Below are 144,179 nucleotides of genomic sequence, written 5' to 3'. Positions count from 1 at the left end.
CAAATTTCTCTAGAAGAATATAGACCTAAGAACTCTCTAAGGCAGGCCAGGGTAGTCTTGGAGTATGACACATCAGCAGCCTCATAAGATAGCTGGAATGCTGGAACAGCCAATGTCACCACAGTGAACCAGGTCCTGCGAAAAGAGAAGCTGCATTCTGCTTCCACTCTTATCACCTCTGAAAAACAGCGAAGGCCAGGACCAGAAAAGGGAGAAAGAAAATGTATATTCCTCTTCAGTTTTAATTTTAACTCATGCTCAGGCACATAAGCCTACTGATGATTACATGTCCTCTTCCTTTGCATCATGGAGGATGCTGTAAGCAGGTGATGAAAGGGCAGCATTCAACATATTATACAATGAAAACTGAAATTGCAATAAAAGCAAAGATGCCTTATTGAACAATGACAAACAGAAGTCCCTGTATCATCCTTTTAGTTTATGGTATGAAGGAAGTGCTACCAACAAGAGACCTCAAGACCGCAAAAGTCACATTCTGTTTGTTCTGGGTTTTTTTCAGACAAGATAGGCATTTATGTACGTGCCAAATTTGTAACTTGACCATGTAACTATAATTGCAATAAACAGATGTTCATCAGCTATATTAAAAAATAAACCTTTAAAATAGATACAATCCTCTAGGAAAAACATTTATTCAACTAATTTACAGAGTAAGCCCATTAAGGCAAAATATATTACTTGGAAATAGGCTTTCACTGGGTACAAATGTGAGCTGTCTTAACAGTATATTGTATATAAAAATGTCCTTTGAAAGCATCTAAGAAAGGTAAAGGCAGAGCAATACAAGCTGAAGAACTGCTTCTTTAAGGCAAACAAAAAATATTTGTTTATTCTTCATTTCTTAAAAAAAGTATTATTACCAAAATATTTTCTTCACAATTGTTTCCATATTTCTAAATAAAGGTTTAAGATTGTGTGAGTATAGATAGAGGGCAGTTATAGCCATGAAAAGAAAATCACATGCCACTGAAGATTCATATGAGAAACAGTGAGCTCACGACATCAAGACTTTTAAGACTTAAAAATGTTTAGAAAATATAGGATAGCAAAGCAAAGGATACACATTTCACCGTTTTCCACATCAAATTGATGACAACCATAACTTGATAGAAGAAATTACATAATTCCATACAAAATACAAAGTTTGGAAGCACTTGAGTAAATTATGTTGTTGAAACTGCTGAGCTAATTTCATGTGCACCTGATCTAAAATCCACTGAAGCAACTTGAAATTTGTCTAGTGTTTTAATTGGACAGAATTTCATTACTGTTACATAAAATGAAAAAAGATGCAGCATGAAAAATGAGATTTCAAAATTATTTAGCAATTACTTCAACTAATGGGGCATGGATTTGTGCTCTTCTTCAGTAGCTCACTGTTATGTGTTTTAAAAACTACTCAGCATCACTCCTGAGAACTTGTACACAAACAATAAACCTATGAGATGTTAAGTACCACCGAAGCACAGCCCCCAAGAAAACATCTAACGCAGAAGGTAGTCTCCCTGTATTGAAATGTATATATAACATACATGTTATGCTGTCAACATGTTTGCATTACTAATATAATAGAGATAGCTAAACAATTATCCCCTTCTTTAAAAAAAGTATACTAACTAAAATATCTCAGCAAATGCCTAGTAAGGTGTCAAATAACAGCATATCCCCCTTTACAAACTGTAATGCTATTTAACCCAGTTATAAATACATGTTTGTGCTGATTTCCTGGTTTGTGAATCATATTGGAAATCATATAGTAGTTAAAATTTGCAATTGCTCATTTCCACTATTGGAAATTACCTTCACTCTTAAAAAGTAAAACGGAATCTAATTACATTACAAATTTGTGTTGTATCCACTGAGAATTAGAATATGTAAGTTTCCACTTCAATTCCAGAATCAAAACCAGTATTCCTTTGTGTCATGGATCAGCCTTCTTTCAAACGGTCCTGGGTAGTAAGTGTTGTTTGTACATTCCTGCTAGGGCCTTTGCTGCACTGTAGATCATCTGTCGACGGGACATGCCAGTGAATGCCACGTGCCAATCAGTCCTGCTGACGTTCAGTATACTCTTCTCAAGCACTTCGCCCACGGTCACCAACAGGCCTGACCATCTCAGATTGTAGTCCTGAGGAGTGAGACTCTTAGCCTGTGTAACATTTTGAAAAGTGATTATTGAAAGAGTTTGAAATGAGTAGTTTTCTTTCTATCTTCACCATTACCAACTTTCATAAGTAAACATTCATATATCAATAGGACTACCTGTCAAATTGAAGGGTATCAGAATCCAAATGTCAGACTGCTCCATAATTTCCCTAGCCAATCATACTTTTTGGATTTGTATGTATCATGATCCAAATGGCATGTGAACAATATAAAACTAAAATAAAATGCTTAAGAGTAAAGACATTCAGACATTACTAGGAAGTAGTCTTCTCTTTAAAAGTAGCCAACAGATGGAATCAATAACTGTACATATTTATACAAAGACTCATCTTTCAAAAGCTTTAAAAATGGTTAAAATGTCCCTCTGAAGCAGAAAAGTAGCCAAATACATGAAGAATGCTGAGCCTGGCAGAAATGGAAGACTAAGCTATTTTAATGAGATCACAGAGGGGGCACATACTGCAATTCCCTGAAGCTGGAAGCAGAGGGAAACAGTGGGGGAAGGATCACAGCATTTATCTGGTCTGATGCTTATCCCAGACAACCCCCTCTGGCCACTCTCACATACGATGAGGGGTAGGAGACTTTTAGCCCCACTAAGACTATTCTTAGTATTACTCAGTTCCTCACAGCATTGCACATTTGGCCGAATTCTTCATACAGATTTTATTTCAGCAAATATTTAAGTCAGTCTGTCTCCAGTGTATGCACAGCATATCAAAGCTCATTCAATGTGTTCCAGCCTTCCTAAAACTACTCTCTTGCAACAGTAACACCATATATAAGTTTGTTAGAATATGCAGTCTGCTCCAATATTGAAATAACTTGTTATTATCATGAGGTACATAAGAGACAGATTTCTTAAGCAAAGGAACACAAAATGCTCCTTATTAGTCAGAACATTAACAGTAAGAAGTAACAGTCCATCTAGCTGCAAGAAGGGACTGAATATCTGACCAGGGTATCTCTGTTATGATCCATAATTGCAAATAACTTCATTAAGTAATTATTTGTATTTTTACTGCTAAAAATCAGTAAACTTCAAATGAAATAAAGAACAAAACAAAAAAACCCAACAAACAACAATATTACAGTAGGTTCCCCATTACAGTTGCAATTTCTGGCTCAGCAAAATAACGAAGATGATATCTGGTCTCCTCATAGAAAAAGGCAGTCAAAACAAGCCCTCAAATCCCCCTTTTACCTCCTCAAATCAAGCAATATTTAGAGTTCTGAACAGCCATGAGTCTCATATTATGTGCTCAGAAAACTCTGTGCCATTGGTAGAGACATTAGCAAGACAGTATGTATTCTGTACAGTTAGTTTTACCACTATTTCCATTACACAGAACAATAAAACACCTAGCTAGCAAGAATTTCATGGAACATAATTGCTTTAACATTGCCTCTCCTAAATCTTTTGTACTGTGAATAAGAAACAACATTGCCTGTCCCATACAAATTTCTTCTCTGTTTTTAGTCTGAAATACAACTATACGATTGCTAGGATTTTTCCTATTGTAATCTAGATTTTTATTAAAGATATTGGACTGGATTTATACAGATGTATGTTTCTCACACTCCCCTGAGAGAAACCCACTCTGATTCTAGAAGAGACATAATGGTAACAGAGGTAACAACTGGTGCATACACACAATCAAGAGCCCAGTGATTCACCACCACACATTATGTGTAAGTTATCTGAAATATATAATAGCACAACTAAGAAAAATTTAACTCTGGAGGTACAAAACAAAGCTATGTTTTGCTGTTGATGTATATACAAGAACAGTTTTATTTAGATAGGAGAGTAGAATTCAATTTAATCCAAGTTTAGAGGCTTACAGTTCCACTGAATCTGTACTATACACTGAGCTATACACTAAATGTGTTGCATAAAAGTTAGAACAAGAACATTTTCTGCTATTAGAAGGTAAACACTACTTTTCAAAGTTGCAAAGTATGTCTACCTAAGATGAAAAAAAAACCCACCACACAAGAAAAAAACCCTCAATAAGTTAAGCTATTAACTATACTTCTTAAATGACAAAATAGAGAATATTCTGTGAAATGGAAATTGAAGATACCTATTGTGCTTTATGTTAAAAAAAATCAGCTCATATCAGTGCTCCACAGAAAATGTGACAATTATTTAGTAACTTCACATTGCTGTGCCTGTTTTCATAGCACCATAGAACGGTTTGGGCTGGAAGGGCCCTTTGAAAATCATCTTTTCAATCTCCTTAATTTTTTTTCCCTGTAGCTTCACATCTTTCTCCACTCATTTTGAAGAGCATTTTGGAAAACGACAGAGAGACTGAGCAATATTTCTCTTTTTGCCACTCATCAGTTTTTCAAAGTTGTAAGAACTCTGAAAAATAAGAAGTAAAACCAATCCCACAAATGTTCACTCTGCTGGAATTGGTACTACCAAAAAAAATCCAAACGTAAATAGCTACTATTTGTTTTCTCAAAACAACTCCCCAAGGAACAAATCCCAAACAGTTGTGTTTTGAAATTCTTTACAGAAACATTTATTTAAAAAGAATTTTCAGACCAGAGTTAACTAATGTACGACTCATATCTGCTGTCAGGCAACATGCAGTGACTGGAATTTGGAGTAATTACCAGTGCGTGCCCAAAGAAATGTAAACAATCTCATTAAAAACTGCTACTGGTGATATTATTTTCAGTGGGATGAACCGTGATATTTCCAAGATTTAAATCTCTCCATTTCAGAAGTTTTACATCCTCATAAGGATGCAAAACAGTCAGAAGTATAAATCAGTCTTGCCTTTTAGGTGAGAGTCTCTGTGTTCCTGGTGGAATTAAATCCAAGCACAGATCTGAAGAAGGGGTACCCTTTATTTATATATTTATTAGGTATGAGTTTTCAGAACACTAACTAGTACAGTATGCTGTCTGTTTGCTGGTAATTAACATAAATACCAAGGATTTATGAGCTTTATTAAAAACGGAGTGGTAAGATCTCAATTTATAAACTTGTGCCTAAATGAAGCATAAGCTACTTCACTGAATTTCTAACATGTACATGTGTGCACACAGACACTTCACTATTACACAGTTTTGTTAGCATCAGATGAAACTCCAGTATGTATGTGAAGTAAGTTAAGGAAAGCAAGCCTTCAGATGGGTAAGACTGCTTACTGCACCTTGGCGCAATTACTTAGTGCATTACTTAAGCTGCAAAGACCTCCTTCCACACCTGAGGAAGAAAGAGTATTATTTTATCTATGTAAGGATTTGTGAGAATTAATTTTGAGCCACTGAACCAGACTGATAAAAATATTCCAATGGTTAAAGTTATATTTCCTTTCTGAGGGAGTATTTTTTGGTGGCTAATTTCTTCTTGGTTAATATTTTGTCTTGGTTAACTTCTTCTTGGAATATTTCTTCTTCATTAATAGAAAAGTAAAGCTAGTTCTTCCAAGTGCCATGTGTTGTAGAATGAGACTCTCAATCAAAAATTGCTTTCCCGCCAATGCCAAACATTTTTAGGTAATCCATAAACATTATTCAAAAATAGTTTTAATCCTCATTTCATAAATTGAAACATTCAAGTGGAGCAACTGTCAGTAAGAAATGACACAATAAATGGAATTAAAAGTTAAGTCTTATGTCTCAACTGTTAATCCAATGTTGGTAAGAAAACTGAACACTCACCTGCTGAACGTATTGCAAAGGCACTGGTGTTGCTTGGGTAAAAGCTTCCAGATGAATTCCATGAATTGGATCCTCGATAATCAGACATCCTATGTCAAACCACCTGCAATGACGTGCAAGTTACTTTACTTTTGAGTACTCAGTATCACTCAATTGAAAAACAACATGTCAGCAGTTGAAATACAACCATTTTATAAACTCTACTACAAATGTAGTAATAATGTAATAATGAGCTTCAAAGTGCTCTAGCATTTTTCAAGCAATTTTTTAATATCATTTATATATATAAAAAATTATAGTGCATGTGTATGCATATAAAATAAATAATGTACATGTGAGCATGTGTGCAGATACATTCTTTTGGCTGTATTTATTATGCTACAATTTTTGCCTAAACTCTGAAAGAATGTTTTTCAGTAAGATAAATTTCCCTAACAATTAAAAAAAAAAAATCTACCAATCATTCATGTTCTATATTCAGAAGATTTTTTTTGGTATGTCTAATCCTAGAACAATCATTTAAATGACTTACTCAGAAAAACACTTCTGCACCTTTCAGAAAAGATGGTGTCTCCTGTAGCAGACATGGTAAAGGCTACCGAAGCAGTACCTGAATGCTTCTCCTATCTAGCTTGCGAAAACATTAAATCATATCTCCCTATCAAAAAACTAACAATACTGACATGATCCAAATAAAACCAAGGGCAATGCTTCATCACTACTTCACTGTATTCAGTTCTTGTAACAGTTTTACAGTTGAGTTTCCATGGGAGAAACATAATCCAGGGAAACCACAAACACGAAAGCAAGGCCAAGAATCGTGAAAGATTTAAAAAGGAAAATATCACTGTAGTTCTTGTTTTATATATATTATATATGTGTTTACATATAAAATGTACTTTATTATTTAAAGCATGGGAAGCAAGGGTGTTGTTATAAAAAGAAGTGCAAGACTCCAACTTTAAGAAACAACTGGTTGGGCCACACAAGCTTCATGTTAAGAGTAAGAGTTTACTGGAGCAAGACAGGCAGAAATACTTCACTTGTGCCATCTTTGAAGCAGGGAACAGAGCACTGGAATGTTCTGTGATAGAGGACTACCTCACTTGCAAATATGAAAGACTGTTGAGAAAGCCTCATGGTTAAAGATAACTTGCTCCCAATTAAAAAATGAGTTAGGAATCTAAAGGGCAAAATACACATAAAAGAGTTTGCGACCTGTTTTGCAAACAGTATTCAGGACATGCATTTGGAAGGGGGAGTAATGCCCTTTGGTTGTTTGACAGACAACTGAGAAGATTAGCTGTGAGCAGTGACTGATCTGGTGCTAGGTGCAGAGCTCTTAGTATTGGTGGATCTCTACTTGGAAACTCATCTCCTTCAGACACAAACAAGTATGGCAAACAATATCAGCAAAACACTGACTGCATGCCCACATTATAAACCACAATGCTCACTTCAAAATAATAATTAATCAGTTATTAGCACCATGACCTATCATTTCTTTGTAGAAAAAAAAAAAAAACCAAGGGCAAAAAATAGTTCAAATGTTTTTTGTAATGCCATGCAAGGAAATTTTCAATGCTGCCTACTGAATAAAAATTAAAGCACACAGTCAGTTATTCTTTGTTTTATTGTAACTAATATTGAAGATCAAGACATTCTTGGAGCCTGTAATGTACAGACAGAAGAGACAGTGTTCCTTGCAATAGCATTGCACTCCTGGGTCAACTCTTTCACATTCAGTACTTTAAGCAACACTTTCAGATGTAGGGATGAGAGTTCAAATGACAAGAACAGCAATTATTTTGAAACAGAGATCTCATTGTCACACTTACTCCTTTGTGGAAATACAATAAAACAGCTAAATCAGACTAGAAGGAAATAAATACTAAACAAAAATTAAAACACTTCCTAGTTTTATTTGGTAAATTCACTATCCATCTTTCACTGAAGATATTAAATGTACATTTAAAAATGGTGCAAGAGCAGAGTATGTATAAAAAAAATAAATCAAAGCCCATTACATGAATAAAAAGGTAAACAATAGAAAAAAATACTTCAAGTTTGCATGAAGAAAAACATGATATTGTCCTTAATGTTTTTGAAATTAATTATAAAGCTGCTTCAAGAACTGTCTCTCAAAAAGCATGTTACGAAATGAAGTTGTATTTGAAAACATTGAAAACATATGTCTGTGCAGCGCAAATTAAAAGTAGTAAGTACATTGTCAGTGGAAGAAAAATGGATAATATATTATCTGATAAAATCATATTACTAAAAATGCCAGAACATCTCCCAATATACTTTCTGAACTGAATACAATTTAAGAGAAAAAAAAAAAAAAGAAAGAGTGCACACGAGAGTGAGCAAACTACTAGCCAAATTCCAACTTTTACAGCTCCTTAATTTTGTCAGTTCAGTACAACTTCATTGTGTTTTTATATTGTGAATTTTGAAAAACCTGACAAGGATTTTGTATATTAAAGTCTCACGATGTCTCAACAAAAAAGCTGAACATCATCACCAAAATCATGTCTGCTCAAGCAACACTGAAGAGAGACTATCTTTTCTGCTCAGAGTGATACCGCCAGCAACTCTTTATAGGCATCTCTGAGTCAACAGAGAATATTACTTTTTTTGTTTGTTTTGTTCCCCTCCCAGGAATATATTTAAAGTTCTCACTTGTCAGGAAGCAATTCCTCAATGAAGTTTTCTACTGATACCACAGGCTGTTTTTCATGTATTACTCCTGTCCGACGCAAGCTGTCTATCCTTTCTTGGGCTCCCTAAGTGGTAACATTAGCTGTTAGACAACATTCTCTTTGAATCACAACATAGTACAATGCTTACAGATGAATGCAAAAAGAACACACTTTTCAATTTAAACAGAAAATACAAGACATTTTGAAAAACTACTCTTTACTTCCATGTTGAGAAAAGAAAAAACAAAACTCATGAAAAGCCATAATGGAATACCAAACAGTAAAAAAAACTAAAACAAAAACAAAACAACAACAAAACTATGATAAAGCTAACTAAAGAATTTTAGTTTGTTATTTTTCCATGAAAAATGCCTAGATTAGCATGCCAAGAAATCCTAACCTCTAACTGTGCTAGGCTTCACTGTTAAAGCATCGGTATATATTTCTGTTACTCACACTGACATTTATGCAGCTTGTTTGGTTTAGATCCTTTAAGAACTTTGTACCAACTTGTAAGACCAAGGGAGAGAATCTCTTTATTGTGGTATCTGTTCAACTAAGATGTATGAATCACTCGCTCCAAACCTGCTATCACTCTGAAGTTTTAATACTACTACACTGCAGTAGTTAAACAGCTAAAGGAACATACACATTGTCCTCCTTTACCTCAATATAAAATTGTATCACCTAAAATATTGCTATTAGGATAGGCTTTACTCAGCTGTGAACACTGAGAAGGCAGTTAGGAGAAAATCTGTCTTTTTTAGAGAGTAAATTATTTTCTTACATTTAAGAAACAGAATACTAAATAGTTGGTTTTAGTTATTGTCAAAGGAGGTGGTTGCATCCACATACACCTGACCAACATGTACATTTTTTAAATCTGGTGAAACAACTTTTGCTAAGCCTTCCTCTGGGCCACCATAGCTGTTTGCATGCTGCACAGTGAATTCTTACTTTTAAAATGTAACATAGATCTGTTCAAGAAGATCCCTAGCAAGTGTTGATCAAACCATCTTTGGTCTACAGAATTAGTGGGGAGACAGCTCAGTCTCAGAGTCTTTTAATTTCTAACATTCCCACCATGGTGTGCTAGTAACAGACCAAGAAGAAATGCCAGATATAATTTGAAACTACACTAGTATCACAATGTGAACTGACTTAACTGTTCTTCATTTGCTGTGAATGTGTTTGCAAAAAATGCAAAAAGTGTTTCAACAAGCACCTTTAAGCTAATCTAACGATCCACGTGGGAAAAAAAAAAAAGGAATGTTTATCTAGCCCACAAACTGACATTCTCTTTACAGAAAATCTGATTCTTCTTGGTAAATGTTTCCACACTCTCTCTTTGCATTGAACGTACTCTACTACTGTTATGTATCAACTTACTTTTAAACCTGCAGCATAGCCCACAGGTTGGGGTGCGATGTTAGACTGTGCAGCCTCTCCAGTAACAACAGCCATTCCAAAGACTTCTTGAAAGGCATCTCGAATTGCTGCGACCTTTACCTCTTTATTAGAAGTAACCACTATGTCCAGTTCTCCCCCTGTTTCTGTAAAATACATATATATATGTGCATGCATTTTTCCTCATTTCTATTATAAGCTAGTTCGAATACATACTACAGCTTAGGAGAATGCTTCAGTTGGTCTTCTCTTTCTCATGCACTGTACAAAAGTTCTTTCATGAAGCAGCAGTAACTAAAGTTAGAAAGTAAAAGTTAGATGAATAGCTAAGTGATTAATGGATGAAAGACAGACAACAGAACTGATGGTTGTTCAGCACCTGAAAAAAAAAGCATACCACTCATTTAAGATGACAATTCATGGATTTAGAAGAATAACTCAGACATCTATTTCTAAGGATATTTTGGTGTTCTGGGAAGTGGTAAGGAATTTTGTTGTGACACAAACTCTTCCTTAGAAAAGGGACCAAGAACACAGATGCAGTTCATAAAATCCACTGAACAGCTGTCAAATTACATAAGCTTTAAAAAGAAAGGCTCGCATTACTTTCTGTTTGTCCTTGGACTGTGAATTTCAGTGTAATTTTATTGCCTGTCTGCCTCCCTACACCTTTATCCTGGTTTTAGATATAAAATATCTATGGAACCAAAATGTAAGTACTTCTGAATTATTTCCATATGGTGGTATCTCCATAAAGAAGAATGAATTTTCACCAAGCTTTTCTAGAATAAAACAAAAACAGTTAATGCATTAAAAGAAATCTAAAACTAGTACAAAAGACTGATGAACTCAATTATACCTCACATCACAGCTGATCATTTTTATTGTCAAACTTAACTTACGCAAAAAAATCTCATAAAACTTGTCCCCGCTGTGACAGGCTTTCCCAAGAAAACCTTAAACATCTTTCAAAAATGGAATATGACAGAGAAAGCTGCATAAGTAAATTGCATCAGCAAGTGCAAAGGACAAAGTCATGGACATGTCCAAAAGCAGGCATAAAACTAATAGGTATGGACATGCCTATTGTCATCTTTAGTCCATTGGCTGTGGATGATGGAAGAGTACAAGGAGAAAGGACTACAGAAGTCACCAGACCTACTGTTATTTACCATACAGCATCTCCTGTTGCTTCTCCTGAAGACAGAATATTGAGCTAGATGAACCACTGGACTGGAGCATTTCCTCTATGAGGAAAGACTGATAGAGCTGGGAGTGTTCAGCCTGGAGAAGAAAAGGCTCAGGGGGATCTTATCGATCTGAAGGGAGGCTGCAAACAAGACTGAGCGAGGTTTTTTCAGTGGTGGCCAGTGACAGGACAAGAGGCAGTTGGCACAAACTGAAACACAGGAGGCTGTATATGAACATCCAGGAAAACTTTTTCACTGTGAGGGTAACTAGTTGAACACCGGCACAGGTTTCCCAGAAAGGTGGTGGAACCTCTATCCTTGGAGACATTCAAAAGCCGTGTGGACGCAGCACTGGCAAGTGTCTATAGGTGGCCCTGCTGAAGGAGGGGGGTGGGACAAGATGACCTCCACGGCTCCCTTCCAACCTAGACCACACTGTGATTCTGCGATGCAGCAGGGCATTTCTTATGACAACAGAAGCAAACTAGTAAAGCCTTTTAACCTGTCATTTCCCAGATCCACTGACTATACAAAAACATGTTAAGCTACCTTTTCAAAGAAAAAGAACAGAGCCCAGTGGTTTTGCTTCTAAACACGAAAACTCCACCTAATTACACATGTTGATCAAGTCTGCAGTATATATCCTGATGTAAGAAAAAATCCTCCATTGATAATGACAAGCCTGAAGCTTAAATTTTAAAGAAAAGGACAATTTATTCTTAGGCTCATATTACTTAGCAGACCTCAGTTATAACAAACATCATATTTTTCTGAAGAATCATCAGAGATATGCCAGACCAGCAGTAAAACATAGTATTTGGTTTTTAAGCTATTTTTAAACTTATTTATTGATTGCCTTACTGAATGGAGTTGGGTGTACATATTGCTGAACTTTGGGTAATTGTTTTGAACACCGGCTAACAACAGGACTAAAGAAATTTTGAGAGTATGTATTTTCATTGATTCCTTCTTGATAGAAATCAAGTTAACATCAGTAAACAAGTACTTAATATTGACTGCACGCTTTTGCTGAAGTTAGCCTTGTTTGACTGCCCAGGGATACAAAAACTGCTAAAGAGGCTTTTGATGTGACTAAAAACTAACCCATAACATACCTATTAAATTACTGCTTTTTAACTTAAGGACAGTAACTGTGCCCCATGTTTGTGTATTGCAAGAGCAGAATTCAGATTATGTTCTTTTGTATTAAGGATCACCATACATCAAAAGCATATCTTTGTTCATCACAGGTACAACAGAAGGGGAACAAAGATATTATATGCATTAAAAGAAACCATTTGTGACAAGATCTGTCACACACTATGGTAATATGGAAATATTAAAACCTAAAACAAAAGAATGAGGTATACACTGGTATATTCAGAGACATAACTGTCACATTAAGTGCTCTGACACTTGAACATGGAATTTCATTGTAACTTGTGTTTTATAAACTGAAATGACAGTTCCACATACAATTTAAGGTGCTTTGTCATCTTTTCTTATAAAAGCATAGCTGCTTATGCTTACAAGGTATTCATTTCCTGTGTAGACAGAAATTTTCTATTCCAGGTGCTTGCCTCAGATGACATCTTCACAATGTGTCACTGAAAACAGTTCAGCTCTTTTGAAGAAAGAGATTACAGAAATATTATTTGCTCACTCTCATGAAAAAAAATTTCAACTACCTCATCCAGAAGCTTTGGTAGTTTCATGCTTTGGCCTGAAATTTATTTGGAATTGCAGCAGTGGAGGGAAAGCAGAGTGAAGTTGGGTCACTTGTTGTTGAGGACATGGCTTTTGTTGATGCCAGAAAACATTTCTAGAAGGAAGTAAATACTAAGTTTACAAATCTCTGCCCTATTTCCACAACCTGCAACTACAAAAAAATTGCAATATATTAACGGCCAAGATGTATAAAGATGCTTTCTCTTCCAACATGACTTTAGAGAACTTTGAGATAACCACTGAATTTGCTTACTCTAACTGAATCTTACAAGCAAAGCATTTTATTAGACTTACTTCCTCCTCTAGGTAATGTTGTTCTGTCCAATGAATACTGTGTCACACTATCCAAACTGTCATTGGATACTGACAGATCCTATCTTAAAAAGGGATAGTCATGACTGCAATAGAATCCACAAATACAGTTTGCCAAATTGTGCATAATCAACATTTGCTTTAGCTTTGCACTGCATCCCACTACTCCTCTCAAATACTTTCTCAGTTACTGGCTGGCCTTCTTGCTGATTTCATATCTCACTATCTCCTCACTAGTCAGTTGCTGGAATAGGTTCCTTTAAAAGTAAGACAAATAACTATTACTCAATAATTAAGTCATCTTCCCATTTTATTCCACATATTGCTCACTGGATTAGTACCATAGTGCAACAATGTGATCAGCTGGATCACTGAACAGGTCCAGGTGAAAAACAGCTCAGAAAAACAAAATGCGAAAACATTTAGTAGTTACTTCTCAGCCTTATTGGTTTCCCAACCACCTTCACCTACATGCAGACAAAGGGCAGTACTGGCACAACTAAGAAAGAGGACTGCTTGCTAGGCTGCTGGAAGAAAAAAACAAACAAACAAAAAACAAAACCAAACCACCACCCTGGACAAATTATGTCTTTTTTCCCCTATTTTAATAAAGTAGAAATCTCAAGGCAGTTACATGTGACATGCAATGTACTGTGGTAAAACAAAAACCAGTGAATACCACAATGTGTCTCCTTCCTATTAATTTTCAAGCTGTAATTGAAATGCTATGCTTTTTCTTCCAGGATCAATGCTCGGCAATACTTCAGACTTCATTATACCATTATAGAATTTTAACGTTCCTACTAACTGATTCAGGAACTACTTAAAGTTTGCTGAATTTCCTAAAAATAGTATAAATACTACTGGCCTAGGAAATTGGAACAGTTGTAAGTCAGAAAAAAGCCTCAAAAGCTATGGAAGTACCTCTGTTCTATGCATACTTTTTGGCTTGTTTTAACTTTCATGTCATCGCTTACACAGCAGTATTTCAGTATGTGATCCAACAGAACACATACAGTGTATTTTAAACTCAACTCTATGAGGCTTAAATACAGACAGTGGGAGAAAACAGTATGCATCTTAGGGATTACAGACATGGTCTCCTCATTTTTTTTTTCTTTATAACTTCCTTGTCTTTCACAATCTGAATTAAAGGGTATGACTACGCCAGCCTCTGAACTACAGTGGAATACAAATTCAAATGAACCTCAAGACACACAGAAGAAGTCAGCCTCCAGAGTGAGAGTTTCACTGGGTGATATACTTGAGAAACCAGTATAGGATTGTGGCTCTGAATTAACACACTAGATATACAAACTTCAAGTGTAAAAGAAGTGTGCTATTACATTAACCTCTCTAACATTTACATGTGTTACTTAATGGTTTGTCACCAATACTTACTGATATATGGAACCATGCCAGGATCCAGCGTTGTGATCATGGTCTCCACCGAATGTTTGGTTTTATCAAGAACAGACTTCACCATGGGATTCTCAGCTACACCCTAAATTTAAGCAAACAGATTTCCATATTATAATTTGTTTTTTTCCCCAAGACACTCAAAATGTTACAGCTAAAAAACATACAAACAAAGAAGTACCTTCAAATATTAAGCTGCTTTGTGTTTTTCTTACCACATTTACGCTTTGTAACACCTATTGTATCTCACTCCTTGGCACCAATGCTACAGGATATGACAGTCAGCACATGACTTTTCAGTTACAACATAAAGTTCAAATATTGTCTTTAACATACTCTCCTGCATTAATGCAGAAACAGGCCCATCAGTGATGGTGGCAACACACTTGATCTAGTCCTATTCTGGGACGGGAAGCCTTAAGCATTTAGCAGAATTGTAGATTCCCAATGCTAACTATAAGTGTTAATATAATCAGGCTAAGTAGCTACATTTAGACTGTGTTAACTCAAGCTGAAGAGTCCTTGGTTTCTAACTTTCTTAAAGACAATAGGATCTATTTTTGAATGGCCCATTACTAACAAATCTTTCTAGAGCAATTGAGCTGAAAGTCCTCAATTTATAAATAGATTCTAAACAATGCTGCAAAAATGTTCTACATTCTCCAGCCGAATCGTAGGTGGAGGTGCTGACAGACATAAAAGTTCATTAAATATAAACACAAACACTGTCTTGTGTCTTGCAAATAGTCTTAGTGAATGTTTGTATCTCATCAAAAGATCACAGGGTGAAAGAAGAAAGACACTAATGCTGAATCATTGAGAGATAAAGCACTGGAAACTACTTTATAGAAACCTTTTATAAAATTTCCTTAGTAAACAGCCTGCTTTCAGTCTAATTTTAAAACTGGGTATACTTGTATCTGTTTCACTAAATGACATGCATTACACAGGACAACACTGTGCACACATTTTTCTCCAGAAAATGCTTGCTTAATACACTTTCCAGTATTTCACAGTACTGCAGAATCAGAGTAGTTTTAATTATCGCAGAATAATTTTAGTCAGTAGAGCTTCTTTCCTATAAAACGTAGAATCGTATAATGGTTTGGGTTGGAAGGGAAATTAAAGATCATGTACTTCCAAGCCCACTGCCATGGGCAGGGACACCTTCCACAGGAACAGGTTGCTCAAAGCCCCATCCAAACTTTGAATGCTTTCTATTTATTTGCAGCAAGCTTAACAAAGGAAAAAAACCAAAACAAAACCATACTTCTACAACTACTGAGATATTGTACAGCTACTAATAATTATTATCTTATCCTATGCTCTAAAGCCAGAGCCCACTGTAACCACTTGTTTCTCATGAATACAACGCAAGACTTTTCTGAATAGTACCATTCACTGAGTAACACAAATATTTGTGACTGCCAACAGGTTGCCACCAAGAACAGGGAAGTTTATATTCCTGCTTCAGCTCTCTCACAATTTGAAGTTTGTTGTTTTAACAAAAACTGAGTGAATGCTATGAGATCCTCAGAAATATTTTAAGTAGGAATTTTCAGTAATGCAAAACCAAGCAGTACTTCTCCAATCAGCAATCTGGCTGCCTAACTAAGTCATTGCACATCTGCAAATAATCAGGTTCCTGGGCAGCAAGAAGCTGCTACTTCTACCTGTGGAAGATGCCTTTATGTTCATCAGCCTACCACAAGCAGGAGAAACAATCCAGTTTTATACCAATGCAAAACATGAAATTATCACGATACTGTGAACCATAACACAGCTAAGTTTGGAATTTCTGCCAAATCAAATCTAAGTCAACATAAACCCTGTCACAGTTTAACCACATCTAGCTATTCGAAACCAGGATAGCTGCTCACTCACTCCCTGCCCTTCACCCCAAATAGGGGGGAGAATCAAAAGGGAAGGGACAAACTTGTGGATCAAGATATGAACAGTTTTATAACTAACATACTATTACTACTAGTAGTAACAATAATCATATACAGAAAATGGAAATAAAATATAAAATTATGCTCAAAGCAATTCCGCATAAACTCTGTCCATGCTGAGCAGCCAGTCCTGGGAAGAGAGCACCCTTGTCCCAGACTGCCAGTCCCAGGGGAAGAGAGAGAAAAAGCCAAATCGGCAGAAAGTCCCAGCGGCCACTGCAAAACAGCACAATGGCAAAAGGCCAAACTAAAGGAGCTCCAAAGGGAACTCAGCTGGAACAGAGCAGAACTGCAATGGGTTTACCCAGCTGGAAAACCCAGCTCTCCTTAAACCTAAAGCATGACGCTAATGGCATGGAATATTCTTTTCGATCAGCCTGGATGTCAGTCAAGCTCTGCCACATCTATGCGCCCCTTCCTCGCTGCTTCACACCTGCAGACAGAGAGCTCAGAAAGACCTTGGGTCCCAGACAACTAAGATAACAGTAAGTTCTTACATTCTCTTTGTTCCAACCCACAGACACGAGAGAGTTACTTGAAAACATTAATTCTATGCTAGGGTGCTCTCTTATTGCTCTCAAACTGAATTCAAACAATGACCATGCTAGTTGCAAAAAAGAAAAGTTTCTAAATGCATGAAGAAAATTAACTCCATTTCAGTCAAACCAGCACAATACAAATTGCTGAAATGGATAAACTTCCATGTTGGCAGAGTGCAAACAATTTTTCTTTTAATTTAGGTCCTGGCTGTCTTCACTGCTCAGTCAAATACGCAAGCTGCCAAGTGCAATGACTGCAATAGTACCAAACTTTGCCTCTGATATATTATATAGAAACCCATCTTGGAACTGCTATGAGACTACTCAGCCATCTTTGACAGACCAAAGGAACTGAAACAGCCTCATTTCATTCTAGAACATTAATTTGCCTATTTTAGATTGTTGTACTCCTGGATATTATCTAGCTTGAAGCAAATCTGGAAGAATGGTGTGTGATTTCTTAAGAACACCATAGGAAAAAGGGTAGTTCAAACTACTTCAAGAACAGAACTAAAGATAACTGCTGCAGCTACTCTGTAAGCTCTTCAACACAGAATCTAGGATGCACTTCTGTAATAATTACAGGTCAGTCTCCCAGATTCTGGGTGATCTTCAGAAAAAATAGTCTCTGATGTGTGCTTACACATATCAAGAACTTGATGGCTTCAGTATAACTAACGATTCCTCATTCTTCCACACAGAAAATTCTCAAAAAGAGGCGACTGAACACACAGAGCACAAAGAATGCTTAACATTTCAAGCAAAATCTAGATTTTATTATTGAAGTAAATGATACAGACCCTCTCCATAAATAGAAACAGGACGCCTTCTGGATCTTACCGGTATAAAGGCAACAGTAATGTGGATGAGACTGGCTTTTCAACTAATTTGCAATTGCAAGCTCTGGTACCTTCAAAAGGGCTACAGAATCACGTTACAAGAAAATGTCATCTTCTGGTACATGACTGTCTATTGCAAATATTAGGATGAATATGATGACTGAGACCAGGACGTTATTATTTAAAGGAAGAAAGATGTATTTTTATGATCACAAGAAGACACCTCTCCCTGAAAAGGGCAGCATGGCAACTCTGCTCTCACTATATTCATGGAGGATTAATCTTGCTCTTTAAGACTGTAAAGATGTGTATTCCTTCAGTAAGGGACAGCTCAGCGTGCCATGTCACACACAACTTTTTCTCCCAGCTTTTCACATTCAAAAGGGCTTGAAAGTCCACTGAAAACTCTGCAGTGCCGTTGGGACGTCAATTTTCTCAATTCTTCTTGCGCATTCAGTACAGTACCGAAAATGGTGTTGCTCTTGAAGATGGTTCAGCATTCATGCACAGTCCTTAGATGTTTTTGCGACAACCTTCATGATGCTACTTACATGTAGCGATTTGTTACAAAAAGGTTACAAGCTAATTAAATTCTACTACTTGATGTTGCTACTCATTTTCTCCGTATGATTAGATCGCACCACAAAGAGTATCTGTTCTGCACTATATGCCACGTGCCTTCTAGCAGAATGGAAAAATCCTACAAAGTATCTTAGACGCTTCTCAGGTAAACTTTTCCTTGATGGAAGAAGTATGTATTTGTCTCCCCTTGAAGAGACTTGTTTGTTACAGAACAGGCAGGATTTCCATCCCGCAGAAATCAAAATCAGTTCATTAGGAAATGATAAAGAAACAGGATATGCAAAGAATTCTGGTGAGGTAAAACAATTGCTGGGAAGTAAAAATTAGCTTTCAGGTCTTAAAGAGGTTCTAAAGTTTCACCTGATTTAAGAACATGTGACAGAACCTGTTAGGTACGCATACTGTCCTGTCGCAAGCACTGAAATTAACCTAGAACACATGCATTTTTGTAGTCCTCCCTCTTCTATAAAAAAAAAAGAGCAAAAGCGTAGTTTCAGCAACTATCACTATTAAAAACAGCCACCCTGCATATGAGGTCACAGAAAAGACAGGATTTACAACAACATGCATTTAAAAAATAAGATATGTCAGTAAAGTCAGTAAAAAATGGTAATTCTTCATGCAGGTAACAGACAAAACCCTATACCTTTATAAACCCCCACAGTCCTCCAGCAGATACTCCGCCTTGGGCAGTGGACACTCTGGGGTCTTCATGCTCCTCAGGAAAAGTGATTGCAGAACCAGTTCCAGGAGCCAAAGGTGATGAGAAAGTTGCTTGTTGAGTAATAGGATCTGCCAAAACACCTAATATGAGGAGAAAATTAAAACACAAGCATTCATTTAGTTTACTGCGTTTAATTTCTTATACTGTAGCAACAGGCAATTGTTTAACAGGAAAATGACCAGGAAGAATAAAGAATACTGGGTTGATTCACTTCATTTGTTGAAGGCTCCAGAACAATTCTGCTTGTTAAAGGTTAGCCAATATAATTACTGTAAAAGAGTTTGACAATATCTGCTAATAGAACCAAGGCTGCCTGTACAACATGTATAAAATCAAATAATAACTTTTTCTTAGCAGGTTAGTTTAAAAGTGGTGCTTTTTATTGTATTCGAATTTTCACAATAAGCCCTCAGTATAGGAGAAAGAGGAATGGGTGTTGCCCTTTGAACAGAGAGATAGTAATGTTCTCACACATAATAAAAGTGAGAGAAAAGGAAATTTTCTAACCCTGAGTGCTGGAAATTAGTAGCAATAGAACAAAGACCAAGTAAACTAATAGCTTACACAGTTTAAACAAAAACAAAATGAACTCAAGCAGTAGAAAAATTAACCATGAGCCTTTGCTCCATTACTCAAGCCTATTTTAACAGACTTTCCAACACTAGCCTTAATCAAGAGTTATTTTTATTTTACACTGCACAATTGATAGGTCTTTTTAGATATTTTCCTAATACAGGCTACTTAAAAGAGGTATCACCAATAATAGTAAAAACCTGGTCCAATTGCAGTTAAACAGCCAAGTTTCCATTCCACTAGCAGAAAATGACATCACTTCAGCAACTACAGCAATTGTTTGCATAGAAGGTATTTATTTTTAGCTATCCTAATGGAATTCAGTAGCTGGAAACAAGAAAATAGAGTTTGTCATATGACAGACAGATTGTTATAGATAGCTTTTCAGAACAAAACTCTGAAGTATGAGATTACAGCCTGAGATATATCACTCAGTGGAAATAAAATGGCTGAAGTTGACTCTCTGATCTACACAAAGATATGTACATATCTTCAGGTGGCTTACCTGGGCAAGTTAACAAAAAACAGAGCTCTCAAAGATTTTTTTCTGTAAGACTGAATGCTAGCACAACTCTGCTAAAGAGGACTCTCTGTCCTAGACCATGACTGTATATTAAAGGCTACTCTCCCTTCTTCAGAGTGCAGCTACATTAATTAAGTGTATCCAGAATAATAAAGAAGCTGAACTTGCAGGACTCTAGCAGACTGGTAGAAAAAGCCACTCAGGACATCCCTCACCCTTTCTCGCAAACATGAAAGCATATAAACAAAAACTTACCTGTGACTGGAGGTGCAGAAAATGATGGCATCAGTGGGCTCTGTGGTGCTCGACCAGCATGACCTCTGGTAATGTCATAGGTTGAAGACATGGAAAATCCTGAAATCGGGGGACCAGTGGGAGGTGCAGTAAGACCAGGGCCAGTAGTAGAGCTTAATGGAGAAGGTACAGAGAACTGGGACATGGAGGTACTAAAAGCTGAAGGAGGAACAGGAGGTGGGACAGGAGTTAGAGGTGGTGCAATAGTAGAAACCGTTGCAGAAGGCACAACTGGAAGAGAAGCCGAAGTCATCACAGGAGAAGGAAGTGGAGACACTCCAGTGGGCAAGGGTGGTGAGTATGCAGGAGAAGATGACACGCTTGGTGTGGCAAGGGGCCTGGACAAAGCTAGGAAAAAAGAGAAAAAAAGGAATTTTAGAAATGCTGAGCCTTAATCACAGAGATTCAGTCATATAGTTGTTCAGATATTTTACAAATAAGTTTTGACCCAGTCTGCTTTTTTTTCTTCAAAGTGAATTTTAGTTCACCTTGAGTCCGCATACAACAGCAATTGAACTCAATTTTTGATGAAAGTATCTTGTAACCTGCATTTCTTTTTCTTATATGACACTATTTGACATAAGCTTAAAAAGATTAGTAAGAATTTGACTACTGAATTTATAGCAGCCAAAGTCTGGCTCAGAAATTTCTAGCTAATACTGTTCTTTCTGACTAACTGCTTAATCAACAGGAATAATGATGATGGAAGAAGTGCCCATCTTTCAGGATAAAATGTACACTCATCATATCTAGAAGGGTGGGAGTTACTTCAGAGGTATGGTTCTATGAGATGGGATGAGCACCAGACAGACCTCTCCTCCCTGGCACCCAGGGTCCCTAATCCATCTGCTTTGTCTGTTTCCTTCTGGCCCTCAGCTGATTCTTAGATAAGCCAATTTTGCTCTCTCGATTTGAAACTCTCCAAGTTTAGCTAGAAAATTAAGTCAGAAAAGCAGAAATGACCATTTTTGATAGCAGCTGCAATAATATAGTGGTCTCCAAACTCTATCATGCATGCCTATCAGTAAAAATTTCTGAGTGTGGACCCCAATGTATGTAAATTTACTTATAAATCATTTACATGTACCACTGTACTAGTATACTGTGTATATCATAAAACATTAACAATAGGGATTTTAAAAGGATGCAATAAAGACAAATGAAAAAAAAAAATTTATTAACAGCACGAAAGATTTTCTGCCTCCATTGAAAATTGTTTTATTAATATACTATTAAGATAATTAAATTGTATGTTAGTAATGGTTAACATACTACATAATACAATTATTAATAATAAATTTTTAGTGTGAGCAATGTGATTGAAAAAGTCACACCTTTAAAAAAAAATCTTGGTTTAATACCTTATGATACAGCAATTTGAAGGTCTGGTTCTACTCTATGTCCAGACTATTTCAATACTTGGCTTTAACAGCTGTCATAGCTGGAAAAGATACCTCACAAAGATACATAGGTCCAAATGGAAGGAGTGCATTGTTGGCTGTACTTACTAAAACATGCTATGTGTTTTTCACTCCTATCCACCAATTACACAAAGGCGTTTCTTGAAATTCAGGTAGTAAGTTTCAACCTTCCCTGATGTCAACCAATTATTCTTGCAAACAAATCAGAAGGTGGTGTACTTTGGCATTTTTATCAAATGGGTTCAAAACCCACTGAAACTCTTTGTTCGGAAGATTTTTACACAGGTCAGGAAATTCTCTTTGCAAGTGTATGTGTACAGATCTGACAGTTTTTATAAGCTACACTTGCATTGTTTTTGGCAACAGGATTGCATAACAATGGAAACATTTCCAAATATCCATTTTCAAAATGCTCTCTCAAAAGCATGACTTTCTTACAAAAAGCAGTTGCTGTATCGCTCCTTGTTAAAATGTCACCTTTATGTTGAAGGGACAAATTAAGAGTGCATATTTTTAAAAAAATATTTAGTAGTTAGCACACTGCTGACAGTCACTTGTCATCACAGCAAATGTCAGAAAATCTGGGAGATTTGTCTTTTTGTAAAAGAACAACGTTCACGTCATCATTAAGTTCAACAACTCTTTTAAACACCTTGCCACATGACAACCAACAAACCTCTGTGCAATAAAAAAAAAAAATTCATGGTCGCTCCTTATCTAATTACAAAGTATTGTTAAAAAAAATCTACTGTTTAAAGATCATTTTCATAAAATTAACCACATTGATGGCAACCTGTAGCACTTCGTGCACTTCTGGCCCCAGTTTCTTTGCTGCAATAGCTTGCCTACAAATGAGGCAATGAATAAATTTCATGTGTGGCAATATCTGTGTAATCTTATTCCAGAATCCATTTTTATCCTAGTCAAAGCAACTGCTCCCCCAGTGGTTACACTTACACAGTTTTAATAAAAACACTGCTTTCATTAAAGAAGTAATGTTGAGGACATATCTTTTCTGGCACATCCCTCCTTTACTGTTTGACAATAAAGTAGTTCTTTGTGTATTTTATTATTGAAACAGAATTTAGCAAAAACCTAGGCTGAGACATGTTAGGAACATCTGTACTTTCAGACAACTGTATAGCAAACCTCCTACGCTGTGTAATTTGTTCTAATACTTGTTTCTTCAAATCTTCAGGAATGTTATCTGTGCATCTTCCAACAGTATTTGCGGATTACTGCATTTTAGTTTGTCACCCTATTGTTTTCTATGTATTATTTCAGGCATTTTTACCATGTCAGGAAGAACATGTGTTTCCCCAGCATACATAGCTTTTTGTCTTCATTATTAGGTAAGAAATCTCAAAAAAGGCTTCTAAAGATTTATCATTAAGTTTACTGAAACTTTTTAAGTACTGGATTGAGTACTGTATGACTTGAAATATTAATAAAACAAATTGTAGAGGTTTGTTTTCATGTTCTGCTTAGTTTTTAGATGTCTTGCTAATCACAGTGGCTTCATACTGTCCTTAGCTAATATCACAAGGCTCGATATACACTTAGGGCAAGGTTCATTGTTAACAACAGGGGATGTAAATTTATATTTCAAATAGTCCTCTTGAAAATTTTGAAATTTTTTTTTGCAATTTTTTTTGTCAGATCCGATTAGATTGTTAGCCATATTATGAAGTAAAAACAGTGGCAAAAGAGCTCATTCTAGAAGTCAGAGAAGTGTCAGCTCTTCCATTTTCTTGTTGTTTGCTTGTGCTCACATTATTAGCAGTATTTTCAATCCGTGGTTTTGCAGAAATCTTTTTAAAGTCACTTGCCCGCTTTATGAGGGTTAGTACAGTTAGAACTAGATCACAATGCACACATCCACTCAAGCAGGCATACAAACTGCAAGGCATTGCAATATGATGAAAGCGAGCAAACAAGTGAGGGTGCCACTGTCAACCACTTTCCATCATGAAACACCCGCTCTTCCCTCACGACATGTGAATGTTCGACATATCGACCGAGTGAGGAGAGCAGTGTCAAGCAGTATACTAAATATTAGTGAAGCTTAATTTATTTCTTATTTTTTAGATTAAAATAAACATTAATGGAAGTTCTAATATTTTCTTTCCACACCTGAATGGATTGCCTTGCACACCGCCTGGTGTAAAAGCACCCTACTTTGGCATCTATTGCACTAGGGTGTCTTGAGATGTGCCGAAAAATTAAATATATCACAGAGTAGATGTATCAGAAAACTAAAGATTTGGTATTCAGAATACACTGTTCAAATTCTTGAAAAATCAGATTAAGTGCTTTGATTACCACTCACAATATTAAAAATCAAGTGATTATCCAGGTTTACCACTATCCCCTACAAGACTATAAATTAATTTGGTTTTTAAACTCCATTCTATACCACTCATCTAACTGCACAGTGTAGTGGAAGGTATTATTTCCCTGGTCCCACACCCTTAAAAAACCACAAATTTCAAGAATAGCATTTAAAATATTCTGCGTGTTAGATGCACGTCAGATAAGAAGCACGCTTCCATGACTAAGAAACAACTTAAATTCTTCAGTCAGTCTGGAGAAGAGCACTGTAATTATGCTGATTGCAACGTTTTTGGATGAACTGCTGTGCTTCAAAAGACAAGAATAAATATGATGAAGTTGCTGAGGAAGTTTCTGTACCTAATGAGACAGGTGTAGCAGTGGCAGCCGCAGCCCCTGTTGTAGTTGGTGGGGGTGTGCCAGGTGGAGTTGTCTCTATTCCACTCTCTTCCATCATTTTCCTTCAGCTATGAAAAGCTGTGTGGAAAAAAATAAAAGGCATACCTTGAGAAACAAGGGAAAAGATTTTAAATTAGAATGTAAAGGCCCCAACACAGTGATTTACATTTCTGAACAGAGCAGGTAAATCAAATACTCCTGAAAATAAGAATAAAACTAACTGACCTCAAGTACATCATTATCAAGTATATCTCATTTCTCCTGTATGTTCCCTTTATTTTTAGCACTGTGATAATACCTCAAACTCCAGGCCTCTTCCTAAAAACTGTATGGGGCACGCCCAGTTACTGCTTCCAATATACACTGGTGGTACTTAGACGAGGAATAATGGAGAAGTAATTACACATCACAAAACCCATATCCTACTGCAAGAAAAACTTAACTACAAGGTAGTGTTTTGCTGCATTATTGACTGCAATAGCTTAAACAAGGAGCTCTTATTTTCAGAGCTGATGCATGAGAGGATGCAAAATGCCACCAGAAGTAAGACCAAGGACCAAACTCGTCCCCTTCTGACAGTGAAAAACCATGACTACCCAGGAAGTTGTAGCCCTCTGGGGCTTAAGCACTTCAGCAGATGCTCCTGAGCATCACAACTGAGCACAAGCACCTTGCTGAACAGTGGCATAGGTGGCAATGGCTCAGGAGTCCGGACTCTGTGACCTAAGCTCTAACCATGACCTTGCAGAAGCATTTCAAGGTCAGCTAAATAATCCTCCAGAAAAGCCAAATGAAAACAGCTGAAATTCACTTCCAACATTAATAAAATTACACTGAAATTAATTTACTCTGAACGAGTTTTCCAAAACTGACAGTTGCTGTAAAAATCTAAATACCATACTGCTCTGGTGACACTATCAGAAGTGAAAGTAATTGAAAACTTCAGCTTCTATTTTGAAGGCCAGATTATGTTGGAAGCATCTTTTAACACCTTTGGGTAAACCTTTAAAATATACTACTATTGAAAAAGTAAAGCTATATGCCTATTTAAAAAGCTTAAATTAATATAAAAGGGTTTAGATGAAAAGAAGGAAAAATATTGAGACTTTCAGGAACACCTGGAGATTTTTCTTCTTCAGTACACAAACAAAACACCCTACTTCCTTCCAAGTCTGGTAAACTAGACCACAATGATTTGTACCACTCCCCAAGGTAACTATTCTTAAGGAAATTTTAATGAAATAAAAATCCTACATAAAGTAATTATATGTATGAAAAATAGACAGACTCAAACATTTTCCACTATATCCATTACATCAGTGGCTATTAAAGACTGCCAGCTTATTCCCTTCAACAACTTACAGAGAAAAAGCCTTAGATAACGTGTTGAGTAGAAATACCCACATGTATATACAAAAACTCCACTTACTAAAATACAGGGGCTTTCCTCTCTTTCATAAAAACAAAACAAAACCTCATTGCCTCATTGCTTTTAATGTCTATACAACTCTTTAAGTTCAACATGGAGGAAAAATTACTGTTATTACCAAATTGAAAAATCCAAGGAGTAGGATGACAATGTTAGTCTTGACAGGCTTACAAAGAGTCCCAGAAACAAATGAAATCATCGAAATCACATAGAAGAAATTAGAGTCCTTCTGACAAACCTGTATCCATTGCATAAGCAATTCAAGACTAAATATTTGAGCCTAGCCTCAGAAAGCAAGTTAAGTGTGGTTTACATGCAGTACTCTTCATGAAAACTCTTACGACAGAGGGATTTTACGTTCTGATTGCCTCTTCATTTCGCTTAAAAGCTTCTCTTCAGGTAGGATGAAAGGGTCAGTAATTGGCTGGTAGGGAACAGACTGTCCTTGCAGAACGACTACATCTCATTCCTTAGAAAGGAACTGCAGTGTCTTCCGTCAAACTTCCATAAGTGGAAGAATTTGTAAGATTTTTTTTTTTTTAATCAAGCTACAGGAGTTTACATTCCCCCTCAAAAAAGTATTTCTAAAGTCGTTCTTCTTCCAATTATACACTGCAAAGCAAGAAAGAATTTTCCATTGTGCAACTAAAGTCATCACTTTGTTTTTTCAAGGTTCTTTTAAACCATTGCTTGATTTAACCTAATGCCATAATTAAAAACTGCTGAGAGGTGCTTACTACTTAAATTAAATACTACAGCCATGTAGAATGACTGAAAAAGTTCCACAAAAACTCCACAGAAGCTTTTTCAAAGCTTCATGGAGCTCTTACAGTTGAGGGTTGGGAGGAGGAACAACCCCACAAAAAGTAACCTGACATCTGGAAACTTAAGAATTAGTAGAAATGTAGCTAACTCTATAGTTGCTTTTCTCTATTACCTTTACAATGAGAAAAGTGAAGCAAGCATTAAACAGAAATGACCATCCCAAATGTGCAAAAATTATGTGTCAGTTGCTGAAATATGGAACTGACTTAAAATTTGAACTGACTTAAAATCTGAACTTAAAAAAAAGCAAAAATCAGTAGTTTCACATTTTCTCCTATCACTTGTAAGACTCTCTGGGAAAGCCAACCATCTGCGAATCCAGCCTGGCCAGGAGATGGAAGCTTGAGAGGGAAATCCTGCCAGTTGTAGGGCTTATTTCCATTCCCTTGGACTATGCAGGTCCAGGTATGCACCCCTACATGATGTGTCCCAGTAAGCTGGATACCCTCAGAGTAACGACCAGTCAGAAACAGAGTGCTACTTGCATTCTGCTTTGGCTTAAATTTTATCCTTTGAACCTCTTTCATACATTGTCCACTATAATCCATTGGGGATTTGCCACTAGCTAGCCATAAGACCTCTCCCAACCTTTTGCTAGAAGAAAAGACAAATTCCTATACTCTCACATAACACATAACCACGATAGCCTGAAGTGTTTTCCTCCCACTCTCAACTTTTTCCTTCACTGTTTTCTCTTTCCATCTACCCACATCCATGCCAATTAGAGAACCCTGAAGCCTAACTGCTCCTATATTATTTTCCTTTCAGCTTACCCATCCCCTCACATAACCATCAATCTTATGGAGAAGTCTTGACCTGGCAGGGACTAACATGAAGCTTGCACAAGTAACAGCCTTCTATACAGCAGTTTCTCAACCTAAGCCAGTTGTAGCTTCCACATGCTGCATAAAAAACAATAATAATAAAAAAATAATAATAAGGTTAAGGAGAAAGATAAGATGTGGGAAGAGGGAATACACAAAAGAAAATAAAAAAGTACAATAGGTGTAATTGGAAGCTAATAGCTCATTGTGTTTAAAGAATCCAGCACTATATATAATTAAAATTGATCCTACAGGATATATGGTTTAACACTTGAGTCTAACTGACCTACCTGAAACCAGTTATATGTGAGAAATTGAGAAGCACTGGAGTGGAACAAGAACATAAGGGGAAAAAACCCAAGCAATTGACAGACTTTAACAGTCTTCAGTCCTCAGCGAAGTTTCTGATGAGGGTTTCCAGCTTCCCTTAGGGGAGTTGCAGGGAAAAAGTTCCCCAGTAAGATCAGATCAGCCTACAAATACCTACTGACTGCTGGCTGTAGAACTGTACTGTCTTTTCAGTGATTAAAAATAAAAATAGTAATAGTAATAATTCTTCATAGTTCAAGCCACAAGCACATAATTTACAGCAAGGACCAACCAAAAATTCAGCCTAACTTCTTAAGGAAGTTACTTTTGTGCCTTCTTGCAAACTAGAACACTTTGTATTACTAAACTGAAGCAACAAAGGAGAAACTCTGAGACAGACAAATTTTAGTGTGTGCGATTAGGTGAAAATAACAGCAGTACTGCCATCTAGTGATTTCTGATCACAAACTGGTTTCACAAATGTGATAATATTGCCACATTTAGCTAGAAGAAAATGTTGGTTTATGCTTATATGAAATTAAAAAATAAGGCATACGAAAAAGAGAAAAAACACACTCCAAATGATCAGTCATGCTTAATATAACACATTTAAGAAGTAGAAGCATGAACTTTGTTAGGCTTCCAACAATTATTTGTTTAAAAAAATAACCCTTGCCAGTAATAAAGACGACAGTATAGGGATGCTGTTAAACCCCCACATTACACAAAGAAAATACACTATACCCACAATGTCCATCCCTATGACTGGTAACTATATTTTACTTATTCTCACCAGCTGAATCTCATCCATTAACCTGAAGCTGAACCTCATTCTCCTAATTCTCAAAAGTAAGGCCTGTATATATTGCAATAAAAATTAGGCTAAAGTTCTAACTAAAATTTTTAGCAGGGCTTGTGTTAAAAGCAGGAATGAAATAATTTGATTTAGAGACTAAAAGGCTGAACTGGCAAATTACTCATCTTTTGACTGAAGTTTAACAGGAAGTAACTAAATTTCCACTAATATTTTGCAATAATCTTAAGGACGTAACCATACTTCAAAAGCATTCTTCAAGTTATTACTCTAAAATGTAGAAATTCACAGTTAATTATAAGATTACCTACAAATGGAGACCGGCAAATTTCACATGGATAAAAACACATTATGTAGAAATCAGTCATACTTCAGAGTTTATAATGAGGGCGTACTTTCAGTCATCCTTAATTAACCACTTCTAGTATTTCAGTAGATGTTCCTGCTAATAAACAAAAAACCACAGTATACTTAAGAATCCTAAGAGGCAACACTGTTCTCTAAGCAAAGCCTAAAATGAAACAAAACCATAGCTGGAATACTAAATTCAAATGCTATTAAACTTCTCATCTTTAATCACAATAGGCATAACTACAAGGTGTTTCAAAAAGATGGACACAGTTTGAAATATCTGTATCTCTGCAAACACAAACTGCCCATGAATGAAACTCTTACAGTCCATACACCAGGTGGAGGGAACACAGAGCATTTATTAGAAGTTTACTAAAACTTGATAGCTTATTAAACTGTTTCTAATTTTTTGTGTAATTGTAATATGTTGGGTCCATCTTTTTGAAACACCCTGTATTTTAATTGTGTGTAACAGTACTGATTACACACATTGTTAATGGCTAAGCACAAGTTGACAACTGTCCAGAATAAGGATCAGTAATTCATTTATTTATTTGAACAAATAAATTGTTTGGAGCCATTCCTAGTGCAACAACATCTACAAATAAAATATTATGTTCTAGGTTGCATTAACTGATAGACAGATTCACAAGCTCATAATTCTAGTCCAGAGGAGATGTCAAATGGAAAAAAAGCCCAAGAACTCATAAAGATGCAAACAAGAGAGATTAAAAAGAGAATTACCAATAAGAAAGTGAGAAAGAAAATGGCAAAAGAAAAACCTTTGGCTATTAAAGATGGCATGCAGCTGACCTCAATCAAAAAGACAACACTTCCAAAAAAAAAAAAAAAAAAAAAAAAAAAGACAAATCCAGAGTTGAACTGTTAGTACATTGAAGTTTTATTTGAAAAATCCCTCACATTGTTTTTTCCATTTTAGAAAGGAAGAGCACAAAGTCAGCAACAGAACTTCCTTCAGACCCTGGTCTGTTAAATGCAGGTAGGTCCCAGAGGACATATAAAGCCTCACCGAAGCCAAAGGAAGGGCACAGAGAGATGATCAGTTTAATCACCTGGCATTAAATGACTTGTTCTATAGTCTAGAGCGCTAAAGAGAGGTAATCAGGGAAGAAAACACAAAAGAGGACAGAACTCTCCTATACCTGTTTTATATTTATAGCATAAATAACGTTAATCATTACATCAGCATCACTTTTTCACTTTTTTTCTTAAACAAGAAAAAAAAAAAAAAGTCTGTTCACTAAGTAGAATCCAGTACACCTCAGACCTAATGCAGTACCAAGATAACTTGAAACATCAGGCATGCCAGAAGGGGTTGGATTCATCTTGACACTACTGTAGACAGTTATTGTAGTCCACAGATACCATAAAAACCAGAAAGATCCACTTTTTTAAAACTTTCCTAATCTCTGAGCATTATTTTATTTCCCTCGTTCTTAGTGCCATTGCCAGCTGTCTGGATTTGGTCCAGACCACACACACACTTACTATCAAATATTTATTTTTAAATATCACAAAGTTCAAAGGCAACTCTCATCTTTGGTGTTACCAGCTCTTGTGATTTATAATAATTTGAAAGCAATCCTCAAGACACTGCTGTTCGAATGTGTGAGATTACAAGTTTTGATCAATTAAAAAATTGAACGATAGAATAGATTGGGTCGGAAGGGATCTTCAAAGGTCATCTAGTCCAACCTCCTGCAATGAGCTGGGACATTTTCAACCAGATCAGGTTGCTCAGAGCCCCGTCCAGCCTGGCCTTGAATGTCTCCAAGGATGGGGCATCTACCACCACCTGTTCCAGTGTTTCACCACCCTCATTGTAAAAAATTTCTTCCTCATGTCCAACCTGAACCTCCCCTCTTCTAGTTTAAAACTATTACCATGGACCACTTAGCTCCAGAATACTGATGATCACGAAGAACTTCTAACCTAGTATACAATGTTACATACAACTACATAAAACCATCGAAGAAACAGCTTAACAAAATCACATATATTCTACCAATTTGCACCAACAGCTACATCATATGATGTGATGTAACAGCTCCAGCATTTTCAGAGAAAGAAATTATGCTTTTTTCATGTGACAATAAAAATAAATCAATCATATAAATCAAGGGCAAATCACTTCAACAATGCCTCCAGAGATATTATAATAAGTAATAAATCTCCTGAAGCATCAGTTCTATCAGATACTAACAGATCCGCATGTGTGACGATTTCCACTGTCAATCACACTAAATTCAAGCTGAAACCACACAGGTTTAGCAAGACCGGCATTTCAATCTCTAGCTGCAGGGCTGGAAGACAAAGCCCCGAGGCCAGGCATCCAATCTCTCTACACGGAGCCTGGAGGAACTCTGGTAGCCAAGAGAGTGACTCACAACATCTGAACAATGTATGTGACCTAGCGAGGTGCTGGGACCAGCCAACTAAAAGCTCTATGGTAGAGTGCTGGTCCATGTGTGCGTTTGCAACGCCACCAGTCGCTGAGGCAGCAAGGAGTCCTGCTGTAAGGACTCCGATCTCCATTCATAGCCCACGACGCTCACCCTTCAAAGCATGTTCCCGTCAGGAGGCAGAACAGGAGCCGCTGCTGCCCCTTAGAAGGACAAGACCGTTGAGAACAACAGGAACAAGCCGGCGTGCCCGTAGCGGGGTCAGGCTCCTGGCCGCTCTCCAGGACCGAGCCCGGTGAGGGGCTGACACCGTGCGGCCCCAGGTGTGCCGCCCAAGGGGGACGAGCGCCCGGGGTCTCGGGACGACTCCCGCAGCTCGGCCCGGGGCCTCCACACGCGCAAACACACGCGGTGGGGCCGGCAGCCCCCGCAGCCCCCGCCGCTGACGGGCCGGCAGGCCGGGCGGACCCCGCCGGCACCTCCCCCGGCGCGGGAAACCCTCCCGCGGGCCCCATCCTGCACGCCACAGCCCCCCACGCCGCCCCTCGCCCCGCCGCCCTGACCTCCGGACCTGTCCCAGCTGCTTATGGCCCCAACGGCACCCAACCGCCGCAGCCAGCACCCGGGATCGCGGGGAAGCCACCGCTCAGGGCCGCGGCCCAGCCCAGCCCTCCAGCCACTCCCTCCCCGCCGCCGGGGACGACGGGTGCCACGGCGTCCCCTCTGCCCGCCACGACAGGCGGCCTCACCGAGCCTCAGAACTCTCCGCCTCGCCACGACGCGGCCTGCCCGGCCGCGCTCGGCTGATGGGGGAGCTGCGCCCCGAGCCCCGCCGCCGATGAAAGGAGGCGCCGACCGGCTGCGCCGCTGACTACAGCTCCCAGCGGCCGTAGCGACGGCGCGCTGCGCCGGCTCCGCCCCGCGCTGCCACGTCCACGGCAGCGGTGGCTGGAGGGGCAGCGTGGGGCGGTGCGCGCTGCCCGTTCCCTGGCGCCAGCGCCGCGCACCTGGCAGCACCCGCGCCCGGGGCGGCGCGTCCTGCGGCCCCGGGCGGGAGGAGCGCGCCTCGCCCGCGTGCCGCTCGCGCAGCTCGCGCGCTGCCTCCAAAATGGCGGCAGCGCTCAGCAGGGCGCCGCGTTGCCACGTTCGCGGGCGGCCGCGGGGACACGCCGCGGTGCGTGGCAGGGTGGAGGGCAGGGCGGGCCCACGGGCTCTGCCCGGCGCGGGGAAGCCACCCCTCCTTCCCATATTACTCAGAGCTGGTGAGGCTGCACCTCGGCTCCTATGTTCAGTTTTGGGCCCCCCACTACAGGAAGGGCATTGGGGTGCTGGAGTGAGTTCGGAGAAGGGCAGCGAGGCTGGTGAGGGGTCTGGAGCACAAGTCTGATGAGGGGCAGCTGAGGGAGCTGGGGCCGTTCAGCCTGGAGAGAAGGAAGCTGAGGGGAGACCTTACCACACTCTACAGCTACCTGGCAGGAGGTTGTAGCATGGAGGGTGTCGGTCTCCCAAGTAGCAAGTGACTGGATGAGAGGAAACGGCCTCAGATTGCACCAGGGAAGGTTCAGATTGGATATTAGGAAAAAAATTGATCATGGGAAGGGTTGTGAAGCAGTGGAACACGCTGCCCAGGGAAATGGTGGAGTCGCCATCACTGGAGGTGTTTAAAAGACGTGTAGATGAGGCTCTTTGGAGCATGGTTTAGTGCCCAAGTTAGGTTATTGTTGGACTCGATCTCATGGGTCTCTTCCACCCAAAATGGTGCCATGATTCTTTATCACAAGCTGACTCCTGTGACGTTACACCTGCCCAACCAATCGTCTTCAGAGATGTCAACAGCCCCCCTGCCTTCTTTCTCTGCCTACTGGGGAGAAGAAGCTGCTGGACTTAACTATCACAGCCTTACCAAGCCATCAGGCACCCTTTCCTAGATTTCTAATAATGGGAATTTAAAGTGTGTTTCGGTTACAATCCCTTGGTTACATCTCTTGGTAATATCAAAACCTGTCACTTGGGGATGTCACCGTCCATCTCTCAGGGACGTCATGATGCCATAGAGAAGAGCACACAATGCTACTTTGGCCTTTCTGGAGCTTTTGAGGGCTGCCGGTTTTGTGCAGGGAATCTTAAGCCTTCCAGCTGTGAACAGGAACTAATATTACTACTAGGCCACCTCTGTAAAATGACTAAGAGCCACGGTGGTTGCTCTGGGGAGAGGTGCCCTCGGAGAGCACAGGTCCAGCCCCATGATGGCCCAGGCAGGGCAAGGAGGCTGTGCAAGAGCAAAGGGAAAAGCCCCATGGCCTCTGCTGAGGGTAACGAGAGGAAACGACGGGCACAGCCCAGGAAAAGGGGGAGGGAGCAGCACGGGTGGGGACAGCAACGCCACCTGAAGTGTTAGTAACACCCAGGTGTCCTCTGCAGTTTTCGGGTCTTTCTTGTCTTTTACTGCCTGACAATCAGGCCTAGAGGGCTGGGAGCCCTTGCTGGCCGGCACAAGCCCCAGCTGCTGGCCCAGCCCTGGTTTTGGCAGAGCCTGGGCCGTTCTAGTGCTGCCGGCGGGGTGGCCTCTTGGTGGCTGGAGAGGAGCCCTGGGGGCTGCCTGCCCCCCTCTTCAGGGCTCGCCATGGCCCCCCAGGGGAGCGTTCCCTGCCCCGGCTGGGAGAAGATGGACGTGGCGCGGCCTCCTCGGGCTCCTCCTGGGGCTCTTGCTGCTCCCCGGGGATGGGAAGGGGGGCAGAGGGAGGGCTGCCGGGACCCCCACGCAGGGCAGCTGCTGAGGTGCTGGGCCGGTCACCCACATTGTCTCCTTCAGGGCTGCTGGAGGGGGCTGGACCAGGCATGGGAGACCGTTCTTGGGGGACAGCGGGGCCGGGGGCAGCCACAGGGCTGCCGTCCCGCTCCCCAGCAGCACGGCCATCCTCCAGGCCCAGCAGACGGGGGGCCTCCCCGCTGCAGCGTTGCATGGCCACATCAATAAGCTGGTGCATAAATGTCGCCACATGGCTTTGGAGGGTGGCCCTCAGCAGCTGGACCAGGATATCTTCATCCAGCCTGAAGAAGACCAGGAGGGGACTGATGACGTCCTCCACTGTGGCTGCCCATGAAGACTGGGTCCCAGATAGCCGTCCCAGCTCCTGACGCACCCAGGTCAGCAGGGGCTGGAGGAGAGCTGGGTGGTCCTGGAAAATGGATGCCCAGGTGATGGGCTGGAGGCCGCCCAGAGGAGCCCTGGGCACCATCCTCACAGGCTGTGGTTGTGCTGCTGCTGGGCTGTGCGCAGCTGGACGGCCAGGAGCTCCTCCTGCCTGGTGGCCAACGACTGGTGATGCCGCAGGTGGAGGGATGACATGCTCCTGAAAGTCGTCGTCTCCTTGCACTGAGTGTAAGATGGAGGTCACCCTCCTCTTGCAGAGTGGGCACTCAGGCTTGCTCTCTGTCCACTGCAGGATACATGCATAACAGAATTGGTGGAGGCATGGCATCACATAGCTGGCCTCCTCCCAGCTGTCTAGGCAGATGGGACAGCGGTTGTCCAGCTCCCAGGCCATGCTTTTCACGTGCTACAGTGGGCTGGGGGGAGCTGGGGATATGGAGCTGCTCCCTTGCACCGGTGCTGCAGTAGCCGGTGTTGTGCTGGAAGAGAGGCCACAGTCACTGGCTGGCCCGGGGAGGGGTGGAAGGAATGCCCAGGTTCCTCCAGAAGGAAACCCTCCCAGGTCCCCAGGGTGAGGTGTCCCTGCCCAGCTCACCTCTGCTGCTGCGAGCTGTCTCCGGTGTGCCCCGGCTGCCTGAACCTGGCAGGGCTGGGGAAAATCCTCCAGTGGCTCTGGGGTTGTGCACTGAGAGCTGCAAGAACAACTGCCCAAGCACAACACCAGCACCAACAACAGCCTCGCTCAACACTCCAAGCCTCGCACACTCGCTCGGCTGGAGTGCGGTCACAAGACGGCTGGGTGAGACTCAACACCCAGATATAAGCAGTGAGGGACACCTGGTCACAGCTGATTGCTCGGGAACATCGTAGTCCATCACTAGGTGACATCAGAACCCATCACCGAGGGACATCACTGTCCATTGCTTGGGGACATCATGACAGGCCGTCCATGCCCACAGCAGTCACCCAGCAGTGCTGAGGCTCCAGCACACGTGTCTGAAGTTGGCACAGAGCCACTGCCCACTCTGTCCTCCCATCTCTTGTCTTGTGCGCAGCATCAGTGTTTCACGCCAGTCACCAAGGCCTTGGCCATGTCTTCCCAGGGCCCCATCAGGTCGCTTTGGTCGGGACAGGCATCTCCAGGCTCATATGGCAAGAGAGTTCACTTGGTCACACCTCGTGCCTCCCTGGAAGGCTGCAGGACAAAGACCCACAGGCTCCCCACAGCCCAGCCCCACTCGGGGATCAGAGGCAGCACTTGACTCACTCTTGCTGGTGTTATTCTATTTTTTCTCATATCCAGAGTGGGGAGAGGTAGGCAGGGTCCCTTTGCTCAGCACCCCTCAGGCCTCATCCAGGCACTACATCATCTTTGCAGTCTCAGACAGGAGATACTATACATTGGCAACACCCATCCACTAGGAGAATCACCTTGTCATAGAAGGAGATCAGGCTGGTCAAGCAAGAACTTCCTTACGTACTCCTATGCTGACTGCACCTGATCATCTGGTTGTCCTGTATGTGCTGCGTGAAGGCACTCAAGATGATCTTTTCCATTATCTTCCCTGGCACCAAGGTCAGACTGACAGGCCTATAGTTCCCCAGATCTTCCTGTGGCCCTTCTTGTAGATGGGCATCACATTTGCTAACCTCCAGTCAACTGGGACCTCCCTGGTTAGCCATGTTTGTTTACGTCCTGTTTGTACTTTGTTTACTGGCTTTTTAATGGTTGATCCAAGGGTACTCCACTTAAAAGGGGAATTGCCTTACTTTTGGCAACTCAGCTCCCCATCTTTCTCAAAGCTTTAAGCATTCAAGAGACAGCCTTGAAAGAATCAACCCATTTACAGAATCACAGTACAGTTTACAGACAGTAATCGCAAAAGTTCAGCAGTTAAAAATCAGCCTTGATTTTCCACGAAGCATCTCATGGACTACTTGCCTTCTGTATGAGGGAAAATAAAGTATTAACACATTACTTGGTGGTCCAGCATGGGCAGGTACAACAGTTTTATATTTCCCATGCTGTTTCAAGATCCATCCTAAGCAAATGAAAAACAAAGGAAAAAATTTCAAAGCATTTCCCATCTTTCATTAGAAACTTTATTACATTAACCTACAAGTATGTGAAGTGAAATAAATGGTAGTGAAGGACAGAGGGATGAATATCAGTCATCTTTGGAAAATAGATATATTTTCACAACAAAACACTTTTTTGTTACAGCTAAGAAAAAAAGCCAGGCATACTTGGAAGGTTTTCTTTAAAAATATATTACAGATCAATCATATCAAAGTGAAGTCCTCTGGGCTAAAAAACTGAAGATAGAAGAGCTAGGTTCAGTGCTCTAGCACTAGTATGAGTGTACCAAATGACAAGATTTTCTGTACAGTAATTAATGAACATGCACTCATTTGTTTTCAGTCATTTAAACTACTATATATACAGTCTTTAATATAAAGCATTTTTGTCAAAATTAGCTCTGTATTCTTCATTCTGGACTTTAGAACTCCAGTATAAGGATTATTATTCAGAAACATATCTAATAAAAAAATTGGAATCACAGTACTTGGAAAATCCAGTATGTTTTAAAAAACATATTCCTCACTTTTGATTTTGTTTTATCCTAACTTCACTTCAATATTAACTTGACTCTGCAGATTGTCTCAGCAGAAAGTATGAGTACACTGAAATATTCTTTCCCATGTAATCTGCATGTGCATCTCCAGTCAAAATTTATGGGAGTTCTCTGGGTATATCAAGATAAGGACAAATTTTATGTGTAACAGTGTGTTGTGATTAAAAATCTTTGATACAGTAAAAAGCCTTGAGGTTCATTATGCTTCTAAATGACCAGAATTAATATGCCTGCATTATTTAAAACCTAAAGTTTATACTCACTATGTCCTTTAAAACCAGGTATTAACTTTGTGCAGCATTTTGCACTTTATTAAACTGATAAGTTGCTAAGGGATAGCTATCTCCATTTCAATGCTATGTTTCTCACTGTTGTAATGTGAATATATAGAGGCAAGGCATCTCTCTCCATTCCTGTCTGTAGTGAACCCAATTCTCTGAGTAGGTGGTGTTTGTTAAAATTATTATATCAACCTGCATATTAAGTTCTCACCACAATATAGTATGCATGTTCAGAAGTAAATTTAAGTTCTCTAAAGAGCATATTGGGATGTAGAAAAAGGGCTATGTGACAGTCATGAGGATTGCTTTGGGGGTCTCTTAAATTGACAGCAGATTGTACTCCAGAGCAAGCCTTCCTAGCAGTACAGGAGACAGCAGGACTGGTAATGGAAGTCCTATGTGCTTTTTTCCTCTGGAATGATACATGGCTGTCATTTAACAAGGATGTATTACCCCTGCATGCAATCTGTTTTCAGAGTGTCTACCAAGGATCATTCACTGAAGTAAATTCACAAGTTGTTTACCTGACCTTTATGTATTGTAAATCTGGCTCAGATGGATGCAGACATTGCTTATGCTGACTACACAGCAGGAGTTTTACCCACATACAGAAAGACAGACTTTGGTAATGTGTATATTTAGAATATGCACAATAGGCAGAATTATCAGAAACTCATCTGTTTTCATGAATATTTGGCTGAATACAACACTTGAGGATATGTGATATACTCAAAATTTTCAAACAAATATAATTTATTCAGCTCTTAATTTTTCCATATAAAGAGAACTGTTTATATTATGAAGATTAATTTATCTAGTGGTCTCCAAATTTTACACAGAGTAAGAAAATAAATTTTTGTGAGCTCACAATTGCTAAATACAGCATTTGCTATTCATGGCTTCAGAGAAGAAAGGTTTTATTTTAAAGTCTCTTTCACACAGTACAAACACATGTATATACCAGTAGCACTACATGTTATCTATATGAACACAAACCCAATCAATACTCTGTCTTACGGAGGGATTAAATGGTACCTGACTTTTGAAATCTTGTAGTTAATTTCTGTACTTGCAAAATCCAAAGCTAATCAAATTATTTATTCCAAGGATATACAAGAAATGCCCAAGGAATTGCAAACAGACAGTGCTCATGGCCAGTAAGGACGAAGAATGTTATGGGGCACTTACACAGGCACATACTTTCTTAGGCTTGAGCACGTCCACAACAACATCTTCAGATGCAGATCTCTCATTTGTCACCACTTAAGTGACAACAAATAAAAGCAAATTTTATTTCCATTTCAGCTCTGGAGTTCCTTTTAAAAAGGCTTCCAGAAGTGTTTTCAGTTTTTCTTCCAGTTGATCCTCTGTCACATTTAGTATTCCAAAGGCAACTGGCTGAGATTTTCTTAGGAATATATCAGTGCTGTCACAGTAGCGGTAATTCTTTGTCTCAGACTGTATTGCAGCCCTGACGTAAAGATAAAAACGGTCTTGGCACTCCCTGTGCTAAGCCAGACAGCAAATATACCAAACTCTCGAGCCATCAACTGCTCTTTGCATCCTTAGAGCATGTCACAGGTCTCATGTGCCAAAATGTGACCCTAACACAGAAAGAAGAGAGGACTAGTGCCTGCCATTACATGCCATGGGATGCAACTGTCTGTATCCTTTCCCCATCAACCAGGGATATACCAAGCCTCAAGGCAATATATTCACAAGGAGCTACAGAGTTTCCACCAGGGCAGGGTGGAAAAGCCTTTTTGGTTTATGTTACAAGCATGTTAGCAGGCAGCATCACTGGCAGCAGCAGCAGCTGGAGGTCAAACTGCCACATCACTTTTACGTTCCTAAAGGTAACTTTCCACTGAAAGAGAATGTCGTGTCTCTATCAACCATTTTATTTTTAGGCTGATGTGTCTGAGGTACAATTTTGCTTCAATGGATGGATACTTTGACAAATTTAATTTCCACTGAAATGTGCAGCTCATAACAGACTGTTTTGGAGGGAGAGAAAGGAGATTTTTGGAAAGATGGACTCCATCCACACAGTCAACAGAATAAGCTACACTTAAAAGAGGGACTGTTTTTTACTTCCGCATTCCTGTTATTATCCTAGACAAAACCACCTTTTTTTTTCACAATTAATTCATTAACTATTATGTATTAGCTAAACACCTCTGATAGACATCAGTATGACACAAATTCTTACTTTAATCCTCTCCCTCTACCCAGAGGTCCCTTTAATCAGACAAAATAAAGGCCAGTTGGCAAAAATGCAAAATAAATGGACACGCCGTAGAATATTTTAGCACTTACAAGCTAGATCTCTAGAAACACAGACACACAGTGTAAAAATGGAGACACAAGTTAATGAAGACTGGGGGGTACATGTGTCACATTATTAGCAATGCAAAAGACCAGCTTAAGCATGTGTTTCCCTATATCAACTATAAAAAAGAAAAGGTGCTTTTTTAGCAAGTATGCACAGAGATTGCTTAGTTATTTCTATGAAAAAAATTCAGAACACTTTACTATTTTTATCCTATATTACAGTCATTATTACTACCTGTTTATAAAATGTAAACCTTTCCTTGCAGTTAAGATTTACAGCAGTCATCACCTTTGTCCACTCCTTATATAATCAGTCCATGGTGTCAAAAATAAACTGATTTAATTTACATATTTTATGAAGTAATTACTGATATGTTATGGATTATTAGTTGTGTATGGCAGAAAGAGTAGTCAGAACTGCAACATATGGAGTTGACTGTAGCGAAAGATTTGTTGAAGGCTGGTGCTGGGTCTGGAGTACCAAGAGATCTTGAGGCATCATATAATATTGATGTATGCAATGCTTTCATCTCCAAAACTATTCAAGCAAGGTACACCCACCACCAGTAATGGACAAAAAAGCCTGATGGTAGATTTCCCAAACAACTGTAGTATTGTGCTTACTTATCCCCATCAGATCTTGTTTCTTAATATGTCTTGACTAAAGATCAGAATAGAAGGTAAAATTTGGCAAAGCAGTTTTTCTTCTACATAACTAGTGAATCAGATTACGTGTATGAAGTGGTATTTGGTAAACTGCACTGTCCTGGGAATATTTCTATTCTGAAACATGACAAACATGAAGTCTATATTTAAAGTCACTGAAATGGGATGTTATCAAAACTGATCTGCTAACTAATATTTTTAAGCCACTATATTACAGTATAAATGTGTTGCATACCTGTTTCTACAAAATTCACTGCCATGAAAAAAAAAGAATGATCAGGATCCCCAGAGTGTGGCATTTGTCCGTCTGTCACTTGTATACACAATACAAACCTCATGTTGAGATTCTGTTTAACGTACAGCAATTGTCTGCTGGACAGATTAGGAGCCAAATATGATGTTAAACCTTAGGGAGGAGCACAACCATGCCACTTTGCCCCTTGAGAGTCCCACTGTGCTACACATCAGCTTTGGGGTCATTCACTGCTGACCTCCTTCGTAGAGGATGTGGGGCTATCTCGAACTGGTAGCAAATCATAATGGCATGGAATATGGCTGTTTTTTGGAAGATCATAAGGATCCTGGCTGAAACGTCCACCGCTGCTGAATGTTCCCTGGACAACACTCACCGTAGGTTCTGTGATAAAAGAGAGCACATACATGGAACACTAGAAGTGGCAAACAGAAGGCAAAGACTGTATTTCATTTCAGTTTGCATTACAAAATATCCTCTCCTTTCTGCTTCAATATAATGATTGAGTCCTGAAACACAGGCATATAAACAAAGGTTGATATTGAGGTGTTTTGGCTTCACACTAAGTTACACCTGCCGGCGTGCATCAGGGCCCTGCCATATCTACTGACAGAAGCAAGTGGACCAGTATCTGTTCATTTTGTGTGGACAAGCTAAAAGAAAGCCCAAATTTGGGGCTTTTAATCAAGATTTTATAAAAATCCGCAGAAACACAATGGAGATATTGATGGATTTCAGAGGAATCTCTAATGGGGGATGGAAAAGGAAAATGGTATCCTATGACATGTGACATACACTTTATTCCAGTCCAGAGACCATTAGGTTAACTACCATTCTACAAGACCTTAAAGTTTTCTGTAACTAGAGCAACTACAGTAATACAGTAAGTAGATGGGGCCCGTATTAGTGAAATAGTATGTCTGTGGGTGAAGATGCTGGTTTTTTCTGGTCAGGAAGAGGAAACACCTCTTCTATCCCTCCCATACACTTACTCCAGCTGCGTTCAGTACTCAACAGCCTAATGTAGAGTTGAATTACATTGCAATCAAATGCTAAGCTTATATTATGCTGTTGTTTAAAGAAAGGCTTACAAATCAGGGAAATTCAGAGGTACCTCTAGGTTACAGAACAGAGGTGAAGGTATTTCACTCTGTTCTTGTGAATTACACCACTTAGCTCAAGAATGAGATTGTTGTTACAGCTTTTGAACAGAAAATAGAATCTGAATGCATCATCATTTTTTTCAGTGATTTTTCATGTGTTTTGATTAAACAGTTCAAAAGATTAAAAAGTCGTGTGTTCTGTGTTCTTAGCCTTCAACATTCAAAGTAGATTTTGTACTTACCGACTTCATAAACATTCTTATTTGCTGAAGTAGAGCCAGCGATCTCAGCATAGGGGGAGTCCCTGCGTGCTGGTGATTTCATTTCAACATATCCACATTCTGAACTTTTTGGTACAAGAGCCGGTGGGTCTTTTATAGTAGCATATGGGTTCTCAGAACTACTTAGTGAGCAATTACTTAAATTGTATTCTGAGTTCTTCACTAGATCTACAGAAAGGAAAACATATTACCCTCTCAAGCATGCTACATCCTATGGACATTGCTACTTAACACAGTATTATTTTCTTTTGGGTTCTAAAAAGTCACTCATAAATGAATATCTAAATGGAAACCAGTCATAACACTTCAAAATCGTTACACAGCAATTAATGAAAGCACCTTTACTGCTATGCTCTTTCGCGTTATTGATGTTACCATCAGAATATTCCTGTTGCAAAGTCTGAGCACCTTCAATTCTGGTTAAAATAGTAGCTAGCATTAAATACAGATAATGTGTAGAATCAGTTTTTAATAGGCACTTCAGAATACTTTCTGCGTTTCCAAGTGCTGAACTCAGGACACTATTAAAATAAGTGATCTAAGCTTGTTCCCAGTGGCAATGTCTAGGCAGGTGGTAAGGTGACTTCTAGGGATGGTCTGGCTGGTACAAGGTCTGAACACGCAGCCACACTAAAAGAGTAACCAACTTTTTACAAGATTCTGTAATGTGCACGTAGGAGAACTGAAAAGGAATCATCACATGGCTTGTCATTTCAGGATTTAACTGAAGGACAAATAACTAAGAGATGTATTTTCTTATGCTGGGAAGAGATTTTATGGTGTCTGCGTTACTTTGTTCTCTGTGGGTGTTTTGGGGTTGGGTTTTTTTGTTTGTTTTTTTTGTTTGTTTTGTTGTTGTCGTTTTTCTTTTTTTGTGATATGTTGTGTTATTTAAGCATTAGAGCTGAGACTTTCTCAGCATGTTCCCAACCCTGAATACCCAGCATGAGACTGACCATGGTAAACCTGTCAGCGGTTAGGCGCTTATAACTTTGTGACTCCTTTGAGATATTTTAAATTGGGCTTCCCCTAAGCCTCTAAAACCAGGTAATGTCAGGTATAATAAATCACTCCTTCATCTTAATTGTTCTGTATTATACGCAAGGTGACAAACCAGCTGCTTTTGTCTACATATTTAACTCATTATTCCTATGGACTTTGCTGGGCATTTTTCATTGTTTGAATACCCAGGCATTCCAGTTACTCTTGGCATACCTTAATACATACCTCATATAACAAAAATAGTGACATGCACCAGTATGGTCCAGTATAAAGTCTGATGAGAAAACTGGATAATTCAAAAGAACAAAATACCACCACTACCCTGAATTTCTGAAGCTTTTAATTCCTCTCTATGTATTAATACTTTGATATCCTTTCCAAAGGCCTGCAGTAAATGTGGTGAAGCACTGCAGGCTTGTAGTCATGCAGTCTTATATTGACCATGCCAGTTGCAAGAGGAATTGACCCTCTTTTAAAGCTTTTCATCAGAGGCAGCATGCATCCTTACCTATCTCACTAGGCTGAATTCAAGGGCCATCCCCCTTGTGCTCTCTAGAACAGAGCCATTTCATAACGCAAGCATTACAGAAACATTTGATGTATGTGCCACACAGGGGAAGTAGAGAGGCTTGTTTTGTTTTGTTTTGTTTATAAACCCTCCCCTCAAAAAAGAAAAACAAACAAATGAACTTCATGCCTTGATTCAGTGTCTAGTAATAATTTAGTCCAAAATTATTTTATATTATCTTCACACAGAAATCAAAGATAATTTAGAAGAATAAACTGAATGTTTACATCATTTCATCTAAATATATCAGAAAATAAACTCACCTTTCAATGACTTTCCCAAATATCCCCTATCAAGTCCAAAAGCACCTGAGAAAAAGGATATAAAAACCAGAGTAGGTTTAAAATCAAAGAAAAGTGATTAGATAACAGCTTCTAAAGCTTTAAAAATTGCTTTGGGACCAATTTCTACCTTAGCAGAATAATTATTTTATAAGCACTGTGAAACTGCCCAGTATAGGATTACAGAAGCATTGTTACTGTTTGCTTGCAGATTTTTCAAACAGTAGTTTCCTGAATAGGGAAGGTGATTAAGGTCATATGGGACCATTGCATTATTTGACCTCACATATGTCACAAGCTGTTATGTTGCCACCAGTTGCTCTAGAATGAGCCTCTTAACTGCTGTTTGATTAAAGTATATTTTTTGTCTGGTTAAACCGTATCTACCAGAAAGTCATCCCATCTTGACCTGAGAATCTCAGGGTATGCAAGGTCACTCCAGTTCTTGGTACTTTGCTTCCAAAGTTCATCACTCCCATTTTGTTGTCCAAGGTCATTCTGTTCCAGTCCCTTGACCTGCAGGAATGGCCTGAACACGTTGTGCCTAAGTCTACGGCTTTGCCATTGTCTGTTAGCAACAGATTTCTCTCAATATATATATCCCAGTATAAACATCAACAATGAACAATGCCTGACAACTGTCTTCAGAGACCTGGTACTTAACCTGGTTATTAATCCATCCAAATAGCTTTGATTGATATTATGGAGTGCTAATTTTTTAATCAGATTGTATTGTGGTACTATGCTAAAAGCCTCACAAAAGCCTAAAATAATTTTATCTATACAATATCTCTATAAATAAACCTCAGAGTTTCCAAGAACGAAATCATGTTATTTGAGGAGACCTAAACCAATTAATTTTATTCCAACCCATCTTTATGTATTAGATCTCATGTCAGCTGTTCTGTTGTTTTTACTAAGACTAATGCCTGGGTCACCAGCCCAGAGTTCCCAAAGTAATCCCATTTGATTTCTAGAAAACCAACATACTGTCATCATTCATCCAGTCCTCTAGAATCACTCTGTTACTCAAGATCTGCGGTGGGTTATCCACAGCCAGTATCTCTTAGGAATCTTAAGTACTAGTACAAATGCTCTAAGAAAACGTAAAGTTGAACATTAAGCATTATGACTGAAACCCTTTTCTAAGAAAAAACAGATCTGAGCCTGAATTGTGGTTAGATAAAGACTGAGGATGAGCAGGAAAAAAAAATAATGCTGCATACTGTTGTTCTGATTCCCAGAATCTGATACTGATAAGGACCAGAAATGAAGGTAATTAACTGATCTAAATTATACTGGCACTGAAAAGTCCCTTTGAAGGGTTTCAATGGTCAGAGATATGGTCAATGCAAACCAGCCTTTTTGGAATGCATGAGATTGGGAAAGGATGAAAAAACAGCAAAAGATGGCATAAAGCACAATACAGCAACTCTCACCACTCCACAGAAATTTTTCTTCTTAAGGACAATGTACTGTCTTTTAGCAAACAGGAGGCTTAGCTGGGAAGATGCTCCTAGAATTTACTTCTGAAGCAGCTCAGATAATGAGAAACTAGATTTTAAAGTATTGATGCCATTTGGTGAGAATTAAAAATAAAACACAAACAAAAAACCCCATAATGTATGCAGCCTCTACTTTATTTAATAAGAATATGTAATTTTGCCAAAGCAGACCCTTATTTTACAATACCCATTGTTTTATGAAGCTAGTCAATAAGCAAATCTTTTTAGAAAAATAATATGGGATTATTTTGCATATCATGCTCTGCACTGGGCATCAGACTGATTCATCATTCCTCACAGAGAGTCACTTTTTTATTTCTAAGGGTACGGCCTTAACGGAAGGTCAAACCCATAACCCCGAACCTCACACACAGTCTGACAAGCCTGGCACTATGCTGACTAGAGAGGCAGGGAAACATCCCTGCTTTCCAGTCCATCCCAAACGCAATGAATAACATTCACATTCTCCTCCTTTTCCCTTACCAAGCTCGTTGAGGTAGCCACCGTGTTTCCAATCTGCAGGCAGTGTTCCTGTGTGGTCCATGACAGTGCCTCGTTTTCCAGGTTCCACATTTTTAAGGTTCACAAACAGCTGATTGTTTTTTGCCTATTTCAAGGAAAGATAGGTAATAAAAACTGAAACTGATGGGAAGTTGCTGAATTCCCAGGCGGTAATCAGGGAAAGCAAAAATAAACCAAATATGAAATACTAGAGGAGAAAGTAAAAGAAACCAGAGACTAATTTACACAGAAACATCCAGATTTTTATGCTTTACCTTTGCCACGGTCAGTCTGTCCAGGTTGTCGACAGGAGGTGGTGTAGTGCATTGAGTTAGAGTATGATAACTAGGGTTAGAGAAATAGTGATTGTTAGCATTTCCACCATTACTGTGAGGGATGGTTTCTGAAAAGAAAAATAAAGGAAAATGAGCAACTAAAACTAACATGGCATTTCTTTCTTAGGATATGTTTTTGACAGTGCTGCACTATTTCAGAATCTGGAGTTTCTTGGAAAAAAATATAAAAATCTTACATTCATTTGAAGAAATTAAAGATACAGAGCAATAACTGACTAGTCATGTCCTCACTTTCAGCGAAGAGCATTCACAAGTGTTACCTGCTAACTTTCTGCTGTGGTCCCTTGCTCTCTTTTACCTCTGTAGTCATAGTGTTGTCCCAATTATAGACACTTTTACCATCAAGTTCAAAGCAATGTTTTCTGGTGCTTCAAGAGAACCACCACTTTTGCTGATACATCTTTCTTGACTCTGACAACTGTTTATTCTGGCTTCTTTACCTGCTGCCTTCCTTAATAGTTGTGTGCAAAAGACAGCACTGCCTGAAGTTTCATGTACCCATTGCACTGCAACTCACGTGCACTTTCATAGGCTGAACAAAACTCCTGTTTTGTTTCAGGAGCATTGCTCCTTCCCTTCATTTGTTTCAAACTCAAGCCACTCTGCTATCTGCCTCTCTACAGAATCTTGCCACAGATAGTGAGAAGTTCTGATTTGCTACATCTATAGCAGTTTTTCTGTATTCAAGCTGTCGGCATTGAATTTAAAGTCTCAGTAGAAATCGTATTTTGCCAAACTTCACAATTCTGTTTAAAAATAGGCACAGAGAAACAGAAATGTCCTTACTTGAACTGTTTAATGCAGAAAAACATTCAAGAGTGCAAAATGTTACACAATAAAGCAAGGTATATCATCACTTGTTCCTTACAATTGACACATTTTACCAGGGTAAGCCACCTTTAGAGTATCAAAAGCAAAGATTAAAAGACTGTGCTGCAAAACAAACTAAGCAGCTGGGCCAGCATCCTTCTGAACTCAGGTGAACTGTCTCTGGTAGATGAAAGGTAAGCAGACAAGTCCACCATCGCATCCCACTGGTCCCATGTGCCAGTTCACCAGCACCACTGCCAGTGTGGTCTCAGGGGCTGCTCTCTTGCCAAAGGCACTTGAGATCAGAGTCTCAGCCTTCCTCTTCCGAGAGGGAAAGCCCCTCCTGCCTCTCTTTTCAGGAAGGCTTCCAAGGCAGATTTGCAGATACCCTTTTTGGAGTTGAACATGTTCCTGCTCATGGCAGCCCTCACTAATGCGAAAAGGTGAAACACGCACATTCAAGCCCTGTTAGGTGCAGATTTGAACCCCTTCAGAGCTCAGCTAAAAAAGTGCAAAGTCAAGAGATGGAGAGAAAAAGATCTGTTCTGTCACTTACCTGAAATGGTGTAATCTGCATTGATGACCCTCATAGCAGGAGTATAGGTCACTGCAGGCATATTTGTTTCTTTTCCTTTCTGCTTGTGTCTGTAAATGATGAACAGCACTAGCAGGAAAAGCACAATCAGGACAAGAATGATGATGCCCGCTATAGCCCCTATCTGGTAAGAATCAGCAGGGATGGCAGCACTGGTACGGCTTAAACTGTTCAAGTTTCCCACTATAATTACACCAGCTGAAATACAAGAAGAAATGAAAATATGTGGCATAAATTCAGAGGCTTATATGTCAGAAGCAGAAGACAGTAGATCACTTCTAAATCTTCCTGCTAATTTAACTGTATGTAATAATGCCAAAATAGAACTATGTCAGAAACCAATGTGAAGACAATCCTAGCCTTAAGGAAGAGCATTCATCTTCTTTATGTAAAGACACATTTTCATGGAGCTGAAAAAGCAATAACATTCTCTAGGCAAAAGCACAGTGCAGGTAAAGCAGATGCTCTGTCAGCAGCTTTGGATGGCACAGCACAGTACTGTAAAACATTTCATGCAATCTATACTTGAGTGTTTTGTTCCAATAAACCACCACTGAGGCATCTAATACTTACAAAATCTACAGAACATTTAATAGATTTAATAGAATGGACTACTTGAACACACATGCCTCATAGCATTCATTTAAGGAATGATATAAAGATGGCATTTAATAGGTTAATCCAAGATCTATAGAAAACAATAACCATAATTTTATTGCATCTAGGCTTCACCTTGATCACACCTGGCCCCTTTCCAGCCTGGGCTGCAGTAACATGTTCCCGTGATGTGGTCGCAGGTTGAGTTGTTCAGACAGTCACATATCTGCCGGCATCCGTACCCATATGTACCTTGAGGGCATTCTGCACAAAAGTGCAAATAAAAATCAGGCATGATCAGTACTTCTTAAACGTTTTCATGTTACAGATCCACAGCACCATAAGCGTTACCATTTGTTTCTAACCCTTTGCATACATGGCCAGCAGATGGCAATGTCTTATTAGTGGCAGACCTCTGTGGAAATGACTTTGCTAAGAGGACTTCTGTGTGTGTGTGTGCATGTGTGCGGGAAAGGAGAAGGAAAAGGAGAAGGAAATTGTGTTCAGAAGTCATTTGCCTTTACCTGTAATGTTGCTGCCACTAAGGTGGTGAAATTAGCAAGGAAAAAAAAAATTTAAAGGGCAGAAGACAGTGAAGAAATGGACAAAATGTAAACAAAGTGCCAGTTCTACACCAGAATGTCAAGCCTCCCAGGTAACTCAGATACCAGTGCTTAAAAAGTCACATAGTCATACGAGTGGAGCCAGACATCTGGCTGGTGTCATGTCATACGACAGATGTGCTGATGTGGAAAAAGAGCAAGAGATGAGGGCGATGAGAATGAGCCTAATATACACCACACATTTATATAAAAATGAAACTGGTCTTAGGCTGCTTATAGCATACTTTGAGACTGTTATGTATACATTGAGAAACTACTTGCAGAAGAAAATGCTAAATTATGAAGAACTAATTGGAAGAGTTTTACATGATTTTTTTCTCTCCCAGAATGATTTGAATACAATAATTAATTACTGATCAAAGTCTATCCTGGATCATGTAATTAGCAGAGTAGAGAATTAGCCTACACTGATAAAAATCATTTCTTTTAAACTGCCACTTCTGTTACTGTGTGGCTTGCTACCTTATTGTACCTCTGACAGTTTGAGGGACCGTCGTATTAGTTCACTCTCTGACACTCGATTTTCTGAACTCTATCAGGAGTTTTGTAACTATATTAATTTTTCTTTATTTTTTTTTAAATAATGTAACTCACAATTGGTGAATAACACAATAGGTACCAGAGAAATGTTCCTGAAGTCTTGATAAATTCAGACTCAAGTGGAATGTCATTCTTACATACCTTCTCCTTCTCTTGGTTACATTCAATAAAACAAGATTCTAACCACTGAAGTCGATGGCTGGGCAAAAACCATCATGCCATAATATATTTTGGCATTTCGATATTCAAATTGGAATGAAGTCAATTTTTAAAACTGACATTCAAATTCAGAAACACCAAAACACTTAATATTGGTAAATCATTACAATCAAATTATAGGATAAAATATAACATCTATAAAACATAATAATAGAGTTAGATTTGCTGAAGTATTCAAAATAATTTTTCACTATTGTGGCATCAAGAGAGGATCTTAAAAAGTTTATCTTTTCCTAAACATTATTGCTCTTTCGAAGTGAAACATTTAAATCATCAGAGTAGAATAAGAAAATTTAATTAGCTAATAATTACATGTTGCCAGCTATTATTTCATTGAAATAAATATATTCCTCTAAATAATTCAGATTTTGCTGTAACTGTATTTTTCTTAGGAAAAAAAAATCCACTACCCAATTTTTAGTGGTTCTACCGTAGATGTCGATTAGCCTTAAAAATATAACTCCCGTTGCAGCTGGGGCTAGACCCACTGCTGAGGGAATGAAGTGTGTCTATAAGGATGTAACCTGCCCTACCTTGTGCAACAGCGCTGCCAAGCATGACACATGCTGTCCTGGCCACTGCACAGCCCTTCAGATCCAGATGCAGCTAAATCAGTCCTGGCTATAGGTAATACATAGTGTCCTCTGCCCATGAAAAGCAAAGCCCTGTACAGGTTCAAACCTTCACAACAGCAGGTTGAACAGATTGCTTTGCACTGCAGTACAACGCATGAAGAGTGGGAGCGCTGCTCCGTAATGTTAACAAAAGCTGGACTAACAGTTCTGTGCTTATGAGCTTGATTATTCTTCTAATGTTGTACAGCGTTACATCACCATTGATTTCAGTAGTGCTATTCTTGACATTTCTGAGTAACGAATCGCAAACATATGAAAACAAAATGCCATCTCTCACGCTTTTGTAATCCAATTGTGTTGTAAAACTGCATTGCGAAGATTAATTTTATCCACTAGGACTGATGTGGTACTTCTTTAGTCTTCTCACTATTAGTTTTCATTGTGGTTTATGCTAATGACAATTACTTGCATTCATTTGTTACTTTTACATGACAGAATTGTTGGGGTTTTTTTAGCATTATGTCCAAAGCAACTAGAATGTAGTACAAATGCCTCTTATATGTAGCTACAAATTGAAAGAAAGAGGCATCACAATCATAATCAGTCTTAATAACTAATTCTGCGGGTTTTTTATCTATTTGGAAAAAGCCTAGATCCAGCTCCCGAAGGTCCTTCCCCATCAAAATTCCCACTGAAGTCAAGAGGCTGTATCACAGCGCTGGCCAAAACAACAGAGAGTCAGCTCAGGGTTTTGTGTTTGTTACTGGGCACAAGCAATTCCTGTTCCTACTCACTCTGCTCGCAGTGCTTCCCCATGAACCCCGTCCGGCAGGTGCACTGCCCACTGATGTGGTCACAGTCCGCTCCGTTCTGACACTGGCATATCGATGCACAGTCCTTCCCATAAAACCCTAGGGGACATCCTGCAAGACAAGGAGCGGGAGGGGAAAAGGAGTGAAACAACCACTCTAGAAATAAAATACAAATATTCTGGTTAAGTATGTTATTGAGAAGTAATTTCTCTGGCCCCGCTACTCAACATGGAATTCTACAAACACAGTAGATCAAGATCTACCTTATTTTAAGTGGTTTAAAATACACATTAGGCAAAAACTACATAAAAATGAGGTTGGGAAACTCTGTGGACAGCAGATGTTCAGAACAAGGCAACAAGAAGGGCTCCTCAAAGAAATGGCTTTAAGAAGATATTTGAAGAAGGAGAAAGAGAGCGGTTTGTGAATCAGAGCAGGGAGTCTGTTCTGTGATGAATGAACCTTTGGACATATTTTCTGCACAGTCAAAGTTGAAGAAGAAAAAAAAAACCAACACACAAAACCAAAACATATTGTATCTCAGCTCCTCTCCTCACAAAGATACCATCTCAGTATGAAGAAGACATATCACTGCAAAGAGGTCATTATTCACCAGCAGGAAGCAAAATAAGCATGATAGCTGACAGCTGAACCAGTATGGCGAATGTCTTCCAGAGCTGCATCCATATGGCCCTATAGTGTATCTGTTATTTCCTGCCACTATGACACTATTCAGTTGAAAAAAGAGAGTTCTGATTTTATGAAAAATTTATTTAAACACTGAATGCAAAACACAGTTAGTAGTCTTCTTTTTCTTGAGTTTAAAGATAATCGTTGTGCACAGGTTACAGATAGTCGGGGTGCCTGGATTGAAAATAAACCAAATTGAAGTTGTAATATGATACAGATAAGAAGGCAACTTGGTCAACATCCATCTCTAACAAATGTTATTTCTTAAACTTTGTGTGAACTCTTACCCAGCATATAATGAGTGCCATATACCTACACCCAGTCACTGCACTGCTTGTATTTTTATTTTAATGAAAGACATAAAGAAAATGAAAAAAAAAATTCAAATATCACAGTCTAGTGAAGTTAAGTTTCTAAGTTCCAAATAAAATAGCTTCTACATCAGTATTTGAAGTACAGGTGCTGAGCTAGAGCTGTTGTTGCAATTGCCCCTGAGTGGTAGCAATTACAGGTATGAGATGTACCATATGATCGCTCTGCTGTAATAACAGAGACTGTGCCTCAGTAGACTACAGCCACAGCTAAGCTTTTCTCATGGCTTCAGTCAGCTCTGTGTTATCTTACAGTCTTGGTTGTTGGGTCCCTGATGCTAGAATGCCTCCTGGGGATGTTTCAGAAAGGGAAGGTATCAGATGGTAAGGTGGGGAATGCCTGCAGAGCTGATACTGTTTATGCTACAGACTGCAGCCAGAACTGCACATCTGCAGTGGCACCATTTAAACGTCAGGGTCATTCATTCTGCATGTTCATACGACAAGCTATTCCAGAAGGATGTCCATCTGCAGCCAAAAGTTGTCTTCTTCTGAAGGAAGGCTAAAGAGGAACCTGAATGTGTTGGCCATCACTCTGCCAGTGCTTATACAGGGGCCTTCCCTGCAACCATATAGGTAATGTGGTTGCATCTTCCTGATCAAAAAACGTTCAGCAGTGTGGGAAGAAATCAATGAATAAAGCGTGAAAACACTGAAGGACAATTCTGTCACTGGTTTGTAGACTAACACAGGATAACAGAAGTCACTCACTTTGCGTACAGTAAAGGCCAGTCCATCCTGGGGTACATTTGCACTCCCCATCGTAGGCACTGCAGTAAGCTCCATTATGGCAGTTGCACGTGTGGATGCAGTTTGGTCCCCAGTGAGAAGGTGGGCAAGCTAAAAGAACCCAGAACAATTAATTAATCTCAAATGTCAAAGATCCTTGATACCTACGAATGGAGCTGCTTACAATCATATGTGAGCACTCATTCATTTGAGGGTTTTTTTTTTTTTAAATACATTTTTGGGCTCCTCCACTCTGAGAAAACAGCCACAGGTTGTTTTTTTTTTTTAACCAAGGAATCATTTTACTCTAGATTAAAAGTGCTGAAAAAGATTAAATGTGTGAAAGAAACCAATGATACATACTTAATACTCAGTAACTAGGACATTCATACCAGCTTTCTCATAGAGAAAGCCATGTATATTTCCTTCCTTAATTTATTTTTCAATCTGCAAGCAGTTCAATTGAGCAAAGACAAGGGGATAAGCCTTTCAAGCCCCAAATGTGAAGAACAAACAGAGAAGGTTGAAACATATCTTATAGCCTAGAGCTTTATACCTAATCCTAAACTTACTTCTTGTATTTCCATTGTTAGAGTCTAAATAATTGCCTAAACATGGTGCATGTAATCAGGACTGTACCTTAATCAAGTTAACTCAGCTGCTTCTGTGGGTCCATTGATCAATATAGCATCTCTAAAAAACAAGTAATCATCTGTACAGTGGAGATTTTTTTCAGTCACAATCATGCTGACACATTTTGAGATAGAATTTTACTGACTGCTGTGAAACTGCCATGGTGAATGAATTTGATACTATGTGCTTCCATTAGAATAGTGAAGTGGTTCCAAAATGCAAATTACTATTCAGACACAGCAAAAGATAATTTTCTTCACATCAGAATATCACTAAGTTCATGGGGTAGGCTAAGAATAGCCCCTTTCTACTGATTAGGATTCACATCTTGAGGTTTTCATTCGTTTCTCTAGTAAAGAGATGCATCATTTAAAAATAGTTTTCTGGCAGTACAACATGAGTATTTCACAGGAGAGAAGAAACAGGTCAGACATGGAAGCCTTAGCTTTACTCCTGTGTAAACTTAAAAAGGCTGATGACTCGTTGTTGTTGTGTATTGATTTAGTTGTTCACAGACCTGTTTGAGAGCAATAAATACTCTTGAATTGCAAAATGACTCGTGTGGGGGCTGTATTTTTACGAAGTGTAGTCTTTGCCCAAATTTCACTTCATTAAGAAATATACAACATTGTATTGAAAAAAAGTACTAAGTTTGGTTTTTTGCTGTTTCCACTTCAGTTGTGCCTTGTAATGATTTTCATTATTGTTTTTTGTTTGAAATTAGTGGTCAACTAAGAAGGAATGTAAATCACACACAGATGAAAGGTTCGAAGTTTCAAAAAGGTCGCTAGTTCCAAAAGAAATTAATGGAATCATTATTTTCCATGTGAACGAAAGGCCTTTATACAAAGCAAATAAACTTCCTCTGTTACGGTCCATGAGCACAGCCTCAATAGACGCTTCCATTCATATTGCTGGCACCATTTTCTTGTTATTGATTCAATGAGTAAGTCCGTCCTCCCCCTCAATACCCCTATTCTGCTACTCTTCCAACTACCTACTTATTTTACCATAAAAACAGGGACCTTTGTTGATACTGGCTTCCACAGGAATAGGCCCAAGATTTATTTTGGTATCATATTGAGTTGTGCATGCTAATCACTTCACAGAATTTAGCCAGCAAAGGTTTTTTTCCAAATTGACCAGCTGTTACATCGCACTGGTACAGAGCCAGTTAACCTGGACCAGTCAAACCATAAATTATATAAACCAATGAGGCATGTTATTAGGAAACAGACATCCCTGGAAACTCCAGCACAATGTCTTTTGCATTTTGATATATCAGGGTCTGGTATAGCTTCTTTTATTAATAAATAAGGGGTTGACTGAAATTTTGGCATGCATATGTTTCAGACTCTGTAGATTTTGGTACTTATGGAACTGGATATGCTTCATGTGAGAATTTTGCCTCAGATTTTTTTTTCCTGTCATTACTAATTTGTATAGACCCAGTAAGGCATCTGGAGAACACCTAATTATTTAATAAAATAACTCTATGAAACATAATACAACTAGGGCCTAGCCCTTCCCCTATTTAAGTCACTAACAAAGTCTTCAATGAGTTTAGCATACCAAGACAGTACTCAACAAGCGAGGTAGAATTACACTAAAAACGCCTATCTGTGAAATGTTTATAAAAGGAAGAAAGCAAAAACTCCTTCAGAAAGTAATACGCACTCAAAAAAAGTCATACTGAAAAATTTCTTAACAAAATGTTCAACAAAAATAAGGATGGTCTTCCAACCAGAGCACTAACTTGTATCAGAAAATCTTGGCTTTGTTCTGAGCCTTGCCAGTAGCCCTCTGTGCAACTGTAGTAAGAGAAAACATCTTGTATTTCAGTGCCTCAGCTTCTTATTTGTAAAATAATAACTCCGTTATTCATAAGACTATCCTGAGGATACAAGCCCTGGGATGTTCACAGCCCTACTGTGATAAGATTAAATAATTACAGGCAAGCAAACAACAGGTCAAGAACTCTCTCTGCAATGCAAGATTCATCAGGTCACAGACCTTTTCATGTTGGATGAGACCTCTAGCATCACCTAGTCCAACATCCTACTCAAAGGATCTTCAAGAACAATAATTTCACAACCTCTTCCAGACTGGGAGACTTCAGAGCCTCTCTGGACAGTTGCTGTTCTTGACCACTTTTCACAGTAAAGATTTTTTCTCTTGTACCTAGCAAAAGTCACCCTTGCTGCAGCCTGTGAGCACAGACTCTTGTCTTTTCACAGTGCACTTCTGAAATAAGTCCAATCCAGCTTCTCTACAACTCTTCTTTGGGCAGTGGAAGACTGAAAATCAATCCCTCCTGTCATATGCTGCAGCCCACTTACTAGAAAAATCATAGTGCAAATGCATTTCTGATAGTGCTGATTAAACACAAAAAAGTTTAGGATCTTTTCACTATATACCATAAACTCCTCATTTCTGACCTAAACTGTGTTTCTTTACCAAAAAGTAGATGATTTAAATAGCCAAATCCTCATTAATTCTTTTAAAAGTAATAAAAAAAGCTGATACTTACGCTGAGAGCAGTCACTACCAATCCAGCCAGGGTAACACTGACAGGACCTATCAATAGGATTACATGTTCCATTATTGGTGCAGGTGCATATTCCAATGCAGTTCTTGCCAAATCTGCCACTGGGACATACTGAGAACAAGTTGTCAGAATTAGAACTCCTTAGTAAACAGAACAAGATTGTATTTTCTTTATTTCAAGAGAAAGCAACTGATATTGGGATCAAGAAATGTATTGCTTAGTATAACGTTAAAGTGAGGCATTATAAATTCTGGTAAGCCCATTTTGCATACTCATTATACAAATAGTACAAATAAGAATACAGTGGGTTTCACACTTAAGGATCAAATGTTCAAACAGTTTAAATCTGCTTAAGATTCCTAATTTATAAGCTGCACATATTGCAACAGAAACTATTTTTGGTTTTATAGTTTCCAAGTGACAGAATAAAAATTATTACAGTGCTTGGTCTCTGCATCCCATAGAGTCTTTATTACAGCTTGTACCTTCATTACAGAGGGCTCCTGTGAATCCAGGTAAGCAGTCACATAAGCCAGTAATATGGTGGCAGGGACCACTGCTGTGTACACACTGGGGACATGTCTGGCTGCAACGGTGTCCATAAAACCCAGGCGAACAAACTGGAATCAGAAAGAACAAAACGTCATTGCTTCCTGCCCTTTCTATACAGCCGTGATCTACTCTTGAGCACACTTGTTCCCGACTTTGAATTAGTTCTGCTTTCTAAATACACAAGAGTTGCAATGGTGGTTGTTATTCTTCATACAGGTCAATGCTTTACACTCATGGAAGGAGATTTGCTCATCTTTATCGAGGGTCTACTATATTCTAGTTAGTAATGACTTAGTTGACATTCTATGACTTGTCAGAGCACATTAGACTTTGGTTTAAAATGCACATATACTTTATATATTATACATATTTGCCTATACATTATACATCCTCTACAATATGAACTTATTTTAAAGCATTTTTGAAGACAAGTAAGTTAAAAAAATAGAGTGGATAGTTCTATCTGTACACGTCTAGGGTCATCTTAAACCTTGACTTCTTAAATGTTTCTAACTTGGAAGACAAACAGCCATTACTACACTGAGAAATGCGTACAAATGTTTTCCAGTCATCCTTTCATTTAGGTACTCACTGTACTCATTACATGGTACAGACAGCTATGCATCACCTAACTTTTAGAGAACCTGAGAGAAGAAATACAGAGTTGTCCACTTCTTATGCTAAAGGCTGGGGGGTGGAAAAGGCCATTGAATAAAATCTCCTTCTTTGTTGCTCTAATCCCATTTGTTGTTTATTTCCTGATAGATTAGAATATTAGGTAATGCATCAAGAGAAACACCTGCTGCACAGCAGCAATTAGTACTGATGAAACCTAACTTGGAATATTTTCAATATTTTAATTTCATTCAAAATTCAGTCTTTCATACACTTGATACAAGTTATGTGGGCAGATCCCTCTAGAGAGATTAACTTTTCCAAGTAGAACAGCACCAAAAGGTCTTCCTGCTTACTGAAAAGGCACTTTCTGACTGGGATCCAAATTATTTGTACGACCTTTGTCTTCCCAGCCTTCAAACCAGCCATCAGAGAGGGGCTCTGAGAGCCACCAGACTGGAAGCCTCTTGTCCAGGTTACAGGCACAGCTCCAAAACACAGGCAACACTTTTACATGTGGCATTACACTTAGTCTGCTTCTGGATTAATTTATTAACTGCAAGGCCTTCAGAGATTAGATAGCGAGAATAATTACTGCAGTTAGTTAGAAATGCTTAGGGAATACTAATGCCACAATAATGTGGGATTTAATAGTGCCACAGGCAATCACATTCTTCAGCTTGAAATCTTGCCATTCCTGGAGTGCTAGGACTTCATCTTCCTCTGGTTCTCCTTCTACCTTCTAGTAATCATTACAAAATTAACATTCATCAACCACATTTGGAAATGCTTGCCTTGAGAATGGAATGCTCTGCTAAATTTGTTTCTTCGAAAGTCACGTGCATGACATCATCACAGCACAGACAGTGAAGAAAAGTTTTACCATAACAAAAAGAGCACTACTAATCAGAAACATTTGTTAATTTTAGATAACACTTATTTCAGTATGTTCATGCATTTTGACAAAATATACAATCAAGGAGTGTTCCACAGTACTTCATACTGCAATTAACAAAGCATTATGGTATTCTATAATAAGTATTACAAGTAGAGGAGGGAGAAACAGAAATTTTAAAGTATTTATTTTGTCCTTACTTCTCTGACAAGTAGTGCCTCGGTATCCTGGCGCACACTCACAGATTCCATCATCCGGAGAGCAGGATGCTCCATTTTTACAGTAACAAGACAACGAGCAATTTGGACCCCACTGTCCCTCTGCACACACACTGTCACAGTGAATACCTGCAACCATAAATGAACAAAACTGTCAGCCTTTGTAAAAAACTCTTATGCATAGTTAGTTTGAACTTTTGCTCCTCAGAGGTCCCATTTTTAAAACACAGATCATAAAACCTGTTTTGAAAATAGCACTAATATCAGGAAAACAGAACAAGGTAAACTTGCATCTCTGCTCCTGCCTTCCCCTGGAACAGTAAATTTCTTTCATATTCCAGTTTTGATGAGATGTAAATAAGGGCTGATCCTGCATTTCTGTAGATTCACATGGAACATAAGAGCTCCATGGGATGATACCTTCAGGCTTCCTGCTCACTAATACTTTAAGATCTACAAAGATAAATGTCAACCTCTCAACAATATAAAGAGTTCCACAATTTTCCAATAACTTTATACACATAAAAATTTAAAATGCTTTTTTATTCCTCTCACTTTCACCACTGGTATCGATAAGGAGATTTTAAAGAGGAAAGTAATTCAAATGCAGCAAAATAATGGGTTTTGCTTCCTCCATAATGGCTGTTCCGAAACAGCAAAAGCTTATTTTCAAATTTTATGTTAGGGAAATGCAGGACAAAAGGTATTGCAGAAACTTTTCCTTCTGAATGTAAAAATTCTTAAGGTCTGACATAATTTTCTGTAATAATGGGGTGCAGGACACAGAATGATTTCTAATTAGCGGTGAGCTGATTACTGCTAAGCCTCATACCAAATGGAAAAATGTAGCGCACACAAAGGGTTTCCAAACACACCATGTGAGCATTCCAAAATGCTTAGCTGCAACAGTGTTAAGGATGCTGGTCAGCCAGTGCTTTGTCTAACCATTTTTGTCACAAAATTTATTACCAAACAGCCACAACCCAAACCTCTATACTTAAACCATAATACAAACCACTAATTATAATCATCCAATCATGGGATAGTTTTTCTCTTTGCAATGCAGCAACATTAAATATAACTTTGCTATTTGTTTTTTCCACTATCTGCTTTTAAAAAGCAGGCTGCATGTTAAATGCCAGCAGGCACCACTGTGGAACTCAGACCATATTGTGTCTACAGTACTTTGCATTAACAATTAAGTATTATTGTAGTGCCCCTACTGAATGAAGCTCTTCGCTAAGGGAAAAGTGGACTGAATGCAGCCACAAGCATGTCTTGCTTTGAAAGTATTTCCAGCAAAATATGCCACAGGCTCACTGGCTGCCAAAGTCCTAAAAACGCAAAACAGTCTCACATGTGACAAGAAAAAAATCTTTTAACTTTGAAGAGCAAAACCTACTGTTCACAACATTACTAAAAAATAATTACACTGTTCACTGATAGACCAGACACAGAGGTGATTCTTCAACACCCACAGCATGCACCTTGTAAAGCTGCATATATCCAAAGACTAACACTCTATTTAGAGGAAAGGTGAAACTCCAGACTCTCAAATTGTTTGTTTCTCTGCAAGACAATCAACAGATTGAATAATCAAATATGTGGTTCAACAGATTGCACAAACTAATGCCAGCAAGAGAAAAAACACTTGCCTTTTAGAATCCAGATGCTAACCAGCAGCAAGACAGTACCCAGGCCACCTAAAAGCCCTAATTGTACAATGATCATTGGTTAATACCGATCTAAACCAAATTTGTTGTCAAAAAATGAAAGACTTCTTGTATGATTACTTTTTCACTTTTTCCTGCATAGGCAATATCATTTTCCTATCTTCATCTACATTTGAGAGACAGAGTAGACTTACTTCTCAGTAGCTAGGGTCACCTTTTTCACTTACTCACTATTTGTAGATAAATAGATAAAAGAGACTGGTTTGATTCTGAGGGATGCTGATGCACACAAGCAGGATGAGATCATGGCATTTTTTTTTTAAACAAGACCACTTATTTCAGATGCATGAGATTGCTCTGCTTGACATTCTCAAATTTGAGAATTCGAGTTTCTAAATCTGTGAAAGCACAGGCAGACACACACAGAGGATTTCAGGATTGAGTCTGGCATTCTGTTCACATGAGTGTTATCTGTCATATCATACAGAGCTTCACTCAGTGAACCCTGCTAGAGAAAAGACATTTTTCACAGAATTGTGATGGGTTTCAGTGGTGTTCAGTGTACAACAGTCACTATTAACAAGTCAGCCGTTGCCAAGAGTTACCATAGTGCATTATCTGAGATTATGTAGACCAGTGACATGCAACAACACTAGGCTCAATTATATCATCTTGATCTGTGCATAGAGGATGCTTTATGACAGCATGGTGTCAACTGGGCACACTGGGATAGAAAAGACAATGAGCCCTATGCTACACAGAGCCACGATACTTGAAAGAGCCCACAACTACCATTAAGAAACAAAAAAGGAAAAAGTTCCTCCAGTACACATCAGAGAAAATTATCCATTAGGGAAACTGAAAAAATTACCTTTTGTTTCCCACTTTCGGCCCTTATAAGGACGTGGTCAGGTAAAGAATTATATCCCTCTACTTAGCAAAGAGTGTATCCCAAATATCACTGAGTAATAATTATGACGGTATAAAATACTGAAAGAGTGCCTAATATTACTCCTGTTTCGCTATAAAAGGAATTTAATTATATTCACTATTGATCATAAGCAAAATTAATTTCACTCCCATGTGAGAATGTCAAGAATGAATGTAGCAAAGGAGAAACACTAATTCATTTAGTGATTTATTGCATCTCTACTTAAAAAAATAGTTTTAAATTTCATTCACCCACTGTTTAGATAAGTTCACAAGGTGCTTAAAATGAGAAACTGAGTTTCACATCTTTTAGCTGTAAGAATCAAATATGTGCATTTTTGAGAAAGAATATGTTAGAAATATTAAAAGGACTAAAAATAGAGAAACAGTTTTCCAGACTCTGATGCTTTATATGAACTTTCAGCAAAGAAAGCCATGCTTTTATAGAAAAGCTAGAAATCAGTGAGGAAAAAAATGTTTTTTACTAGAACTTACAAAGCAAGATTAGACTCAGCTTTTACAACGGTATCAACAGTGTTGTTATGATTGCTCCAATTAATCTCTTATGCAATAAAATTGCTTTTGATAAGTTTTCATGTTGATTTTGATACTGATAAGGATATCTGCAAGGAAATGTTTTTGCCAGAGCTATGGACAAAGAGCTCTTTGATGGCCTTCACAAGTTGCTAGGCAATCACTGAATGGTCATGATAAACTTCAGCTAAGCTGCTCTGAAGAAATGCTCATGCATTTAATGCCTAGTGCTTTATGCTGGGGGCCTCACATCTAAATCAGCGTTCCCCCAGCATTTGTAATTGCATGAATGAAGTAAATAACTCTTTAGAGATACCAGTGTTCCTGCCCATACTAGCAGAGTGTTTACATACTCCCTATACTACATTTTTAAGTTGAGACTCAATGAATCATCCAAGTCTGATGAACGAAGAGCTAATTTGTTTCAGTTCTCAAAGGGGAAAAAATCTAACAATTATTTCTTACAGTCTTCCTGGGCAAATTTATTATTGGACCAAGTGCTACTTTCCAGACTTTTGTGTTTTCATTAGTCTGATAAAAAGTTATCCAAACTTATAAAATAATTTTTTTCTTTTTTTTTTTTTCCACAAAGAACATGTATTTGCTATAAAATTTATCTTCACAACACATGGGACTTCCCAGCATAGTGTCTCAGAATTAAAACCTATTTGTATATAGGTGTACTTCCCATATGTCAGAACTAAATTGAATATGCAACAGCCTAAACAAGAGAAGGATCAAGACCTCAAAACTTGGGGAAATCATGGTGTCATTAAAGCTAATGAAATATTTCCATTATTGTCTAAGACCTCACCTTTCATTTTTGAGAGAAACAAACACTGGACAAGTTCTGTTAAAGGAAGCTGAGACTTCTGACGTGTGAGAATTGCTTCCCTACCTCACTGCCAAATAATGGATGAGCAGCCCAAAGAAAGGGGAGAAACAGGACATGGCAGTGGTGAAAAACTTCACAGGCACTATTTAGAAGGACCTTCATTGTCTTTAAGGGAAGAGAAGCACCTTGCTCCCTAGCTAAAGATAGCCAGAAGACTAAACAAAAGTGTCTCAAATTAAGAAGCTAATGAGAGGATCAAAGATTTTTCTCTAGAAGTTCAGACTGCTGCTTCTTTACTGTGGCAGCAGAAGAGTTTGTGCCCATGAATTTTGGTAGGAAGCCAGCTACAAAAGCTTGTCAACACAGGGCTGTGTGAGAGTTTGAAGGCAAACATATGTATCTGCAAATTTGAGTGGAAGAATCACTTTTGAGATATCCTTGGTGGTTTCTTGAAGACCATACTGTTGCTACATACTATCATCCTTTCCAGTGAAGGTCTTCATGTACCATGGTTTAGGCAACCACAAGAATATACTACTTTTCCTTTTCTTACCTTCTTGATAGGAAGAAAATAAATGTACTTAATCTACTGATTTAAAGTTATTCTTCTAAAAGAGTGGTATTGCTTCCACATAAATACACAGTTAAGTCCAGATGTAGGGTAGGCCAAGTCTTCTACTGAAGAATCTCCCTAAATTTGGAAAGTAAATACACCGTTTATCATGACACAGTGCCCATATATGATTTAATTTTGTGGCACAGTTAATATTAATCACAACGGGACCTTGTGCTTCAGGAGCCCAGGGGAAATCAGCCAAGGTGGAGGGAAACATGTTCTTGCAAAAGGTTCTTGGCTTGGGTGCACCAGGGCACCAGCACCACACCATTCCAGCACCAGATTGCTTCTCTGAGTCTTAAGGTGAGGGAGACCCATGACAGTACTCTTTTATGCCTTTTTTCCTTCTATATCGAAGGGGAAAAAAATGTGTACACATGAAAAGCTAAGAAGCAAGGGAGAGTTCTAGTTTGTGCTTCCCAAGGGACCTGGTTATTTGCCTCATTGAGGCAAGTATCAGATGACAGTCCTCCCTGTTATAATCCAGCAACAAATGTGCCTCTTACAAATAATGTCAGGAGCACATGGAAAGACACAGCACTTCCTCACAGAAACAACACATCTGGTGATGGGCAATCTGACTAACGTCGGCAGGTGTCCAGCACAGCAAAAAGTCACCAACTCCCTGTCTGCCACAGCATATGGTAAATACTATGCATGCTGCTAAAATGTGGGCTGATAGTACTGCGTATGTCGCTTTCATAAACCAACACTACTGTTTTGGTACAGAGAGCAGACCAGTGGTATTTGATAATGTCTGGCACTGCATAACCTTTAAATTGATTTTAAAAATAACAAATGTCAAGTATCAGTACGACATGATATTTCTTCACAAACAGAAAGGTCCAGCAGAACTGCACCCAAGAAAGCACAAAAGTAATAGGTTATCAGTAATAGCCTCATTACTGTCATACTGTAATGAATAAACTGTCTGGAGAAAAATCTTTGCCCTTTTTATGATGCTTTAATGCAAAATCTCAGTTTGCAAGAATATGAACTCTCTGATCTTTTAGGTAATTTGGAAAAACTGTATCTTCACAGCTGTTTGCAGAACGGATAAGATTAATGGATGAAATTAACAGTTACCATGGTGCTTTCTGGATTATGGTCATTGACAGAAGAAGAAAAGGTGGCTCTTTAATGGAAGTTAACTTAAAGTTTTGGTATAAATTTTTAGGATAATTAATTATCATTGCCTATTAGGGGAATACATTTTGTATGTCTTTCTTCTGCTTCCTATTTTAATGGGTCTCACTCTTTTCCACTGTCCAGCTATTTCACTCTCTCCAAATGAAGGAAACTTATTTATAAGATACAGTGAAAATGTCAAGGGACGAGGGCAGACATCATCCTCTGCGTGGGAGGATGTTTCTTGTTTGTGCCATCCTGTCATGTGGCTCCTGGAATGTGATGGAATGGTCAGATTGCCAGGAAAAAAAACATTAGCCTTAACTCTTGCTTTTCTAAATGGAATTAAGCTGCTGTACAGGGAGCACTTGATGTAAACTACAGAGAGGGCAGGATTTCTAACAGGAGTCCTACAAACAAAGTCACTTTTGTCTAGGATGAAGAATCTAGACATGCACCTAGGCAACAGACCTTAAATTTAAAACAGAAATCCTAAATTAAAACAGAACCTAATTAAAACCCATTTTAAGTATTTCTTGAGTTTTATAAAAGCCCATGGCAACACAATAGTTACACTTTCGTTCGTAACTAGGACCTAAGAAGCAAAAGATAACACATTTGGCATGTTCGAAACTGAAGAAAAAACTACTTTAAAAAGTTAAACCATATAGCATCTTACTGTTGAACCAGTGCTCAGCTGCAGCTATATCCTGAGACTAAAATAAAGGGTAGCATGTTAGCTATGCTGCCCTTTGGTACGTGACAACAGTGCTTCTGTCCACACAGCAGCTCCGAGCTCCCTCCTACCGAGGGAGCAGGCACCTTACCAGGCAGTGACCCCCCCGCCCCATGCAGCCTGCTTCCTCTTCCCCAGAGTTACGGTACAACCACGTCAGCCAGCAAGAGAAAAATCTTCCACCTTTCATTTATTTCCGCAAAGCTATATAAACTATTCCCTCTGATGAAATTCCCTGGGGAATTGTGTAGACAACTGCTCTGTTCACACGGCTGAGAAAAATACTACATCTAAAATATATTCTTGGAAGCTTTGTATTATTTTGGTGTCATCAAAATACTTGGGGAAGTCGACCTTGGATTCATCAATTTATTCTTGTTGAAAAAGAAAAAAAATACAAGCTCACATTCTTAAGCTTCTTCAAATGCATTTATTTTCTAGCACTACCCTCCCAATGGTTTTTAGACAACTAAATCCTTCATTTGGGTTAGATAAGACTGATTCAAAATCACTTCCTCTCCCCCTCTTCCTTCGTTTTTTTAGGTAATACTAACCACCAAAAACTAGTAAGTGTGAGAGGTACTTTAACAGATCTAACAGAAAAAAGTCTAAGCTATTCTAATATAATTTGTTGTTATAATTTCACAAATGTATTGCGATTGCATGGCAAGGTTTTGTAGCAGAGAGACTACAGGGGTGGCTTCTGTGAGAAGCTGCTAGAAGCTTTCCACATGTCTGACAGAGTCAACATCAGCTGGCTCCAAGATGGACCCGCTGCTGGCCAAGGTCAAGCCCACTGGCAACGGCCGCACTTCTGTGAAAATATATTTATGGGGAAAAAACTGTTGCACAACAGCAGCTGGGGGAGAGGGTTGAGAATATGTGAAAGAGACAGCTCTGCAGACACCAAGGCCAGTGATGAAGGAGGGCACAAGGTGCTCCAGGCACCAGAGCAGAGATTCCCCTGCTGCCCGTGGTGCAGCCCACGGCCAGGCCGGCTGTCCCCCTGCAGCCCATGGAGGTCCACAGTGCAGCAGAAATCCACCTGCAGCCCAGGGAGGACCCCACGCCAGAGCAGGTGGATGCCCGAAGGAGCCTCTGGAGCTGCAGCAGGCTCCTGGCAGGACCTGTGGCCCCGTGGAGAGAGGAGACCACGCTGGAGCAGGTCTGCTGGCAGGACCCATGACCCTGTGATGGGCCCATGCTGGAGCAATCTGTTCCTGAAGGACTGCACCCCATGGAAGGGACCCACGCTGGAGCAGTTCGTGAAGAACTGCAGCCTGCGGGAAGGATTCACGTCAGAGAAGTTCTTTGAGAACTGTCTCCCATGGGAGGCATCCCATGCTGGAGCAGTACAAGAGTGTGATGATTCCTGCCGCTGAGGAGGAAGGAGCAGCAGAGACAACATGAGATGAACTGGCCACAACCCCCATTCCCTGTCCCCCTGCGCTGCTTGGAGGGAGGATGCAGAGAAAATCAGGAGTAAACTTAAGCCTGGGAAGAAGGGAGGGGGGAGGGGAAGGTGTTTTTAAGATTTGGTTTTATCTCTCATTATCCTACTCTGATTTGACTGGTAATAAATCAAACTAATTTCCCCAAGTCAAGTCTGTTTTGCTTGTGATGGTAATCGCTGAGTGAATGGTGTTTCCCTGTCCTTCCTCAACCCATGATCCTTTCATTATATTTTCTCTTCCCTGTATAGGCGAGGAGCGGCAGTGATAGAACAGTTTTGGTGGGCACCTGGCACCCAGCCAGGGTCAACCCATCACAGTCTGCTTCTCTACCTACTATGCATACACAAATATATACAGCCTCCTTTCTTAATCCTACCATCTAATGATATCTCTGCAATGTAGCAGTACAGTACAGCTATTTGAGAACCTGTTTGTAAAGCATTCTCTCCTTTTTTTAATAATTCTAAATATAAGTACCTACACAAAGACCATATTCCTCATGGATATTGCTCTGACATGTGAAGTGTGGGAGGAGGATTTTTCCAGACACAGAGTATAAAGCAAACTATGCCATTTATGTCATATTGTGTGTCTAGACATCACCAACATGTTGAAACTAGTCTGTTAAACATGTTGTTGTGATGACATCATCCAGAGATGAATACTCAGTTTTATCTATGACCACGCATGAAGTCTCTTTCTAGTGAAATCTTTTTCCTTTCTAAATATGAAGACAAAGTAAGATTTGACTAAAGACAAAAATATTGTCTCCTTTTCAATATCTGAGTTCACGTATAGTCAAAGTTTCTGATATGCTTGAAGCCTTTGTCACATCCCCAGTTATTCATGGCCAGGTAATTTTTATAGCCTGTTATAAAAACTGCTAAATTTTTAGTATGGCCTTTCAACACTACCTATTTTAATCTGACTTCATTCATTAACATATTTTTGGTCTCTGAAGATTTGTCTCAGGTTTAGAAAACTCACAATATGTGTTTTGAGCAGTACATCTGGAACTTGTGAACAGTTCAAATTGCCTACACAATGGTTGCTCAAGATCAACAACTGTTCACATTTTAATGTGGGTATTCTTTGCTTAATACGTTTATTAATTTAAGAAATCATATTTGAGGCAGATCCAAATGTAAGTTTGAGAAAGTATGTCCAAACAGACACATACAATTACCTGAAACTACCTGAAAGTAACAAGAGTCATCTAAGGTCATTAACATCAAAACAAAATAAACACGAAGTAGTGTCTCACAAAATAGTAATAGATGGCATAATACTAATAGTATTTTTCATAATTCTCTCAAATAACTTTTATTATTTTTGAATGCTTGTGGTAGCCATTTCCCAGAGGTATCTGAGTGGCTGATAAGTCACACTGCAGTTTATGGGAAGAGAATAAAACAAACATAGAATAAAACAAATTCCTGGCTCAGTTAGGTAACTGCTCACTCTGGAAGCCTCTGTCACACTGAAAAGGGCAACACTGGGGAGACCCAACAATGAGACAGGCCTTCTCAAAGAACCTGGCAGCAGCTTAACATACAGACAAATTGCACAACTAAGAAATAGATTTGGTCTTTAACAGCAAAGCAGGAGCCCTTCCTGCCCACATGTGTATCCCCTGCAGATTTCCACTTCCTACACTGCCAGCACAACCTTGAATATCTAGTTATTTACCACCTTCGTAAGGAATCATACTCTGGAGGTGCCCAGATTTTAAGATTTCCCCTTCTATTCCCAGTTTTCTGCGGATCCCACACTTGACGAAGTTTCCACACCTGTGATTCACAGAAGTGACACAGCAGCCACAGAACTGTCCCCTTTCTCTTTCCAACCCCACATACTGCTCCTATACCCACAAAACCAAAAGGTGAGACCAAGTCCCACCATAATGGAAACTCTCATTGTTCTTCATGACGGTTTCTTTTGTACCTGACCATCCCGGTAGACAGCGACAGTAACCCGTGGTGGGATGACAACCGTCCGCGTGGCTGCAATCACAGCGTTCTGCACAATCCATACCATATGTGCCATCCTGTAGCAGCAACAACAACAACAAAACAAAAAACCAGAAATGACAACAACTGTGAGTTAGAACAAGTTTTGGTCAGTTCTGCCTCAAAAAGCAACTACAGATCCCTCCCAAATCCATAATCCGCTTTCTTTATATAAAACATCTCTGGCTTTTGGAACATTTTAGCACGCTACATTTTCATTCTTTCATTTAAGAGGGGAAAAAAAAGAATTAATTACATTCTTTTGAAAAATCCCAGACTAACGGACCTGGAGACAGTGATTCAGAACAAGTAATCTACAGTGTCAGAGGCTGCAATGAAAGCTTTCTTGTACTGTCCCTCTAATTTCCCTCATTTGCCTTACAGCTGTGCTCCTGCTCCAGGACCTGGGGTTTCCTCTATGGGAAAGCAATTCAGTTTCTTTTCTGCCTCAGACCCTGAGCTGTCTACATATTGGTCAAAAAGGATACTACATAAAGCCACGGTTTCTTAAAAAAATGTAGCAAAACATTATAGTAAAATGTGTATTCAGTGTGAAGTTTATTGCATAAACAATACAAACTCTCTTCTTTTGATCAAAAATCCTTCTCTCTGAACTACATCGCACTATGTTAAAAAGAGAAGCCCTTTGGTTATGAGAGAGTAGAGAAAACAAAAGCATTTTTTGGCTATGCAACATTTTTTCAACAAACAAGAGAGATTAAAGTTACAAGCTGAACACCACTCTTGGTGTATTCATCTGTGCCAAAAGAGCACAGCTGATTTTCATGGAACTACAGATAAACACATGAACTTGACTTTTCTGCTTCTTCTGTGGCACATACGTTTGTGGTTAATTTTCTGAAAAATCAATCTAAGAAACTGAAAAGAGCAAAATCTTTACAACTGCATTCTGAAAACAAGACAAAGTACAACAGTAAATTTGCCTTACAGAGAAAGTGTCAAAACCAAATTAAAAATCATGAGAAAAAGCCAGTATAATTTAAGGTAATACTTCTGATGTTACCCACAGCAAAGGCAAAAAAGGAAAAAAACATGTCAGGTTTGAAACCAAATCATTTAAATTTGAGGCTAAAAACTGGTCTCAGTCACATTAAAAATCCAAACAAAACTTATATGAAAATTCATCTGCTGTTCTTTGATGTTCATGCCTACATTTCAACCAAGTTCCATAGGATTTAGCTATTCAGTTCCCAGTCTTTCGAGTGTAAAGTAGAACAAAATCTTACATTACTTGGGTATAAGGAGCCTTTTGCTCATCCCAACAACTCCCAAAAAACCTCACTTCTGACTATTCTGAGAGCAGTTCAACAGAAAAAATTTTCATTCAAAAGAAAGGTGTGCTTTTCAGTCTTACATTGTAGGTCAGCTACTCCTACCATGTCATTGCTCAGTGGAGCTAGTCCACACTGACAGAACCTTGAATGTGATATGGGAGGGGAATTCAAAGGGTTTCTGTTTAGTTCAGGTAATTCCCTTATAACTATATTAAACCAACAACTTGCCACGCAGATAGTTTTGCAAAAGAGAAGAAAAGACAGCAGAGAGGAAAAGCAGAGCAGAGAGAACTTTACAACTTTCAAAATTTTGAAACTGTATATTTTTATGGCTTCCCCAAACTACAGATTACAAGGCAGCACAGAACTGGTGAGGACCCTGCCTTTGTCAACACAGCAATTTCTAATTTTGCAGTTCTCAAAGTCTGGGAGACAGTGGAAGTGAGAGCTCCAAGAGAAAGGCAGAGACCTGTCATGAGACTGGGCAGGAAGAGTGCCTTTTTGTGTCTGACTGAGAAGAAATGAAAGTTCTTCTGTCATACTGAAACATAGACGTAAGCTAATTTAATTAAAGTTATGTTGTTTGATGTGGAGTACATTTTTGGTACATTTTTTCTCTCATCATTTTTACTTAGAGTAATTTAACAGAAGCAGTTAGTTCAGACAATTTAATGCTGATAGGGAAAAATTCTAAAGGAATTGTGAAAAGTTTGAGATCCAGCTTCAAAGTGTGAAAGCAGAAAAAGTGTTCATTGGTGCATCTTCATTTTGTGTAGTAATTTTTTGTGTGCTTGGATGTGCGGCACGGCAGAGTTCTTTCAGAAATGCTGGTGTATGTCCCTGATCTTTAACCCAGTTGTATATGGGTTACCAGGTGCAGTGCTCCTTAGGGACTTTTATCCATGAAGTCAGAAGAATGACAAGGAGAATACCCCTGCCCAGTATTATCCTACAGTGCAAAATTCAGTGAAATTATTAAGCTACCTGGCAAGGGAGTTCGCATTTTTCTCCTCTCCAGCCTGGGGCACAGGTACAGGTTCCATCCAGAGCATTGCAAGCCCCTCCATTAAGACACTGGCAAGTTAGGTTACAGCCAAGTCCCCAGGTACCGCTGGGACAATTTATTGAGCAATCAACACCATGCCAACCTGCAACAAATAAGAATTAAAGTGACAAATTAATCAGGTTTTCTCCCATTCCTCTCTGAGGACATGTTGCCTTCCACCTACTGTGTGGCATCTCTCAGAGCTGTGCAATACCGGGGTAACATTAACTACAGGCGAGCATCAGCAGTTTCAGCTGAGGACTTGTCCAGGTTTGAACAATTTGTGCTCAAGGGCACCTTGTAACATCTGTGCACAGCATACATTTGCAGACGGGTGCCAACATACAAAAGTAATTGATGGGAGATCCGAAACAAAAACAGAGACACCTTGAAATTTCTCAGCGTTAAACTATACTGCAAGTTTTAAGGCGCAGCCTGGAAAAGAAAAAAAACCAAAAGACAGAGACTATTTTCCTTAGACTTAAGCTGCTGCTTTAAGGATTCTTTCACTAGTGTTCAACACAGACCGTTTTGCAATATGGTTTTAACAGAAATCTTAGACACAAAAAAAGAGAAAACACAGGAGTAGTGTACAAGTTGGATTTCTCCAAGGAGACATAAAAGACCTTTTAGATTATTTCTGTACTTCTCTTCAAATACAAGTAAGAATGTAATAGAAAATGGTCCTAAAATGCAGCATTCACCACTGATTATGCCTGATATTAATGGTTCACAGACTGCACACTGGATAGACAGAGATGTGAATAGATTTTTTAAAATGTGATCATCCATTGGATACAAGAGAAATGGCGTGAGCCAGTCATACATTATCATCAGCAATGACACAAGCCAAGTTTCTAATTTTGTACCTTGTTTACAGTAAGCAAAGGGAAAATAGTTCTGCACTGAATCTAATCAATAGACTATGCAAAACACACGCATTGAAATGAAGCTGCCTTATGGCCTGGATTGATAGCTTCGAATTTAGGGGTCACTTCAGGAACAATATTACACTATACTAGCTGGAAAACTGAGACACTTTCTATCAAATGTCTTTCCAGGATTTATAAAAAAATGAAGGTTTTAATTTCACCATTTGGTGTCTTTTTTCATTTAGTATGACTAAAACTGCATGATGCACAAGAAGATAGGATTATGTATGGCTCAAGGAATAGTTTTTCTCCTCACAAACTAGCTACTTAGCAGTAGCTACTTGGCTACTTTAAGAGAGTTAAATCAGCTCCACTATTTCTGGCAAGAGTAGGAGCTGGAAACTCCAGATTTGCTACACAACTGATTTAATTGTATCAGTCCCTGACAAATTTAGTGGCTATTTGTCTAGGTAACTCTAACACTTCTCCCCCACACTCAACCTTTTGTGTATTTTCAGGGAAACATTTTTAGATGGGGGTTTTGTCAGGTAACTGCTGAGGAAAGGAGTATTTGAATAGATAAAAATGCCAGTAGATATCAACATCAGAGCTAAACTGGCAGGAGGAAGTCAGTGCCTCTGTGATGCTAAAAGGGGCGAGGGAGGCAGCCAGAGGTGGCGCTCACCCAGGCTGAGGGGAAACGGGGCTACATGGCTGGGAAAGCCAACATCAGATAAATGGCATACGATGGTCTAGCAGACCACAGCACTGCCACAAGAGACAAGTGGTGGCCCATCTCAGGGTAAACACTAGTAATTTACCCAGCCACAGCATCCAGCCCACTGACAACTGAGTTGAATAAACATGAACGCAAGGTACATGCACTCTTCTCTGAGTAGATGTCTTCCTAATTTTTGCCTCACTGAGCAGCAGAAGCATGAAGTATCTAGCGATATGGCTTTTGAGGTGGTCTGCTTTTTATCAAGTTTGTTTCTCCTTCTCTACTTCAAAAACCCATTTCATTTTGTGATTACAGAAAAAGAAAAATAATTCTGAAGAGACACTTACCTGCTTTGCAGGCACAAGAACCATCCACTGGTGAACAGATGGCTTCATTTTTGCAGTTGCACACAGATGAACAGTTTACTCCATACGTCCCCGGAAGACAAGGAGTACCACAAGTCACCCCCTGAATTACACAAAAATAGGTTCAGACAATACAACTACTAAATGACCTAGACGACTCAGGGGCTACAAAAGCCAGAAGATATACAGCCCATGAGTGTCCTAGGCTGTCACTAAGTTATCCTGAATTTAAGGGAGAATCCTTCATGCTTTTCATTCCCACAGTAAGCAGTGGTTTTCCATTAGTTGCTGTGAGAGCTCAGGTCACATAGCTAACAGAACTTTGTTAGAGCAATGGACAGTATTTTCAGTAACAAAGAAGCCCCATATGAAACCTAAACACAGTAAGACAGCAGCTCAGTGGAAAATAATGCGGATATGTAAAATATTTTAAAGAATTATTTTGGCTGAAGTTTTCACAGTTATTATTCTTAAAAGAACAGTCATACTTTAAAATGTTTTCTATGTTATACTAGGATCCAATGCACAGGTAACAGCAAATGTGTAAAAGCCATAGAATAATCTGTCCTGAACTGTAAAAACAATTGTCTTTGTCTAGAGTTTCTCTGGATAGAGTGTGAGGAGTTGGTGAAACAAGATAATGACTGACACCTAGCATTCCTCCCTTTATTTACACATAATTTACACCTTACACCCTCATTCTTATCAATGTCTCATAAAGCAACTAACTTTTCTTTCTTAAAATGGCTTCATTTCAGTACTAAGAACCAATCACAAACTTTGCCTTTTCAGAGTCTTATCTTATAACACACCCAGTGGTACCTAAATATCCTTAACTCTTTTACTGTGGTGGAGAAAGGACATTCTGGCATCTTGAAGAATTTGGCACTTAACAAAGAAAGCAGAGTCAAAAATGGACTGTGAAAGTGAGATTTATTTACCTTAAATCCAGGGGCACAGGTGCATTTTCCAGTCACACTATCGCAGTCAGCACCATTTTGGCAGCTGCAGATCTGCTGACATGACTCGCCATAGAATCCTGGGGAACACGTCTCATTGCAGTAGAGCCCAGACCAGCCGGGCTTGCAGGAGCATTCCCCAGACATAGGGTGACAGCTGCCAGGAGGGTATGAAAGGATAAATAATGCAGGACTAAACGTGTCACCAATATTATTTTTTTTTCCAGAGAACAAAATGCTGTTATAGATAGGTTGCAAAAAGGATCTTGCATGCTATGCATAGATATGGTTTTACTCACCAAACCACAAAGCAAAGGGTGTATATAAATGTATGCCAATTAAGATTAAAAATGTAACAACATACAACATATAGACATTTTGGGAGGACACAGATAGAAAAGCAGAGGTATGGTTTTTCTATAGCTAGCTGAAAAGAAACCTATCTGAAACGCAGTTTTTACCATAAAATATATATCCATGGTTACAAATATCAACGTGATGAAACTATTAAATTCCACAATATGTATTGTTAGGTGTCCACTCCACGTATAATGGGATCATTTTCATAACTCTGCCCAAGCATACTGTTTGAGAAATACGATGCTTCAGTAAAATAGCGTGGCATCCAACACAAAATAATAAAACAGCACCCAATGAGTAGCTCTTTTCTTTAAATCATTGGTTGAAAAGAGGACAACTAGCATCTTTCTGCGAATGATACAAAATCATTTGTGTTGGGCAGAAGTTAGATATACCATCAGAGCAGCGACCTTTTGGAGAGTATACTCCCTGTGTTGGCCATACCTGGTGGCAGACCAGCTGTCCCTACCTGGAACAGCAGTTTCATTGAAGGGCCAGTCAGACAGCTGTTGCCTGATAACAAATGGACTTCATCAGCTGTGCAGAGATATATGTGCTGGAAAAGTGGACACAATGGGGTACTCTGTAGCACTCTGGCAGACAAAGCACTTCACTTAATTCTCACCAAAGGAAAGTCTTAATATCCAAATCCAATATATTTACAATGGGAAGACTGTTTAAAGATATTTGTCTGCCACTGATTGAAGTTCCTTTAAGTGTGCTGGAAAAAAAAAGTGACTTTGCCTAGACGCATTAAATGACCCATGACAAGAGCCTGATTTTGCAAGACTTGCTGACTCCTTGTGCAGGGTGTATTTGCATATTTTTCTGACCATTTGAAAGTTTGAAAAAATACCTACTGCACTTTTAGGTGCTATAACATAAGTAACAACAATATCATTTGAAAAAGTTGCAACATAACAAGGGAATACAATATTAGTTGCAACTGCTCTTGGACTCAAGGACTACTCTTGTCAAACTATAGATTCCCATTGCCAAATATAATACAACCAACTGACAACATACTGCTGATCAAGAAAAGTGTGAATTATACTGTTTGGAATGTCACTATGCGTTCTGCTCTCTATATATTATTGCGTATGATGTGACATCGTAAGAATTCAGGGGACTTAAAGACTCTTTGACAGTATTAAGCTGGTTTCCATGAAGTGAGAGGAAAGGTCTTTTCAACTAAATAAAATATGCAAAAATGGTTCAAAACTTATGGTGTTCATAGTCAACAGTCCTGGTTATCTGTTCAGTTATAAGTATACCTGCCATGAAATAAGTTGAAATGGAACTATTCTGATATCAAATATATGCAAAGTTACGAAAACAAATGATGCAAGATGATCAGATTTGCCCTCTATTCCTAGCTTCCAGTAGGCACTCAGTGGCATTCTGGATCCAATTCCCATGTTTCTTACCAGTGGAAGAAGACAAGCCAGGGAATATGAAAAGATCTTTCAGTCCACAACTGAATAGCCTTTAGGATACGAATTAAAATATTTTTAAAACATGAAATTAGTAGTACTGTCATTTTAAGACATAAATCCCAGCCTTGTTTGTTGGGTTTTTTTTTTCTTTTCGGGACAGGAGAACAGCACACACATGAGCAAGCATTGGTTAGGAAGCAGAGGCATTGATATTCTGTGCCCCCCAGTGAGTGTTACTAAGACATACTTGCATATATATTGATTGACACCAAAATTAGTATTCTGTAATTTGTAATTAGATGCAGGAAGCTGGAGTACTTCTGAAGCTTTTTGATGGGTTCTCATGCAGTTAGCTTAATTGGCAATAAGATGTATATATTAAGATAGAGAAATAAAGAGATGTTGAGAGATACTGCCAGTACATCTGCTTTTATTCCTGGTCTTTTGTTCACACTTTCTGGAAATGCAACCCTACTCTGTACAGAGATAAAAAAATACTCATGGGTAGTTGATAAATATTTGAAGGACTTAGATGAACTTAATGATTTTCATAAAAGTCCAGTAGAAAAATTAAAAACTGCAAGATGCCCTCATCTTGACTTTAAAAATACACACAGACTATATGAACTAAGCATGTATCACATCATAAAATTCCACATAACATATGTATGTATCTCAGAAAAAGCATGAGACAAAAGAAACCCCATTAAAGCCCATGTAATGAATAAACCCTAATTCCAGACCAAACTATATCAAATTAGATGGTGATACAGAATGCCCCCAGCTGTTCTTACCTACAGGTGTGAAACGGTGGTGGAAAATCAACAGTAAGAGCTTACAAGAAAAAAAAAGAAAAAGAAAACCAAAACAAACCAAAAAAATCCCATCACACTACAACAACAAAACAGGGACATCTCAAATTCAGCTTGGAGATCAACCTTAAACCAGTGCATATGCTGTAAGACAGGTGTAACAGATATCCTTTGTAAGCCTTCTAGATAAATATGCAGCTACAGTCTGTCCTTTTTACATTTTCTGAATGATCATCTGGTGTCATTTGAATAAAGGCATGACAAAACTCAGCCTAGGCTAGAAAAACATTCCTGTACAAAACAAAGTGACAACGTGAACAAAGGCAGATCAAGGTCTGTTTTGCTCATTCCTGCAAACTGGATCTTCAGAATGACAAATTTCTGTAAGCCCCACAAACTGTGGATGGAAGTGGGAGGAAGACATGGGGCTGCTCAGACCAGCTCACAGCACTGCTGTTGTATCCCACTGAGGAAGGTTTTCATGTTTTATGTGACCTTAATCTCAGCCTGGTAGTGCTCACTCCCTATGTTTTTTTTTCTTGCCTATTGAGTAAAAAAGGAAAAATCAATAGTGTCACCTAGTCACAGAGAACAGAGGTCTGTGTCTGATTTATACTGTAGCTCAAATTCTTTCATATATATCAAAGGATGCAATAGAGAAGAACCATTTTTGAAAATAACTCTTGGCACAAGAGTGTTGTTACCTGCAGCTGTCCTCTGGACCCCTCAAAAAGAAATAATCTCTCAAGTATATCTATATCTAACCCTTTACGAAGCATTTAGTAAATGCTGCTGATACAACTAAGAACAAGCATAGGCCTGCCTTTTATCCCCAGGAGCTGCCATCAACCAACAGCAGCATCGAAATCCCTGTAGCTTAGCCTGCCCAAAGCGCAAGTTATGAATTATTGCCAAAGGTGTTTTGATACAAATTCCTCAGTCATAAAAGAGTAATAGAAATACATATACATTTTTTAACTATGGAGTATCATGATGTTTTTTATACCTTTAAGAATTTGAAGAAAATGGCTAGACAAATACTTGTGTACTGCAACTCATGTACACGTTTTACAGCAATATTTTTTGGTGCTAAGTCTTTTTTTAACCAACCTTTAGTTCATTTCTGTATCTATGAATACTAAGAACACAAGTTATAATGTAGGGCTCTAGGCCTACCCGCAGCTCCTCTTTGAGGGTATCTAAACCAGTGGTCACATCATCTGAAAAAAGCTTTTACGATACCAAGGCCCCTAAAAGTCCTAACAGAATCCTAGACCTACAGACACACAAAGTGTATTTGAAGAAGGAATTGTATGCCCTTTTTTTGCCCTGGGATTATCAGTTCTCACATTGCTGCTAAATGGGCTAGTGCTATAAAAAAGATCCTTTGGCTACAGCCAGCCCAAATAGTACTTGAGGTAGGAAAGTGATCGATGACAATATTCCCTGATGTGCTTAAAATGTTATCTCCTGGTTGACTGATATTTAGTGAGAGATGAAGACAGCCAGACACAACTGGCTTCTCAAAAGCGTAGTGTCTGCAGAGACCTTTGTCTTCTATACCATTACTACCCTTTGATTTCTGTTATTTGCTGGTCTTAATCACCTCCTAACCCAGGGGAAGGAACCTATATAAGAAAAACTCACTTGTGAAGTCATGAAAATCTTTGTTTTCCTCACAGATCATTATGCCCTTGCAAATATCCATCCGCATCTACAGGGCTGTTAAGTTCCTTTCAGTTTCTCATACAGAGGGGAAAAAAAAGACCAGCCATATGCTGCTGTTTACATGTGAACATTTGTGATCTGATTTGACCACAAGCTGTCTTCCAGCAGTATAAATGAAGGAACAGCTGTGTTGAACATGAATCAGAAGTAATCCCTGTAATATCAGAAATACTATACAGTGTAATGCATTCCTGTCAAACAAGGCTGCTACAACAGCCTGCAGACAAACTTTCAGGAAAACAGATAACCATAATTCATAATACAATAGTATTTAGTCTACTAGCAGAATTTGAGAGCTAGATAGGTCAGCATTATGGTGCCACTTATTCTTGAATGCCTTGCCCAAAGAAGGAATTGCATGATTTTATGTCAAAAACTCTGCATTTCTTCAAAAGACATTTCAAGCAAATGGGATAAACAGAAATGCAAGCATACAACTGTAAAAGCATATGAATGGAAACAGAAAATAATTCAGTTTGCTGTCACATAGTTTGTCAATGAAAGGTATGTTGAACAACTCAGACAATCCACAAAGTAATTTTTCAGAGAGGCCTAACGTAATAGTTATTTAGATGTATGTGCTCAAGTGCTTTAACATCACTGCTTAATTCTGACTGAAGTCTTTCACTTTGTCTATGAGGAAAAGTGCATCTCACATAGAACATACAGCAGCATTCTATGCGACAGTCAATAGTTTCTGCAAATTTCTTTCACAGCTGTTTTCAACAGCAAAAACTTAGATTATGTTCACAAACCTTATCTAGGGTACTATGATTAGTAACACAATTAAGTGTAAGTGAATGTGTAAGTGAATGCACAATGGCCAAAGTATTTCATGAGAAGAACTGTGTTCTGTAGCAAGAGAAAGCTGTCCAGAATTGTTCTATAAATATGTTGGCTTGCCTCAGCTGACATCTGACATTCCTCCCACACAGCTCAAAGTTTTTCTCCACATAGCTAGTTTTCAGATTTTCATAACAATATGCTGAAACACTGAAAACAAAAAACTCACAAAATAGGACTCATTACTGCCTGAATAAGGAGGGATGGTAAAAGGTAAGCCAACTGGAAAACTATTTAAATTCAATTTCCGGGGATCAGATCTTACCTCCTTTCTAGGGAGATAAAAAAAAACCCCAACTATTTTTAAAACCTAGATTTACAATTGGTAAGGCTTTGGAAATTTTGTATTAAAACAGTCCTCTGCACCAATTCTTGTACGTGCTTTCAGAGAGAGAGAGAGAAATGGATTCTTCTCTCATGCCCAACTCGTAAGACTACACAACCATTGATTTCAACTCAGTTATTTCTCATCTACAATACACCAGAATATGCAAGGGATGTATGATGTATACTGACTTTATACAGTGAACAATATAATGATTTATTCATGGGGTAAATACAGACAAATGTCACACCTTGGCTTAACATTTATTTCATGGGTCAGAGACCAAATACAGTGTATTAAGATCAATTATAGCTGCAAGCAATAAAATTCAGAAGCTCTTTTGTGGTTATATTGTCTTTCTTAAATGGTTAGAGAATACCAAATATTCTTAGAAGTCTTTAGCTGCTTCAGTTTGCACGAAAATACTAGAAAAATTAGGAAATATTTATTTTCAGAGTATATTCAGATTTCTGTGTTCTATGTAGGAAAAGAAAACAGGATAAAGGGTGTAAAGCCTACCTCCAGGTATTGGGCATGTGGCAGGGGCACTTTTTATCGCACTTGAGACCATAAATTCCCTCAGGGCAAAGCCTTGTTTCACAGTGCTCTCCGGTGTATCCTGGTTCACAGAGACAGGCACCACTAATATGGTAACATTTCCCACCATTCATACACTTGCAGGTCTCAGCACACTGCACTCCATAAGTCCCCACTGGACACTCATCTTGGCATCTGTGAGAAAAACAAATAAAAATTATTCTTCATAAACGATGGCTTTTGGAGATTTAAGGGAAATAAGGTTTATGAGGAATCTCTCACATGGGCCTAAAATGCCTCTTAAGTAGAGCAGGAATTTATGTAACTTCACATTTAAAAGTGGCTGTCTCTCTGGTTTCTTTTGCTGCCCAGCTAGACAGGCTTAAAAACATTGGCTCTGCAAACTCCTTTGGAAAACGTCTCGCTTCTCTCCAACAAAGGAGACAACATGCATACACAGACAATTGCACTTTGCTTTCAGGAATCGGAACAAAACCAAACCCTCTTAAATCAGACCTGAAATATGAAGGAATAATTTTTCAAGTATTTTGTTTCAAAAGCCATGCATCTGTAATTTTTTAAAGCCATCTAGATTATCCACTTAGGAATAATATGAAGAGGCGGCAGACACCTGCACCCCTGCAGACACTCAGGCCAGGAATCTCCCTCGCAATCACACTCGGCAGCCGCTGAAAAGAATGTTTTCTAACTGTGTTTCCAAACATATGATGTTTCCAAAATACCTTTCTTTTCATAACTTCATTCTAAACCTTTGTTGCTGTTGCTGATTTTTCCTTTCAAAAATTCTTAGGATGAGATGGAAAAATATTCAGGAACCCACACCCCTTCTTTTCTTTTGACTTTTGTAATGGATGAAACTGAAAATTAAGTAAACAGTTGAGTTTAACCCATATGGGAGAGTACCAAGGATTTTTGTTACTCCTTAAGGAAAATATATCCTAATAAAGGCACTTCACCAAAATTTTCCTCTCTCATACACAGAGCTTTTAGAACTCAGCTACTTTAAGCTTATTTCCTTAAAGTTTTACATATGAAATGCATTAATTTAACCTAAAGATCAGACTGTATGTTTAGCTGTCTGGCCTGACTACTAATAGTCAATTTTCAGTATCCTGCTTGTAAAACTTGCAACTCATTTACTAATGAGTTTCCAGATAGCAATTTCACTTGGCAATGTATTTGAGAGATACAAAAGGAGTTTGATGTTTTCAGCTTTAACTTCTCTGTGTTTTATAACTGAATTGTTAAAATTCAGAATGTCAGTACTACTACAGCTTTACTAAAGACTCCAGCACTAAGTGCACTAAAAATGTTTGATTTTATGTATGAGAGCAGACCTCTCATGTCAAAAGGTTCATGCCTCAGATTCAAGGATGACAGCATTTCATACTTATGTGTCAAGGAAAATCCTCATTTTCCAATATAAGCCATCCTACAAATTCTGCATTACATTGACATAGACAAAAAGACCAAACAGCTAAATCCCAAAGCTTTAGGGCCAGAACATGATGACACTGAAGTCCTGAGGTGTGCTGTGAACTCAACAGGTAATATAAGGCACATAACATCTCCGCAATTTGGGTACCTGTAAGTTTCACCAAGTTACAGATTGTACAAAAATATTACTTGATAATACAGCACATTATTAATGGTTTTATCAGCTTATAACCTGCTCATTTCCACAGTCCTATAAAAGAATTTTCTTGGTGGTCTCTTTCCATTTTTCTTATATACTTGGATTTTTTTTTGTATTTTTTGTATGATTGGTAGTTTATTACAGAAGAATTTCAGAGACACATGATACAAGGCACTTCTGCAGTATTTGTCTCAATCTGATACTATTATCCAGAAGTTTCAAGGTATTGCTGACTGAAGCCAGCAATAAAATCCCCTTTCCTTCAGAGGTGTAGCATAACAATAGAGCTAATAATCCTGTTTAAATGTTTCCTAATGAAGTTATACAAATAAAGCTGAGAATGAATTTTCTCCAAATGACAATCAGGAATCCCAACCAAATTAGACAAAATTTAAATTTGCAAAATTTTTTTTGGCTGTTTCATTGCATTTTCATCAGCTTCTGAAAGACCCTTTTCCACTTTGTGGTGAGGACAGGTATTAATCAAAAAGTATTAGGCAGAACAATCATAAACGTAGTTTAAACTAGATTCCCTTGTGTTAATTCAGCTCACTGAGAAGCTGCTACATGCTCCAGGAGGCCTGTTTTTCTTGCTGTATGACCAAATTCCAGGAGTCACCATCACACCGAAATCTCAGATAAATACTGTTGAAGTTACACACAGAGTGGAGAATAGCTTAGCACTTTTAAAAAACATCCCTTTTGCTGCTGCTATGTTCATGCCAGCTTGGACAATGCCCACACATTTCTTGTAACAACTCCCCTCCTTGCTAGTGCATCGACATGAAATAAGAACCAGCTCTACAATCTTACTTCTGACCCATTCCTGCCTGTGGAGTACCATGAAAAACAAAATAATTGCAAATACAGCCTGTTTTGCAGGAAAAGAGGGAGCTCAGACTTGCAAAAGTGACCAAAATGCTGCAGCCTGCAAGGCATTTCAGATTAAAATCAAATTTAAATTCCAAGACAAAATATTAATTGCATTTAGAAACATTAGTGTTGTGCAGTGCATAGACTCTCTCTCATCTAGATATTCCTTTGATTTCCCTGCTGACTTCTCTGTGTTTCTTTAAATGCATCTACCACCTTTTGCACTGCTTCTTCACAGACACAAACTTAATTTTGGCATCCAAATGGTTCTGGACTAAATATTTCTTTTCCTTTTTTTTTCTTTACGTCTGGCACAGCCCTCCTCATGTCCTGTGAACACTCGTGTGGGAAGTGCATATGGTTATAATACCTACTATTGTTGGCAGAGATCCCCTGGACTGACCCCAGTGATTAAGCTGCTGCTGACTTCAGCAAATGAGTTGTGTGCTGTTAAAAAGACATGCAGGAAAATACTTCTTTCATCACTTTCCACGGCCTTCAAAAATGATGTCTTGCTATATTATCTTTCCAGCCTACCAAAGATGATTTTCAACAGTCAGGTCAGAAAATAAAGAAGTTTCATGTCTTCATTTGAATGGAATACTTTAGAAGACAACTCTCCAGCTTCCTCATTTTGAAAAGGAACCGAATGAGCCTCCCTTGCTACTGTGACTGCCAAACATCTGCACAAAACCAAGAGCTTCCCTCCTCACCGCTTCACCATACCCCAAACTGCGTCATTCTGCAAGCCACTCAAGTGAAGACCCACAAGACGCTGCCAGAGCACACACCACAGCAGGAAAACGCCGAAGCCAAGCGGTTCCTCACAGAACGATAATCACATAGGCACTTTTAACTTTTGACTCCTCAGCTAACTGATACGGCAAACATTTAATAACAGTCTTTTGATCATATCACAGACGTTTTCATTCTTCTTCCTACCAGATTCTCAACTTTCTGTGTCGTAGCCCACCCTGTGCAGCTTCAGCAGTCTGGCAAAAATAAGTTTTCCTTACCGTTCCCCTGTGTAACCTGGGCTGCAGTGGCATTGACCTATTGCTGAGTCACAAGTCCCTCCGTTGTGGCACTGGCACTCCTGGGAACAATTTTTCCCGTAACGACCCTCAGGACAAGGCTGACCACAGACCATGCCCTGCATGTGCAGAAAAAGAATCTTAATATTACATTTGGTATTACAGCTTGAATGAACAAGGAAGAAAAGCTTGTAATGAAGGTTGATCAAGGAGATCTCGTGTCACATGTTTAGTGCTGACCTTGGAAACGCTGGGCTTTAAAAATGCGGTATGTTTCAGCACTGGAGGAATAACCTTCTAGGATTTCCATTTTGGAAGCCAAAGTTAATGAAAAACACCATCTCTAAGCAACAGTGAAAACACTTAGACACTGAAGACTACTTGATATCAAGCTCTTCCCAATTTATTTATCAAGAGTAGTATATATCAAGGTATCTGGAAATGCCCTCCAGTAAGTAGTGGTGTAGAAATCAGTAACTGCTGTAATTCCCCAGTTATACTACTTTATGATACGTTGTTTTTTTCTGATGAAAGGAAAAGCTGTCTGCAATTTCCCTGAAAGCAGCATCTTAAAAGCTTAGGTAGGATGTCTACTTCCCTTCAACGGGATTTGAATTTCTGCACTGCTATTTAAATCCTTAATTACACATGTGTAGTGATGAGAGCATTAGATCTTAAGACTTTTAAGAAGCCATTTCAAGAAAAACATATTTACAGGCATTTCATCAGGAAAAAAAAATAAACATGAAGGTATTTCAGCTAATATAAGATACTGCAGAATTTATACCTGGCTACAGGAAAAGCCAAAAAGGTTATACTGACAAAAATGTGTTTCACAGAACTGAAAATAGCAAAGAGTTATGCTGACGTAACTACTTGGAATGGAAAATTATTCAAAAGGCTAAACAGTAATTTATTAGTTAAGACACACATTATAATAAAGTTCCCATCACTGCTTCACGTTCTATCTCATTTTTCATTAGCTGTATTTTGGCAGATAAAGGGAGTCAAGAATTTATGCAGATGCTTGTATTGTATGACCAATAATTTCATTCTTCCAACATGAAGTGGAATAAAAAGTAAAACTGGCCATAATCCAAGTTGTTAGGCGAGTGGTGCTGTTCAAACACACAAACAGAGATGATAATTTATGGCAATGTTCTCTAGTTGGCAAAAAACTGACCTCTGCCACAGGTTATCTCAATATAATAGCTCCATTATCATGAGTTAATTAAAAGTTCAGTAAATGTGGATTTTCACCCAAAATGGACATTTTAATAGAAAATATTATTTTAAGAAAACTATTGATAAATATAATCTCCAAATGTATTTAGAGAAATTATTTGGGCTTTGAACACCTTCCAGACTTTTGATCACCTTACAAATCCATTATTTGCCAACTCAGAGTTGGCAGTCTGGTAGCAGGGGAAGCTACTTGCAGCTCCAAGGTCAATTCTTCTCTCCCTACCCACTGATAAATGGATAAAAAGTCTAAAGTTAATGTCGAAGTTCTGATGCCCCGTTTCCATCAACAATATTTAACACAGTATCTAAAGTTTTGGGGTTTTTGCCATGCGTACTATACGTACAACAACAGGCATAAAACCCACTACTAAAATACAGAACGGTGTCACCTCCCTATAATATCAAATTATATCTAGAAATGAACGACTTTCAGACAAGATCTAAAGGATGCTGCCTCATCACAGTGCCATTCATGTCTTTTGCTCCCCAGCTTTTGTTATGGTTAAAATGACAGCACAGAACCGAAGGATTTTCAGTAACAGATGGTTTTGTAAGTATTTTATTCCAGTTCCTCATGCTAAAATACGCTTCCCACTACTCCTGGCTACAGGCAGTCTGCATTTGCTCTCCTCATTTGCTACACTTCCCTGAGGCTGCCCGAAATCTAGAAATATGGAAGTTTTCTGGGGATGTGTCAATTTCAGAAAGTGTTTTTACCATCCATCCTGGCGGGCAGGCACACTCCCCGGTGACGTGGTGACAGACGCCTCCATTCTGGCAGGGGCACCTCTCCTCGCACTGTGGGCCGTGCTTCCCGGGGGGACAGAGGTCCTCGCAGCTGGGGAGGCCGTGGCGGACAACAGAGACAACCGTTACCTCGGCACACACTCCAGTCTCCAGCCACCTCTTTGTTTTTAATACTAGCGTTAACTTTCTGGCCAAACGCATGAAGCAGAAAGCAGTTCAACATAAAGAGACGCACGCTGATTATCGTATAGCATCCATGCAACAAATTCAAGGAAGCAGACCTGGCAAACTAGGCATTATTTACTCTTAAAGATATTTCTTCCTACACTGGTTGGTGCTCATTTATTGTTACTGACAAAGCTCAAAATCTATTCTGAAATGACAAAGCCGAATTTTTGCAAACTTGTAGCCAAACCGTTTTCACGGTGGTCATAAAGAAGCTCCTGCATACTTTTCACGGCTTTTACTCAGGTAGTCTAGATCCAGAGGGCTTTCTCTCAGCTACACATGCTTTGCCCAGCTGCTTCTTAGCCACCAGCCCTGCATCCCTGTATTGTACATCAGCCAGACCAACAGCAGTGTTAGAAGTTAATCTAACCTTAGTTTCTCTTGTAAGCACAATTTAAAACCTGTATCCCTCCCCTGTCAATAATACATTCAATGCTTACAAGGCACCCGTGTACCCAGGGGGGCATCTGCACTCTCCAGTCACGTAGTTGCAGGTGGCTCCATTTTGGCACTGGCATTTTTGATGGCAATCGTTCCCGTATGTCCCTTGATCGCAGCGTTCCTCGCAGCGCCAGCCTTTGAAACCCGACGCACAGTGGCAGGCTCCAGTGATGGGGTTGCACAAGGCCCCGTTTTTGCACTGGCAGCGGCTGCTGCAGTGAGGTCCCCAGTGGTCACTGTCACATGCTGAAGGAGTAGAAGGAAAAAATTACAGCAGTTTTATAACAGCTCATGTTACAGCACTGGAGGTATTATGAGTCAACTGTGAAAAAAAAAGAAAAAGTTATAAAATGGAAATAGTTATGTAGTACATCCTCAGTTCTCCTGGGTCCTCAAGGATCTTCGCAGGCAGGCAGAACACAATTTACACACACAATAAAATTGATTTCTTAAGCATAAAAGCAAACACTCTAAAATGTGAAGCTGTGAAGTAAATGCAAGTTTGAGACCCTTCACTGTCAAAACTCTTCATTATGACTCTCCACTGTCAAATAAGTGTTATGTTTGCAGTGAGCTTCCATTTACACAGACAAGTGTTACAAACCTAAAAAAAAGTAAAAAAGAGTAGTCTAAATCCATAAACAACTGCCTGAATCCCACAAGGAAGTTCCAAAGCTTACTCAACATAAGACTATTATTTTTTTCAAGTCCAGAAGTTCCTACTTATTTCCATAATGGCAAATATGTCCTTTTCAATCTTGAAATATACCGATAGGGCAAAAGAAAACACCAGAAGCATTTTTTCAAGCAATAGAAATTACTGATTTTGTGGTTAAATTTCATCTGGATGTTACAAATTTAGTTTGCCAATGTGTCTTCATGATCATCCAAATGCATCTTTTCTAGTCTGCCCTAATGCAGCCCATTAAAACCCTGTAAGCAAACCACTCAGAGGTTATTTCAGCATCAAAAGAGAAACCTTAATGTTACGGAAGGAATTTTTCTTAAGTGAGAAACATGGGAGTTCTGTAAAGAGCCAGAAGACCAAAGTCACCTTGAGTTCAACAGGAATGTGCTAATCATACGGTCAAACGACCTGATTTTATTTTTATGTTTTGTTGATAACTGCAGTACAATGGGAAAGCCTCAACTGCAGCAACTGGAAGCCCGGGCTCTCCTCTTGGGAGACTGACAACCATTGTTCTCCCAGCCATGTCCCAGGGCAAAAAAGCCAGGCAGAGAACAGGCACACTTTCCTAGACTAATGCAAAGTAATTCAAGAATCCTCCTCAGGGTAGGAATTATTCAGCTATAGGAGCTGTTCACTGAGGCTACAAAAATATAAAGGGATTAGGGCCTTTTAAAGAATCTACTCCTTAAGATTTTTTTTTTTTTTTTCCTGGAGAGGTCACTAGAACATGCATCCATAATGGAGATACTGTGAGCACCTACACACAATAAACTACAGAGCAACAGAATGTATTGTACGTGCTATAAACACCCAGCAATACTGACAGGACAACTGTCCACCTCATTGGCTTCTCTCTTCGAAGGTGTGTTGGTTTTGTTCTGGACTATACTACAACACACTGCTGTCTTCAGCACACAGCACCTCACAAGTTGCCTTTCCCCATGATAACACACATTCATTCAGAACAGCTATATGGTTCTTCTCAATGTGTCTGTATGGAATAGAAAGTGTAATCCTCATGCTTAACCAGTCCTCAAATTGTTGTCAGGAAAGTAGCTATTTTGGGATATATATAAATATATGTATGGGTGGTGAGACATCTGAGATAGTCGCATGTACAGTTGTGACTGAGCAGATAACCCTACATTTTTTTTTGTTTAACACGTTCATCTGGATTCAGATAACAAGTCTTCCTCCTGCTTCCAGACAAAACTGACAATTTCAATTTCAGCCATTTCTCATGGAATAATTAAAACTTAAAAAACAAAACAAAACAAAACAAACCAAAAACAAAACCAAAAAAACACCAAAACAACAAACCATCCAGGCATGTCTGATAAACAGAAGAATTCAGACTGGTCGTCAGACCACAACTTTCAGTGCAGTGCTCAGTCAAGGATGAATGTGGCCTGAACACATTCTAGATACAAAGGCATAAAAGGCAAGAGAAGAGTTATTCTTGGTTGGTAAGTGTGAGCTTGTGTTCTTTCACCAATATCTGGACATTGGATGTTTGGTGCAATGCAACAACATTCATGTAGCTGCTTGAAGATCCAGCATAAGGAGTCTCAGAGCCACAAAGACCAGAAACACTTAGTACCACACATCTGCCACTGCCTTGAACACACAGGCACCAAGACTACCTTGCTAGGAACTGCTTCATTAGTGCAGTGGAGGCCTCATACTCCCTCTGCTCTCTTTTTCACAAGCCCATCCCCAGTTTGCCCTCCTAGGATGCATCCAGATGCCTCCTGGAGATTTACTGACATCCAAGGTTAACATGCTACGACTGCGAACTTGAACTTTTCTTGACTATTTTACTGTAAGAGCATGTACTGCATAGTATATAGTAATTTATTAGCTTCCTAGGGTGATCTTCTCATTACGTTTGCAGGAAATCACTAAAATACAATGCATCATATGGCTGCTAATAGGATTTCCAGTCTCATAACCATTCTCCTGGCAACGGCCAGGTGGGTAAAAAAATATTTACTATTCAGTTTTTCACTACAGCACAATGGTGAAGCATGTCGACAGGACAACAGTGGCCCCACCACAGTACAACTGCACAATAGTCCTTCACACAAGGTCTGCCACCAGTCTAGCATCTATCTGTGAGTTATGGACAGAACTGTGGAGAAATTTGCAGGATTAATAGGAATAAATAATAATTTTGAATGAGATGGATAAATCCCACATTTTACCTCTGTGTCCCCTGACTGATAATCAATAATGTTCCCCATAGAAAATTAAAGTGATTTGTCAGAAACTGATGCTCAGTTTACTATTAAGAAAGAAGAGGCCAAAGGGTAGAAATGTTTCCTGTGGTGAGTTTGGTTTATTTTTAATTAGTTTTGGAGGCTAAATTTACCAGCTATTACATCAGACTATTTCTGCTGCTTCCTAGTATTCAGACACTAAGAAAGACAGGCTGGAAATCACACAGCTGCTAATCTGGTGGCATGAGATAGTCTTTGAGTTAATGACTATCGTCAGGTTACAGACTGTCAGCTGGAGTTTAATCAGAATAGCTGCTCTGATTGTCCTGACTGCACCAAGGTCACAGGCACACGCGTATATGCAAACACTACATGCACGCACACACAGAAGTGTCAGCTACTGGCCTCTGAACAGATTTGGAGCCATAAATCATCTGTCTCAGCACAGGGTATATGTGAAAGGGAACCAAAGTACAGAGACGAGAGCCCCATGTTCAGAATGGTTTCAACACAAGGACAATGATGCATCTCAGCCCAAATAACTCCTGGAAACAGTTTGAATCCTGAAGAAATACAAAACCCAATCAGTAAACCAGAGTTAATTTTCTGTGTTGATGATACAGAACTGGCCTAATGCTGTTCTGTTTTAAGCAGAGCTCCTTCCTTTACAATAGTCATTCTCCTTCCCCTTTTCACATATATTATTTTCATCCTCAGGTTTGTCTGTTTGAAACACAAAAAAACCAGCTAGCTGTACTGCTCCCTGTCACCTGTTACAGTAGACTCACAGGGTCCTTTCTGCCTTTGCCTTACCCTGTAGGGGAAAAAATTAAAAAAATTGAAGTAAATGTTTAGCAAACACCATGGCATTAACGCCACATCTTATTGTCATTTTTCTTTTTATATATTCTGTTCATCTGGGAATATCTTGTTTGTCACTGCAATACGTGCTGTGCACATCCCACAACGCTACAAACACAGGACAGAGAACTTTTCTCTCAAAAGACTACTCAGTGAAAGCAAAAGTTTGCCTTTGGGAATGAGGACACTGCATTGTATAAATCCTCATTTAAAGTGAGCAAGTAAGGTATGATACTCTAAGACAATACAGGCCTACCATAATAAAGAAATGCTCATTGAAACTGAGTGCCAAACGACGATTCTAGAAACATAGGGAAGCTCAAGGATTCGACAGTGGAAAAAACAACTCCAAGAAGAAATGGTATCTGTGATGCAAATTGCTACCATTTTGGGGACTTTTGTAGCATCTTGGAAGATTAAAGTTCTGTATTTCCTAGTACAATAACTTAAATGCAGATTGTTATTATGCTGGGCTAGATGTGGTTTTATGCTCATGGCTTCTGTGAGCAGCTGGTGATTTGCAAATTGTGGTGGAAGGAGCCCTACTATTTTATAGTGCGAGGTATGAATTTTTATAACAATGTGAAGAACATACGAAGAATTTGGTAACTCCTTTATTGCTCCTTATAAACAAAGACATATTTAATTAAATGTGGTCACATACTTGTAAGGGTTTTTTCTGCCTTTTTTTCATTGTCGTTGACTTCTTTAAAAGACAACAAAAAGAAGAATGCAAATGAGTCCAAGTTTATTGCTGACAAACCGACCTTGATCACCTATGATTCTGTACTGCTCTAAAGAATGGTCTATAATGAGAAAAAAATAAAGCTATCAAATCAAGCCAAAGAACATTTCAGAAGAAAATTCTCCTTAGAAACTCTGACTTGCAACTATGTTTTAAGCATGCTAAAATTTCCTTTGTAATATGATCTTCAAGCCAGACAACGTTTATTGCAATGCTTTCTAAAAAATCGTTGTGTTTTGGTTTTTTTTTTTTTGCTAATGGAAAGGTGAAAGTGAAGAATCACAGTTTACTTTTCTTGCTATCATTTTTTGTAGCTGTCCTATATGTAGCACCAAGACAAAAGAATGAGACTTCACTCTGGCTTACACATCTTTCTGCAACACACACTGCTGTGTTTTTCTGAACATATGTACCATTGTCACCAAAACAGAGGAGATTCTTACCACAGCATTTGGCTAATGTATTTTTATGGTCTTTTAAAAAAACTGAAAACAAAATTCCCTACAACAGACAGCCAAAAGAGAGTGAACACTCCCTCACTTGGAATGCAATACTGTGAAGTACAAATTTTAAATAAGCAAACAGTAGCAAATAGACAGAATTCCTCTCTCTGTCTCCTCAAAACTCCAACGTAATTTCTTCAGATAGGTTCAAGGAGCCACAGCCTTTAGTACTTGAACGCTGATTTTCCTTTCTCCAGCATGTAAAACAAACTGAAGCTTCCCATAACTTCTACATCATCTTTGACAGACATTTCTTCCTCTCTAGGTTGTCACATCAAGGACAAGTCTAAATCTTTGTGTATTCCTTTGGATCCTTTTTTGACTCCCAGATCTCTATTGCCTTGCCCATACTTTCATGGCCTTTATGGTGTAGCCCTCATCTATCATTTCTTGTCCAGTATACAAATATCAACCCCTCACATCCGCATTGCCCATGACATTAGCCCCTTTGTTGCATTTTCAGACTATCATCTTCCTTGTTTCTCTTCAAGTTGCCTCTACAACTTGGCACAGCTCTCTATAATCCAAGCCATAAAATTGCCATGTTGTCCTCCTCCACTGCCTACCTTATAACTCCTCCTTCCTGTCAAGTCCACAAAAAGTTAATATGGCAAGCATGGCAAAACCGCTACCTGCCATGGTAATTTATGAGTGTTTGCTTCCTTCCTCATTTCCTATGTGTTTCCAGCTTTGTGTTATCTCTTTTCTTTTCCTTCAAACACAGATTTTCTAGGGCAGAGGACACTTTCTGTTCTGTACTTGCAGTAGGAGTCCACAAATCCCCAGCAGAGACAGCCACGAGCAAGAACAACCATCCTCTACAGCTCTAAGTAGACAGATTGTAACATGCCCTGTTTAAGAACTATTCTAGCATTTTGAGCAGAGAATATAAATAAGAAATGAGTAACATTTCTAGGAGGGCCCAAAAGTGACTTGCATTATCAGGAAATATCCATCGCTAATAACCAACCATAGCCATTGTAGGCAAAATAGGCCAATATTGAGAAAACTTTGATTTATCCCCAAAGGAGTAGCCAACAGACAATCTTACTATCAAAAATTTCCCTAAGGCTGTCCACAGTTTAGTGTTTGGAAGAATGACTCTTCCCTCTGTTCCAGAAGCAAGAAACATGCTTGCCTTAACTCCAATATATATTAGTGGAACTAATACTTCAAGTATCTAACTGGCAGTAAGTGGAATCTGACAAATCTCAGCAAGAATTTTACAATAAAACAGAATAATCTTTTATGAAGGTGGCATTTAAATTCATAGGTGAGAGGAGCCACTCACCTCAACTATTTTTCTGATGACCTCAGTAAGGAAACACCCAGGACAAGTCCTCTCTTTTCTTTATCAATAACAGATGCCCATCTAACTTCCAAATGTCAACAGAAGGGAAATTTAATTCTAACTCATGTGTAGGATATTTTGCACACCTTGAAATGTATTTACTGTTTTTCCCAGAGAGAGTGCCATAATTAAAATATGAAGGCTTGGAAAGACATGGCACACACAATGTTTTAGATTAAAATTTTATCAGAAAACTGGATTGATGTCCTCGACAGGGAAGAAAGTATTTCATATACCATGACAACAGTCAAACGGGACATATATTACATTAAGGCATCATGTACCTTTGGTCTATGCAAAACTGAACTTGGATAATACTTTATGGATTCTCAAATACTCTTACTGTTAAGGGCATAAAATTCATAGTCATGTGGATGCTACTCTTAATGATCTTTTCTGAGTGTGCTTGTGTTCAGAACAACAATCATTGATTCACTAAGCAAAAACCGTGACAAAAATATAAATTTTGTCACTGATCTAAATCCACATCATCCTTCTTGGAAAATGTAGACAGTATTCTTGAAACTACTCTCTGCTATTATGATTTGGTTAGCTGGAGATCTAAACTGGTGGCGTTCGTTTCCCTTAGGATACTGCAGCAGGATAGGAAACAAATAATCGTTCTCCCAACTCGGATTTAAACCAAACAAAAGTAAATTCCCACTGATTCCAAAAGCTATAAATACTCAAGTGTGTTTAAAATTCTGCAAGATATATTAAGCCTCTTGTTACATCAACCTCTGTGTCAGCCTGGATAGCGAGACAGTTAATGTGGAACATGGCAAACAGAAATTTCAGAGATTAGTCCAAAAAGACAGAAAACAAAGCCAGCTATTCTGAAAAGTAGAATAAAAACATCCTTTAGAAAACATTCCAAGTCCTATTTAATAAAAACATGAGATTATTGTCCACATAGTTTTTATACACTCCGTTCTAGTCACCTCAGGATGCCACAAAAACATAAGCACATGCATATCGGAAAATAAATCTTTTTCCTTTAGAGAATCACTCATATAAATTATAAAACATCAATGACTTTTAGTAAAAGACTTATTTTACTAACATCCCAGACACAGAAATGCATAGTAGCGTTTCTTTTTTTCAGAATGCATTTTCTATTAACTCTGGATTCTCTTTGAGTCTTTTGTTTCTATCTGATTTAATTTGTTATATTGCAGGCTTTTTACCCTGTGGCATATTTTTCATTCTTACTTTTTGTTTTGGCTATAAGAAAGGATTTTTATTCAAAATGCTAAGCTTTAATTTAATTTAGGGATTTTTCTTTTTTTACTTTGTAAAAGTCTTTTGATCCGTGAAGTGGAAGAACAATGAAAACGTGTTTTTCAGATCTTATAAAAGACTGGAACTATATGCCTTTCACATGCCATAAATTTCAGAAGACTCTTTAAAGTGTTTTGGACATCAGAACACAAGGTCAGATAAATGCTAAGGCAAACGCACACAGATGGCTCTTCGTGTTCATTTTATCCCACTACTGAGATAAAACCTGTTAAAATAATCACTATTACAGGAAGAGTTACAAAATTATAAGAATCTGATTGTACTGCATAAAATGGACTGTTGTCATGCCGTGATTCTGATTTTGCACAGATCTCCTTGTAGGACCATAAATTAGCCTTTTTTATTTTCTGCAATGCCTTGAAGGTCATCTTAATTTTAAAATTAGGAACAAATGTTATCCTTCAGATCCTTCAGATCCTGCTAAGTGAGACACTGACAATATTTAAGTCTGCCAATATTTAAGGCAGTTTGAAACTAAACCAATACTAAAAATACTTTTGCATTGTTACTAGGAAGAAAAAAATTATTCAAGAATCAACTTAGGTAAACACCACAAAAATACAAAGTTTAAGATATGGTGAAAAGCAGAAATGAAAAGCATCTCTGATCCAGAAAATGTTTTTAAATCAATAAAACTATCACCATTTACTTCAATGTCTTCCTTCAGTAAATCTCAACATAAGTAAATTTAATAACTCAGCTTTGTGGAAAACATATTGTTATTTCTTCTTTTGCTTAAAGATTGGACCTGCAATTCAGCAAAATACTGGTTTGTCCATAAAATCAATTCAATTTCATAAAACTTCGAGATCAAAATTGTTTATAGAACAGAAGTTATATTAAAAATAAGAATAATATACTTTCAAATATGTTGTTGTACTGGACTCTAGAAAGGCATGGCTGCTATGTAGCCCTGGGAATTTTGATACTACCTACCACAGTGACACTGTAGTGACTCTGTCGACAATGAAGGTGATGGCAACTTCCATCAACACCTGTTTTACCTATTAGCACCTGACCTAAGTTGCTGGTGGGTTAGTTTCTTAACCCATAAATATTCAGCCTTGTTAAAGGAGAAAAACTGGCAAAACTGAGGAGAAGTCAGGGGAATTACAGAAGTAAAAAATACAGAAGAACTAAGGGTAATGGAGATTATGGGGAAGACATATGTAATAAGAAAGGGTTAAACTTAAGACTGTTTAGAACTTGTTGTCACTGTTGTTAGCAGGATGCATTTGTGCACGAAGCCGTTTGGGAGCTGGGGTGGGAGGCAGCTCTGCATTACTTGAATGAGCTATTTCCCTACATTTTCCATAAAAGCAAATAGCTCCCTGTCAGGATACTCTGCAGTTTCACTCGTGTGTGTAGCAGTTTCTCAGTTCTGTGAATCAAGCCTTTCTGCTGCAAGCATGTGGTTAAAGCCAGAACCTATTTCTACAGCTTGTTGAATGGCTTGGAAGACTTAAGGATGAGCTTGCTCTCTAAGCATCTCTTGCAAGCTCGGTTAGTCAAAATGCTTTCAACAAACAAAAAGAGGAGAAACGCCTTGGTGAAAGATGCTCAGTTCAAGATTCACAAGCTGTGCCATCAGAGGATACAAGATGCTCCCCAGGACCTTGTCTGGTTCCCCACATCAAGGGGGCTGTCTCACTTGGGGTGCAACGGTGTCTGTGGAAAACAGTCATACACCCACCTCTGCAGGGTTAATGGAAATTACAGGCTCCACTGAGTAACTGGCAGTGCTTGTAACTCACGTGAGCGTCTCACACGGGCTATGCCAAGGGATCCAGTTTCTGCCATATTCTGTCTTTGCCAAGTCCCATGAAGAAAACAGTGAGATTTTCATGGAATTTGCGAACTTTACAAGCACCCAGGACAGGAAAGGAAATCTGACAGTAGCAGAGCTACTGTACCTTAAAAGTTTCCTTAACAAGTGCATTTAAAGATAAGAAGATGTTTCTCTGAGATGCCAGCTTTAAACACTCAGCTTAATGTATTAAGGAAAAAGCCAGTTCTCTTTTCATGCTTTATAAAACCCTGGGGCCAAATTACGCCTTAGTGCCACTTTCTCTATCCCTGTGCCCTCAAACTATAGTCCAAATGAAACTCTATAAACAACCAACAGAATCAAATTACAAATTAAAACCCAGTGATTCAAACAAATCTCAGACCACTTAAATATAATAAAAATAGAAAATGCCTATTCATATTTGAACAAACAATCCTAATATACTTGTCACAAACCACAAAGACATTGTTCCCTTTTTGCTCTACTACTCAGGCCAGCTGGGGGATCACGAAAGCTTTTCAGACAAGTTGGTGTAGTATTGATTTTGGCCTTTTGCCTCTGCTACAGCTTATTCAGAAAGTGTCCTATTGATTTTGAAGGAATTATTTGTGGACTACTAGGCACGAGAAGAAAAACAAAGTGAATGTCCTGATTGCTTAGTGGGGTTCCATGTTAGGCTGCATGTGTATCTATATTGCACATGCATTCAAAACTGACAATCAGCTCCATATATTACATATTATAGCAAATACTGTGGCAAGACTGTGAGCAGAAAACAGGCAGAAAACTTAATCTACAAATTTAAAATATTGTTTGACCATCTCTAAGCATCTAGACAGCCAACTATCATTACGTGTGGCAACTTTTACAGAAGACTGCTTTATTTACAACCTGTAGTCAAAAGTGCTCTTATAACATGTAACAATTCAATTTGACACATGCAAGTTAAAAATTTGATATAAACAATAATCCAGCCTGGGAGGGAAAGGTTGGGTTGATCTGTTTGTTTCTCAATAAAATCTGTTTGTTTACATTTTTAATCTACAAACACAGGTATCTTTACCACTGTGTCCTTTTTTTCTAAATCTTGTCCTTGTCCCCAGCCCAGAACCCATCAACTTATACTCCTGAAGTTCACAAACACGTCTTCAAACTGGTGCTGACAATGCACTGGTTGTACTGATTTTCTCACTCCGAAAGATAGGTTCAGTATGTCTTCTGTCCACTCATTTGCTATTGACCTGACTACTGTGTTTGGTCAATAAATCTTTATCAGAATAACTTGTTTCAGATGATCGTCATCTTTCCCACTACAACGGAAGTGTTCTACAAATGAATGATGCTCTCAATTCAAGTAGTATTTCTTTTCAGATATATGTTCATTATCATAATCTCTTTCATCACCTCCCACTGAAATTCACTGCAAGCAAACACTGCGGAATATAGTATGTTTCCTTTAACTAAAAAGAAAAGGCCTGAAGAAAAATTCTTCTCACACGGTAAATGTTCCCCAAGGAGATAATATCTAGTTAGCCAAATTCCGCAGCCACCACTCAGGTTTTGCTCACAGAATACATGCAATCACGTTTTCCTCTCAGGTGGGATGTAAGGTTTTCAGAAAGGCAGAGTATGTGACAGTGAGGACAGTTATGGGATGGGCTAGAATTAAGCACTGAAAGAAGACAGTCTTAGTAGTCCAGTCAAATCTTTATTCCTCTTTTCCCTGAACTGAAAGCAGCTACTGACCTAGACAACAGGGAATTGGATAAGACTCATCACAAAAAGGAGGTAATCATTGCTACAAAAGGAAATAGGAATCTCTCAAAAAGTTTAGTCCCGAGAAAGGTTATTAGGCCATAGCACACAGGGGTATGCAAAGACAGGTGACAAAGCTTGCTGATTCAGCTTTTACTGCACAATGCATGAATTTAGTCCATGCAATCACTCTGTCACTTTTGGAGAGAACATTACAGCGTTTAGGAAGCCCTTGTCTGCACCTACCACCCAGAAAGCTACTGTCACATAGAAGATGTGGCATGTGGTTTAGAAATTTATTTGAAATACCCTGGGTTTATATAACTGAAAAACAACAGGTAAAATCAAACTGGGGGATGGCAGATGGACATATGCTGCAATAGGACTAACTCTGTTCTCAGATACTTAGAGATGAAACACCTTTGTCAGTAGAATAATCAGTCCTAATAGAGAAAGAATAGTACTTCGGAAGAAAAAGTTTAATTATTCAGTTTTACAAAAAGTATAGTGCTTAGGTAGAAGAGTTTCTTCTAGCATTTTTGTGTCCATGGAAAATGAACAGATTACTAAATCTGGAAGTTTGCCTAATATCTCATACTTTGAGAATAATCTCTCCCTTTCAGTCACCGTATTTTATTTGGTCATCACTAATGATTAAATCTCTGAGTGTCCGCCTTACAAAAACACTGGCCTGCCTTGTAATCATTTTTCCTTCTCTATTCTTTGGTTAAATAGTTACATAGTTTAAATGTTTCTATGATAGACTGTATTTTTCTTGAATGAATAACTTGCCATATCAACAAAATTATTCTTAAAACCAAGCATCTCTTTATCTGATTGCACCTGTTACTAAAACTAACTAAGTTGGGGATCATGCAGAAAATATAGTTAAAGGCAAAAGATTAAAATCTCCTATGTAGGGCAAGCAATGAAGAGCTACAGAGCCAAAACCCTGTCATTTACTGCCTTTCCAACACTATCCACTGCTCTTCAACTCAACTTGATCTGCACTGTATCTCTCAGACACACCAATACGGAAATAATGCACAGCTAGCAACAAACAGCAGCACTCAAACCCGGAAGGACAATATGGTGAAAGCAACATCTTTCTTAAGTTTGTCCACACGGAATGGGAGAAATTCCAAACCAAATGTCCCTGTAGCACATGCACAAAAATATCTTCCTCCCCAGCCAACCCCCCTTCTCCTAGGACTACACTATGGATCCGAAAAAATTTTGGCAGTTCCAGTTAGCTCTAACATCACGCAAAAGCCTTTAGAGGATCACCAACCTCTCCAGAGATCACACTGTTCAAACGTACACAAACAAAGGCTCTTTCAGCTTTGGCCTGTTGTATATGCACACCAGAAAGCATTTTTGCTATTGAGGCTGCTGTGACAAGCAATCAAAAGCAGCCAGCTGAGGAAGGAGCAGAGGAAAAGATCTGCACATGTATTCAGAATGAATGATACCAGACAGGTAAGGGAAATGGACTATAGAAAATCCCGTGAGAGGAAGGATTTTTTCCAAAGACAGATTTAGAGGTTCCTGTCTATCTAAAGTGCCCTTTCAGTGAGTTTTGAACTTGGAAATCCCAATAAATAACAGTATTTCCCCATTCTACATCATCCAGTGATGCACTTCTGCATGTTTGATTAGTTACAGAAAAGCTCAATACATAAAGATTTCAAAAAGAAAGATAACATTTTTTGACAATTTCTTTTGATCATTCAGCACATAGATTAACATCAGTATTACAGTAGCATTGTTTTGCTAACTTTTTCAGTTTTATGCCTTATGGAAAACTCGACATTGCTTCAGAGCGGTTTATGAAAAGAATCACATGTAAGTATATACAAAGAGTATGCAACAAACATAACAATTTCTAAATGGTTAATATCTTACTCATGTAATTTATAATTAATTACTTTTATTTACTCTCTCTCAAATTTCACAAAATATGCTGCCTGAACAATGGCTCAGTTCAGATGCAGAGTCACTACAGCACCTTGTTAAAAACAACAACAACAAAAACACCCACTATTAAGTGGAATAAAATGAGGGTGAAAATGTGAAAATGCAACCACATTGGTTTCGTCTCGCTGATGAGCATATCTTTGCAAGACATCAAGCTCTGATTTATGAATTAGAATTTTATGTGCTCTATGCAATTAAAATTGTAAGCATATTTTTTTGTTGTTGACTAAAATATGTTCCTTCCAAGTGGATCGTCACTAGCAGTGACCGACTTTGAACTTTAATGTAACGAAGTATATGGTTGTAATGTTACCCTAAACATTACATTTCCAAAGACCTTACAGAGGGGAATAGAAAGATGGTATAAATAACTATAATAAATACAAAAATCAAGAATTATTCTGATAAACTCTATTTCAGGCAAATGGAAGAAAAAATAACAATTCGTAGTCTGCACAAATGATTCCCTTTAGCAGAGGAAGGGACAGTGCACAAACATGCCAGCCCTGCCCCAAGGGGTTTCTGCCCTCTGTGCAGACCTTGTTACCTCATTGCACCCTGCTGTGCCTGGTTTTACACTCAAGGAGTCTAGACAACAGCAGTGACTAACAAGGTCATAAACTGGTATTATTTTACTACTTCACTTTGTGATTTTGACATTTTGCTATGTTCTTGCATCAAGCATGTGATTGCCTTGATCTTCACAATTTCTTTATTAAGCATGACCACCTGCTCACTGGGTTGCATGTGACTGCACCCACAGACCAAGCAGGAAAGGTGCCAACCTGCCCCTGTCTCCTGCTGCATGTGTCCTTAATACACCGCTCTTGCTCCCATCGTCTCCTGAACACAATCTCGTGCAAAGGGGAAGGAGAAGAAAGTTGGAGAAACGTGGCTAGTAAGTGAAGTAAAATGGTGTATTTGATCTGGCTGAGATGGAGTTAATTTTTCCCACTGCAGCCTTCATAGTGCTGTGCTTTGTACTGGTAGCTAGCAAGGTGCTGAAAATACACCAGTGCTTTGGCTTCTGCTGAGCAGTCCTACCCCAGCATCAAGGCTGTCTCTCCAATGTTGCCCCCTCATCAGGAGACTGTCAGTGGGCAAGATCTTGGGAGGGGGCATAACCAGGACGATTGCCCCAAACTGACCAAATGGATATTCCATACCATATGACATCTGCTCAGCTATAGAAGCTAAGAGAAAGGAGGAGGAGGGCAGACATTCATTATGTGATGTTTGTCTTCTGGAGCAACTACTATGCGCACTGAAGCCCTGCTTCATGGGAAGTGGCTGGACACAGCCTGCTGATGGGAAGCAGAGAATAAGTCTTTTCGTTTGCTTCCACATGTGGCCTTTGCTTTTGCTTTATTACACTGCCTTTATCTTGATCCATGAATTTTCTTCCATCTTGTTTTCTCCCCTTCTGCCCCCTGCCACAGTCCTGCTGAGGAGGGGAGTGATAGAGCAGCTTGGTGGGCACCTGGCAACCAACCAAGGTCAACCCACCATACACAAAAAGAGACTAAGCAGATTGGGAGCAACTAATCATGCAAGAGGAGAACACGGGAAAAAAACTACAAGTTACTGGCAAAGTTAAAAAGGAGGATAGAGTTGTGAGGAAGGTGTTGCTCGTAGTTTTTAAACATGACCTGGCACCATCATTCTTTATGCATTAGGAAAATGAAAAATTAGATATTTTCTTATAGTTAAAATACAATTTTATCTACTTTACTCCACATACTAAGTTCTGCATTATCTGGCATGTTTTTGAGCACAAAATAGCTCCTGACATTTAGTGCTGTGACAGGGCAACATTGCTTGCGAGTAATGAAGAAAAATCAGGTCACAAAGAGTAACCTGATAGCTCAGAGCAAGCCCCTGACCAGAGAGCAGAAGCCCAACCATGGGATCGATGATAATCTGCCCAAAAGAGAGGACAACACTGTGGAAAGAGCACGAGACAGGCAGAAGCAGGTGAAAACTCACCACTGGAGCAGTTGGGTCCTCCCCAGCCAGGCTCACACTGACAGGTGTTTGGAGCAATACAACGACCATGGACACATTTATCAGCACAATGAGCTGCCAGAGAAGGAAATAAAAAAGAAAATATTAAAAAAGTACTCATAGCACTAGGAAAAATATCCTAAACTTATTCCTAACCCATGTCTTTCATGTTCCAAATATATTTTAAAAGCAAAATAAACATTACTGTATTAATATTTGGTGACATCTCTTCAAAATAAATTTTCTTACTTCACTCCCTTCTATTTCTCCTAAATTTGAAGGCTCCAATTAAAACCATGTTGGTGCTACTCAAATGCTTTTGCATTTAATGAAAATTGTCTACATTTAATGAAAAAAGAGTCATAGTATGATATAGGTTGGAAACCAGTCTGAACGTACCTTCCAACCTCAACCACCATGTGATTCTCTGATGTAAGCCCTCACTCCCAGAAAAGGAGAACTTGTGTATGCATAAAAGAGGAGTTCTCTGGCAAAAGCATGGATAAAACATGATTTGCAACACATCAATATTTTAATATTGTTTTTTCTGAATGGCTGCACAGTTCAAATGAATCACAACAGAACGGTGATGATGATTAAGATAAGGCACAAGGTAGAATCACAGAACCATTTAGGTTGGAAGAGACCCTTAAGATCATCAAGTCCAACCATAACCTAACTCCAGCACTAAACCATGTCCCTAAGAACCTCATCTATATGTTTTTTAAACTCCTCCAGGGATGGTGACTCAACCACTTCCCTGGGCAGCCTGTTCCAATGCCTGACAACCCTTTTCATTAATACAATTTTCCTAATATCCAATCTAAACCTCCCCTGGCACAACTTGAGGCCATTTCCTCTCGTCCCATCACTTGCTACTCGGGAGAAGAGACCCACACCCTCCATGCTACAACCTCCTTTCAGGCAGTTGCAGACAGCGATCAGGTCTCCCCTCAGCCTCCTTTTCTCCAGGCTGAACAGCCCCAGTTCCCTCAGCTGCTCCTCATCAGACTGGTGCTCCAGGCCTCTCACCAGCTTTGTTGCTCTTCTCTGCACTCTCTCCAGCACCTCAATGTCTTTCCTGTAGTGAGGAGCCCAAAACTGAACACAGGATTCAAGGTGGGGTCTCACCAGCGCTGAGTACAGTGGCACAATCACTTCCCTAGTCCTGCTGGCCACGATATTCTTGATACAAGCCAGGATGCTCTTGGCCTTTTTGGCCACCTGGGCACACACAAACCCTATGAATCACTGCAACCTTTATTCTAAGTGCTAAGCAAAGCTGCTTGAAAATTTTCTTTTTAAGTATTATTTGCAAGCATGTGTTTCTACAGTTAAGGCTTACTTTTAAATAAGGATTTTATTTGAAACTTTTAAGAAAAATTTGAAATGGCTTCAATACCCAACATAACATCAATGTAACTTATTCAGAATACAGTACACTGAAAAGGAAGAATCTGCAACCAACAACAGCTTTCTGGCTTCATATTCCTCACAAAATACCCTCAACTTTAAAATATATACACTGTAATACTTTTAATACAAACTCTTTAAATACAAACAAATGCTAGTTTGAACAACAATAAAACTTTAAAAAATGTACACAGGATGGGAATTCTCTTTGTATAAACTTTTCCAGAGAAATTACAACAGTTTAATGGGACTATATGTGAATCATTTCGGTTCTGAAGGGATTGAAAATGCCCTACAGTAATTAGGAAAAATCTTGCAAAATGTCCTGTTTTCTTCCTAATTAAACATGATGAAGCACATAGGTCATCTTTACATTTTGTGTGGCCAAGAAAAAGGAAAGCCACGCAGAGATTAACTATATATATTTTTTAAATCTTTGGTTATCTGGGATCTCAGTCATTAATTCCATATTTTTACAGCCTTTAATTTTCATTCTCAACTTTTATTTCTAATAAGCTACTTTTCAGATGTGCATTAAAATGATCTTCATCAGAAATCAACAGGGAGAATATGATTTTTTAAATGTTAGATGATACAAGATATTAATACAAAGCTATTTCATTGTTCTCTATTTATTACGAAAAGAATGACTTTAAGTAATTCATCAAAATTTTCCATTAGTCTTATAACCAGATATGAATTACTTGTATCTTTGAAGATTCTTGCCTAGCAAGTGCTGCCTTGGGCACTGAAGCTCTCCCTAAACCAATTGCATGAAAAATCCTACCAGTAAACCATAAGACAACACAGTACCTGTACACATACATGTCTCTGCATGTGCACATATATGACTAATTCAGTGAATACCAGCATACTCAAACCAAACTCCTGAGCGCTAAGGCTAAATATAATAAAGCAACATTCCATCACATACTCTGTGAGACAGATGGAAAAAAAATATAAAAATTACAATGTTGTAAGAAATTGCACCCAGAGAGAGGTACAGAAGCAGCTCCTTGAGTATCTCCTTGCGCTACCCCTCACACCATGCTGAGCACATAGAATCACACAACCATAGAATCATAGACTAGTTTTTGTTAGAAGCTACCTTTAAAGTCATCTAGTCCAACTTCCCTGCAATGAGCAGGGACATCTTTAACTAGATTGGGTTGCCCAGAGTCCCATCCAGCCTGGCCTTGAATGTCTCCAGGAATGGGGCATCTACTACTTCTCTGGGCAATCTGGGCCAGTGTTTTACCACGCTCATTGTAAAAAATTTCTTCCCCATGTCTGGCCTGCATCTCCCCTCCTTTAGTTTAAAACCATTACCCCTTGTCTTATCACTACAAGCCTTACTAAAAAGTCTGCTCCCATCTTTCTTAGAGGCCCCTTTTAAGTACTGAAACACCATAATAAGGTCTCCCTAGAGCCTTCTCTGAACAGCCTGAACAACCCCAACTCTCTCAGCCTGTCCTCATAGCAGAGGTGTTCCAGCCCTATGATCATCTTGGTGGCCTCCTCTGGCCCCTCTCCAACAGGTCCATGTCTTTCCTGTACTGAGGGCTCCAGAGCTGGACACAGGACTCCAGGTGGGGTCTCACCAGAGCAGAGCAGAGGGGCAGAACCACCTCTCTCGACCTGCTGGCCACGCTCCTTTCAGTGCAGCCCAAGATATGATTTGCCTTCTGGGCTGCAAGTGCAAATTGCTGGCTCATGTCCAATCTTTCATCCACCAGTATCCCCAAGTCCTTCTCTGTAGGGCTGCTCTGAATCCCTTCGTCCCTCAGCCTGTATTGATTGCCTTGAGCCAGGTGCAGGACCCTGCACTTGGCCTTGTTGAACCTCATGAGGTTCTTGTGGGCCCACTTCTCGAGTTGTCCAGGTCCCTCTGGATGGCATCCCATCTTCAGGCACCTTTCAGCCTGGTTCATCTGCAAACTTGCTGAGGGTGCACTTGATCTCACTTTCTATGTCACTGATGAACATATTAAACAGTAGTGGTCCTGACACAGGCCCCTGACGGACACCACTTTTTACTGGTGCCCATCCAGACATTGTGCCATTGACCACTACCCTCTCTATGCGACCATCAGCCACTTCCTCATCCACTGAACAGTTCACCCATGAAGTCCATATCTCTCTAATTTAGAGAGAAGGATGTTGTGGGGGAGCATGTCAAAGGCTTAACAGGTGTCCAGATAGACAATATCCATAGCTCTTCACTTATCCACTGATGTAGTTACTATATCACAGAAGGCCACTAGGATGGTCAGGCAGGACTTGCCCTTGGTGAAGCTATGCTGGCTGTCTTCAATCACCTCCCCATCCTCCACATGCCTTAGCGTAGCTTCTCAGAGAATCTGTTCCATGATCTTCCCAGGCAGAGAGGTGAGGCTGACAGGTCATAGGTCCTTCCTGCAATCCCTGTGTAACAGCACATGCTGTGGTGCTGTGCAAATAACCATCAATTACTTCCAATAATAAAACAGAATTTTCTTAGAACAAAAGTATAACAGGTGAAACTTTTGGTCGGATGCAGTGGCATCTCACAGATTAGAGCAGTATTCTTTTCTTAGCCACAATAGCTTAAATCAACAGTAGCTTTTCTTCAGCCACTGAAGTGGTGTTTCACTTTTCCAGTAGTAGAACATAAACCAAATAAAACTCTTCAAAACAGGTTACCACTACTAAGTCTCTGTAGAAGTTATCTAAAGGTAACAATGCCAGGGATTTGACAGCCAAAAGTCTGTTGACTCTAATAAGAAAGAAATATGGGATAAGAACCACTGAACGAAGACGTATAATATAAATATTGCTGCTTCCAAATAAATGCAGTGAAGACCAATTAAAATTATATATCTACATATATAGCACACAAATACAATTCTTTTTGTTCTCAGAGAAGGAGTACACGTAATTCTTTACTTTGAAGAAGCTAAACGAAAGCCAAGAATGTGCCCAAAATTTTCAAGATACACAGAAGAATTAAAGATATCCAATATTTCCTTTTTTTTTCTTAAGTTTCTTAATGCGCCAAAATATATCTGATCAAAGAATTATTTCTTTCTGTGCTCTGAATATAGATAAAAACCTATTTTGTAACCAAAATAAATTATTCTCCAGAAATGCTATGGGTTAGTGATTCTTGGCAACTGAATCTTAATTAAACATCCTTAAGAGACATCATCTGTAAAAAAAATTATTGCACTTAAGATGAGGATAAGAAAACCAAATTCACTACCTGACCTACAAAAAAGTGTAAGGTGAGGACAACATGAAAAGTACTAGAACAAGCTGAAAAGACATGAATGACATCAGAGACAGAGAAACTGTTTTCTATTGACTTCCTACAGAATTGCTGGACATGATATAAGAAAATATTTATGTGTAAGAGCAGGTGAAATACTTAACATGAAGTCTTTTTGATACTGAGCAGTGTAAAAATTCGCCGAAGGCAGTAAATTGCATAAGTCATATCTTCTTTTGTAAGCAAAAAATCAATTATCATATGAAAAGCAATCTGAGCTTACTCTTGCCTGTTTCCTTCTACATCTTATTTCCAATTTTCTTCTGTATCTTATTGTTTCCTTCAAAATCTTCTCTAAAATATTGCTTTGTTCAACTTACAGGTCTATTTCAGCGGATCATATCCTTTCATTTTCTCAAAACACAAAAGACAGACCTGCTCTTTCTGATTATAAAGTATCAGCCAGCTTGAAGTATCTACAAAATATGATCTGCTGCGTGTGCAATTTCCTGTAGCAGCCCTCTCAGCACCGTGGGAGATGTCCTGTCCCCTGGACACAAGTCCACCAGCCTGCTTGAGCTCTGTTCCCACCTCAGTTGCAGGCACTGGTACTTCAATAACCAGCTGAATGAACATGCCCTGCTGAGGAAGCTCAGCAAAGTGAATCAACGTGTAAAGACATGTAACCCACCTGGGCCATCGACACCACTATTACAGCAAGCTGAAAGTGATGTGAGGCAGGGGCTTGGCTGACGCGCTCACACGCCTCAGCACCACAGCTTCGGGAGGAGAGCTCATAGCAGAAGGATTAAACCAGTCATGCTAGAGGCATAAAAGGTATAATACATTTTAGGTCAAGCTGCCACTTTCTAATGCTGATGACATGTGTCACACTGATACCAACAAGGAGGGGGAGACAGTGCTCCCGCTTAAGAGATTGCAATTCAAACACCTACTTAGATGCTGATGGGCTCCAGCATACCCCTTGCAGCTCAACACAGATTGCTCCTCCACTGGCACGCCTACTTAAAGTGTCACTACAGCCGTGTGGAGTAACTCCTGTGCCCCATACGACTTCTACTTCTAGGGCGTATATGAAGAGTGGAACATCATAAGACTTGAAATTTCTGAATGACGCTGTATGAAACTGTTCTCTGTTCTTTCATTCTAAGTCACCATAGATGACATTTAGACAGCTGTGCATTGCATTATCTTGTGTCAAAAGAAGACACAGAAGAATTTCCAGTAATAAAATTTTTAAAAAGATTTTTTTTTTGTCTTCAGTGAAAGTTTATGCATGCATTTTAGGATCTGTTGCTTTTTCATTCTGAAAAGCCAGACATAAATCAATTAACATAGACAAAGCTTGAAATAATTTGCCTGTAATTATGCACGTAAGTAAATGATCAGGAGAATCAACTACGGTTCTGCAATTAGACTTCCACCTTTTAAATAATTTAGTCACATCATCGAATTAACAGATACCTGAAAGAATACCTGATTTCATGAGATTTCATACATGAAATCTGTTAAATAAAATTCCTATCAACTTTACAGATAATTCATATTAGGAACATGGGAATAATATGTGAAATGGGCCTGCTTTTGGACTGTAAATAGATGTCTATATTATTTATTTCAGATTACATTCAACCAAAAAAGTCATACTACATGCCTAACTGTGCTTCATGTTTAGTATTTCTGCTAATACCACTCTATCCTGATTTAGATACTTAGTCTTCGAAAAGAGCAAATTGAGGAAACATATCCACTAAAACAAACAAACAAAAAAGAAGGAAAAGAAGTGGGGGAAGGAAAAAAAAAAGAAAAACGCACTTCTTTAGCTGGTAAAATTCTTTGTGAATTAAATTTTAAAGCACAAACCATTTGAGACAGGAAACAGAAAAAAAACCTCTTCTACATATTCCACAAGATTTAACTTCAGTTTCCTCAAAATTAAATAAAATAAGGTCCCTCAGCACTTACCATGCAAAATAAAATTCACATATCTTTTAAACTACATTATAAATGTGTTTTTTTCAAATAAATATTTCACTTCCATACTGTATGCTAGAACATATCCTTTGATTAATCCTTTTTTCTTATGCTTGATGACGAGTTGCTATTAAAGTGAGCGATATCCAGTTATACATTAAGATAGAGGGTTCATTTTCTATTTCATGTCTAAAGGAAATTCAACAGGCATAATTCACCTTTCATGTTCTCAGAAATGTGCTACACTGTCAGATCTAAACATTAATTACATGCACTGTAATTTTTAAGAGCAAAAATAATCACCTGACCTACAGTCAGCCCACTCTTCCGCAGAGATCCTGGCAATAGTGAAGACCTCAGTCAGAAATTTGCACGTTATTCATATCCTTTATAAAAAGCAGTTATATGAAGGGTGCACAAACCAGGCTAATACTAGAAGTACTAACAGATATCTTCATGCTTACAAAACAGTCCAAGTACTGACCCCATATAATATTGGAATAAAAATTAAAATGTAATTTTTTTACCCACCTGAAGACAAACCAAAATAGCACAACTAATAAAACACAGGAGAATTTTTCTATTCAGCGTGACTGAGCACTGCTTGTCATAATAAACTCAATCTGCAAGATACTCTATCTTTACTGGCCAGACATTACATTAAAAAAGTGCCTATTATAACATTTCTTAACATCATTTAAACTGCCCCAAGAGGCTCCCTGAAAAGCTTCCAAGGTCTGCAGATGGAGCCTGACTTCTGATGCCACTTGGTTGTTTACTAATAGAGATGTAAATGCAGCATCATTTCAACAAACTCAGAAACATTGGAAAGATAGCTATCTGAGTTGCTCAAAAGACTTCTTTTTTTAAACTTATGATGGTTGTAGTGAGGTGGTCTTTTCCATAAAGCTCTTAACAGATACCTACTTTTAGTGTGACTGTCTTCTTATCAATGGCATTACTCAAAAGAAGAGGATGCTAAAATTCTGTAGCAGAGTTTGGACAGTTTACAGTACAACAGTTATTTTTAATTTAGAGAAGAAAAAACAAATAAAAATTTCCATATGAGTGATAAAAAGACCTGTTTGCGTATTTTCCATGTATATATATATATATATATACAGAATCCAAAGACAAAACACAAAAGGAATTTTTATCAAAAAGTGAAAACATCACACAAGTTTCACCTACTGGAAGTTTTCAGGAACAAATATGCAAGAGTTGCAATTCCACAGTAATCCTGCAGCTTAAGATGAATTCAAATTCATCTGTTGACACTAGACTTCAAAAGATGTAAAAAAAAAAAAAAACAACACACACTTATATTTCAGCCAGGGCTTTTCTCTGGTTGTTGGTCATTCTTTTCCTTTGAGAATACAACATTTACAGACTTTAGCAATGCAAGGCTGGCACATTCCTGCAATTCTTCATGCAGTGACAAATAATTCTCTTTACAGTGGCACTGCCACTAGTGAGTACTACCTCTAGGGAAACAGCGACAGGTGAGTATTCATGCTGTAGATTCCTAATTGTTAGTTTAGTAAGGAAGTCACAAAATTTCGATTCATCATTGTATGCACTGAAGTTTTGAGCCATACCAAAATCATCTACCAGTAGATTATTTTAATTGAGCTTTCTAAATCAAGAAGTCAAACAAAGGAACAAACAAACAACAAAACATCAAGAGCACCACAAACATTTTAGCCTTTTAGAAGCACCCTACATCCTCCACTAAGTAAAAAATAATCCACATGGAAAATCAAACTCCCCTAGTGGAAATGCTGTGCCCATTATGGAGCAGCAACAGTATAAAAGGAGATATCCGCGACACTTCAAATTGCTTTGATTCTCTTCTATCTTCGTGTATAAAAAACGGGGGAGGTGCATGTGTGTTTTTCAATATGGTTGCCATTTTCTTGCAAAAAAAGATTTTGTGCTGGCTTTCTGCCAGTGATATTTCTGCTGTGATGACAAAGGAGAAGAGTCCTCCCCCTATCACTATCTCTTACCATTTGATCTCAGCTGACAGCATCCCACTTGTTTTCCAAATTAAACTGTATGACTAGTATTATTACAGTGTATGCAGGCATCATCTACACAAGTATGTACAAGTTCACTACGAAGAAAGCTGGTTGAAAAAATAGAAAGCATTAAATATTTGCCCCCTTCTATTAACTGCTGGGCTCCTCCTTTTCCCTGAATCCTCAGCTCCAACTGAAGCTCATGAGGACTGAAGGTGTCTCAATGTCTTCCAGGGTGCACCATCACAGAATCAGATAAATGCAAAGTTACCTCCACTGAGCGATGTTTATTTTTACATAATTTGAAGTCTAAGGCACTCCAAAATCACTTCAAAAGTCAGAGCAGATATGTCCTGAATATCAGCATTTGGCATTTTTATGTGTAAAAAAAGTAAAAAATTAGTACATACAGTGTGACCTGAATTTACTAGTTTCTGAGTACTAATATGCAAATATAGAATGAACTCGCAACATACACTATAGCTATGTAAAAGCTGTAGTCACATAACAGACTCATCATCACACTTCTTACATGATCAAACTGTTATATACTTCAAAAAGTATACTACTTAATCAAAAAATTAAATATTATTCATATAAGCTGTATAATAACAAAATGTAGCTAGAAAATGATTCTCATAAGTCTAATACATACATGTGAAAAACAAAAAGGTTAAAAAAATGCCAATCTGATCTCAGATCCATTTAAAAAAAAAAAAATTGGTTTTTAAACATAACAATTTGACTTTGCTTTTTCATGTGTAGACAACACTTCAAATCAAATATCCTACTGCTGCATTTTCGAATTCCAGGAAGTGCTGTAAAACAAAAATATAAATGAGGATAGTGTGATGTGTTGTGACATTCACAGGGTATAATTTTCCAGGGATACAAATAAATCCTGTCAGTCACTTCCAGTATGCACCTCACAACAAGCAGAAAGGCACAACTTAAGAAAGTATTTTGCATTTGTCTTGAATAAATAAATTTGACGTATGTCCTGATATTGATTTTCAGACTCTCATTTACTGGCAAAGACCAAAGACTCATCCACTGCACTGCCGCCTCCTAAACTAGGTTGCAAAATCCAGTGGCGATGACACATCTCTTGCTATTTGTTATTTCACAGAACGTTTCCTGGACAAGCTTCTCCATAGCTTGAGTGCTATGCTTCACCACTATTATTATAGCCATAAGGCAAACAATAAAGCAATGAAAGTACCTCAATTTTTCTCATTCTCAGCTGAGAAAAAAAAAAAAAAAAAAAACACCAGATAAAGCAGCATGCCTGCGAGAGTTAGGCTGAAGGTGTGCTGTCGCAGAGCCAGCCTTTCGCGGGCACCTCGGTCCAGGTCCCACTCTGGGGTGGTGGGAGCGTGCCGGTGGGCTCCCCGCACAGCCCAGCCCAGCCGGGGTTTGACTGGGGGACATGGCGCAGAGCTTCACACGAGAGGAGCCAAAGCAGTCACCAAAACAGCTTACACGCTGCGGCCTTCCCAATAAGCTGGGCTTTTCACTTTTTTCTCTTGGCAAGGTTTGCCGATTGGTTGCCTGTTCAGAAACTGGGCAGCAAGCCCACAGCCCACATGCCATCCAGATGCTCCAGCCTCTCACCAGTCTGCTCTTACAGGGTCCTGCATTTCCAGAAAAAAAATCAACTATACCGCCTCAGTCCCTCTGACGTTGCTCATTAAGGTTTTTCTAGACATAGCTATTTTCCACTATAATACATGCCCCTTCTGTCTCCTAAATTAATAAAAGTGTAGGCACAGGTCGACATCACAAATGACGTGACAGACATAAGATTGCCCCTGATGAGCCCAGTTTTTCAAGGAGATTAAAAGATGAAGAGATTTAGTTCCCTGCCTTCTGGAAAACTTACCATTGCAGTCCATGCTGTGCATGTGCATTCACAGGGACAAATAACTTGAAATACAATTGAATTAATTTCATTTTTATGCCTACACATTTGCCCATCTCCAAGGATATGCTGTCCTTCACAATTGCTTACCTATCAAAAGTTCCCTATTGTCAGTCCTGCCACCACAAGCCATCTAGCTACCCAACCTGTCGCATGACTTTGAACAACCCCGTGTTAAACTACTAAACATACACTTCCAGGTCTCTGCATTAACACCAGATCTATTTTCATTCTGCCTTCTACTATGCTCTTGAATGAATACCATGTTAAGAATTAGACCTTCCTAGGTCTGTACAAGGCCATACAAGTCAGAATGAGAGCTGAGCCAAGGCCACCATCAGGCTCTGGACACAGCTCTTCCCCCTTTAGACTTAGGAAGATGTGGACACAGGGGCATGTGCCACACAAAAAGGTGTTGCTGCTGCCTTCAATTAGTTGCTACAGATTTCTGCATCTGCAAGAGAACCTAAGCATGGGGATCAACCAGGCCCCACACTAAGGAGAAATACCTTATATTTCCCGTCTGATTTTGAACCTCATATTAATTTACTGTGTTGGAAAATGCACTGACACTTGTGCTGTGCATTTTCCGTATGATCATTAGTTAGAATCGCATCGAGGCTGGTTACTTAGACATCTGAGATCCAATTACCCTGTTATTTGCATATGCACAACACCAACTGGCTTCAATGAGAGCTGCACATGCACCACTGACGAATAGCTGAGCCCCCACAACTGAGCTTCCACAAGTCACCCATCAAACGGGTGTCAAACTGGTATTGTGATAAATGTATGGAATTTCAAAGCAAAAAGAAACTAAACTTACGGACACACATTTCCCTGCTTTCATAAAATCCAGGGCAGCACTGGGATTTACGTCTGTACATTGTCTTTTCACCATGTCTGTAGGCAGTACGGTAACTGATCCTAAGGAAAACAATGAATAGTTGTTACACATAATTTATGTTTCAGAAACAAAACAATAAACATTCTTACAAATTTTAAAAAACATTCCGGTATCATTGAGACAAAAAAGCTCAAAGAGACCTTGATTTATCTGTTGATGAGTTCAAGAGTCCTAGTGATGCCCCACTGGAAAAAAAGTTAAGGATGTTGGCTACTTAACTAATATGCAAACCAGAGCATCGCTGCCTTTGCCATTACCATCCCCTATGGAGACTAAAGGCTGGCAATACAAATCAGCTTGCTGGATAATTACAGCTGTCAGTTTCCAAGCGAAAGCCTTCTGGGGATCATTCTCCCAAGGCTGAGTCAGTTTTCTCGGGGCAGAGATATTGTGGGAAGAGAATTTCTGGATAAGGCAAGAGATGTGAGGGCTCACGGGAGAGCTCGGACCTCCCGGGCAGCCAGCAGTGCTGCACGCCTCTCGCCACCAGGATGGATGCGTCTCGCTGAGCACAGCCCTGCAGGGTGGTGGTGAGCAGCACACGGAGAAATCGGCACATAAGCACGTCAAGAACTGCCGTTAATACAGCTTCTGATGCGAGCAAGTAGGGTTTATCAGAAGCGGGCTCACCCACTGCTTCCCCCGCTCTGCTCCTCACCATGTCCGTAAATCTCTTCCCTCAGCTCTCCTGGCTGCTGACCACATTGTCCACCAAGCAGTAAACACATCCTCAAAATGCCTGAGACAGTCTGAACTCTCAGCAAAAAACAGCTTGTATATAAATGGTGTCACAGGTAAACAAAGTGCAATCTCTCTTTGAACTCAGTATCTGCTTTTACCATACTCTCCATACTGATCTGTCTCCTCCAGCTGCTGTGCCCCAGGGAGCCTTTCCGGCTTCTGATGGTTCAAACTTATGGGCATATTCCTCTAAGGAAAATGCTTTTTACAGCTGTCACCAGTTTTTAATCATTCAACCTCTCCTTACTTTCTGCAAGCACAAGGAGTTTCCTTTAACAAATCCTTTCCTTTTCAAGTGGCATACACTTTTCCTTGGAACTTAAGGTTGCAAGCAACAAGGGGTCTCTCACGACATTTCTGAACCAGTACACCTCACAGGGTCTGGGGAATTTAATTTTGTGTATTGCATGCTTTTTCCTAACCCGTTTGTTTTATGTTATCACTTCATGGGATGATACAACTCAACCTGCTGATAAAACATATGTGACATCGCTTGGACAAGCATTTTCCAGTTGACACAGACCCTAACAGTTAGACAGACTATAGTTAGTCAGTATATACATAAAATCTTTACAAATATCAACAACGTAAGCAGTTTGACAATATTAGCAGTTATACATCACCTGTGTCGTGTGCACTTGAACCAGTTTAGGATGTCAGTACAACTGGTGTAGTAGATTTGATCAAAAGGATGCGGATATGACTCTTGCACTGTAACTGAGTAACTGGGGAGAGACAAAGCAGATTATCAAGCAAGTCCTTTATAGTACAGTCTGAATTAATTGAGTCTTTTACAGAGCCTTGATATAGAAAGGAATAAATATAACAAAATACTCGTGTGGAACAAAAACTCACAGAAGATTCGAGTTTAGGTAAAACATTAACCAGCTAACTTTATAAAACAGAAGATATAAATTGAAATATTTTTCTTCCACCAACAAAAGAAAAATAGTTACGTGGAAAGCTGTCATGTCTCTCCTGTGTAAAACATTTGATGAAACAGTACTACTAGACATTTCAAGAAAAGTAATGTAAGCCTAAATTTAAAACAAACAAACCAACCAAACAAAAAAACCACCTGTGTCTCAAATGAGCAGTAAATTGAAGTAATGTGTTGTATGTGTTCTCCTGTGGCAATAAACTTTTACCAACATCATCAGATAGCTGGAAAACTAGCTGAAAGCCAGAAATGAGGTTTCTTCTATTATCATACAAAATAGAAATATCTCACTGGATTTTCAGACAAATATCTTTTAAAAACTGTAGCTGTATCCACAGCAAAACATTTTGTTTGGTAGCTGAAAGATCTGCCAGTGTATTTAGATATTGAGTGTTAGCACTGAAATACACCTAACCAATGATTACTGAAAAACGATACAACTATTATGCCATCAGCCTATTCAGCAACCATAAACTATAAAATATTAAAGTCAATACCTTATTTTGTTTACTGGCTAAGAGAAAACCCTTTTTTTTTTTCAGAAATACTGTGCTTAAGTCCTGCTACTACTTTCTGCCAAATTATAAGCGGAAATAAATCTACGCTCTGAAGAATAAATCCTAGAAATAAATCTATGCTCTGAAGTCCAGAGCCTCCAGAGCTGTCAGCAGGGCAAGAGGAACAGAGCCCTGTTGCAAAAGGGAAAAATATTGAATCACCCTACAAAACAATTCGGCGGGCTGTTTGTGCTGGCAGTCAGTTCCTGATTGCGCAACAGGGCTGGAAAATACAGGAATGCATGGCAAGTTCCTGCAGTAGGACTAATTCCCAGGACCAGCCAAAACACTTACTCAGTGTGTAGCCCGTTCGGCTTTCACTCACTTTCACTCACACCCTGTTTGACCTCTTAGTGCCTGTTGCAGGGCAACGGCCGCAATCTCCTCTTCCTACTGTCATCACCTATACTGAAGGAAAACACATCCAGACCCACTTACTCAAACTGCCTAGAACTAACTCCCTGTTTTTCTCCACGTCCATGTGAAGGCAAGCAACCCTAATCCATCCAGCTGTCTGACCTAGTTGACAAAACGCTGGTGGGGTACTGCCACTCACCTGGGGCTCTGCGCTTTCTGTTCAAGGCAGGGTACGTTCTACCTCTTCTTGCTGTGGTCGCGGTTCATTTGCAAGGACTGCTTTATTACTGGTTGGAGTACATTTATTTAGAGCATATAGCACTGCCAGTGGCAGCAGCAGTAAAGGGCTTGTATGCAGGGATTTACTCTTTCATACTTGGATACCTTTGTTGCCTGCTCTGAGCAATAGCATGAATGTTTCGGTAAGTTTACTTAGCGTTCCTCCCCATTTCTAAGACTCAGCAGAAGAAGGAAAAAAGCTCATGCAACACAATGGGCATGCTTTCTAGATATATTTTTCTTGCTGCAGACTTTGATTAGTTTGTTTTAAAATACATTACACAATGTAAATAGTTATATTTGGGGCTTTTTCCCATTTTGCTTTCCTAGATCAAGGCTCCCTTCGAAACCACTTTAATCTATAAAAACAGTAAACAAAACATAAAAAATGTAGAGCAATATCCAGTAACATTGCAGATATGTGCCTGAATACTATAAACAGGTATTTAGTAGAGTAACTACTTGATATACACAACGTTGTATAAGTCAAATTGTACACAATAGTAGGCACAGAGACTCCAAATGCTTCACATGAAGCTCAGATAAATTCCTAGGGAAAGCCCTTAAGTGTAGTGTTGTGTTGGTTTGGTTTGGTTTGGTTTTTTCATAGAGAGACTTTATCAAAAAGTTAATACAAGCTTCAATTTTCTTTATAAAGATTCAGCTGTAACACGGGGAAATAAGTGTATAGTGGCATAGTAGCACATCCAGTGATTAAACATAAACCACAGTTTACCTTAAGTGCAGGATATACTGATGTCCTCAAAAAAACAGACTGTCTCAAGGGCTAGCTGATCAGTCATGCGGGTAATACTAATGAGACCATAAGGCTTGGTTTCACTCCTATAACCTTTACACAAGAAAAGAAGCAAACACTTGTGGCTCAACTTCTCCTACCCATTGTGGTGTTTTCCTTGCAGTTACCATGAAACTGAGTGAATGAACAAACAAATTAAATCGACGAATTTCTTTCTGTATGCTACAAATTTCTGAACCTCATAAAAAGAATTAAACAACAAACCTTAATTCAGATTCTGTGAATGTTGAACAGGAAAGAATCAGCATAATCAAATTTGGCCAAACTCCAATATGGTTGATTATATTTTGCATAAGTAAAAGCTTCTTCTCACTTAAATTGAAAAAAAGCTTTTTTTATTCACTTCTGGCATGCAGACGGCTGTGTGGCATTGCTAGTGTCACTGCAATGTTTTTTGCATCCTAATCCCTACTGCAAAGATGACTGCATTTCAGCCCAGTGTGAAATAATCTTTTACTTATCCATGAACTTACCTTGCCCATGCAGTAATGAGATTTTTTTTCCCAGTTCATTACTCAACTAAAAGTTTTAAATAATTTTTAAAACACCATGTAAAACAAAACTAAATTATTACAATCAGAATTCATGTCATGTGCTTTTACAGACAAAAATATTACCTTTCCCAGTGGCTACACACATTGGGATCTTCCAGATTCAAAGATAAAGTTGTCCCCATCCAATGGTACAGGAGTATGGCAGGGAAGCCAAAAAAGGATTTCAAATGAAGAACCATCTTTCCTAAAAGGTGGCTGTAAGAAAAAGTATTTATAACAGATAAACCGTATTATAGAAATGATAAAGGAGTTAAAACTATTGACCCATATCTAATCAATATATGTGATATAAAGCAACAGATACTTCAAGAAACATACACTGCTTGCCTAGCAGCAGCAATATCATGCCTAATTTGAAAAAAGAACCCAAATGGAACAGTTTTACACAAGTGGCAGGGCAGTCGGGTGGTGAACAATCTACATTTTAGAGGTCTCACTGTCCCATCAAATTGCAGGCAGCCAGGCTTAGTCTGTTCAGTGATGTTTTGTCCACACCATCACTTGGTGCTTCAATCTCAAGGCTGGCATTAGCTGAAGACCACAGGAGCAGAAAGGTTCAGCTGATGACACAATGCCAGAAACCCTGCACATCACTCAGGCACAGGGGGATGTTGTGCTACCCTATTCATTGCCAGCAGCACCCCCAATTCCTGCAGCCTATGGCGACCTCTTAAAAAACCCCAGATGCCACCTCACCTCAAGCAGCATCTTTCATAAAAGGCTCTTCCCCAAAACTACACGCTGCTTTCACTACATGACTTTTCCTAAAGATGCTTAAGCACCCAAGGCACAGGCCAGCAAGGGGGGTGATGCCCAAGGTCTGCCTGTGAAATGCTGCACCCCGACACTTGGTCACTGCCTCGACCAGGGTGTCTCCATAAACTGCCTTCTTACAGGGCCTAGGCAACAGCGTCACGTGGAGAGATGCAAGCCAGAGGAACGAAAAGCATTATAAAGACATTCTGCAGGACTTAGGCGGTTGTGTTGCTTATTTTTTAGTGCAAATACACTAATGAAATTATATATATGCATGAATACTCCTTATTAGTTCTTCAAGATGTTAGACAACACTGTTGGAAGATCCAATGTGAGCTCAGGACCTGCAAAAAATGGCTTTTACTAGCTAACCTAGAGTTCTTATGTGAACAAATTAATTAATCAGGGGAAGGGTTTAAATGACTTTGCTTTGCATTGTTGACAGCCTCACATGTTATCCTGCATTGTTACTGCTCTTTATAGTTGAATTCCTAATGTAGTTTGCAAAAATATCCCCTCCTCTGCCAGTCATACAGTTCCCAAAGAGAGTAAAAATTCTGTTCACAAAAAAGTTACTGTAATAACATAAAAATCTAAAAGAGTGTCCTAAAACTTTGGCTAGGTCTTAGTTTTCAGGCAAATTAATTTGCATACTAAGATACTTTTAATTCAACCTGCTGTTAATCCACAAATACCAGAATGAATGTTGGTAGTAGGTAATTTGTAAAGATTTAAACTACTGTATTTCCATTTCAGTGAACATTTGACCTTATATCCTCATTTACGCACAAATTTTAAGACTATGTGGCTACAGAGATCACCAAATAAAAATAAAATCATTGAGTCTAATCCATAGAATAAGAATTTCTAATAAATATGTTTGGTTTGAAATAATGCAAATAATTTTAATGAAGTAAATTAATAAGAAATATAATTTTCTTTACTCTAAACATTATGGAACAGAATAAAGCAAACCACACCAATAATTTTATTATAAGAGAACAAAAGTTCACTGGGCCATGAGAGAAAAATAGAGATGAAATAGTCTTACTCTACAACACCTTCTTTAGAAGTCAACATTAAAAAGCTCTCAAAAAGAAACTATTATATTTGAGATATCTGAGGATACAGAGATGATCTCATTTTGTTAAATCCCTCTTGAAGAATCAGGGCTGCTAAAAGACATTTCATGGTCTGTAACTGCTACTCTGCATGCACACTGCACAGCAGAGTATTCAGTGTACAGTTGTTTAAAGAGCCGTAAAAGCATCTGTATTTTCAGGTAATAATGTCAACGAAGTGGCTATTTCCCTCACTGAAAATAGCCACTTTGACTATTCAGACTGTAAACTTTATTTCTTTTTTTTCCTTTTATTCTCAACTTCAGTAACTTTCCTTTTGGATACATTTAACAAATTTTAAAATTAAAAAAAAATCATTTGCATGAACCCCCTAGTGTAAAACTTGATTGCATTCCAGATCTTTTGCTTAATTATTAAGGAAAATCAAAACAGAAAATCAGTACAACTGATTAGCATTGCTAAGGTGTTTATATTAGCAATAAAAAATGTAGATGACTAATTTAACCCTTGCTGTCTACAGCTTGCACTGAGATACGCTGACCAGAGATTAATTTTTCTTATTATATATTGCTTAAATTATCTCACTCAATAATACATCAGTATCTTCACTATCTACATATACATAGTACCGCTGGTTTAAGTACTGAAAATGCCCATTTTGGCGAAGACCTTCTCTATGCAAATTAGTGATTAATAGATGTATCGGAGAGTAAATAACTCATGCTAAGACAGAAAGCTCCTCTGACATCCTACAGCATATTGTATAATTTATGTTCCTGAGCCATAAAAAGGAAATTTGCTACCAGGCATCAAGCTTTCTACTGTAAGTAGCACTACTGACCTCCATGAAAAAGAATGGTTGTTCCCAGAATACTCTACACTATCAGCAACATGTTTGCATATATGCAGGGCGGGCGGGCAGAAGATATTTTTCAGATTTCCTATGGGAGTTAGCAAAATACATTTTCAATCATTTTTATTGTTAACCAACATGTACGATGCTCTCAGCGCAGGTGAAGTCTCTGACTTCACAACCCGACTGACCACACAGAAAATTTAACCTAGCTCACAGCGTTCTACTGCCAGGTCTTTCTTCCACTGAAGTACACAGCAGAACATATATGTCTCAACAGAACACTAAAATCTTATTGCCTCTTAGCATTTTTATACTATTTGAGGCAAAAACTTTGGTTTACAAAGCCGCATGTTGACCCTCATTTGGGCAGGATCTTTAGGGCAGGTGCTCTGCAATATGAGGTCTGTTCAGTTCAGAGACTTGTCTGCTTCCCTGGACATTAATACAAGCCCATGGTTTCAAAACATTAACAGGAAAGTAGTGCAGCTGCATGAAGCAACTGTAGAACACTCCTCTAAGTTTCTGTAATCTAATTAAGGAAATTTAGCTCATTATACATTTATTATATCAAAGGAATATATTAATAGTCAGCAAAAATAGTCATATTAAAAAATTAATCTGATCATCCCAAGGCATAATTACTAACAGGTTATTTTTAAATGGTGTAGCAGGTGTACAGGTATCCCAAAAATATATTCCCATAAATTACAGGTACTCCCCTCAAACACATTTTAATGTGAGCAACTACATGAACTACATTCTTCTCAGTAGTAAGCAGATGAAAAAGCCTGTATGCGCACCATATGGACACAGATAGTTAACTGTTACTACCCATCACCTGAGATTTGTAGACACTTTCGCTGCCACCACTGTGTTGATGGCTTTGCACATGTTTTGCTTTGGTTTGGAGTCTTTTCCTATAGAGTTCAGGATCAAAACCAGAGAAAGAACAGAAAACTAAAAGAGGCAAATAAATGTTTCTTCTCTAGGTAGTGAAAATTCAGACACTATTAAAAGTTAATCTCTCCCCCCACCCAGAGCAGAGTCACAAGCAAAGCTCAGGACACTGAGCTCTCCCTCAGATTTGTTGTAGCTAAAGGTAAATAAACACGAGTGGAACTGGGGGAGCAGAGGAAGCTAAAACAAAGCAAAATGTAAAAGAAATAAAGGTTGCTTAAGGCTGCAAACAAGTCCTTTTTGGTCAGCAAAATCAAGTGCTGCTGGTGAATTAAGCAGGATTAGAACTGCATGAGCAATAGAGAACAGTACAACACAGTCGCTAACGTGACATAATGGACCCAAGACCAAGGGAAATGCTGATGCAGCTTTCTCATTGCTGTTGCAAAAGCATTTTTACCACTGTAACATAAAAAATGCAGCAGGAACATGCCACTTAGATAGAAGATGAACTTCAGAATAGTAAGAGCTTTTCGTACTCTGTCATGGTATCCATAAGGTTTTACAACGCTCACTTCTGCCTTTCTGCAATGATATCAAACTGTTCTCTGGGCTGCAATCCCATGGGCTGTTCTTAATTACACTTACATTGCATTAACCTGCCATGTACAGCAAATGCTATTTTAAAAAATCTTCATTCTGCCCATCACAGTTAAACTTGCAGACTGAACTGTAAACCAGAGAGTCGTTACTGTGGGTGCCCTGGCTGGTGCCTCCGCCTCCACACTCCCCAGAGCATGACAAAGCCAGCACCCCGTAACAGTCTTGGTGACTGCTACCCACAACTGGAAATCACAGCTCCAGACAAGATAAAGACTTTTTCTAAAGATTTTCTGGTGAAGAATTGTTTGGTCCTTCATTTCCTATGTATTGTTTTCCATAACATCATACTCTCCTCACTCCTGAGGTTCAGCTCCTCTACGAGGGGCGCAATTTGTTTATAAAATAATCTCTCACACTACTGATGACAGGCAAAGCACAATTTGAACCTGACCTAATCTTGTCAATGATGATTAGTCCCGTGTTAACTTCCGTGAAAAAAGCTCATTGCTTGTATTGATTACATTAGAGAATTAATGGGTGAAGCGCAGAAGGCATTTTTCCTTTGGAAATCAGTAAATCGGTTTGATGCTGTGTCACACCAAACCTCACTCATAAACCAAATACAAATTAACCTTTATAGGAGCATTATCACACAGACCCAAGGCTGGCTGCAGAAGTACAATCACAGCAAGTGTAAATAAAGTGATCGGCCTCTTCTTGAATCCTCAAAATATGTCACTCCAAAGGCATCACCACCAGCTAGGGGAGCTCAGAAGAGACCGACATGCAACCCATCTGGCAAGGCTGAGACTCTGCTTGACAGAAAATGTGTGGGATCTGGACAACTAATATGACAGTTTGCTAAATGATAACCTGATAGTGCCCTAAACTGAACGAACCTTTCGCATCTCCCATGACCAGAGATTACGAGGGTCCTTCTTGATGCAGTTTAATCAAATCTGACCCTCTTAGCTCATGCTTCTTTACCTTTAAACCTCACTGCTCATCCAAATGTGTGCTAACTGACAGGTATTGCCTTAGCCACACACTGACTGACAACCAGACCTTGCTGGATGAATTTGCTGAATATATGACTAGCCATAAACCATACTAACCCAATCCCCAAGTCCTCCCTCAAAATACAGTATTCACTTCCATATTTCATACCCTAGTACACAAAAGTAACAACGCCTCCAGTTTTCCCCTTCACATGTTTATTCTTCTGCAAGCTTTTTCACTTCTGAGGTCCCTCTGGGAGTAGCAGCCATTTAGGCCAATTAAAACAAGATTAGGCTTACAAACCAACGCAGCCACATCACAGGTTTCCCTTGTCAAACACTAGCAGGTCTTACATGGAAAAGAGCGTACCCTTAAGTCACTCAAAAACAGTTTTACTGTGGACAAAATCTCAAATTTTAGTGAGTATCTAAGATCCAAAATGAAACAGACACCAAAGGTGTTTAAGATGGACTAAGCACATGAAATGGAAAAAAATTAATTTAGACCAGTACCTGAAGAATAACCACATCAGAGGCTGAGTGTGCTGGAACAAGTTTCCTTTATGGGGACAGATATACTGCTACTTTTTTCACATGCCATATTATTAAGAAAAACAAATCTTTAATGAATTTCCATTTTTCTTCAGTTCATAGATTATATCATTTTTATTTTTCTGCCTCTTTAATTATCAGAGGTTTGTAGGAAAATGAGGTTTAAGTAATCACAATGTTTGTGTATGTGTTCTGGTCTCGTGCCCAATAACTTCCAAAGCCATTGGTCATTCAAACTCAAGTTAACAGAAGCAAAGAAATCTTGAATTGTCAAGTTCCAGAGAATCCACTGATAAACCACAAGTCTGGAGAATATCTGGCTTTATTTGACTATAAGTCACGGAAATATCTGTTTCAAAAGCTATGGCATCACGATCCTTTATGTAATGTTATAATTTTAAAGGCTGCATATCTGTACTATTCCTTCTAAATATAAATGTAATAACACATAATCTGATCTTAAACAGCAGAAAGCACATGTTAAACTGTATTTTGGAGTAGGCACCAAATACTTAAACATGAAAACGTTCAGGCAGAAGGCTGGAGAGGCTGGGAGCTGTCACACATTGTTTTACAAGTGTCAAACAATCTCTTGCACCGCAATTAGAAGGACAGTTCCATTTCCAGAATGAAATAAGGTTATTAGAAACACTGGAGAAAACAAAAATCTTTAACTCTCAGCCAACATCTTGGTCTATACCACCAGCACTACGGCATGGTCCCAGATAGCTGGCCCCTCCATAGGACTCTATGCCCCAGCATCGCACTGCAGTACACACCCAAAAGCACAGTGCTATTCCATCACCAGCATAAAGCGGATCCTCGAGGATTCTGTATTTCCCTGCAAGTCACTCAGCAGTCTCTTTTACAAGATCTGTTCTTACTGTAAAAGATGAGATGAGAGTTTCCCTAAGATTTTCTGGCCTCTTGAAAAGCAAGACTCTTTTTGGCCCACCAACTTCACTTAGTGCCATGCAACACTCTCACCGTACACTAGGAGCTTCCATAGCCACTAAGCTGGCAAGGATGATATATCCATTTATCAGTCCTCTTCTCCCTCAAATCAGTCTTAAAAGGAGAGGGAAAGGAAGTTCAGTGGAAGTCAAGTTTGCATGAGGCAAGGAGGCATGGTAAAGACAAATGCCAGCATGCCAGATCCTTTGCAGATGGACTCATTATTATTCCTCTGAGGCATGCTGCCAAACATCACAAGCATGGGGTCACTTCACTGTAGCTGCCATTGTCCACTAAATCAGAGCACTGTTCACATGAAAAGATTTTTTTTTCAAGCAAATAACAAGTATAGGTCTTGAACATGCAAACCTGTGATCATTAAGGTTACATGGTTTTGTATGTTTAAAGATTATTCACACAGGAAGTCGAGAGGGTGAATTGTTAACAAAAATCTTTTGGCTAAGTGTGCTGTCTGGTTATTTTCCACCCAGATGAAAAGATACCAAATACAGTTAAAGCTGTCTAGAATTCAAATCAAAGTATCTGAAAAGCACACTTTCAGAAGATGAAATGGCAGCTAGAACATAAACCCTGATGCACTTCTTTTACACAAGACACTTTAAGTGAACCATAGAAAACGATGTCAGGTAAGTACACTTATTATCTATTTCTGTTCTGGGTGTTAGTGGGCAAACGTTTATTGCTTTAACTTCAGGCTCTCACACCAAAAATAAAAAAAGGAAAATTCCTCAGGATGCATGATGTTCATTCATCCCAAACCAAACAATGAAACAAGAGTAAGCAATGGACAGAGAAGCTGTATGTGAGATGAGGAAGGCCAAACAAAAGGGAATTGTTTCTAAAAATAATTTATAATAAACAAATTTTGTAAACGCAGACCACTGAAAATCTTCACAAGCTGTGTCTGTACTGTTGATGGTAGTGTTGTATCAGGGTCATATTTTCAGTTAATGGCAACATGCAGCTTGTCACCAGGGGACAACTGAAGACCAAGAGTAGTTCCCCCTCCATGCATAAGAAAGGGCACGCAGGAGTCCGGTTTTTGAAAGGCCACCCTCAACCACTATCTCTTTCTCTTAAGCGTCTGTAGATCTTTAGAGTTCACTATTTCCCAGCTGACTGCCGCTCACGGGCAAGTTATTGCAGCTGTTTGTTTCCTGCACCCTCTAGCCAGACCTTCAAGGTCTTCCTCCTCCCCTTCCAGCCCCTTTCCACAGCTGCAGATTGCCCTGGGGCTGGCCAGCTGCCCCCAGGGAAGCCACAGCAGCGGGATGCAGAGGCAGCGGGAGCCAGGGGATGGCTGGTGACATTACCTGGCTGGGATGAGGCTACTGATGCAGGGACCAGCAGCCTTCAGTCCATACACAGATGGCATCTATCAGCCCTGGGCATCTTTACCAGCGTGGCTGTTGACAGTTACCAGTCAGTTAACAGCAACTCATGTTTTAAGAGAGGCTGTACAGTACAGGGCTTGATACAAAAATCACATCCACACAGACTTACTTTCCCCTCTCTGCCTCATTTTTTTTTTTAATCAAATAATGTGTTGCTTACTGGACCACCAGTCTGTATATTAATCCCCAGGCTGTTTTAATAGTACAGGTGAAGGCTAGAATGCTAAGAGTAAAAATAGCTGGATGCATGTGTTTAAGGAAACTTACTTCTCAAGTTAGACGTTAGTGGCATGTATGAAAGCTCTGTTTATTACAGAATAACGCGGTAAGAATCTGTACCAAATTTTTTAGCATAGTCCTTTAAGCAGATAGCACCGCCAGACATCTGGTATTTCATTTTTTTCTAACAGGAATCTCAAGAAAGGATACTGTATTCATGGATGCAACTGTGAAAACTTTGTGGTTGTTGACAAGTTGCCTGGGACAATCCTGTGGTTGCCTAAATACACCAATGCCCTGTTTCCACTGGTGTGGAAATTCTCATTCATGGCTTTACTCTGTCTTGCCTGTAGCTTTTGTGACCCCTCTTTTCCTATTATCTCAAGTACCAGTCTTCCAGACACTGTGTCACTTCCAGTTTATTGCCAGCCTATAAAAGAATAGGATCACAGGATTCAGACAATTCCTTTAGCTTCCCATGCAATTCAGGATCCATTTCAAATGTGCTCGCCTTCCTTTAAAAGTCTTCTGCTTCTTTTTTCAGCTCTCTTTAAAGACTGCCTCTGTTTCTTTCCTTCTCCAATTACATGCACATTCCCTTTTTCCGCATACATTTCCATCATACATTACATTCTCCCCCTTCCCAGACACATCTTCCGTTATCACTGGCAAAATTCTTCAGTCTACAGCTCCCCACTCATGTCACAGTCTTTCACTGGACCCTTTCATTATAAAAATCAGACATATGAATGCCCTCATTTGTTTATATCTTCTAGTTGCTAAAGAGTTTTAATAATTTGTGAACAAATTTGTTGGTAACACTGCTTCAGTATATTTATCTTTGTACATCATCCAAGAAAATGTCATTTTGCATATAACACTCTACAGAAAATAGTCATTCCAGTTAGCTCCTCTTTTAATGATTAAGACTGAGTATTTCACTTCTGCAAATCCTTATCACAGTACTTTGTTACAGACTTCAATTTTCAAATTATCTACTTTAAAACAAGACCAAAAAAAAGTTAATTGACTCTGATGCAATCTCATTTTAACAGCATCTTGACAAACCAATGCATTACTTCTGATATTTTCTTTTTCACCTATAGAAATCTAGTTCAAAGCATCTACGATTCATTGCACAAGCCTCCCACATCCCCATACCATCACCCCACTCCACCCCCAGGAAAGTAAATCCAAAACTTTCTGGCAGAAGAATGAGGAACCTAGAAGTGTTTCCTCTGACACTTCATTCATTCACTTCTTCCATCTTTTATTTTGGCATTTGCAAAGGTTAGAATGGATGTAGTACTCCCGCATTCTTTCTTCAAGGGGGAAAATGGAAGATCATAATGCAAAACTAAAAGAGACTGGTTAATTCTACTTTTTAAATAAAACCACAATTAAAGGGACAAATCCTATTCCCAGTAAAGTTGAGAGGAATTCTGCCCTGAACAACTTTCAGTGAGACTACAATGCAACCCGATGACACCATCCTACAGAGTGAGCAACATGTAAGACTGTGATTTTCCCAGTAAACTGGCTCAATAGCATTGGGAGATCCCTTCAGTGCATATTTTTGGTGCCACTACTAGCTGGAATAAATGGAAAGAGCTCTACAGACCAATATGTATGAGACCAGACCCATTTTCCCACCTACTCTTTTCATTTTTCACTTCTCTATCTCTCTCCACCATGGTTAATTTAATACTGCTGAAGGCCCTCACGAGATGCCATCAAGTGATCATACCATGTCCATTTATACTGGTGACGGCTGTATATCATTGCTACTGCCCAAGAAGAACTGGGGCAAGACTTAAGTTTTATTCTACCTGTATACCTTCCATAACAATTGTAAGCATGTGCGGTTATGGAAACAATGCTTACATCTGTGAGCCTTCTCCCTGACCTTTACTTACTAGCTTGTTTGATTTGCACTGCTCTTTGACATTACAGAGTGACAATGTGCTCTCATTTTCCCATCTGTGGCCTGGAATATCTACAGACACAATATGTACAACAGGTTAAGGAGCAGCTGAACATTTAAGACACCTAAACTCAACATTACATTATTTTAAAAAAAATATTATAAACTTAAAACCATGATTCCAGTTATATAATTTTAATGTTTAGACTCTCTATCGGTCAGCAGAGAACAAACAATATTCCTAGGGAGAAATGCAGCTTGCCAGCTGCGAACAGTGTCTGCAGGTTTTCTCTATTTCGTATGTTTGTGTGTGTGTGTGCGTGTGTGTATGCACACGCAAGCACCTGCACATTGTTGCATATATATAAATGCAGGTAAATGTACACAGACAGGTTCAATACCCTCCTGGATGAATACCTGAATCTATAAGACAAGACACTGTGCTTTGGTGAATAAATAATAACTCTAAGAAATAAACCAGCTACCAACATTTGTAATGGGCAGTAAAAAAACATGTTCTTTCCAAAAATGATGATGTAAACAACTTTGTATTTTATGCATAAAACCACTTTGATACTAAAAGAGTAATTTCATATCAAAGTTTCCAGTTCTGATTTATATGAGTTTCAGTTTTCTCTTACCATAATTTTTAAGACATTTCAATCATTACATTCTTAAATTAATTTCTTTGAATGATGAATCAAATTCTCCTTTAAAAAGAGTGCCTGGTACATCATCAAAAGAAACTAATGAAGGCAAATGCCTCAGAAGCTCTAACAATCAAAAGAAGACTTTTCGGTCACAATATCTTTTTTCAAGATAATTTCTCTTATTAATATATGTTAATTTACTTTGGTTACAGGTTATCTGAAACCTTCCTAAATGTCTGCTGCTAATTCCGACTGAAGGCAGAGTAATTTGAACCCAGAAGAATCAAGACCATATTTTTATTAACTTAAGCACAAGGCCCTAAGTCCCCCAAAATGTTACCCTTCAGGACACATGTTGCCTTCTTTAAACCTGTACCTCTTTGCAGCATGGGTTGTCAAAGGACAGCAGTAGTACGAGCTCATATCTGTCACTACAAAAATGGTCTATTCATAGCATTGTCTGACAAAGCACGTTCAGCAACAAGGCACCCTATTCAGAGATCTGATTTTCACGGACATTTGTATGCCAAATTAAAAAAAATTTCTACGATGGTGGGTTTAATGAGGTACTCTCTGTAATGAGGTATTCCCTGTAATAAAAATTAAAAGAGGGAGACAGAGTTCTTCAGCTTAATTGCCACATCTGTTATTAGGCACTTTACTGTGATTGACTGGAGTGTATGTGTCAGAGACTGTGCCAGAAAACAGGGAAACTTTTAAAGTAGACTTCTAACTTATAGCCCAACTGGCATTAGCAGCATCACTGTTACAATTTCTGCTGCTGCTCAGTTAAACCTACAGGAACATTTGCTTTAGTTCAGTCATTCGTTAAAAATAAAAACAAATATTGCAAATTGTGCATTTTTTAAAGGGAAATTAAAAGCATTCACTATTTTCAGAAGGAAATGCAGTGAAATCTGCATGTATGAATGTGTCATCTCTCATTAGCGGATGACAGACTTGAGCAATCCAGTGTTTGTAAATTGCACAGGAAGAAATTTCACCTTCAGTAGTACATCTGCAGCTTTATTTTGCTAGCATAACAGAAACCAGCTGAGGGGACAGTGAAAAGCAGCACAGCATTTGCAGAGGGACCGGACATTCATGGTGCAGGAGCTTCTGGGAAGAGCCAAAATGGAATGGATGCTCTCCTCGGATCCACATGGAAATCTGGGATGAAACCTGAACTCACGAAACTGCTTGTTCTCTCTGAAATCCAGAGCCCAACAGATCAATGCTGCCAGCATTTGCTGTATCACCTCCCCGGCCACAGCACGGACACTCCAGGCAGCTTAGCTGGGCGCTTGCTGCAGAAATAGCAAACCCAAATGCAGGTCCTTGGCAGTAGACAGTGCCAACAAGTAGAGAAAAGCAAGGCTCATGTAAGAGGGAGAGATCAGAGGAGCCCACACAAGAGATTGCATGATCACAGAATCATATAATAGATTGGGTGGAAAGAGACCTTCAAAAGTCATCTACACCAACCCCCCTGCAATGAGCTTCGACTAGACCAGGTTGCTCAGAACCCCATCCAGCCTGGCCTTGAATGTCTCCAGGGATGGGGCATCTACCACCTCTCTGGACAACCTGGGCCAGTGTTTTACCACCCTCATCATAACAAATTTCTTCCTCATGTCTAACCTGAATCTCCCCTCCTTTAGTTTAAAACCACTACCCCTTGTCTTATCACTACAAGCCTTACTAAAAAGTCCGCTCCCATCTTTCTTAGAGGCCCCTTTTAAGTATTGAAACACCACAACAAGGTCTCTCTGGATCCTTCTCTTCTCCAGGCTGAACAACCCCAACTCTCCCAGCCTGTCCTCATAGCCAAGGTGTTCCAGCCCTCTGATCATCTTGGTGGCCTCCCCTCGCCCTTTTCCAACAGGTCCATGTCTTTCCTGTACTGAGGGCTCCAGAGCTGGATGCAGGACTCCAGGTGTGGTCTCACCAGAGCAGAGCAGAGGGGCAGAACCACCTCTCTCGACCTGCTGGCCACGCTCCTTTTGGTGCAGCCCAAGTTACAATTTCCCTTCTGGGCTGCAAGTGCAAATTGCTGGCTCATGTCCAATCTTTCATCCACCAGTACCCCCAAGTCCTTCTCTGTAGGGCTGCTCTGAATCCCTTCATCCCTCAGCCTGTATTGGTTGCCTTGAGCCAGGTGCAGGACCCTGCACTTGGCCTTGTTGAACCTCATGAGGTTCTCATGGGCCCACTTCTCAGGTTGTCCAGGTCCCTCTGGATGGCATCCCATCCTTCAGGTGTGTCAACTGCACCAATCAGCTTGGTGTCATCTGCAAACTTGCTGAAGGTGCACTCAATTCCACTGTCTATGTCACTGATGAAGATGCTAAACAGTACTGGTCCCAGCTGGGAAAAAGTGCATCTCTCATCCTGCCCATGGCCGTATGCTGGGTGGTGCTGACAATTGACTTTTGATGACTAAAGGCTCAGATTAATGTTCAAGAAACCTGGTGAAAACTCCATGCCTGGGCTGGCTAACTGCTATTACGCTATTTCTACTACCAGCAGATCTGCTTTTGGCTCTAAAAACCAAGCTCTTAGCATCTACCAGTCCTGACACAGCAAAATGACTCTGAGCTTAGATACACCTTCTCCCTCAACTAACTGCTTCTTTCCAATTTCGCACAGGCTTTCGAATAAGAGCACAAAAATGTATGTTCCTATTGTCAGCAAGGAAGATGGACAGGCCAGCTGCCATACTGCTTAAAATTACTTCTTTTCATCTATTCCACTCAGTAATGAGCAAGAGATTATTCGACCTTCCTTACCAATTTTCTGCGCTGCTCTAGAGACTATGAAGAAAGGTAGGAATGTGTTGAAGAGCAATGAAAACTGCACAGATATCCATTGCATCCGCTCCTGAAAGGCAGAAGGATGCCCTTGTGTTGAAAGCTAAAGAAAAGCCGCCTACCACGGTCTCGGGCAAGCGATGGGTGCTTCGTCTGACCCAACCGATCAGCTGCCCAGTGAACTAATCCATGAATAAATCTTTCTTGTCTCTGGAGGGCAGATTGGGATACTCTAATTCCCTCCCTCCAGGAGAGCAAGTGACTGTTTGTTGGAAACAATCTCCCCCAACGGGTTAGATGAGCCAGGGCAGATGCTCTCTGTCACTGTCTGAAGGTCTTTGTAGTGCTCTCAGGAGTCCAAGGCTGCTCCATTCTGCAAGGGAGTCCAGCAAGTTTCTGTGTAGCTCTCTGACTCTGGGGTCTCTTTCCTCTCATGTGCCTTCTGCAAATATCTGATCTCCCTCAGCCTCTTTTATACAGAAAAATATAAGATTCACTTAATTAAGCATATTTATTTTTAGGTATATGTCATTAAATAATCTCACGTACAGTATTTTTATCACCGTAACTCTATATAAGATTTACAACACTTTTCCTAACGTTGTAAGGCTTTTTGTTCTTAAGGCTGCTCTTAATAACTAAACTGTACATGCAAAGTATTTAGACTCCTGTCTGTATGTTTTATCTTATGTCACAAAACAAATCAACAGCAGAGTTGAGAACAATTTAGGTCTCCTGGTCTCCAATTTAAGCCTACTCTTAGGACTCATGCCTCCAGTTCAACATTTTGCCAGTGGCAATAACATGCACATCATGTTTACAGTGCTTACCATGGGTGTAGCATCAGAATAATGAAATACAGACTTTTGGATCTTAGACATTTACAAAGGAAGCACCACACACAAAATCACAACTGAAAGAATTTTTAACAGATTTGGGTCACCTCTGAAGAGGCCAATAATGCCCTCTTGTCTCTCTGCTTTTTCATTTCTTTATTTTTCCCATTGGTATTCATGTTGTAAACCGTAATGAAGAAAAACACACATATATGCATAAGAAAAAGCCTCAATGTACTAAAACTTTGGTATTTCCCTGGACATAGGCAATACAACAGAAAGTAGGGCAATTTTTAGAAGTGTAGTGAGAGACTCTGCTGGAGCAGAAGAGGAAGCTTAAAGTACATCTCAGGATGCTACCTCCAAAGAAGCTTCTGAATGCCGCTAGACATTTTTTGAGTGACTGCAATGAATTTATACTTCATTATAAAAACCTCCTACTGAAGTCCAAGAGGCAGCATTCTCAGACTTGTTTTTATATCTTCTCTTATTGCTAGATGAGAAAGAGCATTTCGTCCCTGTATCCCAGCAGTACTTTAGCAAACCAAACCAAAACAAACAAATACCTATTTTCTGAAGTGGATCCACTGTCAAAATAAAAAGGAAGTTGTAAAAGGGTGTGGTACACACAACAAGGTTGACAGTCTGCAAAGACACAAAAAAATTCTTCTGTATTTTAGTGGCACAGACCAGAACCCCAAATTACTGCATCCTTTGAGGTTCACTCACCATGAATGCATATCTTGGCTGTCGTTATTCATACATAATGGAAATTGGCATGTTCAGCAAGAAAGAATGGAACATATCTTAAAAGCGCATTAAAGTCGCAGAGGAACAATATTGTTCCAGAGATGTCTCCAAGCTCTCTGAAATGGGTTATGGAGATGGAAAAATCTACTGACAGCAGCAAGGAAGCATCTCTTGCTGTGCTTTTGCTTTGTTTTTCAACAACTACTCAACCAGTCTCCTTATTCAATAATTAAATATGCACTCTTTTATGGGTTCAGAGTTTCAACAACTTCCCCAGAACTAGTGAAACTCATTCTATTCAGCAACATCTCCTGTCTTAAGGTGATAAAGCCCTGTGGCATACCTGTAGTATTTGCAATGTGTAGTGACTTCAATCCAAAACAACTCTAAAGCATAAAGAGCACTAATGTTGCTATGCATTTCAACAGAATCCATTACAGAGCTGGAAATTCAGCTTTTTGCTGAAAGAAAATTTAATAATCTCTTAAAAGAGGCCAGTTGTTTTGACTTTGGTGGAGGAAACTTTGGGATATCTGGACAACACAGAACACGTGTGTTCAGAGATCCTACAAAGTATTACACAGGCAATGCATGAGGGTTCTGCATTCACACATCTCACCTCACTTACTCTGAAAGTCCACTGATTTCAGTTCAGTTATTCCTGGTTTACTCAATGTAAGCAAGAATACTGGGCCCTCAGCCTGTCTTCTCTTATACCTTTTATTTTAAAAGAAATGAAACTAGCTAAAATTAATTTATTAAAAAAAAAGGCACGTTCTTCGCACACAGTTAAAATCTTCATGAAATCTACCCCTCAGTTTAAAAAACGCATTTCAATCTCCCTGGCAGGTACCTTTCAGAAACAGTTGTTATTTACAATATCGGTCTGGGGAAGAAAGAAAAAAAAAAAAAAAAAGATTAAAATATCAAGTTACGGTTCACTTCCAAACAAGCCTGGCCACAGCTGTACACCAGCTTCCGAGCAACTGCTCCACAAACACACAACAGGGCTTCTGTCTTCCCACAGGGTTTGCTCGGGTCACTCGCATGTGGCGTGGATTAAAGCCGCACCAAAGCTCCATTACAGAGCAAGCGGAGCTGCGAGTTAAGTGCAGGAGCCGTCAGTTCCTCTGGTAAATGCACCCACCAGGCCATCAGCCCCGAGGGGTCTCCCCAGCGCCGGAGGTGCCCACACACAGCCCTCAAACAGTCCACGACCAGGGTGGAAAAAAGGACCCACATGATTTTTCTGGTCTTACATTTTCACTGTCTAAGCAGAGGGAAGTCAGTGGGGAGGAGATGAGCGTGTTAAGAGGGGTTTTTGTAGGCAAAAAGAGGATAGTGAAGAGGATGCCTATGATTTTGGTGGTGACAGAGCAACTGAGCCAGGCAGCCTGCCTAAATTGTGAAATTTTCTTTAGAAACATCATTGTCAAAACTGAAAACCAGTCCCCGTGTCAAACACCTGAGTATTTGGCACAGAGGCTCCCTGCACAGGGATGCCTCCCCAACCCACTGGGAAGGCAAAGTTTGTCTCTCAGTGCCTGGGCAGGTTATGGCCAGAGCACCCAAGCCCACATAAAGCCCAAACCTTGGCCAAGGTTTTACACCTCAGTCGCCTGCACAGGAAGGGGACAGTTTTACCAGGGCTGCTACACTTGGTGGACCCCCAGCCTTCTTGCACCTCAGCAGGCAAGAGAAACAGCCAGCAGGGCTGGGGAGGTGGGCTTTTGCCCCTGGATTTACAGTTCCTCTCTTCATAAACACAAAATTGAGAAACTGCAGACCAGTATGTATTTTCTCTTTCCTATGGGTCATGCCAGAAAGACAACACCAGCGCAAAGTAGCAGCAGCACCCATTTGGCCACAGGTGCCCCCATCTTCTTCATGACAAGGATAAAAATCAATGTCTTAACTGGCGTTCTTACACATAAAAACCAATAATGTGGTTAATCAGAATCTACCTAAATAAATAAATGAAGTAATAGTTATTATAATTAATTAAAAAATTATAATGTGCTGCAGCCAGAGAAACACTCCTCAGCTGCGGTATATCGGAAACTCCCACCAAAGGGCAAAGCAACACCACCCTGCGGTAATAATAGCACCAGACATTTTATTCTGCCTCTCTTCCATGTTCCTCAACCAACATACAGCCAATGTGGACAGGTACTAATTACTTCTTAACTGCTTCACTTCTGCAGCTTTGAGGAATGCAGCGCTTGTCCAGGAAAACAGACTGTGAAGAAGCAGCAGGAACTTGCAGTCTCTGATGGAAGAACCACGCAGTGTTTGTTGATATTCACCAACTCACAAAGTACATGAGAACTCACAAAGCGTGTGAGTAATGGCTCTGGAAGTAGCATCACAAAATTAGGGGCAAATAGGACAATGTTACAAATGGACAAATGGGACTCCCATTTAGGAGTTCACAAAAATCCTGTTCAGACTTAAGTGTCTGTTTATTCCTGCTACAATTGTCTGGATTTTCTATGAAAGTAAGCACCACTATGGAGAGGATATAAACTTAAGACTTGTTGCATACAACTGATAAATCTCCTTCCATCTTTCCATTGAATCTTCTTGAAGTGTTTAGATTCCTGAAAGTCTCCTAGTTACATCATAAAAGCCCCACATTTCACAAGTTCTGAAGTTCCTGTATTTTGATGTCACTGAATATACTAATTTGGATACTTACAATCCATCAGAAAATGCCAAAAGAATGGGAGGAGCTGACAACATCAAACAGGACCATGAAAGAGAGACATCATGAGAGACAGTGACACCTACACCAAACTGTATATAATAGCCAAGAATCATACAGCATCATCCCTGCAAATGTCCTTGTCTTTTGTGGTCCCAAAACCAAAGACAGCACAGGCAGATGCAATTTGAACAGTAAAGAACACTTGGGACATGAGTTCATTTGGACAAATCTAAGCAATACAAATATTAGTATTTGGAAGTAATAATTTCCTTTCATGAGTAAAACGGCCACATGTGAGGTGGGATTTCAGATTAGGAGAGGCTATTTGCTGTCTTCAGGAGATGGACAATGTGCTGTTTTACATGACATGTACTTTTAGGACATTCATAGGGACATCATAATTGAAGCAATTCTTATGCATAAAACAGTAATTATATGGATAATTAAAATCCACTGCTGTCATAAGACTGTGCAGTGGCCTACAATCATCCTTTAATGGCAACACACACAGAGATCACAAGCATCATTTCCAAAGTGCTTGCAAGAGAAAAGGAAATCCTAACTCTATGCAGTCTGGGACCCTTCTAACAGTTTTAAAAAAATCAAGTACCAATCCTTCTATTGAGGTTTGAAAAAACCAGCCTGTCTAGCCCAGCTGTACCCTCAGCAAGCATTTATTCACCTGACTTAGATAACTGAATTTCTTAGACCAACAGCTCAGCCTCACTCTGACACCAGCTGCACTGTATCCTCAGTATTTCTTTCTATTCAAAAGATTTACTAAAATATGTAATGTAAACATTGGAGGAAGAAGCTGGTCAAGAGTCTAACTGCCAACCTTGCTCCCCAAACCAAACACCTCCTGGATTTTTCCCAGGAGCAGTAAGACTCTTCAAACCCATTATGATTAAAGAAAGAAGCAACAACCACCAAAAAAACATCCAACTGCCAGGCCAAAATTGGCCGGCATTTTTACTGACATGTAAAATTCAGACGAGAAGAAAAAATTCAGAGAGAAGAAAAAATATGAAAAGGAAGAAAAGAGGGGGGAAAGGCAAAAAAGCAAAAAGATAAAAAATATTAAAATATAAAAGAAAAAAAGAAAACAGGAAAAAAGGAAAGAAAAAAGGAAAGAAAAAAGGAAAAGGGGGGGGTGGGGAGAGAGAGAGGGAAAAAGATGAAAGGAAAGAAGAAAAAAGGAAAAAAAATAAGAAAAAGTAAAAACTTACAGCAGTAGCTAGGGAATGAGGCCAAAGTGCCTTTGCTGGGCATGATCACTAGTGACTCAGGTCCTCAATGGGTGCCACCTCCTGTGTGCTAGATAAGACAATTCAGCCCTCGGGGCAAAGGCAAAACAGTTGTTTTTAAACAAATACATTTCTAATTGAAGAGCTTTCCACTCCAGCTGCTATAACCTATTTTTTAAGTAGATTTACAATGGCTGACACAAGTATGCTGCCGTTGGGGCCAAGGCTGCTTCAGCTCACAAGCTGTCAGCAACATTTCCTCATGTATCAAGCGCTCTGATTCTTGCTGGTGGTCTTGAACCCTTTGAAGAGGGTTTATACGTCACCAAACAAATGCTTCCCACAATCACACTTAAGCATTATTTGTGCCTCAGTTCCAATGATCATAACATGTGTGTGTTGACAGACCAGTGCAGGCAAAGATTTTGTAAACACTTTAGAGGAAACTACAACTCAGTTATTCATGCTCAAAAGCACACTGCAGGAAGCAATCTTGTAGCATGGAGCAAAAGAACGGGAAAATCTACTTGGTCTGTTGACATGCTTTTTTTATTCCCACCATGTCTGTCCTCAGCGCTATGTTACATGGCTTCTGCTGATTCCTGACAGCAACTCCAAAAAAAAACCCCATAAACAAATCAAGTATATCATTTTGTACTCAAAACTTAACCGGACCTTAGCACACACGTGAGCATGCACACACACACACACACACGTGTTTTTCTTCTTTTTTAACATACAAGTGGTTCCAGTGTATTCACGTTCTCGGGGCAACCAAGCTCAGTCTGACTATTGGCTTTGGGAGGATAAGATGCCAGCCAGCCATGCATAATGGCCTCTTTGTCTGGCTGTCACATGAACAGCGTTGTGTTACAATCATTGTCACTCTGGGCTTAAACTGCAAGGCATGCTTTCACACAAAACATTCACTTCGGGGGCTCCTTTTGGCAGAGCCCTGTGATCGAAACTCTTTCGTTCCTCTTTAGTTAATCAGCTCAGCAATGCTGAAACTCTAAAAAGTCAGGATTCAAAAGCTCTCACACAAATCAACTGAATCTAAAAATTCTCTGTGGGTCACATGAAAAAAAAGGGCAAGTAACATAAAATAGCAATCGCTATGCATGAATCAACACCAAACTCATGTGTTGAGCAACACGGTTAATAAAAAATAGACTGACATAGTACTAAAGGTCTGACTGAAACTAACAATAGTGAAAACATAGAAATAAGTTTGATTTAGTCCACCTTTGCAATATGAGAGGGAAGAACGATACCACCATTGTAGTGGGATCCCCCTAAAACCCAGTTTAGAAGACAAGCATAGCACTGCACCTGCAAATTCCTCCCCTTTGTTCCACCAGCTCACCACCCCACTGTTCCCACCGATGTCTACAATGCAAGGCAGATGCACCCCGTATCGCTGATCTTTATATATGAATTACCATAGCCAAAACCGCATGTCAAAACGCCACTGCCGTATACAGCTTTCCCCAGCACATGCTGGCTACCCATGGGAAACCCCACGGCGCAGGCAGAGCCAGAACGAGGGAGCTTTTGGGCAGCTTCTGCACCTTGGGCTGGCACCGGCGCAGAGATGCAGCCTGACTGCGGAGTACGGGCAGCCAGGTCCCCTGCGAACCATGGGTGAGGATCTCATCATGACTTTCCCTAAGCCCTTTGATAGGGCTTTGTTCCAAATAACACTTGGGGACAGGAAAAATCCCAAGTCAAAGTTATCTCCCCCTTGAATATTTTTCTCCTGCACTTCGGGAAAATGTCTGCAAGATAAAATCAAAACATTTCCACAAGACGAAGATGAGTAACTTACCAGGTGACAACGTTATTACTTGCTGTGTAAATTCTTTAAATTCATCAAGTACCCAAAAAGAGTCCTGAAAAGTAGATAAACAGGATTTCTGTCAAAGAGAATCTTCAAAAGATGCTGTGAACACGCTGAACTCATTGAGACCCTGCACAGATGTATTTGTTTTCATTAATGGAAAATACTCTCACAGGGCTAAAACTAAAATATGTTAAGAACGACATCCTCCTGCCCTTACTGTCTCTCTGAATCACTTTGTGTTGCACATATTTATCTCATACAGTTGCTTAGGGAATACAGCACTACTCACTTTGAACAGGTTTTACAGGATCTACCCGTGTGATGCAGCAATAACTTGCAGAATAATGCTTGAAATGCACAGAAAACTTTCCAAAGCAAAGGCTTCCTTCCAAAAAGAAACAGAGCTGTGCATGGAACAACAAACTACCAGTTTGCTTAGTGTTTTCTGTCCAGTTCATTTTTCTTTGCTTTGCAGTTCACCAAAGTAACATATCTTCTGCTAAACTCTGGTTTGGTATTCCACCCTGCTACTGGTCATAGACATGCCAGTTCCCCTAAACAGACATTATCGCTCGCTTGATAGTTTTCTTTTCTTGAGCAGCCTTGACCAGCCTACTCTACTCTACATCCTCCACCACTATTTTGAGCACGCCCTCCCAGACCAGCACTGCCCATGAAAGACACCACCAGGCTGGGTCATGGCCTGCATTCTCATGCCTGGACAACTTCACCCACACCACAAAACCCTGCTGATCTTCTCTTGTCCAGCCTGACAAATCCACCTTCTGCATCATCCTAAGGTCATGACTTCCCTTTGCCTTTCACGGTCTCCTCCCGTGCCCAGCATTTCTCATTCTTCACAAGATGTTGACCCCTTCTTTGGCAGGGCCATGGTACCAGCCCTCATAGGTAATATACTGGTGTTTCAGAGAAGTAGTTCTACACTGTCTCCTACTTGAAGACTCGCACCTGAAAAAAAACCCCTATCATTAAATCCCTTTAAACATTTTAATTTCTATATTTTTATTAATAACGTGACTGTGGCTTGACAGCCATTTTCATTATTTCATTGCCCCTCCATATTTCGTATTGTGTTTTGTTTCAAATTTTAGATTATAAAAGGCAAGATCACTTTTGCTGTTGTTTTTGTGCCGTTGTACAGGTACTGTGACTGAAGTAGTAGGACACTAGAGCCGTACAACCTACAGTTGTTAGTGCTACTGTTACCATTTTAAATATAAGAAACATTGATATGAAGTCTTTATATTCAAGTTTATTTGAAAGAGTTAACTCGCATCTCTGTGTGCTCAACAAAAATAATTTAGTAGGCTTAGAAGAGTATTCTTTTACAGCAGCAGGAAAAAAAAAATATTAATATTCTTGAGATCACATAGCAACTCAGTGTCAAAGTTAAAATTATACTTTCTGCTTTCCAATCTATATTCTTTAATTGTGTTGCACATCAAAAGGGCTCAGAATTAGTACCTCACTGCTGGCTATGGACGAATTTTTCTGACAATCAGATATAAAACACAGATAAAACATGAAGAGCTGGCTGTCTGCATTTTAATGTAAACGTAATGTGTACATCCAAAGGCATGAGGCACAAGTCCTTACATAAGCAAAACATCAATTAAAGACTAGACAGTTTGAATGGGTTAATTAACAAGAATGCTGACACAATCAATAAAGTTATTCCAGTAAAGCAAATCCATCCCCAGAATACTCCTATTTTTCTGACAGGTGGCTTTAGATGATACATACTCTTTTCATCAGAAAAACATTTTGAATATCAAGACACGGGTTCTTATCATAGAGGAAAAAATGCAGTTCTAAGTTCACGATATACCAATTCTAGTGTATATTTCAAATCTTCAAAGGGGAATATGAGTACCAATTACTGGGAAACTCACGTCTTAATGTTAAAAATCAGGGTCAAATTCCATTGTTGACAGTGAGTTGGTAACATAACTATAGTGAAATCTAGAGCCACAGGCATCATTGATCAGGGAAGAAACTGTTTAATGGGAATAAGCATGTAAGAACTGTGACTGCAATTCCACTACACCATTCCACTTCACATCTAAGGAAAAGATTATAGTGGATTTTGACTGCTATACGCTGTGTTCCATTTAAAAAATTAATGTACTGGATCACATCCATGTTATGGTATTCTCTATGGAAGAATCAATATATCTTTGTTTTGCCTAAAATTGCAGCATATATGCAAATAATCTGTTTAATTTTTTCCTTCCTCAGAAGCCACTTACTTCCCTTAATGAGAAGAAATGAAAATGCCTAGACAAGAAAAGGGGATGTGGAGACACGGTGTAAAACTCCTGCCAAGTAATCTGAATATAAATTCAAGCAATCCTTACCAGCTGCAGTCAAAAGCCCACTCCAAATTCTGTTAGATGTTAATCAAAATTAAGTATGCTAATGCATGGTTCCCGTGTTCTTTGCGTAGATGAGTTAAGCACTTTTGTTGAAGTGCATTTGCTTCCCTAGGTGTGTGCCCCATACAGCAGAATACATCATTTTGCAGAAAATGTCATTACAAGAGTCAGGGAAGAACTGTTCTCTTGGACAAACTCCTCTCCTCACCGGCCAGGCAGGAAAAGCTCATTTAACACTGTAACCACTGGACAGGTCCTCCTGGTGCCCACTCTGTGAGGACACAACCCCACACGCCTCCAGTTGCATTTAAAGTGTTGGCAGCTAGGGCAGCTACATGGTAAAACTTATGGTATACAAATGGCTAAAGCATCATGCTGTTGAGGGAAAAGCAGTACATTTTCTGTCTACTGGGGATGTCCATGGAGAGTTGAAACTGCCGTGCACAGCCCTGCCCTGGAGAACGGTGCAGATCCTGGTTCGTTTCACCACCTGATACTCAAAACAGGGGAAGTCTGACAAGTGATTTCCAGGGAAATTAAAGAGATATAACCAGCTTACTTCGCACAGATCACTGAGTAGACAGCAATTGAGAAATTTTTTGCAAGATATGGATTGTAATCAGTGAGCAAGACACAGGAATCTCATTGCCAACACTGTGAACTGCTCATCTTCTAGCAAAGATTTGTAACACTCCAGACTTAAAACTGCACCATCTTAAGAAGCCAAACATAAAGCCATGCCACCTCCACAGCATATTAACAATCAATACTAACATGATGTAACTCATACACCTCTTGTGGGAGCAATACACATTTAAATTTAATTGTATGACAAGGCTACATGGTGATTACAGTCGTCTGTGCAAGAAAATCAAATAACTTTCACTAGATAAGGTCCCATGTTTTGATGCCGTACAGATGTATGAGTTATATGAGCAAACAAGTAGAAACTTGGGCCTAAATTACATTGTTTGTCAAGCTTATTAAAAATCCGGAGCACACCTGCCCTGCTGGCTTTTCTGACTTGAGACAGAAAATAAAAATAGGCTTCTTAATAACATTTCATTTACAGGGCCATTGAGTAGCAACCAATACAGATAATTTGGCCACCCAGGCTGTTATTTTCCTAAATTCTGTCTCCAGCTCAGACAGTTGCACACCCCCCTGCACTTCAAGAGGAATGCACATACCTAATTGTGTATGCTTTCCACCCAATATTGTGTTATTGGGCACAAATGCCATTTAGGGGTGTTGACAAGGTAACTGAAGCCCGAAGCCAGCTTTCAGTTTCAGTCTCACAGCAGACGTGCTGCTCAAAGCATCTCAGACTTTTCAGCATAGGTCTGTAGCTTATCTGCTGGGAAACAAATGACACTCTCCAGATTTGGTGGGGGTTTTATTCTTCCAAGCTGCTGAATAAAAACACTTTTTCCTAAACAGAGTCTTTCTGTTAATCTGATGTCCAAACTGCTGCTGCTGCTAAAGCTCAGTTACAAACCTGAAAAAGCATGCCATGAAACATCTTCAGTAGCAATAGCATGTTGCAAACCATGGTTTCAAACTCACTTTATAATCAAGAGTTGGTACTTGAAAAAAGCTTCAGAGCTGTATATGATTCCAGGAAACACGTCTGCTTTGACTACGTTTAAGTACTCAAAGACTGGCAGCAATATTTAAGTTACACATAAAATTACCAAAAAAGCCCTGCATTCCCAGCTCATTCTAAGAAAAGCAGCTGCTTATTTTTCCTAATTGATTTGTGCCTAGATTTCCAGATCAAGCCTACTTCTTGGCTGAAACACAAAATAGGAAATATTTACACTGCTATGACTGTCGCCAAAAGAAAGTCTGTACAGGATACCACACAGCTAAGAATTTCTCTAGGCAGCTTCTGCTGAAAGACATATGCTGGAACAAAGTCAGGTTATTAAACAGATGTGCATTTTCACGTGCAGGTCATGCTTATTTACATATATACACAAACATCCCTCTATCTCAGTCTGTACCCTCGTCCCAGTCTCTGTTTAGGACTGCCGAAAGCTTTCCCTGAAAAAGAACGGTAACCTTAAAAAAAAAAAAGAAAAAAAAAAAAAAGACCTTTTCGCTCAAATTTTCTGCTTTACGGATAGCCTGAACTGACTCGTCCCGGCTTCGGACCGCTGGCGAGGGGAGACGAACGCGGTGCGAGCTGTTGAGAGCGAGAAGAGCCTGCCCGGAGTCCCAGAGCCGCCCCACCAGCCCGGTCACCCATCAGCGACAACGCGGTGTGGCACACGCCACGGGCGCCTGGCTGCGCTGCAAAGGCGGCGCGACCGACCAGCGGGGCCGGCACCCCACCGGTGCCCCCAGGACACCTTTGCCCAGGGCAATAGCGCCTTGTCCTCCCCAGGGTGCCGCCTGACCCGGGATGCCGCCACCCGACCGGGAATGCCGCCCCGCTGCTCCGCCGCACCCGCGCCCGGCACCGCGGCTTCCCGGCGCCGCACCTGCGGGGCGGGTCGGGACGGGATGGGTCCCTGCCTACCTGTCCCGCCGGCACCCTCCCCGGGCGCCCGGACGCCGAGAGCAGCCGGCTGCCTCCGCCGCTGCGCCGAGCGAGGGGCGGTGTGTGCCGGGGGGCCGGTGGGACGCAGCCCCTCCTCCGCCCGGCCCGGCCCGCCCCCGCCCCCGGCCCCGGCCTCCGGCCCCGCTGCCGGGGTGGGCGATGGAGTCCGATTAGCGGCGCGTAGCCACGATAGGCACAGAGACAGACAGGCACTTAACCACTTAGAGGTTTTTAGGTCTGGTGTTTCCCGTGGGGAGGTCCCCGTCGGGGATGTTGCCATCCCCCTCCTTCCCCCATTCACCCCCGCCCCCAAAATAGCCTCCCTCCAGTCACTCGCAGGCAAGGCGAAAGCTACAGAGGTCATGTTGTTCAGCGCCGTGAAGGATGGGCATCTACCCAGCAGGTAACCGAGGAATAAAATCGTCAAAACTCCTTAGGTCTCAGGAGCGCTGGTCCTCGGCTCCGTCAGAAGACCCAAACCCACAGGAAAACAAACGTCATGTACTCCCCTCCGGTACAGCTTGGTAAAGAAGAGCATCGTTACTTTTCCACTTCTAGATGTTTTTGCATATTTAAGTGGAGATACTTGTTATTCCCCAAATATTTCAGGTAAATCAGATCTGTGAGCCCGTTCCATGACTGAAGTTGCAGTATCGGGCACAGGAAGGAAAATGTTTTGTGAAAGTAAGCAACCACTATTCACTTGGGTCTCTAAACAAAAGAGAGCCCAAAAGAGACTGACAAATGTCATCCCAACCTTCCCCACTGCGTTTAACACAGACTCTGGACGATTAAAAAAAAAAGTTCATATGTTTTAAATATGAAAATAATGAGGACGGTAGCTAATCAACCAAATGAGATTTTGCACGGGGAAATCTGCCTTGCGTAACTGTTAAGTAGTACTTTGCTTATAGATGGAATTTCGCGCTTTGCGCTTCGCATACTAGGCGGTTGTGCCGTTAAAGCATCTTTTTTTTTTCTTCACAGGAAAGGGAGCGGGTTCTACAGCGGGCGGGAGCGCAGGCTGG

The 144,179-nt window shown here is 39.4% G+C and overlaps 2 protein-coding genes across 4 annotated transcripts; both read right to left on the bottom strand.

Annotated features, from left to right (window-relative positions):
- Positions 1-672: 672 nt before the first annotated feature.
- PRRC1 (proline rich coiled-coil 1) lies at positions 673-32,657 on the bottom strand. 2 transcript variants are annotated; one of them, XM_065656541.1, is made up of 9 exons: positions 32,534-32,657; positions 24,771-24,887; positions 20,620-21,006; positions 19,191-19,348; positions 14,615-14,717; positions 9,966-10,129; positions 8,557-8,660; positions 5,872-5,974; positions 673-2,170 (listed from the first exon to the last, which is right to left on the bottom strand). In XM_065656541.1, the coding sequence occupies exons 2-9, from the start codon at positions 24,865-24,867 to the stop codon at positions 1,961-1,963; spliced, it is 1,326 nt and encodes a 441-aa protein (XP_065512613.1). In that variant the 5' UTR covers positions 24,868-24,887; positions 32,534-32,657; the 3' UTR covers positions 673-1,960. The 2 variants fall into 2 exon arrangements, with proteins under 2 accessions (XP_065512613.1, XP_065512614.1); XM_065656542.1 differs by lacking the exon at positions 32,534-32,657 and adding an exon at positions 32,356-32,445.
- A 4,404-nt stretch (positions 32,658-37,061) lies between these two features.
- MEGF10 (multiple EGF like domains 10) lies at positions 37,062-143,201 on the bottom strand. 2 transcript variants are annotated; one of them, XM_065656036.1, is made up of 26 exons: positions 143,131-143,191; positions 138,196-138,259; positions 117,175-117,306; positions 114,231-114,332; positions 112,786-112,886; positions 101,345-101,437; positions 86,165-86,411; positions 85,467-85,587; positions 83,487-83,623; positions 79,923-80,135; positions 73,882-74,056; positions 72,923-73,043; positions 70,922-71,085; positions 68,578-68,680; positions 58,710-58,856; positions 56,933-57,067; positions 56,430-56,558; positions 53,249-53,377; positions 51,459-51,587; positions 48,843-48,971; positions 48,072-48,308; positions 46,625-46,752; positions 46,332-46,455; positions 44,326-44,370; positions 42,454-42,660; positions 37,062-41,492 (listed from the first exon to the last, which is right to left on the bottom strand). In XM_065656036.1, exons 3-26 carry the CDS (start codon positions 117,288-117,290, stop codon positions 41,332-41,334), a joined length of 3,393 nt encoding a protein of 1,130 aa, XP_065512108.1. In that variant the 5' UTR covers positions 117,291-117,306; positions 138,196-138,259; positions 143,131-143,191; the 3' UTR covers positions 37,062-41,331. The 2 variants fall into 2 exon arrangements, with proteins under 2 accessions (XP_065512108.1, XP_065512107.1); XM_065656035.1 differs by lacking the exon at positions 138,196-138,259 and having other exon boundaries at positions 143,131-143,201.
- Positions 143,202-144,179: the final 978 nt, after the last annotated feature.

Source organism: Caloenas nicobarica, chromosome Z (genome assembly GCF_036013445.1).
Source record: "Caloenas nicobarica isolate bCalNic1 chromosome Z, bCalNic1.hap1, whole genome shotgun sequence".
NCBI lineage: Eukaryota > Metazoa > Chordata > Aves > Columbiformes > Columbidae > Caloenas > Caloenas nicobarica.
The sequence above is the reverse complement of the archived record's forward strand: the minus strand, read 5'-3'. Positions and strand labels throughout refer to the sequence as shown.

Bases quoted from the DNA above. Each gene is read 5' to 3' on its own strand.
- PRRC1 (XM_065656541.1), bottom strand. From the start codon at position 24,867: ATGATGGAAGAGAGTGGAATAGAGACAACTCCACCTGGCACACCCCCA. The intron at 19,349-20,619 runs GTAAGTTTTTGT...TCCTCATATTAG, and splicing joins TTCTGCACCTCCAGTCACAG to GTGTTTTGGCAGATCCTATT. The intron at 5,975-8,556 runs GTGAGAACTTTA...ACGTCATTGCAG, and splicing joins GAGGAATTGCTTCCTGACAA to GTGGTTTGACATAGGATGTC.
- MEGF10 (XM_065656035.1), bottom strand. From the start codon at position 117,290: ATGGTTCTTCATTTGAAATCCTTTTTTGGCTTCCCTGCCATACTCCTG. The intron at 80,136-83,486 runs GTAAGGAAAACT...TTTTTCTCACAG, and splicing joins CCAGGTTACACAGGGGAACG to ATGCCAAGATGAGTGTCCAG. The intron at 46,456-46,624 runs GTAAAGCATAAA...TCCTTGAAATAG, and splicing joins ACAGACTGACCGTGGCAAAG to GCAAAAAACAATCAGCTGTT.